General features: G+C 33.2%; 7 protein-coding genes, 3 long non-coding RNA genes and 1 pseudogene across 21 annotated transcripts; 4 read left to right on the forward strand and 7 right to left on the reverse strand.

Moving 5' to 3' along the window:
- Positions 1-1650: 1650 nt before the first annotated feature.
- HCC1 (electron transport SCO1/SenC family protein) lies at positions 1651-5583 on the forward strand. The gene is made up of 7 exons (XM_085724790.1): positions 1651-1808; positions 1945-2151; positions 2441-2531; positions 3381-3593; positions 4200-4289; positions 4383-4515; positions 5194-5583. Exons 1-7 carry the CDS (start codon positions 1665-1667, stop codon positions 5300-5302), a joined length of 987 nt encoding a protein of 328 aa, XP_085580916.1. The 5' UTR covers positions 1651-1664; the 3' UTR covers positions 5303-5583.
- A 2207-nt stretch (positions 5584-7790) lies between these two features.
- Positions 7791-8912, reverse strand: LOC146908042 (AMP deaminase-like). Its single transcript, XM_085724791.1, has 4 exons — positions 8738-8912; positions 8572-8652; positions 8223-8321; positions 7791-7930 (listed from the first exon to the last, which is right to left on the reverse strand). The coding sequence occupies exons 1-4, from the start codon at positions 8813-8815 to the stop codon at positions 7919-7921; spliced, it is 270 nt and encodes an 89-aa protein (XP_085580917.1). The 5' UTR covers positions 8816-8912; the 3' UTR covers positions 7791-7918.
- A 3158-nt stretch (positions 8913-12070) lies between these two features.
- LOC146908043 (uncharacterized) lies at positions 12071-13178 on the forward strand. The gene is made up of 3 exons (XR_015019085.1): positions 12071-12252; positions 12598-12653; positions 12748-13178. It is a non-coding gene; the product is annotated as an uncharacterized LOC146908043 (long non-coding RNA).
- Positions 13179-29595: 16417 nt separating this feature from the next.
- Positions 29596-65229, reverse strand: LOC146908044 (xylose isomerase-like). 2 transcript variants are annotated; one of them, XM_085726755.1, is made up of 20 exons: positions 65089-65229; positions 64901-64999; positions 34083-34157; positions 33868-33997; positions 33694-33785; positions 33395-33451; positions 33074-33147; positions 32934-32988; positions 32741-32842; positions 32240-32291; positions 32087-32132; positions 31951-32009; positions 31473-31524; positions 31285-31364; positions 31101-31171; positions 30952-30992; positions 30780-30879; positions 30569-30634; positions 30405-30482; positions 29596-29762 (listed from the first exon to the last, which is right to left on the reverse strand). In XM_085726755.1, the coding sequence occupies exons 1-20, from the start codon at positions 65149-65151 to the stop codon at positions 29724-29726; spliced, it is 1431 nt and encodes a 476-aa protein (XP_085582881.1). In that variant the 5' UTR covers positions 65152-65229; the 3' UTR covers positions 29596-29723. The 2 variants fall into 2 exon arrangements, with proteins under 2 accessions (XP_085582881.1, XP_085582880.1); XM_085726754.1 differs by lacking the exons at positions 64901-64999; positions 65089-65229 and adding exons at positions 34824-34922; positions 35012-35217.
- On the forward strand, positions 36589-37215 carry LOC146908045 (uncharacterized). Its single transcript, XR_015019164.1, has 2 exons — positions 36589-36728; positions 37002-37215. It is a non-coding gene; the product is annotated as an uncharacterized LOC146908045 (long non-coding RNA).
- A 2552-nt stretch (positions 65230-67781) lies between the features above and the next one.
- On the forward strand, positions 67782-69410 carry LOC146908046 (uncharacterized). 2 transcript variants are annotated; one of them, XR_015018117.1, is made up of 3 exons: positions 67782-68272; positions 68661-68903; positions 69210-69410. It is a non-coding gene; the product is annotated as an uncharacterized LOC146908046 (long non-coding RNA). The 2 variants fall into 2 exon arrangements; XR_015018118.1 differs by having other exon boundaries at positions 67787-68272; positions 68812-68903.
- A 2523-nt stretch (positions 69411-71933) lies between these two features.
- On the reverse strand, positions 71934-74178 carry LOC146908047 (disease resistance protein RPV1-like). The gene is made up of 2 exons (XM_085724464.1): positions 72446-74178; positions 71934-72360 (listed from the first exon to the last, which is right to left on the reverse strand). Exons 1-2 carry the CDS (start codon positions 73145-73147, stop codon positions 72001-72003), a joined length of 1062 nt encoding a protein of 353 aa, XP_085580590.1. The 5' UTR covers positions 73148-74178; the 3' UTR covers positions 71934-72000.
- Positions 74179-77077: 2899 nt separating this feature from the next.
- Positions 77078-77866, reverse strand: LOC146908048 (uncharacterized). Its single transcript, XM_085729216.1, has one exon. It carries the CDS (start codon positions 77864-77866, stop codon positions 77078-77080), a length of 789 nt encoding a protein of 262 aa, XP_085585342.1.
- Positions 77867-78277: 411 nt separating this feature from the next.
- LOC146908049 (disease resistance protein Roq1-like) lies at positions 78278-84835 on the reverse strand. Its single transcript, XM_085726767.1, has 5 exons — positions 84334-84835; positions 82796-83894; positions 81193-81474; positions 79794-80624; positions 78278-79076 (listed from the first exon to the last, which is right to left on the reverse strand). Exons 1-5 carry the CDS (start codon positions 84828-84830, stop codon positions 78393-78395), a joined length of 3393 nt encoding a protein of 1130 aa, XP_085582893.1. The 5' UTR covers positions 84831-84835; the 3' UTR covers positions 78278-78392.
- A 5362-nt stretch (positions 84836-90197) lies between these two features.
- Positions 90198-96727, reverse strand: LOC146908050 (disease resistance protein Roq1-like; annotated as a pseudogene). Its single transcript, XR_015020192.1, has 5 exons — positions 96236-96727; positions 94902-95988; positions 94150-94431; positions 92928-93725; positions 90198-92402 (listed from the first exon to the last, which is right to left on the reverse strand). The product of XR_015020192.1 is annotated as a disease resistance protein Roq1-like (transcript).
- Positions 96728-97564: 837 nt separating this feature from the next.
- LOC146908051 (TMV resistance protein N-like) lies at positions 97565-104941 on the reverse strand. 9 transcript variants are annotated; one of them, XM_085726761.1, is made up of 8 exons: positions 104656-104809; positions 103816-103983; positions 103502-103676; positions 102076-103180; positions 101686-101967; positions 99428-100327; positions 98259-98999; positions 97565-97947 (listed from the first exon to the last, which is right to left on the reverse strand). In XM_085726761.1, exons 1-7 carry the CDS (start codon positions 104684-104686, stop codon positions 98289-98291), a joined length of 3372 nt encoding a protein of 1123 aa, XP_085582887.1. In that variant the 5' UTR covers positions 104687-104809; the 3' UTR covers positions 97565-97947; positions 98259-98288. The 9 variants fall into 9 exon arrangements, with proteins under 9 accessions (XP_085582887.1, XP_085582886.1, XP_085582883.1 ...); XM_085726760.1 differs by having other exon boundaries at positions 97565-97967; XM_085726757.1 differs by having other exon boundaries at positions 103816-104007; positions 104656-104806.
- Positions 104942-106373: the final 1432 nt, after the last annotated feature.

The raw sequence follows: 106373 nt of genomic DNA on the forward strand, positions 1-106373 counted from the left end.
AGGGTAAGAGGATCAACTGTCCCAAACAATCTGGCATAGCAAAATTGATCTACTAATCTATTGGAGATCCGGAACTCGCAAGGGACGAGTTGTAGGATATATTGTATAAGTTTCATTAGCTAATTAAACACTTGATTGTTAATTTTCATTTACGTGTCTTGTCGTGTTCAACTATCTTGATAAAGATGATTTTAGACATTAGCTTGTTATAGACATGACAACGGGGGGGGGGGGGGGGGGGGGGGGGGGGGTTAATCATCCCCGTCTCCGCCCCCGCTTTCATGCACCCGCCCCCGCTCCCGTCCCCAAACCATATTGGTGGAAAAAATTGAACACCCAACCCCACTCCCAATGGGGACGGGTCTCCCGTCCCCGGCCCCGCCCCCACCCGCGAAAACTCTATTTTTTATAAAATATTTAAAAAAAATATATTTTTTCATTTTTTTCATAGCAACAAAAAACAATAATTATATAAATAATTAAAGATCTAATATACTTTTTTCAAAAGAGCAAAATAATTATAATAAATATGTTTATAAAGAGTAATAATATATTAAAATAGGTTGGTGCTTATGGAAATAAGATTATAAAATTTAATAAAGTAAAATTCAAAAAGCGGGTGCGGGATGGGTATAAGCATCCCCCGCCCCTGTACTAAAAACCTAAATTTTCCCCACACCCGCACCCAGTTAAATCGCCTTTTACCCGTTAATTTCTGGCGCGAGGTGGCCGGGTCTGGTCGGGGGCGGGTTTTGTTGCCATGTCTATTTATATCCTGCAAATTTGACCACACAATTAAGACAAATTGTTCTTTTTTGTTAACATCAAAATATCAATAATGAAATATTGTTTTTGAACTAACTAGGTTCTTACAGACTGTAAGTTACAGTGAAGATTATTCTTGGCTCAAGTGGAGGGGTGTCATTAGATCTATTATAAATGGTGTTGATCCATTTCTATGTATCCTCGAGAGTTGTCATTGATATTTTTTGACGTCACATGTGTACAATTTTATCGCGTGATAATAAGAATCAATCTCATAAGGACTTTGTATCGAATACCAATATCTTTTTCAATGGTGATTGGCTAAACTATTTTTTATTTTTCAAAAAACAATAATATAAAAACGTCTTAAGATTGTGTTTTCATCTCAATGATAGGAACTACAACCTCAATCCTTCTTATTTGTTATGAGAATTAAATTTTTAAGGGTTGGAGAAACTATAGTAACTAATGTCTCTTTTCAAAGATGCAAAAGTTTGTCTTAAAAAAAATAATTCAAAGATGCAAAAGTTTTATTTTACTTTTATTTTAAGATTGACACTTTTTTGTATAGAGATTCATTAGCTCTCCCTTATATGAGGGTTGATATAAACTAGTTGTTGTAATCGGTTCAGGCTGTGCCTGATGGTTTTTAATACAATTTTATAGCTTTATCAAAAAAAAAGATTGACACTTGCTCTAATACGAAAAATACACGTTTATTTTACATACCTTTTTTTTTCATTTTCCGTAAGGTTGGGTTTCTTCAAAGCAAAAAAGGTTTTGGGTTGTTAATTAGAAGATTCTTCTTCAAGTTCAAAACCCTTAAACCTTGACGTGTTCAATTTACAAATACAAAACCCTCAAAGGTTCAAACTTCAAAGCTTCATTTCATCAAACACATGGCGTCCATGATATCCACCAAAACCAACCTCTTCCGCTACGCTTCTCGCTCTCTCTTTTCTCACCTTCTTCGCCATTCCACAACCACTTCCTCTCTTCTTTCACCATCACTCTCTAGTCATCTTTCACACCAACCTCGCCAGGTTCATTCTCTTCTTTTTTACCTTCAATTTGATCATAAAAATCACTACTTTATCTCTAATTTCATTGTTTTATTCTAACATTTTAATTGGGTTTGTTTTAATTTTCGTTTTGTTTAACTTTCTGTTGAAATTTTAGGTTGAGAAGCAAGTTTATGGTAATGGGTCGTTGATGCTGCATCAGAGGTTTCTATCTAGCACTGATAATCATGATAAATCATCTCCACCGAATAAACCACCATCTGATAGTAATTCATCAAACAGTGATTCTGATTCTGGTAAAGGAAAAGAGTCTGGTGATGAGCAGAAACAGAAAAGTGATTACCAAAAATCTCTTCGCGGATCGGTGTGTATCTGAAACTATTGGTTGTAATCTTTGAAGCACCGACACTTTTGATCGAAGGCGTGACATGATACTGACACATGTGATTACATTGAATTATGTCATTTTTCTCGGATTATTTTCGGTGTCAATGTGTCAGTGTCATTGTTGTGTGTTCTATATGTGTATGTGCTTCATAGGTTGCAATGTAGTTCTTTTTGATTAAGTATTTTATGTTAATGTGAATTTTATGAGACCGGATTTGAATTGTACTGATAATGAGGTTATTTGTTTTTGGTATTGTGTGTTGTAGCCGGTTGCTTGGTTGAGCTTTGTTTTTCTGATTTTAACTGGAGGTGGATTGGTATATTACTATGACAAGGAAAAGAAACGACATATAGAAGGTAGATTACTATGGTGAGTTAGTTGAGTGTTTTGTGGATAAGATATATGCATGTGGAGATTATCTGAGAACCATGTCTATGTTAATTGTATGTCTTTTTGGGTTCTCTTTGTTCACTGTATTATTGTTTGGACATTCAATGAATCTAGGTGTCGAAATGTCAACATTTAATAACTTTTTCTAGAATTTGAAACTAACAAATTCTGACTGTTGAATCATGTGATATTATCTACCTGATAATGCTGATTGAAATTTCAAATAGTTTGGACATTCGTAGTTATGATATCTAATCTTTTTTGATGTAAACTGGGTATCCTCCGCTACAACTGCAAAGACTAATCCCTTGAGCTTTGTGGGACCCAAATGGGCGGTGTATGATATCTAATAACGGACCTCTACTTGTATTTTTAAATAATATATTGTCCGTTGAAATAAAATAATGCCATGACGTGTCAATTGGTTTTTGATTTGCATTTAATTGTTAAACTGGTTTACTTTATAAAAACTACAAATTCAATGGCCAGATCAAGTAATTTTGTATTCTACATAAATATGGTACTTACTGTAAGTGTTACTTGTCTTATGATCCTGTCCCTTTTATTATTTTCTTATATAATTATATGATTTATTAAGTGATTCTTCAAAAATATAAAGCATGTCTACTTGTTGATTTTATAGAATCTTAGCAGGTCAATTCTTGTTTGAGGGTGAAGCTTATGTACAAAATATATCATCATCATGCCAATTCTTTGTTTCTTGGTGGTAGCATGACAACATATTAGATGATGTTGTTTCTTAGTGATATCATGGACATTTTCTTAATTTATTGATTCAACTTTTTTTGCTGTAGATATACAAAATGTTTCAGAGGCAGTTAAGCAGGGACCTTCTGCGGGAAAAGCTGCGATTGGGGGTCCATTTGAGCTTACGAACCATCACGGGAAACGTGTAACTGATAAGGACTTCATGGGTAAATGGACACTGATGTATTTTGGATTTACTCACTGCCCAGATATCTGTCCCGAGGAACTACAAAAGTTAGTAGCTGCAGTTGATAAAATAAGTAAGTGTTTGTAGGTGGCATGCTGCTGAATGGCAAACTGAGTTTCACAGAGCAATATATGATTTAATTCTCGTTACATTAATTAAAATAATGTGATACCTGAAATAGTTAAATTCACAAGAGGTACATGTGTGGCTTGGGGTTAGATGGCAATAATGATGGATATGAAGCTTCAAGTGCTTTGTTGGCAAATTGAGAGTAATAAGTGTGATGAGAATTAATTTTGATCTTTGTATTTTGCATGAGTTGTCAGAACTTAGACACTGTTTGGATAAACAACTTAATCAAGCGCTTATAGTACACGAGCTTACGTATAAGCTATTTCTATAAAATAAAGTTAAATTCTTTCCATATTAGCTATAAATTGTTTTCACAGGCTATCATGGAGAGTTTATAGACATGTCATAATAAGGTGTTTCCATAAGCTATCCCAAACAGTCTCAGTGGTGTTAATGCCAATATAAGCTTAAATAAGTCAATCCAAACAGGTCCTTAAAGACCACATGAGAAAGCATACTAGTGTTTTAGATCTTAATGGATGATATTGTGATCTTATAATATTGTACAAATTGTAATCATGTTCATGTCTCTTTTGTCTCCTTACAGAGGAGAAATCTGGAATTGAAACTGTGCCAGTTTTTATCTCTGTTGATCCTGAGAGGGATACTGTTGAACAAGTGGCTGAATATGTCAAAGGTGATTTTGTCATACTTCATGAATTACACTTTTTATATCTCATGTTGGTTATTTGCTGCGGAATTCTTATTGTATTTTTTATTTTTTTTACAGAATTTCATCCAAAGTTGATTGGTTTAACTGGTAGCCCAGATGAGATAAAAAGTGTTGCACGTGCGTATCGTGTTTATTATATGAAGACAGCAGAGGAAGACTCGGATTATCTTGTTGATCATTCCATAGTCATGTATGTCATTTTATTCCTACTTCATATATATTATAGTATTTGGCTTTCACTTTTTAGAGGAAAAAATGAGATAGTATAGGTGTTGACTGGAAAATCAATTGTTGAGATATGCATGCACTTGAATAACAAACTACAAAGTCATTTGAATTTCAGCCATTGATTTTCCAATTAATGGATATGATTCCTCTAAAATAAATTCCTCGATCTAGAGTAGTTAAATCCAGTTTTTTTCACATCGTAATTGCTCTTGGTGCTGCATGCCAGCTTCTGTCTATGAATTTGAAATCTTGTGATTGCTTAAATTGTAATTTGAAATACTTAATCTTTGAAATATATCCATGGAAAGGGTAAGCTTTGTAAAAATGATTAATCTCCTTGCCAATGTGAGGAACTCGTCGGCAGATAATATATAAGTATTCTTGTAGGTGTTTTCTGAGCCTTGAGGCTTCCCCTATAGCCCTGTGAGCTGTGACTCAATTTGCCCCTAAACTTCTATTCCTAAAATTATATCCATCTTATTCATAACTTTGAAGATAATTTCATTTCATGATTACCTCTATCAACTGATTCTCTTTCTGATTATGCTTTCTTTGCGTATGTAAAATTATATGTAACTGACATAGGATGATTCTTCTTGAATAATGAACACTATTCTGATAACATATTACTTCTTTCCAGATACTTGATGGCACCTGACATGGGATTTGTGAAGTTTTTCGGCAAGAACAATGATGTTGATTCACTTGCTGATGGAGTAATTAAGGAGATAAAGCCGTATAATAAGTAACATGCTCACCTTGCTATTGGTAGCACTTCTTCATTGTTTGAGATAAATTGTCATTGAATTTAGGCTTTTATGGTAGAAAACTACACAACCAAGTCTAAAATAATTTGAAGGCTAATTCCTTTTAGATAATTTTGGAGATTTGACAATTTTAATAGGGCAACTTAATTGACGTCATTGTTTCATGGTTATTATTGTACTTAAAAAAAGATTAGGGAAATTTTTGTGATGCAACAACATCACGTTCATTGAACATTTTAATATATCTTATCTGTATCATGAAATTATTTTAGCAGTACTCTTTTAAGATATGCAACACAACTTCAGAGAAAACAATTTAATCATAAAATAAGTGATTGCTACCATGCACATGCCACTCAGATTGTGCACGGCATTTGTCATTTGTTAGATGAAGAGATCATATCAGATATATCATTAACTCATTCCACCAGATCCTTCCCATTTTTCCTTCCAATGGCTTGCTTTGAGCTTTAGCAGCGTCGACAATGTCTCCACCACCTTCATTGTCACCGTCCCAGCTATTTACAAGGTATCAAATCATAAACAGGTGATTGCTACCGTACACAAGCCACTTAAGTTGTGCATGGTACACACCATTAATTTGTCAACTGTTAATAAAAGAGATAATATCAAATATATCATAAACTCATTCCGCCAGATCTTTCCCCTTTTGCCTTCGAGTTGTTTGCTCCAATTCCAACGACGGTGAGTTCATGACGATGATGGTGGAGACAGTCCATGAATGTGAGGGGTGAAAGGGGGAGTGTATGACTGATGAGTATGAAGAGAAAGAGAAGACTGAATGTGGAAAGTGTAAAATCATTGAAGGAATCTATTAAGTTGAAAAAGAAGCCTGCTGTCACCGAATTGTTGAGTTTCTTCCCATGGATGTGTTACAATGCTCTGTAACCCTGTTAGAAGTTGTGACACTGTTGTTAGAGGGCTGGAAGTGTTGGTGGTGATGTCACTGATCCCTTGAATGGGTGTGAGGAACTAAAACTGCATTTTTGTTTGGGATGAGGTTGGCGGCGAGGTTGCCGTTAGAGATGATAATGTGGGTGGCGATAAGGGAGCTGGAACAGAACGGGTGTGCGGACAGATTGTGAAGAAATAGGAAAGCATTTAGTATAGTACGTGTGCACAGAAGCTCATAAAACATATTATACAACATAAAAGTGTACATATTACTCAATTCAATCGTTACATCATCACACAATTTCATCATAACTCTCACTCACTACTGTTACATTGCATGGCAAAACTGAGGAGACTCTTCATCTTCCAATGAAAAAGCTCAGTAACGACAAGTAATGGGGACCAAAATCTGAGAACGCTAATTTCTCTCATGGAATGGTATATAAACCAGCAGTACCGTTATTTATAGTTTCAAGTGCTCCAACAATTATCAATTGTTTTATCCACTCACCCAATCATCGCTAGCCAAACCATTTTATCACGGCCAAATCAATATGAGAAAACACTTTCTCGTAGGACGGTGCTGATTTGAAGTTCTACAAGTCCTGCTGAAGCTAAGCGATCACGTGGAATATCCTCAAACAAATTTTTTACCGTCTTCAGTGTTGGAACTTGTGTTGGGGGTCTGCTGCAATAACTTGACCAAGAAAATGATGAGGATAAATACGATGAAGTGTGCACATAAATTCCAAAGATTGTTGTATATCTTGATTGTTGGGAAGAGGCTGCTGCACTTGAAACCTGAAAAGTTTAATAGTTATGCATGTAAACTCAAAGCGTATGAGGTTGCCATACTAACCTTTAGGTTCGATTCGCCCCCACCAATAACTGTATATTGGATGCAATAAGGAATGACCGGCGAATCCCCTTCAGGATACTATGAGTTCCTTGACGTGTATTGCACAACCACACCAAGCGTATCTCCTAACAGTATTTTACAGATTTATGGTTTCAACAATTCACTCATGCATTAGAGAATTGATGGATGATTTAGAGTAAGAGAATTGATGGATGATTTAGAGTAAGAGAATGATGAAAAATTATGTTGTTAATGCCAAGCATTTATAGTGCATTATATGACTCTTCACATGAGAGAAGACACCCCTTTGAATTGAATCAATGCTATGATTCATTAAGCACCCCTTTGCCAAAGGTTATGATCATATACACTTGAATCAATGCTATGGTTCATTAAGCACCCTTTTGCCAAATGTTATAACCATATACACTTGAATCAATTTCATGGTTCATTATCTATCAATAAATAATAATGTTCCAATGTATACGAATGATTCTCATGAAGAGTTACAACTTTTGGTTCTAAAGTGATTCGATTATTTTGGAAATCACCAACATTCAGCCCTATTATTATTACATATATTTTCTGCCTCAGGCGCCTGTCAATGCTCAGTGGTGTGTGGAACTCATTTTCAACCTACAAGGGTAAAGGTTCAATCATCCATGAAGTGAGGAAAAGACAAATGCCAGTACTAAAACCATAAGCAGACACTCATACAGGCAGAAAAGAAACCAAGTAGATATAACCTGTTAACAGCTTGGTTTTTCAAGTGTGGATGAAGAACATGCAACCAGCATGCTCTGCCCACATAAACCTGTCGCATCTCATCTCCAAATCTGCAAGCAAAGCAATCAAAGTAAGGAAAATACAGTATTTATAATTCTGGTTAGTTTTGCTTGTTGATATTTATAATACGGATACAATTGTGAACCTTCGAGCTATCACAAATCAAAGAAAAATGTTAAAAAGTGAAGAATTGGAAGCAAGCGAACAACAATGCCAATTTGTTTATACAGCATATTTCAACTAAACATGAAAAGAATTTAGTATAAATAATTGGATTCAAATTCATGTTTGCAACATAATACAATTTACATATGGTAACTTAACCATGCATCGATCCCATACCGTGTCTCGGAATGCTAATCGGATGTGAAGAACATTTGTTTTACGAATGTCATTTCCATTTGGCGCTCTCTTGTAATACTCCTTGCCAATCCAGTGTGACTAGCAACACAAGAAAAACTAATCAGTTGAGTACAAGACACACACACACACACACACACACACACACAATACTCCCAGTTTATAGTCAGCCCTTGCTAATTTTAGTTTGATCATTATAACAAAATTAAGTGTAGGCCAGCACTTCACAGTTATGATCTATTATTGTTGGTAACACATAATATAAACAGGGTGGAGAAATAAATTCTTATTGATTTTCTTTACAGAAGGCTCAAAGTCAAGATATGTTTACCTTTAAGGCATGTGAGAAACCGAACTGATAAACTGAATTTCGGGCGATCTCACATAAATCGCATGAGCTCAATTTCCATAGCTGCAGAGGGAGAAATTTCCTGACTGTCAATTTTGACTGATTTTAAGCCACATAGAGAGAGGGAGAGATCGATCTTGGTACATACAGAAGTAGCATTGCTATATTCTTGAAATTGAAGTTGGAGAGGATCATCTGTGGAAAGTGATACGTTCAAACCCCTCATATATTAGTTATAATGAAGTTGAGAAGAAGAGAAATTGTTTATTGAGGAAAGAAGCAAGCAATGAATAGAATATAAAGTGACACTCTTAATACTAACATGAATTATTATCACAGTCTTGGAAAAAAAGTTACATACCTTTTGTTTAAGGTGTAAAGATTGGCATAACCCTAACAGTAATAGAGCAGGTGTAGGCATGTGTTTGGTTGACTGACTTTCAAACTTACTTTCATCATCCACCAAATCCAACCCAACAACCTAAAAATGTAAATACAAAATAAATAAAATGTGATTGCTAAAGTATGCACAAAACCATTTTACTAATAGCAGAGAATTCAACTTGTGTAGTGCATCATCATTATTATCATATTCATATCAATATCATCATCATCATCATCATCATCATCATTATCATCATCATCATCATATATATAATATATAAAGCCTCTTTAGTCTCGAGCTAAGTTTCCGCTAAAAAATGATGTGAATATATGTAAACATACGTACATATACATATATGTAATAAGAGAAATGATATTTGTACAACCATTATGTGACAACTTTCTCTTTCATACTCACATATTATTCTTATCCCTTCTCTTCCTTTTTCTCTCTCCATTGTTTTTGACCAATAAGAAGAGCGAGAGAAAAAAACATGGTTGTCACCAAAGTTGTCGTTAAATCTTAATCTTATCTTAATTTTAACCTTAATCTTAATCTTAATCTGATCATATCTTTATCTTAATCTTAATAATATACAAACATGGAACATGTTTAAAGCCTCCAATCCAATGTGTCAAAATTCAAAGCTATCAATGTCAAATCATCACATTTTAGAAGTACAATTTATCATCACATTTAGTAATAGGGACCACAAAACCGTAACAATTATTACATTTTCACAATAAACAAATCATCACAATTCAATTTAGAGCACATAAATTTGAAAGTGTTAATTTCCCTCAAAAAATATCATTTTGTGGTGCATCATTTAGAAAAAACAAAACAAAAAACAATCTAAAATATGGCCCATATAAAAGAAAGTCCAACACTCCAAACCCAACTTTTTCAGCCTTTTTGACTTAACCAATAAATGCATGAGTATTACTTTTCCCACCCTATGGCCTCCTCGCGCGCCCTGTAAAAATTCCAAAAATACCCCTGGTCCGGATTACATATTCCGAACCAGATTGTTAGTGTTTCCGGATTATACAATCCGGACCAATTCGATATGCATATTTTGTGTCTTTCTTTGATGTCAAGGGTCTCTGTTGGCCGTTATACGACCCCCGCATAAGCTGCAAAGCAATTGCAGGGGTCGTATGAGCGGTCAACAATGACCATGACACCACAAACTCTCGTAAAAAACTAAATACATACGAAGAAAATTGAAGAAAAGTGGTGAAGTGTTTTCCGGAAAACTTAATCCGGACCAGATGCTATACGTTTTTTTGTGTCTTTCTTTGATGTCAGAGGTCTCTGTTGACCGTTATATGAACCCCACACAAGCTGCAATGCAATTGCAGGGTTCATAGGAACGGTCAACAATGATCATGACACCACAAACACTCCTGCAAAACTTAAAAATTTTGAAGAGAATGGAAGAAAATAGGTGAAGTGAAGAATGATGGTGTTTGTTGAAGATGGAAGCCTATTTATAGCCTTAAACAAGTCCTAGGTCATTAATACAGTCAATGAAAACGTGATAGTAGTTGTAACCGTCCAACCACTAATTGATGGCACTCTTTGAAAAGAAGCCAAGCACTCTTTCAAAAGAAGCCAATGCTGAAGCATTCCGGATTATACATTCCGGAATGTCCTTAGCCCTACAAAGAAGTTCAAACGTTCCCCTCGTTCACCATAAGAGAACCATAATCGCACTAATCCGGAAAATATATTCCGGAATTTAAAGGTTCATTCCGGATTGTATATTCCGGAACTCCTCAGTGCTATGGCCGGTGGTCTGCACCACACACATTTGTCGGTGGTCAAGTCAAAAAAACGTGTTTTACCACGTTTTTTGACTGCATTAATGGTTTCCCAGCCATTTTTCACCCACCCCTCCCTATAAATACCCTTCCAAACCCCACCATTTCTCGCACCATTCCTCTCCTCCTCTTCTTCCTTCTACAACCATGGTTTTCCATCGTTGGCCTTTCATAGATAAGGGCCTCGTTGAAAACTTTCAGGGTTTGTATGAACGGTCAATGAGGATGGAACCGCGCTGCAACGAAGGGCGGTTCATCTGAGGGTCATGTGGGTCAGTGTGGTTATTAGCTCCGCCTGTTGGGGCGTAAGTCTGAGCACCCCCCCACCTCCCTCAGGGGCATTAGTTTCTTCTTCCCGCCCTCCTCTTCCCCCTCCTCCGGTTTTCCTCCAATAGCCAAGCTACTGCTATGTCCGATCACATAGCAGTGGTTAGGCTCTTAGGAGATTAGAATTAGGCTCTTAGGAGATTAGAAATAGATTTAGGATGTTATGTAATAAGCTTAAAAAGCTTCAAAATTATTGTAATGTATTGTTCATATATTAATAAAATGAGTTGTTTTTATGTTTGTGTCTTTTTATTTATGTTTTTTATTTTATTCGCATTTTATTTTACGAATTGTAGAGCTTAAAATTGCAAAAGTTCTGCTAAAATACTATTCCGGATTTTAAAATCCGGAACTATCTGAAGAATACTAACAATAAGTTCCGGAAAACGAAATCCGGACTAGGGGTAAAATTGGAAAAAAATAGGGCGCGCGAGGAAAGATATAGGGTGGGAAAAGTAATACTCTAAGAATATAATACCAACTTGGGAAGCTCTCATCCCAACCCTCATATGTGAAAAAAAATGCTATTTAAAGAGAAAAAGCATCCAGCGGAAATTTCACAACACAAGTGGCATGTATTCCACCCAACCACTATTTCATGATTTCCATGTTTCTCTCCCAACCTTCCTTGAAATCCGCTTGTATTGGCTTATTTATCATTTGTGGTGAATTCTTGATAATTCCTCTCGCTGTGAATAACATAGCTATATGTGAAAAACGATTCAACACCACCTCTGTACCAAATCACTTTCTCTTTTGAAACAAGCAAGTAAAATGGCTTTACAACAATTCAAATTCAAAATATTGCAAGACAAATCTAACACTCGCCTCACTCAATTCAAATTTAAATCATCAAATTCAATCCCTCTCTCTCTCTCTCTCTCTCTCTCTCTCTCTCTCTCTCTCTCTCTCTCTCTCCTTCTCTCTCTACAAATTTAATCTGTAAGTCTCTCTTTTTCATCTTCTCTCCTCTTCTCTTCATTGTTTCTTCATTCTCAAATCATAAATCAACATCCACCACGATTTCAATAATTTCATGTTCAGATGTCAATCACAACCCAAATGCGATTCTGAATTAGAATCAACCGGGACATCAATTTTTCGAAAAAGGGCACCACGACAGAGGTAATCATTCTAAATTCATTTTTGTCTTTGGAAGATTTCAGAGTTTATTAAAGCAAGATATATGTTAACAAGAGTATTTTTAAGGTTTTCATAAATTATGGAATTGGTTTTGAATTTGTCTTATTTTTGTGTTTAGATTAACAAGAGTATTTATGTTTTATTCAATTTATCTTATTTTGACATGATTTTGTATTTGTTTTTTCTATGTGAAATTGAGCACTCACAAATTGTTTGAGAAAATGTCTTAATAAGAAAATGGATGATATTGTTAGCTTTGATCTCAAGTTTTATTCGATGACAAGTTCTCGTGGTGTTCCATTTGATCATTTTGATGTTTCTTTGCAGCAAGTTCATCTACTACGATATGACTCAGGAGATGAGATAGCTTTTTGGCCACAAAGGTTTGAACATGCAATTTTGGTCTCCGGTTTATTTCTTTACATTGATTGATTTTCTTGGGACATTTACAATCCCTTTTGTTGTTACTAAGTGCAGGTGAAGAACAAAGATTTGAAAATGAAAGTTAAATTCAAAATTTGAGGAGTTCGATAATGGTTTAAAGTATGTTGATGATGAGTGGTGAAAATGTAAATTCTTAACACACAAACAAATAGGATCCCTTCTCTATGTATTTAATATGACTGGTGAACTGAAAAAGAAATTCTAAACTCATGGATTTATGGGACTTCAAATTTAGGGATGAGGATGTAATCTAAACTTTTAACAAAATTAAAATGCAGTCACTTTTTGAAAACTTAAGTCTCTTTTTGAGGGTTACTTCCATCTTTATTTTTTTGAATATGCCTGAATTTGCATTTTCATTTTTCATAACAATGATCTAACTCTATGTTGATTTTTCTTTTTCTTACATGTTCATTTCTTCTTTTCAATTCTAATGGAAAGGTAATATATTTTATATGTTGCTATTTCGTATTGTGAATTTTAAATTTGACCCAAACTTGTTGGCCTCCCTACATGAATAATGCCAAGCAATGTCTTTCCTTTCACATTTCCAATGGATGAGATAAGGTCAAATACCAACATGTATATATTTCATATAAGCATAAATCGAAATTGTAGCCTTACCCTAAAGCATAACATAAAAAGTAAAATAATAAGAAAATGAAAATTGCTAAACAGCACGACATGTATATGTCGTGTAATCCACACGACCTTGTATTCCACCCTCACCCTATTTCAGATTTTCCCATTTATTTTAATTAAAATTTATTTGAACGATAGAGATAAAGCCATGTACTGTGTCGTGTGTTCGTGGGGTGTAATCTCTCGTGCACTATAGCAGTTCTCAAATAATAAACATTGTCATTACATACAATTAAGGTTTTGACTTTTAATAATCACAACACTTAATCCAAAAATGTACTGCAATAAACATATAGCTGGGACCATGCAGTCAACAACCTACTTGAAAATTGATAAAAAAAGGTTGGATTATTAAATCAAAACCACATACTAAACACAATGTCATATTACACAAAATAACATGGCCCACATACACTCTAAACATAAGAAACTTAATGCATATCCACCCAAATTCATCATTTTCACCAATTTTAACTTCCAAAACACTTGAACTCCGCCTCAAGCAAGATTATCCTTGGGAACCACTTCAACAAGCAAAACAATATGAGGATCATCCAAATCAAATATCAGCTTGTCACCGTTTTGAAGCCGACGATCTTTAACAAATTTGAACCAACCTCTTGCCAAGGATTTCTCATATTTGTATCTTTAATATGAGAAATACTTGGCAGGAGGTTGGTTCAAATTTGTTAAATATCGTCATCTTCAAGACTGTGACAAGCTCATATTTGATTTAGATGATCATCCTACTGTTTTGTTTGTTGAAGTGGTTCCCAAGGATAATCTTGCTTTAGGCGGAGTTCAAGTATTTTGGAAGTTGTAAGTTGGAATTGGTGAAAATGATGAATTTGGGTGGATATGCATTAAGTTTCTTGTGTCTAGTATGTATGTGGGCAATGTTATTTTGTGTAATATGACAACGACAATGTGTTTAGTATGTGGTTTGGATTTAATAATCCAACCTTTTTTTTTTAATCAATCTTCAAGTAGGTTGTTGACTGCATGGTCCCAGCTATATGTGTGTTGCATTATACTTTGGATTAAGTGTTTTGATTATTAAAAGTGAAAACCTTAATTTTATATAATGACAATGTTTATTATTTTACTTTTTATGTTATGCTTTAGGCTAAGGCTACAATTTCGGTTTATGTATATATACAAAATATACATGTTGGTAGTTGACCTTATCTCATCCATTTGAAATGTGAAAGGAAAGACATTGCTTGTAGGTTATAATAGTTATGTAAAGAGAATTCTACATGCTTGTGGGTTGCAACCTGAGATTGGAATTCCACTTATAGCTGAAAAGTCGTTCATAACTATTATAAACCAAGAAATTCATATGCCATCATGTCTTTGCCATCAAATTTTCAACCACATCATCTTGTAGAATTGAATCTGCCTGATAGCAACATTGAACAGCCAAGGAGGCATTCAGGTATTTATCTTATTGCAATTTATCTTATTGTTAAAACATTTCATCAAATTATTATTTTTTGGATTAAATAAGTTTTCCGTCCCTATAAGATTACCAATTTTTTTTTTCGTCCTCATAAAAAATAGTGGCTTGTTTGTGTCCCTACAAAGATAACAATGCCTTGAATAGTGCACTGGAGTTATCCGATGCTTGCATTTCTCGGAAGAATAGAAACAAAGCTAAAAGAGATATTAATCGAGATTGAAAATGCAGGACACGTCCAAACAACTGCTTGAAAGATAATTGTGATGCGAGTATTAGCTCTCATTGTCTATAGCGTATGGGTGCGTGATTAGAAATGAAGAAGAAACAATCGAAGTATGGCTTCAATGATTCAACTAAAGTTGAAGCATGCACGATGATTCGTACGATGAGGCTTGCTTAGAATTGTGGATTCAACATGATATTCTTGGAATTTTACAGTGAAATCCTTATTCGAGCTTTGGAGAACAAGACCTAATTTCATCATACATATCGGGGGATTTGGGAAAAGTGGATTTTAACCTTAGAAATGGTTTTGATAATGTTAGGTTTTCACATATTGGGAGAAAGGGTAATCGGGTAGTGCATATGTTGACCCAATTAGCCAAGGTAGCCCAATCTAACTTAGATTTGGGCATTATTTCTGAATAAAATTTCTATTTTGTGTTAAAAAAATGAAAATATAAGTTTTAGTAGAACAATACTAATATATATTATACAAAAAAGAAAAAACTAACATATTGGTTGTTAATTCTCGCTTCATAGGATCTCCCCAATTTGAAAAGGTTGGATCTTAGCAACTCCAAAAATCTCGAAGTGACTCCATGCTTTGAAGGAATTCTAAACCTTGAGAGGCTAGATCTTACAGGTTGCATAAACTTATTGCACGTGGATCCATCAATTGGAGTTCTTACAGAACTTGAATTCTTGAGTTTGCAGAACTGTAGTAGTCTAGTTAGCATTATTGATTTTGGAAGTACAACAGAATTATGGTCTCTAAAAGTCTTGCGTCTTTGATTGCACAAAACTTGAAAGCACTCCGAATTTCAGTATCTTGATATGGATCGATGTTCAAGTTTATTTACCATTAATGAATCTATCGGTGATCTTACAAATCTTAAATTCCTAAGTTTGAGAGACTGCACGAATCTTGTCGAAATACTTATCATGTTTAACAAGATGGCATCTCTTATAACTCTTGACCTACGTGGATGCTCTAAACTGAAGAAGCTTCCCCTTGGATGGATTTCTCTTTGATTTATCTTGACTTAAGTTTTTGCCATATTTCTGAAGTATCTTATGCTATTGGAGAATTAATGTGTTTAGAGAGGCTAAATCTCCAGGGAAATAACTTCACTACAATTCCTTCTATATTGAGCTCTCTTCACAATCTGTCATATTTAAACTTGTCTCATTGCCATAGGCTTCAGACTTTGCCTGAGCTTCCAAACCCAACACAAAGTGGTCGATCCTCATATTCAGTGGGAAGATATTTCAAAATAACATCTGGATCTCGTAATCATAGACCAGGATTGTATATTTTTGACTCTCCCAATTGCATGGAGTTTATGTCCTATTTGGGAAATGCATATTTCATTTACTTCCTCATTATATGGCTACAAAGACTATTTGAGGTACGTAATACTCTACCTTCATCTATAAGAAGTTTTTAAAACGGTATCCTGATTTTCTTTGCAACAAATCTATTTCTGCTAAAAAATAAACATAACAGATTTTAGAGACGAAAACAAGATAACAAAGCAAAAACTAAGAAGTGCTATAAAATTAAGAATATTATATAATTTTGTTTCTATAGTTTGATGAAAAAATATAATTTTTTATGTGTTGTATAATATATATATATATATATATATATATATATATATATATATATATATATATTGGGTTTTGCTAGAAGCCACCCATGAAGGTGTCTTTTAGCAATCCACATCTCAAGGTGTGATTTCCACTTTTTAGTTATAACTTTGCTAAAACACACCTTCATGAAAGGTGTCTTCTAGCAAAACCCTATATATATATATATATATATATATATATATATATATATATATATATATATATATATATATATATAATATTCTTACCATTTGAACTCTGAACTATTGACTACATTATATTAATCTCTGGTACGGTTTTAATTAACTTGTAAGTGACAATTATATATTTATCGACATGCTTAGTACTTTTTGTGCCTAAGATGTGTTGAGTTGCTCATATCAGATGCCTTAACTTGTAAACTGATGCACCTCTTGAGCTCTAATATACTCGTGTGTGTGCGTGTGTTTTTTTTCTTTCTAGGAACCTCATCACTTCCGGTGTGGCTTTGACATTGTTATTCCTTGGCATGAGGAAACTAATGGTTCTGGTGGAAATCCTACTATTGCTACATGGTTTAAACACCGATTTAATGGGGGTTCAAAAACAAGGATATAGCATCTTGATATGCATATCAATTGGTTCAAAAAAATAATCATCCTGCATTATCTGGTTCTTCACATTAAGGATATAACATCACTGATTAACTACATGGTTAATTAATGATGTATCATTATATTATTATCATTATTAATATAATGCGTCAAACTTAGGTAAATAATGTTTATCTAATAAACTCTCTTCGTTTTATATGTTGAGACATGCTTTTGATTAAATTATTGTTCCAATGTACCATTCCCTTGTACATGTGAATTGAAAATTACATTGCAGATTTTCTAGCTTCCATCTTCTGATTTTTCAAATAGATGTTATTTTTTCCAGGGGATGCACTTTGTATGCAGATATGGTCTCTTATCTTTGCTTTGGCAGGCTATGATCACTAGAATAATGCCTAAATCTATAAGGATTTGAAGTTTGTGAAACAGTACTGCACAAACAAAAGCAATCGGATGCTGCGAGTTGGGAACTTTGAAGTGTTTCAATATAACAATTATGTGTTCAAATTTCAGGCCTTCGAGTGTTCATGTTTCTATGTCCTTTAAGTCTTTGTGTGTGTTAATGCTGTGAGAGTGGTTCTTCTGATTATTATAAGTTATCTATTCGATCATTCTTGTTGAAGAAAAAAAAAACCCGAATGGTGGAGAACATAAAATCAAAAGCTTGCTTGTAAGATACTTTGATACATTAAACTGAAGCATACACTACAAATATATAGAGTCAAGCTAAAAGCTTGCTTGTAAGACTGAACATAAAATCTGCACTAAATCTACTCTAAACACTAGTCATCATTACCTAAGAACACTAGATCATTACCTAGGGACTGTTTTACTTACTAAATAAGCAACAATCTAATTATGACACTTATACTTAAACAAGCAACACTTTAATTATGACAGAGAAATAACAGCACACAAGTAATTATTAAATCGGAAAAATATCAATCTCCAACACTCCTCCTTGATATTTTTCTTGAAAAAACTCCAAGCATTGACCTCTTATCTTCAACCTTCATCTGATAAAACATCATTTGCCAAATTTTTTGCTCTGTTGCGGCGAAAACACACTTAGCTTCAACGGATGATTGTGTGATCTCTTCTTACTTCTTTGAATTCCAAAGGGACACAACACGACCAAATTAAAACACACAATCAGATGTAGTCTTGACATCGTCACCACTTTTATTTTGAAAAACACACAAGTCATACATAGAGGCATCAACAACATTACAACCAACATCCTTCTCAATAATCTTTTTCTCCTCCTGCATGGTAACTTTACAGCCCTCAAAATTAGCAGCTTCAATATACCTCGTAGTCTCTAACATAGCAGTATTGCATCTAGCATAATTTCCATCCAAAGTTCCCTTTTTTTGAGCTGAAGAATTTGTTTCAACTCTACTTCGATAAACATGCAAGAATGTTTGTTTCCACTTTACTAGAAAGTTTTTGCCTCTCATTTCAAGATTCATTAATTTAGTTCCAGAGGATAAAAAATAGTGCACTTCATATCCTTAAAATGCAAAGAATAAGTTTTCTCCATCATTTGTCCAACACTCAAAAGACTTTGATTTATATTAGGCACAAATAAAACATCTGAAATATATTTTATACCTGAGAGAGCAACAACCACAACTCCTTTGCATTTGACCTCAACATGTTGTCCATTTCCAATGACAACTTTGGAGTAAAAAGAGACAGAGAGAGAGAAAGTAGAAACAAATAAATTTTATACTGGTTCCTCCCACAACACAGGAGTAGTCCAGTCCCCTTACACTTTCAAGGGATTTCACTATAATCACTCTAGATCACAAATTGTTCGAAGACCCTTCCAACAGACATCCTTTTTCAATCACACTTTCTCAAGACTTCCTGCTCCAGGACTTTACCTAAAGACTTCTTGTTCAAGGACAACTCCAAGAGACTTCCCTTTGCTCAATCACAATTGATTGAGACTTCCTAAGTGCTCAGGTTTTGACCGAGAGACTTGTATGCACAAGCACGCAGGCGAGAGACTCTTCAATTGTTTACACAAGTAAACAAGTTATTTTGTTCTTAAATTGGATTTAACAATGGTAGTGTAAACTGAACAAATGACCAGACTCTTTAGGATTTCTAAGATATAAACTTGAATGATAAAATCCTAAGTGTTTTGTGCTATTTGATTTGACAGACTAATGACAGGGTAAAATAGCAGAGTATTGTCAATCTTCTTCGTGGTCTTCAGCTCCGTAGATAGGTAGGGAAATTAGAGACGTTGGAGAAGAGTGCCATCACAAACACACTCGTTGAGAAGCTTCAATCAAGAACATTGGCCCTTTTCCTGATATGGATAAATTTGTTGGGTAGTCTTTGAATTTCCTTTACTAAAAGTAGAATTATCTGTTAAATTCCTTTTATTCTCAAGGTCCTTTGTCTGTTTTCACATGTAGACAGAAGAAGACAAAAGAACTGCTCTATCAAATACTATGTTAGGGACAATTCACATAATAAGACAAAGCCTACGTGGAATCTATGTCCCTCAGAATTTCTCAAATCTAAGGGTCATCCACATATGCCAGTAAGCTTCTGAGTCTGATGACCTTCACAAAATTTGTTGAGGTAACTCTCCAGCTTCTGTGAGACATCCTTCTTCTAAGGACGTCGACTTCTGGTTGACCGTCCTTTAGATCTTTTACCAAAGTCTTCTAAGCTTCTCCTGATCCTTATGATGTTCTTTATATGTTCATTCTTCAATGATATATGCATTCTTTGATTCTGCACACTTGAACATATGTTAGTGTTCCAATTGTTCTTCAATACTTTGTTATCAGCAAAACCATAGAGGAATTGTATGAACCATTCTTGTTTTAACACTTTGGTGATTCACTACTATATAAGAAATAAATAAAAGAGTTTAGTTACTATTTTCACTACAATAAGCAGAAGCAACCCAAATTTAAAACATATAAACCATGGGCGCGCGTATTTTAAGGAACATATTTACAGCTTATTTGGCACCAGATATAAGGAATTGTGATAACTTAACACAATTGCTTGTGACATGAATTGCATTACCTCTTCACTATCCCTTATGAAACCGCATATATTCAATAATATTTTGTTATAGAAATAGCTTAAAAATAAGAGCAATGCTATATCTCTAGAAAAATAACATCAAGAATTCTTCAAGAATAAAGAATAGCCAATCACAATGCACTATTTGCCACAATTCAAGGAGGTGTGGCTGAAAAATAGGAAGTGGACAAATAAATCATCCAATTAAAATTTGCCAACTATTTCTTGAAAAATTCTTGAAGCTATTTTTCTTGAGAAGTAGCATTTTCCTAAAAATAAATGCTTTTTTTTGTTACTAAATTAAACACGTATATGATGTGCACGTTTGTTTGGGTGTGGATTAATTAAAATACAAAGCTACAAACATCAAAAGCACAAACCAAACAAAAAAGATTTAAGTTAAGTATACTCTATATAAATTCAGCCTATCCAATTATCTAAACAAGGTGAGGCCTAGGTTGCCTTTGAAATCTCATGGGTAATTTACCCAAACCAATCAAAAATAGCCATGTGTTATTATTTTATTTTGCAAAAATTTAGCATGTATTCTATTATTTGCATATTCACCCCATTTTAAATTAATGATATTTTACAATTAAACCATCACATTAATTAAATTTCCCCTCCAATCCAATCACTCTCCAAACCTTTTTTTTTTTTAATTTTAATCTGGGTTCATGAACATTTGAAACCGCAATCTCAGGGAATTTAATGCCAATGCATTCATTCCAGTTAAGCTGAACCAAGTTTAAGAATGGCTTTGCATAAATCATTAAAAATTTAAAAATAACACACATGGGAATCGAACCAGGGTGCTCTCACTTACATGAACCATACTCCCAAACCACTTGACCAATACATCTTTTATTGATCAAAATGGAATGCAACATATATATTATTAGTGAGCAATATTTTTTTTTTGAAGTGTCTTATAACCTAGCTTTAGTAAAAAATAAAAATCATTTTATATGTGTATATTTATGAAATAGAAAATCTTTCTTAAAAAAAATGAATTCATTCATTTGATTTTTTGTATTTTAAATATTATTCTTTTATATAAATACGTACTTTTATCTAGATTCGATGAACTAAAACAATGTTTCATTTGTGATCAACCGAATTGTGATTTATTTAAGGTCCTATCTTTCGTTTGGATCAAATAAATTATTTAAACGTATTAAATGAAAATTGTCAGAATAAATATAATGTTTCTATTAAATATTTTTGCATTTTATATGTAAAGAAATATGTTAAATATTTGCATTGCGCTCCTTGATGATTTTATTTGCTTATATATGTTGATACAAAATTTTATGTATCAAGATGAGAAAGTTAATATGACAATTTTGAAAACTGATAACTATTTTTAAAATATCTACATTAATGTAGTGTTTCTATTAAATATATTTTCTATTTTATTTGCAAAACATCGTTAAATAATTGTACCGCACTCGTTGCGAAATTTAAGTGTTTATATTTGCGGAAGCAAAATTTTATGTACCGATATGAGAAAGTTGATATGATAAAATTTTCAAAACTCGTGATTATTTTCCCATTGAGTTACGAGCGTATTTAAAAACAAATAAACTTGAATTCAATGAAATCATATCTTCTACCAGGACATTCACTGGCGAAGTGGAAGCCCTTCTAAAGAAAATTATTTAGAAATAAATGAAACTCTTTTTACTTCCGGAACAAGGAGCAAAAAAATTATTACTAGTTTCATATCTTTATTATTAATTTTTTGAAACATAGTTTCATATCTTTATTATTTTCAAACTTTTTTGAAGGAAAGAGTTTGAAAATAATATATAAAATTAAATTTTTTATATCTATAATATATATATATATATGGGTTATGTTACAAGCCACCCTTTGGTGGTGTCTATTATCAAGTCAAATCTTAAGGTGTGATTTTCACTTTTTAGTTATAACTTTGATAAAAGACACCTTCCTAAAAGTAAGTTGGTGTCTTTTCGCAAATGCTCATAGAGTAACTTGATAAAAGACACCTTCATAAAAGGTGTCTTCTATCATAACCCTATATATATATATATATATATATATATATATATATATATATATATATATATATATATATATATATATATATATATATATAACTAGCGAAAAGATTGTCTTTTCTTTCTTTTTACTGCGCTAACGTGTGTAAATTATGAACGGTATTTTATATAAAAATTTGATTTTGATTAAAATTATAAGTACAAATATTTGTGAAATTAAAATTATAACAAACCCAAAAAAACCATGTTTATCTTTTTCCATGACAACAGTAATTTAACAAATATAATATAAATCCTTATCTTTTTTAATACCACCAAGAATATAACATTAATATAGGAAAATTTGTTTAAGGGTATAATTAGAATTATAAAAAATTCAGCCCAAAATCTTTATTCCCTTCATATATACTCCCTCTGTTCCTTTTTAAGTGTCGTTCTAGCGTAGATTTTTTCGTTCCTATTAAACTGTCGTTTTGGTATTTTAAGGGAATGATTTGTCAATTATACCCTTTGTTAGTTAATCTTATCTTTTTTCAATAAAACTAATTAATATTATATATTTGAAAAACTAAAGTTTGGTTTTTTTAACAAAGTTTGTTTGTTTTTTTAAAACAAAGTTTGTTCCTTAATATCTTAAAATTTAAACAAAACTTTGTTACCTATAATAATGGTTCCATGAATAGTTAAAATCCGGCTAAACTGCACTTTTGGTCCCTTAACTATTTAGGTAGTATCGTTTTGGTCCCTTAATTAAAATTCGATTTATTTTGGTCCCTTAACTTCTCTCTGTTACACATTTTGGTCCTTTCCGTTAGTTTTAATTAAAAAATGTTAGATTTTCTTCATTTTCTTCTGGAATTTTTCTTATCCTTCGCTTTTTAATTTAATTTTTACTTTGATTATAAAAATGAAAAATAGTTGACTCATAATTTTTTGTGTATCAATAATAAATATTTGTCCTATGTTTTTTTTTATAAAAACATCATAAAAAATTGTGATAAATACTTGCCCCGTACTTTTTTATGTATGAGTTATAAATATTTTCCCGTGTTTTTTAATATTTGTCTAGTGTTTTTTTAAAGAAATATTTGTCAAGTGTTTTCTTGATATTTATCAATTAATTCATATGGAAAATAATTCATGCGCATAAACGTTAGCTAATCATACTGTATTGTGAGAAATTTAATTTTCGGTTTTAGGTTTTGTAGAATTTGATTTGATTTGTAGAATTTAAATTCATATTATATCAATTATTTGGATGATCGACTTGTAACATATATCGAAAGAGATGTTCTTAGAACAATTAGAACGGTATAATTTTATCTCATTTTCAACTAATTGATGATAGAGCATTGTATTTGTAATTTTGGTTGCTACAACTATTTTTAGAATAACTTTTTTTGCAATTTATTATTTTTCAACTAATTGATGTTTTTTTTGCAATTCACTAATCAGAGTGAGAAAAACCCTAAAATTGTTGACACCCCTTTGCCTTCTTCAGTAACAAATGCAGAAAGTTTAGATACAAACAATAGTCTTGCTACTAATGTTCATGATGTTGATCTCATTTCCATTGCGGAGTTAGATGGCAACACTGTTTTACCAAAATCCCCATCAGATCAAGGAAAAATATATAACAATAGTGATAAAGCATCAGGTGCAAACTCAGTCGACACTTTCTTTCGTGAAGAGTTAAACGAGGAAGTGGTACCGATAGATCATGCTCAGGGAGATCTTGGTAGGTCCATAGTGGTGACAGACTCTAACTTGTCAAACTTTATTGAAAATGTTATTCATGACATGCAAGTTTTAGGGCTTGTTCCTATTGTGGCCCAACAAACTATGGATTTTCTAAGCAATTCATGGGCTAACATGGGTCAAAAGGAAGATATTTTGAATGTAGACACCAATGAACAATTTCAGTTGGTGGTTCCAAGGAAAAAGAAGAACAGGTTAAAGCAACACTCTGAGACTAGCAAAGGGTTTAAGGTTGGGGCTTCCAGTCGTTCGCCTCGCTAGTTATTTAGTTTATTGTTGCTCCTCTAGCTTCTTGTTGTTTTATTTATTTTGGTTTGTCATTTTCTTCTTTTATTCTCGAGGGTTTTGGTTTATGTCCCCCCTCTTTTTTGTTCTTTTTATTTCTATTTATATATTTCAAGGTGCTGCAGTTGGAAATCTCTCTGCACCCTTTATTTTGCTAAAAAAAAAAATTAGTATTTAGTATAACTTTTTTTAAAATTTAGTATTATTTAATTATTAGATGAATTTTTTTAGACCCACTGATGTTTTATGTCCAGATCCACCCCTGAACCTAGATTACATAAGAAATAAGTTAGGCTTGCATAATTTTAGATTTATGTCTTTTTGAAAATGTGTTGATCTAGTTTCCCTTTTTCTTTCTTCGTATTTCTCTTTTTTTTTTCTTAATGAATTTGGGTAATGCATCTACCATCACTTTTTTAAGGGAAGATCTAGCATCACTTTTGTTTCATAAAAATAATAATATTTACCAATAACAAATATTTTTCCCGTGTTTTTTTTTAGGATTCAGTGATTAATACTTGTGTCGTTTTTCTTTTTATTATTTACCATTGAGAAATATTTGTTCCGTAATTGTATGTATTATTAATTGAAAATAATAGTCTGGTGATTTTTTTCCCATGATATATATTGTTTCATATTTCTGAGTATTGGGGGCAAATATTACACATGTGTTTTTTTATACATATGAGAAAAATATTTGTTTTGATTTTTTAATATTTATTAGTGATGAATATTTGTCATGTATTTTTTAAAGTAGTTGTAACGGATATTTGTCATGTACTTTTTTATATTTATCAGAGGTAAATATTTATCTTTTTTGTTATGTTTCAATAACAAATATTTGTCCAATTTTTTTTATATCTATTAGTAAAAAATATTTATCTCATATTTTTTTTTTGAAGGGACAAATATTTATCTCATGTTTTTGTATATATCAGTGATGGTCAGTACATTATTATAAATTATAATGGTTAAGAGGTAACACATTTTTTTTAATATGATTTTTTAATCATTTGTAACACGTTTTTTTTTCTAAGCTTAATTGAGTGTGTGATATCAAATAATTTACAATACATTTAATTTGCAATATAAAGTGATATAGGAGGCTTATAAACCTTTCTTCTAAATAAAAAAGTTAAATAACAATATTAATTTAAAAGCATTTGATATTAATAATTTTGTATTAATAAGTTTATTTTAAAAGTATTCTGTATTAATAACTTAGAAAAAAGTGGTTATAAATTTAAAAACACCTATACCTTTAAGTCATTCAAAAATTATTTGTAAAAAAGCGTTTATAAATTTAAAACTTTACTTTATCTTTTAAATATACAGGCTTATATATAAGTCATTTGTAATAATATATGTTTTTTTATTAAAAAAAATAACATTTAGAAGCATTACAATTTTATATTTTTATTAAATGTGTTTAGTTTATTTTTGACCATTTTGAATTGTATAATTTCAAATCACCTATACCATTTTTTAATTGATGTGAATTGATCCATTTTTAATTCAATTGAATTTTCATCTTTTTCCAGCGTTATTTCCTGATATAATTTCCACATCCAACATATTCATAAAAAATCCACAACATAATAGTTGTTTCGCATTACACAGACCATATTTAGGGGTTTATGTTTTGCAATAATATTAAAATTCATGCATTCTTTGGTTAAAAAATAAAAATCCTATGAGTTTTTTTTATAATTTTTTACCTTTAATTTTTTTTTAACTGAATAATGAATGAATTTTAATTTTTTTAATCAATGCATGAATGTGAGATTTTTTTTAGGCGAAAGTTAAATATTTTGGTTATTCATCATTAAATTGTATAACAACATATGAAAAAAAATATAGAAAAGGTTCCATATATGAAATTGAAATCATCAAACTTTCGACAAATGGACAAATCTCAATGACCCAAATAGTATGGACTAGAGATTTTCTATCTTTTTTTTTTGTTGAAATAAACTAAATAAAACAAATATTAATGATTCCATAATAATTCTAAAATAAAATAATTTTTTGTTTTTTGAGATTTTGCCTCAACATAGTTTTGAAAATTTTACACATCGACTTTCTCATAATGGTGCTTAAAAATTTACTTCCGCATAAATAAGTACATAAATTATGCGACGAGTGTGGTGCAGTTATATGATGATATTTTGCAAATAAAATAAAAAATATATTTAATAGAAACACAACATTAATGTAGATATTTTAAAAATAGTTATTAGTTTCAAAATTGTCATATTAACTTTCTCATCTGGATACATAAAAATTTGTATCAGCATATATAAGCAAATAAAATTCTCAAGGAGCACAATGCAAATATTTAACATATTTCTTTACATATAAAATGCAAAAATATTTAATAGAAACATTACATTTATTTTGATAATTTTCATTTAATACCTTTAAACAATTCATTTGATCCAAACGAAAGATACGACCTTAAAAAAATCACAATTCGGTTGATCACAAATGAAACATTGTTATAGTTCATCGAATCTAGATAAAAGTATGAATTTATATAAAAGAATAGAGTAAATTACACTCCCCTCCCCTCAAAGATGCTTGAATTACACTCCCCTCCCCTCTTATGTTTTTTTTTTTTTGGTGAAGCTCTTATGTTTAAATATACACTCCCCTCCCTTAAAAAGTAAAATTTATATTCCCCTCCCTTATAAGATGCTTGAATTACAACCCACTCCCTTAATAATTAAATATGCACTACACTTTAATCTTTTTTAACATAAATAAATATTTTTATGATATATATTGATTTTGAACAACCATTTAAGAAATATTAATTCATTTCTTTATAATTTAAATGTCAATGATAATTAAATTTAAATATTTTTCTATTGATTTTATAATTTAGAGTATAAAATTAACTTTTAAATAACCATGCTTTATTGTCTTTAGTAATTTTTTACATATTTTAATTTTATTTTTGGTTGTTTCATATTTTATAATAGGGTTTAAAACTATATGTTAATGAAATTGTGAATAAAAAATAGTGAAAAATATGTATTCAGATTTTTATTATATTAAAATAGACCCGCAATACTATTTTTTTTTCAAAGTGTGTTAAATTATTATTTTTTGTTAGATTATTAGAAATAAAAAAAAATATTGAGGGAGTAAAATGTAGATTTTAACATAAGAGGGGAGGGGAATGTAATTCAAACTTCTCTTAGGGGAGGGGAGTGAAAAGTTTTCTAATATGTTTTGAATAAGAGGGGAGGGGAGTGTATATTTTAACATAAAAGGGGAGGGGAGTGTAATTCAAGCATCTTTGAGGGGAGGGGAATGTAATTTACTCAAAACAATAATATTTAAAATATAAAAAATCAAATGAATGAATTCATTTTTTTTTAAGAAAGATTTTCTATTTCATAAATATACACATATAAAATGATTTTTACTTTTTACTAAAGCTAGGTTATAAGACTGACATTTGAAAAAAAAAATATTGCTTACTAATAATATATATTTTGCATTCCATTTAGATTAATAAAAGATGTATTGGTCAAGTGGTTTGGGAGTATGGTTCAAGTAAGTTGAGAGTACGCTGGTTCGATTCCTCCAGGTGCGATTTTTTTTAATTTTTAATGATTTATGCATGGTTCAGCTTAACTGGAATGAATGCATGGTTATTGGCATTAAATTCCCAGATATTGCGGTTTCAAATGTTCATGAACCCATGTTTGAATGGTTGAAGAAGATGAATGAAAGATGAACCCAGATTAGAAAAAAAAAAAAAAAGGTTTGGAGAATGATTGGATTGGAGGGGAAATTTAATTATTGCGATGGGTTAAATTGTAAAATATCATTAATTTAAAATGGGGTGAATATGCAGATAATAAAATACATGCTAAATTTTTGCAAAATAAAATAATAACACATGGCTATTTTTGATTGGTTTGGGTAAATTACCCATGAGTTTTCAAAGGTAATTTAGGGAATTGATGAGAGGCTTGAGTAAAAAATAACAAGATCCCTTTGTAGTAGTGCCATACCCGTTGAAAAATCTAACAGCAACGATAAAAAAACAAAGCTGAGAAGAATAAATAAAGCAAAAAAAAAAAAAAATAGAGACATGCAGACAAAAAAAACATAGAGAAAATAGATAATAAATTGGATTTAAGTTTTTGTAAAGTTTGGTATGATCAGGTGAGTGCAAAGAATATGATGAAGCAAGGATTGGTTGTTCGGAAAACTCATTGGTAAATACTGAACCATTGTTCGGTATGCTCTTTTTGTGATTATGTTGAGATAGAAAGATATATAAAGTTGAGGATATGAAAAAGATGTTATTTTTGTCAAAGGAGGCCGATTTCAGTGGTGGTGGGAGGAAAAGAGATGATGGCGGCGGGTAGGGGAGAGGGTAGGTGTTTTAGGGTTTGAGGGAGAATGACAAATGAGTGGGAGAGAAGAGAAGCCGGGTTTGACGAGTAATATTGGGCTTGGCCCAGTTCTGGTTAGTTGAGGGGATTGTAAGCCTAAAATGATGGTGTGAACAACAATATGTCCAAAATTACATTTTTATTGTATTTACTAAAACAATTTCAAACCTAGAGTTTATATCTTTTAATTTTCAAATTACCTACACTTTAAAATATATCTCAAAAATTAATTCAAAATATTTTCAATAATTAGTACTTCATTTTCTATTCATCTGATTTCAACTTGATTTTTTAATCCTTAAAACAATTGTTTCCTTGCTACTTGGTGTATATGGATCAACACACTGTAACCTTTATTATTTTTATGCAATGTTGTGGCTATGGATCACAAATTTATGTAAAAAGTTGTGATTTTGCCGTCGTCGTTTCCGCAATAGTTATGGTTGTAAATTATGATGCAAAGACACAAACACAGACACAAACACCAGACATGACATGAACACCGGCACGTTGATACTTCATTAATGATTTGAGAAAATAACATTGTTTTGTGTAATCATAGGTATCAGTGTCGTGTTCGTGTCAAACACTGACCAACGCGTGTCCTATATTGAGAAACACATAATATGACGTGTGTATGTGTGGTACGGACCGTCCGACGCGTGTTTGTGTTGTATGTGCTGTCCGACACGCGTGCCTGCTACTATTGTAAATAAAAAATAAAGTTACCCGTGTGTTCGCCCACATGATACATACTAGTTTATCACAAGCAAAATTAAGCAGCGAAGTACTATATAATCTGGATTTCCATTTATTATACTGGTAAAGCTATGATCGTAGACTACTCCTGACATACAAAAAGAAGAAATATAACTTCCACGCAGAGGTTGATGTTTCTTTCTGAAACATAAAACAACTAACTTAGAATACTCATGAATATCATCTCGGCTAGCTCCTGTAACATAAAACAAAGACATTTAGTAGAATCAAAGTTAGTTGCTTTCTAATAAAAAAAAAGTTAGTTGCTTAAGAAAATACTGACAACGGAGTAAATATAAATACTCCTTGCTTAAGAATCAAATATCTTCTTCATTTTTATTGTATACTCATAAGGCAAAATGCCCTCATTGAAAAGTTCCGTACACTATCCAACAATTAGGGCTTGTTTGGATTGGCTTATTCAAGCTTATCTACTGGCATAAACGCTTGTGAGACCGTTTAGGAGAGTTTATAGAAACAGCTAATGATATGGCCATAAGTTGTCCATAATAGCTTATGAAAACAACTTATAGCTTATATCAAAACATTTTGAATTTATCTTATCTTGTTATTGAAAAATAACTTATAGGATAAGTGTTTATGCTGTATGTGTTTAATTGAGATGTTTATCCAAACAAAGCATGTAGGTATCTTAGATGATACACAAGGTGATCGGATCCTCATCCTGGGGTCGAGATTCATTCTTAAAGCCGAATTATTAATAATCATATTTATAAATTTGTTCCTTATGAGTTGGGAAAGTGAAAATTCATGTGTTATATACATTACAAGGTATTGCCATCCCTTGTTGTTACAAGGGATATAAAGGTTTAGTTACCTGTTTCGCAGAAGCAACCTTTGGTTCTCCCCATTCCAAGGCCTTCTTCTCAAGAAAATCAAAAGCACCGTCTGCCGGCTGTGGAAACATACATTCCGATCAAATTAAACACAAATAAAACATTAAATATAGATGAAGAGAATACAAAATCGGTACAATTTTACCACTGGCCAAATGTTTGTGTTGAAACTGTCACATAGCTTGCCGACAAGCTCATCCAGAGAGCCATCCTTTTGGTCAAGCATAATGAGAAATTATTAGCTTGATTGCTTTAAGGGTGGAAAGATTGAGAAAAAAAAAGTTTTCAGACTGACTTTACATATCTGAATTATTATCAGGATAAAAGCTGATGTATGGGAGAATAGAATGTATCACCTCAATTAACTTGGCAGCATTCCTGAGACCTCGGGCCATTGCATCCATTCCAAGAATATGAGCTATGAAAAGGTCTTTAACATCTGTGCTCTCTCTTCGCCTAAAATATCACTCAGTAAAAAATTGCAAGGCAGAAAAAGAATGTTATACAAAAAGTTAGTGAAGGACTCACAATTTGGCATCAAAGTTGAATCCACCGGGTGCAATTCCACCCTGAAAATATAAAATAAAATAAGAATAACCCTATCAGATGAGATTTTGTTTCTAAGGTGAGGAGTGTTCCACTTCGAGACACTAGTCAAGAAACAAACACTTTCATACCTGTTTGTAAACTCTGAGCATAATCATGGTTGCCTCTTGGATATCTACGAGAATTTGATCTGTGTCCCAACCTGCAATAGTGATAAGAGCTTCATATTACAACTTCCTATCTCATGGAAAGTTAACACAAAGTCTTCCACATTAGACATTGCATTATTTATTACATAATAGAGATTGCACATACCAACTTGAGGATCACCAGTATTTGCATCGATACTACCCAGCAATCCATTGATCCTTGCAGTTTCAACCTCTTGATGGCAACTATGACAGGCAATTAAAAGTACAGTTTCAGTAATGAACATCAAAATTGAAATGGAAAGTATGATCAATAATTTCACATGTGAACACAATACACAATGAAAGATTCACCTGCGACCAGATCGGGTAGCATGGTTGCACTCAATGTTAAGTTTAAATTCCCCTACATAAGGAGTGAAAATGAGGACAGGAGAAATTTGTGCACTGTGAAATAGTGCAATTCATAATGAAGAAAATCAGAGAAATCTTTTACTCATCCTGCTTTTGTTGGTATTATTTTGGATAAATTCATTCATACTAGGGATAATGTGGCCATTAAATTCAAGTACAACGAAAATTTTCTAACTCTCAAGAAAATGGGGAATATACAGTTTCATAGAGGACAAAATAGCGTACAAGATTACATATTTTAGGGCAAAGTAAATTATTGGTTTAGAAAAAGATAAAGAACAATAAGAAAGCTATATCCAGTTCAAAATTTTAATGGTGTACTATTTGACAACATAAAAACTTCTTTCTAGAAAAGGCATCACACCCATTTTTTGGTTTGTGGGGAGACATTTGAATGATGAATACAAGTAAATATTACCTTTAAGTGATGACCAACATAGCAAGAAATTAGCTGCAGTTGCAGCATCCCAATCATACCTAGAGGAATATAAGTTTGTAATATCATACAATAATAGGCGCTGTAAAATCATTGATTGAATAGGTAAGATACGCACTGGTGTTTTGTAGGTTCTTGTTGCTTTGGTTGAATTAAAAATGTCCCTAAAAACATAGCAAAAGAAAAGCATAAGAAAAATTAATTTATAAAGCAAAAAGAAAACAATTAAGGGTTTAGTCTGTATAGAGATAAAATTATAGTTGTGCTCTACCTTTGAATCCGATCTTCTTTTTGTGTGCAATAGCAGCATCAAAAAAGTACCACTGTAACCAGGTAAATAAGTAGCATTGTAAGGGCCTGTTTGGATGAGTTTTGTTTTTTAGTTTTTTAATTTTATTTTTGAAATCAATTTTAATCAACAGTTTTTAAAAATAAATAAAAAAAACTTGTTTGGCATTTTCAGTTAGAAAAAAGTTTCCAAAAATAAAAAATAAAAAAACTTGTTTGATGATAGTTCTACCACTTCAAAGCAACATACACGCAAGACAACACAATTTACAAAGAAAAATAATTGTTGAAAGCTTATGTGCCTAGCCTTCTCGTGTTTTTTAGAAAATAACAAAGTTCTATATTATTACTGTTGATGTCGTGTGAAATTTGATACTATTATTTCTTTATTTTCTAGGATATTTCATGCACATTGTTTACTAACACAAGAGGCTAAAATGAGCACAATCAGATAATTAAATGAAGGATATAATGATTCACGCACCAAATGAGCAATACCGCGATCTATATCTGTGGTCAAAAAAGATTGGTAACCCTCTCGACCACCCGAAAACACATAGTTTTCTCCCCCCAAATAATGTGTCACCTGCAATATATATTTTCCTTAGCACAATGAACAATGATTCTGAAAATACAACTGACCTCGTTACTTTAGTACTATATCTATACAAGTGTACCTCCAAGGCTTTTTTCACTTGAGCCGCAGCATATGAATACACTGCTGAGTCGGGGCTGTAAAACAGTTCATTGTGAGGCATGAAGCCGATGGGCATAAGGACTGTATAGACAAGCTAGAAGATTCTGGTGTAAATCTTACCTAGTAATAGCACCATGCATATAACGAGGATGCGCGGACAACTGAGCTGTTCCCCACAAAAGTCTCTTGTTGCTCTATAATATGGAAACAATAAAATAAAAGGATGTGTTATCAAGATTTCAAAGCCACGATTCACTAAACAAAATCTTAGATTTATGCATTCTCCAAGTTTCAAATATTTCATAATATTTATTTGTAGTGAGAAGCATAATTACACGAACTCTGTACTTGCTTCAAAGCAGAGAGACTTATCTTCGAATTTTAAGCTGCTTATCTTAAATTCAATACTCTATATTAAAAGATCCATTGATGTCAAATTACCTGACTCTGAAGCTCATGAGCAAGGGCCGCAATTTCATCCAGGTTTGCATTTGATTCCTAAGACAAAGACAACAAGTGCAAAATTCAATAGCTCAGAAAGAGTATATAATAACCTTAATAAATGTTGACGCAACGCATTAATCAAGGAAACACATTCCATCAACTATGCCTATGACCATTGTTCAATTTCAATATTCCAGATATAAACGTTAAGTAAGCATGCACACCATCTCTCATACTTCAATCCTCTCAAAGAATTGCAATCAAGTAAATCTGAGAAATTTCAAAGATTGACTCACCTTAAGAGTCTTCCCCTCAGGAGCTATATCCCTATCGATGAAGCTCCAAAAATCGACTCCAAGTTTGTTTATGAACTCAAAATTTGCTCTCACTGTGTTAATTAAAACAGTTTTATCTTGTAGCACATAAAAATATCTAAGTATATCAAATTTTAGAGTGTAAAATTAACTCACATCTTCTTTTAGCCATTCTTAATGAATTGGTACCATCTTCCCATGGCCAATATTTTCTAGGTGCACCGGACGGGTCATCACATGTTCCACGGAACATGTGCCGAAATGCAACACTAAATCTGAACCAATCCTGCAGTTACACAAGAGTAAATTCTATTAAAATCCAAGTTTAGGTCAAATAAGAAACGCCACTTATAATATAAAAGAAAACCAACCTTCATCTTCTTCCCAAGAATTTTCTCCTCTGGATTATACCATTTAAATGAAAGTGGATTCTTACTGGCAGGCCCCTGAAAATTACATAAATCATGTATTAATAAATGAACACACGACACATTACTATGGAATACAAATGAACATAAGAGATATAAATTCGTTAACATTTCTTAGATTACCGTACTATGTTGTCAAGAACTTGCGCCAGCATGAAAACTGAAAACTAATTCAGTTGAGAGTAATGATAATTTTAAAAACGTGCTAGTGTAGTATCAATGTTGGACACGGACACAACACTGACACATGTTATTGCATTCAATTATGTCATTTTCTTCAAACTACTATTGGTGTCAAATAAGTCAGTGTTTGTCAGTTGAGAAAGACTTAGATCCTTCTCCCCCTATGAAGCACTAAGACCAATGCAGACACGAGATACAACACCAATACCAACACAGTGCCCTATAACTTTTTATGAAAGTTTGTGTAATAAAGTGCGTTGTAAATTTAAAACTTTGACATTTTTAATGAATAATTACTTAATTTAGAATGCTTAAAAGTGCCAGGGCACTTGTTAACAAGACCCTTTAAAAAAATGAGTAATTGAATGTTACTACATCTGTGACAGTGTTTGTCACACATCGGACATAACACCGTTACGTGTGATTGCATTCTATTATGTCATTATTTCAAATTATTATTGTGTCAACATGTCATGTTATATTTGGCCATAAAAAATGTACCTCATATTTAATTTTGGAAATGTTAGGAAAAAATTCTCCTTCCCAATCGTCCGAATTACCACATATAGCATTATCAGGGCATGTCTGAGGTGCACAATTCTGATAACCATCAAACAGAATTAAACCGTCAAGAAGTGAATGATGAATAATGAAAACAGAAATACATAGGAAAAACGTAGATTGAGTACCACTGCTGCATAATAGAAGACATTGAAAGAAAGAAGAAGCAGAAATATTTTCCCAGATTTCATGATAATTGATTTACTATTAGTTCATGCAATCTTGAATCAACACTTGAATTATATTAAATAAGTTTTTTTTTGAGCAAATATTAAATAAGTTATAAGAGTGAAAATGAGAAAAAGAAGCAGTGAAGAGTGGAACTAATTCAAACATTGTTTGGCGAATGAATAGGATTCATCTAGATATGAAATGGTGATCCCCCTAAATCGGTTCCTTGTGCATTTATTTATGATGGAAATATCAAAAATTTATATGTAAGTTTATTTATGCATTTGAGTTCTTGAGTTCTTTATTGCTACTAAAATATGTGACTTACTATTGTTTTTAAACAATTTTACCATTTTTCTACTCATGAATAAGTGCACTAGGAACCAATATGTGATTTTCTTCCTCCATGCTCATGTGCTTAGCTATGACCCGGAAACCACATTTACCATCCCTTTTAACATTCACAATATTTTCAATGTAAGGTCTCATGATATTTGACATTTGTGTAACGTATGGTAAATCCCGAAACGGTTGTGTAGGTTGAAGCTTGTGAGCGCCAGTAATTGCCAATACGTGGACTTTTCCTCTATATCCTTTTTGGGAAATGCATATTTCACTTACTTCTTCATTATATGGCTACAAAGACTATTTGAGGTATGCAAATACTCCGCCCTCATCAATAAGAAGTTTTTTAAATCCGTATCTTGATTTTCTTTGGACAAAAACTATTTATCATTTTAAGATTTTAATATATTATCCTCATAATTTGTTCCTCCCACAAATATAATTTTGTTTATTATGCTTTATATGTTATATATAAAAAAATATATTTTATTCTTACCATTTGAACTCTGAACTATTGCCTACATTATATTAATGTCTGGTCTGGTTTCAATCAACAATTATTTGTCGACATGCTTAGTACCTTAACTTGCAAACAGATGCAGCTCTTTGGTTCTAATATACTCATGTGTGTGTGTGTGTGTTTCCAATTTGTAGGAACCTCGTCACTTCCGGTGTCGCTTTGAAATTGTTATTCCTTGGCACGAGGAAACTATAATGGTTCTGGTGGAAATCCTACTATTCAGACATGGTTTAAACACCGATTTAATGGGGGTTCAAAAATAAGGATAGAGCACCTTGATATGCATATCAACTGGGTTGGCTTCCTCTTTTATGTAGCCTTCCTGCATTATCTGGTTCTTCACATCAAACACTCTCTTCACCGTTACCACCTTTTTATCTTTCTTTTTAGAGTGAATATACAGAAGAATGCTTTGATATGGCACTTAATTTGGAACGGAATATGGTTGATAGAAAGAGTTATCTTTGGACAATCTATATCTCTCGGGAACACTGTCATTTTGTAAAAACAAGAGCACAAATCTAATTTAAATCCCGCCAAGATTTGGTTGCGAAGGAATGGGCATTGCATGTTGCAAATGGCAATGAGTTTACATCTTCCTCTACAGATCATTGACAATGCAAAAGAAAGCAGCAGCAGCAACATCAACTTTGAGCCTAAAATCCAACTTCCTTACAATTGGTTAGTTTCTAATGAAGATAAGGTCGACACGAGTGAAGCTAAGGGCAAATAAACTAATCTCTTCAATCTTGGCCTTTTTACCGAAAGCCCACAATGAAAACAACACGCTGTATTCTCCGAGCCCTAAGGTAATTATCTTCTTAAACATGATACGCCACAATATTAATTTAAAATTATATACCATATTGTTAATTACTGATTAACTATATGGTTAATTAATGATGTATCATTATATTATTATCATTATTAATATAATGCGTCAAACATAGGTAAATAATGTTTAACTAAGAAGCTTCCTTAAAAAAAAATGTTTATCTAAGAAGCTCTCTTCAACAAATGAGACATTGCAGATTTTCTAGCTTGGATCTTCTGATTTTTCAAATGGATGTTATTTTTTCCAGGGGATGCACTTTGTATGCAGATATGGTGTCTGATCTTTGCTTTGGCAGCTATGATCACTAGAATAATGCCTAAATCTATAAGGATTTGAAGTTTGTGAAACAATACTGCACAAACAAAAGCAATCGGATGCTGCGAGTTGGGAACTTTGAAGTGTTTCAATTTAACAATTATGTGTTCAAATTTCAGGCCTCCGAGTGTTCATGTTTCTATGTCCTTTAAGTCTTTGTGTGTGTTAATGCTGTGAGAGTGGTTTTTCTGATTATTATAAGTTATCTATTTAATCATTCTTGTAGAAAAAAAGACCATAAGGTGAAAATGGTGGAGAAGAAAGAAGAAAACCCAGAAAAATTGGAGAAGACAATAAAGTTTTGAGAACAAAGTAAAAAAGCTAAGATACTTTGATATACATTAAACTGAAGCATACACTACAAATATATAGAGTCAACCCAAAAGCTTGTTTGTAAGACTTAACATAAAATCTGCACTAAATCTACTCTAAACACTAGTCATCATTACCTAAAACACTAGACATCATTACCTAGGGACTGTTTTACACTATGTAACATCCCGCTCTTTTCCTAATGGAATTTTTATCTGATAAATCTATCAGAGGACTAAGATTCATGGAAAGCGAGTATGACAAAAATGTTAAGTACGAGGGAAGCTAATATTATGTGATATCAGTCAAGTATGGACTTATGTATTAGTGTCAGGAAAACGCGACTAAGGCGAAGGGTATTTTGGGTATTTTCTCGCAAGGGAGTATATAAGTGTTTTTGGGGCAAAAATTATTCATTTTCCACTTGTCTTTCTCTCTCTAGGTTTGAGAGAAGAATTTCTCTCCTCCTTCTCTCTAAGGCCGCCCCATCTTTCCTTCTTCTATGGCATCAAAGCCTCACAAAAAACATGGAATTGGTGATCAAGTATGGATTGTAGAAGCTTCAAGGACAAGAAACAACAAAGAGAAAGGATTGAGCAAGGATTCTTGGCTTAGGGTTTGATCTTGGGGAGGCTTGGAACTTGAGGAATCACAAGGAATATGTTAGGTGAGTTCTTAGATAGAACCCACCATTGGGATTATGTGTTTAATTTGCAAGCCTAGCATGATTTATGTTAAGATTAGGAAAAATATGATTTTTGATACCCTTGCCTTGATCTTGTCTTGTACATGGTAATATTGCTATGAAAGATGTTTTAGAATGTATATATATGTTGCTGGATGTTTTGGTGCATTGCAGGAACCAGTAGGATGAGTTTTGGGTCGAAAATAGCAAAATTTGTACCACAGACCCGAAGAACCACGCTATTAGCGAAATATACGCTAATAGCGAAATTCTTCAGCAAGGGCTATGCCCCAGCTGCGCTAATAGCGTGGCCTTCTGGATGGGCCAGCATGCTTTGGCCTGTTGGTCCATTCTAGGGTCCGTGGTGCGTTCCGATGCTTTTCTTTCAACATTTTATAACTTTGTAACCCCAAAACAACATCTAATCAATGCACATAACATCAAGCAATCTTCGAATCAAGAATCATGGTAAGCTTAACATGTACATTGTAACGCCCTCCTTTTTATTTAATTATTTTAAATGAGTTTTATAATATATTTATATGATTAGTGTGATTTATAAGATTTATGTGATTTATATGATTTTAGAGAAATTTATGAGACGTTGTGACTTATTTTATTGTTTAATAAAATAAGATTCGAAAATAAAATAAATATTAAGTTGTGGGGTTATTTTGTGTAGAAATATATTTGTTATTTGATGAAGAGATATATTTGTTATTTTGTGTAGAAATATATATATTATTTGGTGTAGAAATATATTTGTTATTTTGTGTAGAAATATATATATTATTTGATGTAGAAATATATTTGTTATTTTGTGTAGAAATATATATGTTATTTAGTGTAGAAATATATTTGTTATTTTGTGTGAAAATATATATGTTATCTGGTGTAGAAATATATTTATTATTCAATGAAGAGGTATATTTGTTATTTGGTGTTAAAATATTATATACATATATATTTTGATGAAATATGATATTATTGTTATATGGTGTATTATTATATATTTAGTGGAAGACTATATTTAGTAGAGAAATATTATTTATTAGAATATGAGGATTATTAGTGTGAGTGGATTTGAGGGTTGAAATAGAAAGAAGAATAAGTTGTTGGGCCTAAATAGATTTGGGAAGAATATTTTAGTATTATAAATAGAGAAGCTTAGGTTGGAAAGAGTTTACCTTAAACCGCTTTTTGGAAAAGAGAAGAACAAGAAAGAAGAGAAGAGAAGAGAAAAGTCAAGAGAAGAGGAGAATATCTTAGGAAAGAAGAACGCTGCTGCTGATTCAGGAATTAATCTAAGGTGAGGGTGAGACTATCTTGCATTAATATTAAGTTGTTAAATCATTAGATTACATCTAACAAGTTGGGGAGAGTTTGTGAGAATTTGAGAATTAGGGTTTTGAGAGAGATTTGATGATTAGATGATAAAAACTTGTTGAATTGATGTAGAAATTATGTACAGACCTTAGATAATCCATAGGATGATTATTGGAAGTAGTTTTGAGGTTATAACCATGAGATTAGGTGAAACTTGGAGAAAATCTGCATTCTGCCCGAATTTTGATATTAAAACCTGTATTGATCGGTGGGGAATTGGTCTTAGGTGTAAACACGAAAGTTGTAGGTATGGATGTTAGCTTTCTAATGCCGTTGGTCTCACATCAATAGGATTTATAGAACTTGAGTTATGGTCAAATTACTGCACGTAGGTCACAATGAATTTTTATGGACTTTCAGCACAACTTTTCCGAATTTAAAATAAAAACTGGTATTGATCGGTACAGAATTGGTCTTAGGCGTAAACATGAAAGTTTTAGATAATTTTGTTAGCTTTCTTGTGGCTTTGGTTTGACGTGAAAATGATGTTTGGTCTGTGAGTTATGATGAAAATACTACAGGGAGGTCTTAGCAAAATTGTACGGTGACAACATTCTCTGTTTCATGTTTTTGCGTTTTGTTCATATGTTTCTGTTTTGAATTGATCTTTGTTGTAAACATGAAAGTTGTTGATATTTGTGATATCTTCCCAGTAGCTTTGGTTTGACATGAAAATATGTTGTGGATAATTTATTATGTTTTTACAAAGATACTTAGTGAATTATTGTCGATGTTTAAATACGATGTTATATGAAGTTGTTTATGATTGATGAATATGATGTTTTAAGATGTTGTTTATTATCATTTGATATTGTTATATTATGATATGACATGAATTATTTATGTGATCCATATGTTGTCAAGATGCTTAGATATTAAGATGTTAAGACGTTAAGATGATAAGAGTTGTTAAGTCGTCGAGTCGTTATGAAGTCATCAAGTTGTTAAGATGTTATTTTGTCAAGATGTCAAGATGTTAGGATGTCATAGATGTTCATGATGTTGTTTAAGTTGTCAAGTTGTAGGAAGATTGAGTCCATTGCATACTCATTAAAGTTGGGGGCTTTAGGCCCGGCAGCCTTTGTGCTCATTAAAGTTGGGGGCTTTAGGCCCGGCAGCCTTGTGCTCATTAAAGTTGGGGGCTTTAGGCCCGGCAGCCTTTGTGCTCGAACTACGTTGGGGCTTTAAGCCCGGCAGCTTTATGCTCACATGTTGAAGAGCCTAATTACGCTCATTTATGTTGTTGATTGGTACCACATGCATTTGCATATCAAGAAGTTTTAAGATGATTTAAGATGTGAAGTTGTCGAGTTGTCAAGTTGTCGAGTTGTCGAGTTGTTTAGATGTCAAGACGTCACGTTGATAAGTTATTAATGAAGTGCTATGATGAATGAAGATGAATGATTATGATGTTTATGTTGATGATTGATTATGATGTTATATGATTTATGATAAGATGTTACGTGAATTATGATATGATGATATGTGATGTTTTATGAATATATTTATGACGATACATGATAACGTTGTGTTTGTACTTAGGATGCTATAAGTTGATGTTTATAATTATGTGGATATATGGGATTGATTACGAATTTGATTATGAAGTTATTTTTGGTAATGCTATGTTTTGATAATGATACTTATGTGAATTACATGTTGATGCTTATGATTGATATTGATGTTATGTGATGATTGTTGGTGACTATTATTTGATGTTATATAATGATGTTTAAGATTAGTAATTGATGATATATGAAGATGTTTATGATTAGTGTTATGATAGTTTATGACTAATGTAGGAAGATTAATGATACTAGTTAAGGAAGTTTAAGTTGTTAGATATGATTAATGAATTATAAGATGTTTAAGTTGTTGAATGTACTTTATATGATTTATATGTTTAATATTATTGTTTGAGAAATCTCACCCCTCTGCTTGGAAATGTTGCTCTTCGTATGGGTAACTTGCAGGTAACAGGATTAGTTGCGGTCGTGAGTGGACTCCTCACAAGTGTGTCTTAGGTGCTCTGACACGTAACGGGATGGGATTATGTCTTTACTTTCTGTTCCTTACGTATTACTTTATGAATCTTTCAAGAATTGATGTTGAACTAAGTTTTATGAAAATTTATATTGAGGCCCTTGTGCCAAAGATTATTTAAGTTGTCAAACTATTCCGCTGCGAAGTTTTAAAGATTATGTTGTTATATTTTTGAAGGATAAATTATTATTCCATTTACGTTTTTTAAGAAATGTGACATTCCGTTTTATGATGAAAAACTCTGATTTTATTTAAGAAATTTTTACGTTGGGAAAACGGGGTGTTACAATTGGTATCAGAGCAGGTTGGTCCGTCCGACCAAGTAGATGAGTCGTTGTGTCGTATCGTCATGTTTTCTAGTTAGTAGTTATGTTTTTATGTTTAACTGACCAACTTGATGTTGTTTTTGTGTTTTGTTTGATGAAGTAATGACTAAACTTATTTTCTATTGTGCTTGAATTTCGAGGACGAAATTCCTTTAAGTTGGGGAGAGTTGTAACGCCCTCCTTTTTATTTAATTATTTTAAATGAGTTTTATAATATATTTATATGATTAGTGTGATTTATAAGATTTATGTGATTTATATGATTTTAGAGAAATTTATGAGACGTTGTGACTTATTTTATTGTTTAATAAAATAAGATTCGAAAATAAAATAAATATTAAGTTGTGGGGTTATTTTGTGTAGAAATATATTTGTTATTTGATGAAGAGATATATTTGTTATTTTGTGTAGAAATATATATATTATTTGGTGTAGAAATATATTTGTTATTTTGTGTAGAAATATATATATTATTTGATGTAGAAATATATTTGTTATTTTGTGTAGAAATATATATTTTATTTAGTGTAGAAATATATTTGTTATTTTGTGTGAAAATATATATGTTATCTGGTGTAGAAATATATTTATTATTCAATGAAGAGGTATATTTGTTATTTGGTGTTAAAATATTATATACATATATATTTTGATGAAATATGATATTATTGTTATATGGTGTATTATTATATATTTAGTGGAAGACTATATTTAGTAGAGAAATATTATTTATTAGAATATGAGGATTATTAGTGTGAGTGGATTTGAGGGTTGGAATAGAAAGAAGAATAAGTTGTTGGGCCTAAATAGATTTGGGAAGAATATTTTAGTATTATAAATAGAGAAGCTTAGGTTGGAAAGAGTTTACCCTAAACCGCTTTTTGGAAAAAAGAAGAACAAGAAAGAAGAGAAGAGAAGAGAAAAGTCAAGAGAAGAGGAGAATATCTTAGGAAAGAAGAACGCTGCTGCTGATTCAGGAATTAATCTAAGGTGAGGGTGAGACTATCTTGCATTAATATTAAGTTGTTAAATCATTAGATTACATCTAACAAGTTGGGGAGAGTTTGTGAGAATTTGAGAATTAGGGTTTTGAGAGAGATTTGATGATTAGATGATGAAAACTTGTTGAATTGATGTAGAAATTATGTACAGACCTTAGATAATCCATAGGATGATTATTGGAAGTAGTTTTGAGGTTATAACCATGAGATTAGGTGAAACTTGGAGAAAATCTGCATTCTGCCCGAATTTTGATATTAAAACCTGTATTGATCGGTGGGGAATTGGTCTTAGGTGTAAACACGAAAGTTGTAGGTATGGATGTTAGCTTTCTAATGCCGTTGGTCTCACATCAATAGGATTTATAGAACTTGAGTTATGGTCAAATTACTGCACGTAGGTCACAATGAATTTTTATGGACTTTCAGCACAACTTTTCCGAATTTAAAATAAAAACTGGTATTGATCGGTACAGAATTGGTCTTAGGAGTAAACATGAAAGTTTTAGATAATTTTGTTAGCTTTCTTGTGGCTTTGGTTTGACGTGAAAATGATGTTTGGTCTGTGAGTTATGATGAAAATACTACAGGGAGGTCTTAGCAAAATTGTACGGTGACAGCATTCTCTGTTTCATGTTTTTGCGTTTTGTTCATATGTTTCTGTTTTGAATTGATCTTTGTTGTAAACATGAAAGTTGTTGATATTTGTGATATCTTCCCAGTAGCTTTGGTTTGACATGAAAATATGTTGTGGATAATTTATTATGTTTTTACAAAGATACTTAGTGAATTATTGTCGATGTTTAAATACGATGTTATATGAAGTTGTTTATGATTGATGAATATGATGTTTTAAGATGTTGTTTATTATCATTTGATATTGTTATATTATGATATGACATGAATTATTTATGTGATCCATATGTTGTCAAGATGCTTAGATATTAAGATGTTAAGACGTTAAGATGATAAGAGTTGTTAAGTCGTCGAGTCGTTATGAAGTCATCAAGTTGTTAAGATGTTATTTTGTCAAGATGTCAAGATGTTAGGATGTCATAGATGTTCATGATGTTGTTTAAGTTGTCAAGTTGTAGGAAGATTGAGTCCATTGCATACTCATTAAAGTTGGGGGCTTTAGGCCCGACAGCCTTTGTGCTCATTAAAGTTGGGGGCTTTAGGCCCGGCAGCCTTGTGCTCATTAAAGTTGGGGGCTTTAGGCCCGGCAGCCTTTGTGCTCGAACTACGTTGGGGGCTTTAAGCCCGGCAGCTTTATGCTCACATGTTGAAGAGCCTAATTACGCTCATTTATGTTGTTGATTGGTACCACATGCATTTGCATATCAAGAAGTTTTAAGATGATTTAAGATGTGAAGTTGTCGAGTTGTCAAGTTGTCGAGTTGTCGAGTTGTTTAGATGTCAAGACGTCACGTTGATAAGTTATTAATGAAGTGCTATGATGAATGAAGATGAATGATTATGATGTTTATGTTGATGATTGATTATGATGTTATATGATTTATGATAAGATGTTACGTGAATTATGATATGATGATATGTGATGTTTTATGAATATATTTATGACGATACATGATAACGTTGTGTTTGTACTTAGGATGCTATAAGTTGATGTTTATAATTATGTGGATATATGGGATTGATTACGAATTTGATTATGAAGTTATTTTCGGTAATGCTATGTTTTGATAATGATACTTATGTGAATTACATGTTGATGCTTATGATTGATATTGATGTTATGTGATGATTGTTGGTGACTATTATTTGATGTTATATAATGATGTTTAAGATTAGTAATTGATGATATATGAAGATGTTTATGATTAGTGTTATGATAGTTTATGACTAATGTAGGAAGATTAATGATACTAGTTAAGGAAGTTTAAGTTGTTAGATATGATTAATGAATTATAAGATGTTTAAGTTGTTGAATGTACTTTATATGATTTATATGTTTAATATTATTGTTTGAGAAATCTCACCCCTCTGCTTGGAAATGTTGCTCTTCGTATGGGTAACTTGCAGGTAACCAGGATTAGTTGCGGTCGTGAGTGGACTCCTCACAAGTGTGTCTTAGGTGCTCTGACACGTAACGGGATGGGATTATGTCTTTACTTTCTGTTCCTTACGTATTACTTTATGAATCTTTCAAGAATTGATGTTGAACTAAGTTTTATGAAAATTTATATTGAGGCCCTTGTGCCAAAGATTATTTAAGTTGTCAAACTATTCCGCTGCGAAGTTTTAAAGATTATGTTGTTATATTTTTGAAGGATAAATTATTATTCCATTTACGTTTTTTAAGAAATGTGACATTCCGTTTTATGATGAAAAACTCTGATTTTATTTAAGAAATTTTTACGTTGGGAAAACGGGGTGTTACATACATCAAGATAGGCACAAGAGAGTTTAAGCCGATTTATTCGGGTAGTAAGCACTAAGAAAGGGAAAAACTAGAGCCTCGACATAGTAGTCGAGAACTAGCAAGTTTAGCAAGAATTATAGGATGTTAAGACACGAAGTTGTTATCTTCGCACATGATCAAGAATGATATATAAGTATGTTAAGTTGTGGATAGGATAGTTAATCTCTCCACTAGGACTAAGTATGTACAAGTATGAATATTTACCGCTAATCGGATCGATTAAGGTTCCGGGGTAAACATGTATGCATGATTAGGTTTAACCTATACGAACGACATGACTATGATTAATAAGTGTAGGTGACATGTCTCTTGCTATCCACATCAGGGGGATACAAGGGGTTCTCGTAATGAGAACGATTCAAGCCGTAAGGGACCCGCATGTCACTGTGTAAACAAGACGTAGGTGCTCGTGTCTCTTGTTATCCACGCCAAGGGGATACGGGAGGTTCTCAACCTAAGGGGAACGGTTTAAGCCGCAAGGGACCCGCACAACACCGAGGGAGTCCGATGTACGTACATCGGTCATGTATGGGAGTGTTCCCGGGGTTACTCCACCCACGACTCTCCGTAAAATGAATCAAGATAATAATGTTTGTTCAACGCTAACATAATGAATGAACTTAGATATGATTATGTATGTTATGCTTATGATTATGTAAGAATGACTCCATGCACGTTTATGTTCAAGAACAAGAGCATTAGATGCTACATGATAAGTACAAGGCATGGATTAGAGCAAGTAAAGAACATGATACCGATGACGATCTTAGGTTTCCTCTAATCGTCCGGTTTAGATTAGTGTCATGATATGTTATGTTTAGGCCTCGATACGTAGAGCGTATTCTTGGCAATGCGGTCCTAGATTCCCCCTCGACCGCCATGACACGTATAGGAAGTGAAGCCTATAACAAGTGAGCCAAGATTATGACGGCACTAGTATGCACTACCGTCTAAGTATGCAAGTCCCCACACACGTATAATCAACCGTCAGGTTGTATTGTAGACACGAGGTGACCGTAGGTTTCCCCTAAGGTTGCCTATAGCCTAGGATTTAGGGGAACTCACTGAGACATTATGTCTCATCCCAATCCTTATTTGTTTCAGATAAGCAGGACGTTATGCCAGCTTGAAGTCGGATGGATGTTTCAGTAAATGTGCGTTCGTGTCGCTGCAGGATGCTTCTGAATTTAAGGATGAAATTATATGTATGGTTGAGATGTTTATGTGATTTGTGTACAAACGCAATTTGTTGTATAAATATTCATTCGTATGTAAATTATGTTGTAAATTTTAATGTATCCAGTACTAATAATAACGTTCGTGCCAGACTTTCTAGATATGTCTGGTATGGGTGTTACAATTGGTATCAGAGCAGGTCGATTCAGACCGTGCCTTGGGTCATTAAATTACAACTATGGTAGTGGGACCATTGGGTTCCGGGTAAATGTTCTAATTGTTGTTGTTAGTTGAGCCTGATCAACTCAATTTAGCATTCGACGATTGGAATGGATGCCTGAGAGCTGAATAGGACCCAGGAGGAACGAAGTATGTGATGAAGATGCACTGGAAAGTGTGAACTCAGAAGTAAGAACTTGGATAAGTATTAGTAAGAGTTTGATCGTGCCAAAAGGTGGCCGGTGAACTAATCAAGCACAAGTGTGAATCCTCCGGGAATGTAAGGCATGTTAAGAAAGAACGTTCCGACAAATTCGAGTATGATGTTAGTGATACTTGTTATACCCTAATTTTGGACCTAAAAATACTTGTTCAAAATTTTCTTTCATCTTTGATATATGTCTATTATTCTTGAACATTTGCCAATTTGCTATTGTTTACACTGACATTTCACTCTGCTTTATCTCTCAGCTTAGTTTCACAAATCTTTTCAACTGTGTATTTGTCCATGTTTTCTTGCATTTCAAGTCATCCAAAACTTTTTCTTGCATTTCAAGTCATTTGAATTTGTCTCTGATCAATTGCATCTTCCTCTGCATTTTATTTCAATGTTATTTGCAAAATTCATGAAATAGGGTATTTTAGTCATTTCCTGCATTCAAATTCATTTTAGTCCTTTAAAAATTGTTTGAGTCTTTTCAATTGGTTTGAGTAAGTCTTTATTTCAATTCTATGTCAAAATCCATTTCAAAAAAATCACATTTGAAGTCATTTTGAGTCAATTTAGCCCCTAGGGGCATTTTAGTCATTTCCAATGTTAGAGCTCTGTTTAATCCCTAAAAAATTGTCTCTGAGTCTTTTAATTTGCTTGAATAAACTCTTGCTTTAATTTCCTGTTAAAAAACCATTTTAAAATTGCATTTGAGTCGTTTTGAGTCGTTTTAGTCCCCAGGGGCATTTTGGTCATTTCACACGAAATTTTGACAGAGAGAGGTTACTTTGAAATACCTCATTTAAGTAATTGGTTCATTTTAGTCCATTTTGTGTTTTTTATTGGTTCCACTTTACGTTATTTTCCATTTTACCAATTTTAAATTCAATTTTAGTTTAATTTTAGTCCTAAAATTTCTAAAAATTGCACTTTGGTCCTTTTTTCATTTCAGTCCTTAAAATCTTTAAAGTTTGCATTTCTAATTCTCTTTTCTTTTTTTTCTTTTTTCACTTTAGTCCATAAAATCTTTTTTCAGTTTCAATTTTATCCCTTTAAGTCTTAAAAATTACGTATTGGTCCAGTTTGTCAAAATTGCAGGTTGGTCCTTTTACTTTCGAAATTGCAGGAAGGTCCTTGAACCAATTTTAGTCCAAAGCAAGTCCAGGATACGTGGCAGTCCCACATTGGTCCAAAATCACACATGGCAGCCTATAAAAGGCACATTCACTGCACAAGTGCCAACAGAATCAATCACCAATTGCCAACTCAACAAACACATTCCACAATTCTCTCTCCAGCCTCAAAGATCCAACTCTAACCGTTTTCCAGAAAACCATCAAGAACACGATGAAGTTCATGAAGAACTTCACCCCCAAATCATAAACCCTAACTCAAATTAACCTCAATTCCTCACAAATCCACACCAATCCATCACAAATTCTTAATAATTTCATCACATAAAACTCAAATCCAGCAATTTCGTAACAAAAACAGTTCGAATTAAAAACAATTTGTTTCGCAGTTCTCAGAGATTCGGAGTGAATCTTCATCATCGAACTGTAAGACTCTGCAATTCCAACACCGAATCATCCAGAGGACAAATCAGCGTGATCACAGAGGATTTGAGGAAGAGAAGAAGAAAGATCAAAGAGAAACTGAACCAGTGGAGAAGAAGAAGATAGAACTCCGATTTATTTTCGGTTCAAACTCACCAGGAGAATCTGAAGCAGTCTCAAGGATCTTTCGTTCGAAATCTCCAATTTAAAACCAGGTAAACACATGAACACTTCTCATTTTTTGTTCTAAAGCATCATCGAAGGTTCGTAATCAAAGATAAACGGTGAAACATAGTAGATCAACAAGTTTTAAAACTTGTTCTTTCGAAAAAGTTTGAGAAAGATTGAAAAAGTTTGGAACCGAAACCCTAAGTTGTAGATCTACGAAGATTCACCGTTTATTTTCCAAATCTAGGTTCATATTCGTAACCAGCACAAGAAATAGAACAAGTTAGGGTTTAGATCCAAACAGATCGGAGAAATTTGAGTGTCGCCGGAATCTAGAATTCACGGCGGTGACAATGAAGATTCCGATGAATCTTCATCGTCTCCAGCCGTTTCATTCCAGAAATCGGCGGTGGAGGATGAACGTTGAAGAAGAGAGAAGTGGGAGCTTCTCTCACTAGAAAGAGAGAAGAGAGAGAAAAGCAAGTGAAGAATGAACTGGACCGGTCTCCAGGCATTTATATAAGCCTTTGAACCGGTCTGGTTCAATTGGTTCGTTCCCCTGACCGTTGGATCTAGGGTTGATCCATCTGGATCAATCCAACGGCCCCCCTGAGAACCCAAGATCCATGTGTGTGTGGGTTTGGGCCTTTTGTTGTACTGGATTTCGTTTTTTCTTTATTTTCTTGCTATTTTGACACTGTTTCTTGCTGTTTGCACCCCTATATGTTCAAATAATTCTTGAAAAAATTCCATAAAATTTTCCATATGTTCTTGATATTTTTCTTGACATTTCTGTAATATTTTTGTGTGTTAAAACCTGAAAAAAAATATGTGGAATTTCTTGCTAATTGTCTACTATTTTTTGTTAAAATTTGTGAAGTTGTGCATCTAAAAACCCTTAAAAATTCTAAAAATCTTCATGTATATTTCTTGTTAGTTTTGTGGTGGTTTTTGTGATAATTGTTGCATGTTAAAACTGATAAAAACTAATGTGATGTGTTTCTTGCTATTTTGTGATGTTTTGTATTAAAAAACTTGTGAAAATTTGCTTGATTCTAGTTCCAATTTCTTGATAAATGTTTGTGACCTATACCATATGATTTTGTGAAGTTTTAGCTACTGTTTGTATGAGCTTTTGCTGCATGTGTGTGAATTTTACTTAATTGCTTGGTTTGCAAGTTATGTTTGTAAGTAAATAATGCAAATATGTCTAAATTCAATCTAAAAATGTCAAGTTCATCATGTTGTCTTGATCCTCATACTAAAACCTGAGTTTATGCCTTTAAAAAATGTGTTGAATTGTGAGGATTATGAGTCATGTGGACCTTGCATTTTGTGGTATGATCTTGGCCATATTTTGCATCATTTTTGCTATGTTTTTGTGGTAATGCCTTTGCTTTTGTTATAGTAATCTTTACTTGCTTTTATTTCTTGACATTGTCATGATCCACTAACCATTTCATTTCATATTTCATGCATCCCATAAGTTCCTCTCATCCCATATTCATCTCTATTTTTTCTTGCAATTTAATTCTTGCCAAGATTTAGTATGTAAAAACTTAGGGACTTTGTAATTTCCTTTTATGCAATTTTTTTTAGTTTCTTGCAAGACCATAGAATGTATCTAGGCCAATGATGTAAAGGACAATGGACTCTAATGATGTACACCGACACAAGCACCGACACATGCACACACATCACATAGATAGTTTAGATGTATGGCTAGGATATGCATGTTTAGATGAATGCTTAGGATTGAATGTTTAGATGAATGCCTAGGATTCACACTTAGAGAAAAAATCATTTTTCAAATAAACATGAATAATATCACCCAAATCATTTTCTAAATAAACCTTGGGATCAAAATCCCATTGTATTTTCTCTTTATTTTCTTAATCAAATTTCAATGAAAATTAATCATACTTGACCCTTTTTCTAAAATCACCAATCAAACCTCACAATTTCACAATCTCATGCCTTTAAGGCCTCTCAATCTCCATTCTTCAAAATTCCAATTTTCAAACTTAAAATCAACCAACAAAAACAAAAACATTTTTGAAGAGAACTACGGTGGATTTGATCCCTTAAAAGGGTACGTAGGCAAGGAATCAAAATTCCTTCAATTCAAATAAAATAAAAATTCAAACACTTTCTTCTCCCTCCAATTCTTCACTTAGCAAAATTTAGGTGTAAATAACACTTTCAAATAGCATTTTAAAATAAAGCGCGCGCGTAGAAAATAAAGAAGGTTCCTATAGGATACTATAGTCGTTATGGGTGCCTAACACCTTCCCGTAGCGAAAACAACTCCCGGACCTCGATTCTCAAGGGTTTTGCTTATTTTTTCCCTTCCCAAGAAAAAATGAGATATCAAAGGTTAAAAAGGTTCAAACGTAATCAATGTTTGACACCTGAAAACCAAGATAAAACAATACTTCATGTATCCTTAAGTGAAGAAGTTGGATATATATATATATATATATATATATATATATATATATATATATATATATATCTAAGCATGACCGAAAGTTTCGGTAGGAGTCGTTGCTAGAATGGAATACATATTCTGGAACGTAAGTACAAGACTACAAGTTAAGGATAAGTCGACATGTGTTGATGGAATTAGTAAGCTCTCAGGGATTGAGATATGAGAACGGAAGGTAAAGATTTATATGTTCAGTGAGAATAAGGTTCTAACAGAGAATGAGTTGGCAGAGAAATAGGTTAAGCCGTTGTTAGCGGATGAAGTCACAGTTTTATGTGGAAGTTTTATGTTATGTGATATGATGAACAAGACATTAGTTTCTAATGTGCCATGAATTGAATTGATTAGTGTTAATGCTTGCCATGCAACAGTTATGAAATTTTTTTTTTTTTTTATGATGACCGGAATGAATGATGTGCACTAGATTACTTGAGGAAATAAGATTTTATGTAAAATATGATTTTTGGAAAACTGAGTTGAAGAAAATACGCCAATAGCAAAAATTTCGCTAATAGCGAAATTACTCCAGAGGATTTCGCTAATAGCGAACCTGGAGCGAATTTTTCAGTTTTTTCGAAAATTGTCATTTCGTCTCTAGAGTCAGTAGTAGCTATTGGGGGTTGTTTTCACAATCTTTTATATAATAAACACTCTCTATAACATCAAGTATCGAATGCACATCACATCCTATGATTTCTAACGAAGAAAATGCATGGACAAGTATTAACGGAATCAATCCAGTTTAAGGTAGTTTTGGAAGTTAATGTGTCAAGAACAAGCCAAGATCAAGAGTATAGAAGTTCCGGCATTTAGAAGGAAAGTCACCGATGTTTATGCATGAGGTATGAAGTAAGGAGTTAAACGGTGCGAAGTTATAAGAAATCACATGGTTCTCGGATTATATGGAATTATGGCGTATCTCTCGACCTATGTTTTGCTTAATGGATATGCTAGGGCTTGATATGATGTTGGATCATTAAGTTTAAATAATTTTGGGAAGATTTACGTGTATGGGTGATTGAAGTTGACATTTTGAAAATTCACGAGGTTTTCTAGGAACCAGGTTACTTCGACACTCGTAGAGCGGGCTAGACTTATTAGAGTCTAGGTTTGATGGCACATATGTGTTATCAACTCGTTCTATGATTTTAGAGCAACGGCCGGGGCCTAAACTCAATATATTTATAAAGTAGAAAAATCATCAACGTCAATGACCCGTGCGCTAGTTTACGAAGTTTTCTTTAAAAGAAAAAAAAATTAATGAGCAAGCATTGGTATGATTAAGCAAAATATAGTCCGCGAGAATGCGAAGGTACGAGGATTAGATATTCAAGAAAGTCATGTTCAAGTGCTAGATGGGTTTGTTAACGGATGTTTGTATAGTTAAGCATTGGCTAAGGTAAAAGTTTTAAGTATGTGTTGTCACCCAAGTAAGATGACAAAGTACAAGAGTTGCTATATATGAATTGGTCAAGAATGCATGAATGATGATATTGGAAAACATGTTAGGTTTAGAAGGTTTCCTCTTGTGATTCAAGTAAGGATTGAAGCATAGAGTATGATTACCGGTAATCGAAAAAGGTAGCGATGTTCAAGTAATATTTGAAAAGAGTAATTGAAGATTCAAGTTTAGTGTTTCGAAGAAGAGGAACAAGTTAATTTAAGAGGTCCAAGGATTTCCTATGGATATGTAAGTGGTATGGCAAGTATGTATATCGGTTGAACAAGGGAAGAATTTATCTTTGAAGTTAAGCATGTTATCATAAGAGAGAAGCAACTTTCGAGTGATGTGTAAAGAGATTCATACTCATGTGTGTTGTAACGCCCGTCTTAATTATCTAATTAATTCAATGAAGTTTAGAATATATTTATTCTTATATGATTTATGAATTTAAGTGATTTATGAGGTTTACGTGAGTTATGTGAGATATATGATTTATCTGAAAATTATGTGATATATGCGTTGTTATGATTTTTAGAGATGTTATGAGGTGTTGAGACTTATTTTATTATTTAATAAAATAAGATTTGAGAAATAAAATAAAAATATTAGAATTTGGGCTGTGATGTAAAAAGAGCATTTTTAGAGGTGTAAAGAGAAATTAGAAGTGAGGTTATAAATAGAAGGAGTTAGGTTGAGAAAAGTTTTTAGGCAGAACGTACGTTTTTGGAGAAAAGAGAGAAAAAGTCAGAAAGAGAGAAGAACAAGAGGAGGTTGTCGATTTTCATCTATTACCAGGTAAGGGTGAGACTAACTTTCAATATTATTAAGGGTATGATTCTGAGAATTGAATTTGACATGATTAGGTTGAGTTTTGGTGAGAATTGGGATTATGGTTATATGACCGATTTGATGATTAAACCATGAAAAGATGTTAGATTGATGCAAAATTAGTGTACAGACCTTAGATATACATTAGGGTGTTAATTAGATGTTGTTTTGGTGTTAGAATCATGAAGGTAGATGAAAAGTTGAAGTTTTTAGGTTTCTGCCCGAGCCTGAACTGTCATCGCTCGCAACTGCGAGCCAACCCAGACCGCTCGCCACTGCGAGCAGAATCGCTCGCCATTGCGAGCAAGCCACCACTCGCCATTGCGAGCAATAACCCTTGCCATTGCGAGCTAGACTGTTAGTTGCCCAAATTGTTGTCCAATGCGATCCTTTCGCACGTGTAGTCATGAGTTAATCTTAGAATTACGAATGAGGGTTGTTTAGGATGTTTCCAGATGTTACAGAAGTCTGTTTATATGACCGAGATGATTAGTAATGTTGCATGAGTCTATTTATGATGTTTTATGATAATTTTGTTGATGTAATTCATTCCTTACATGATGTTAATGCATTCGAGCACTATTATATGTTGTGTCTTGCTGCTGTTTACTGCTGTTGATTGTTATTGTCGGGAAGTCGCATGAGTCGGTCTAAGTTGCAAGAATTTAAGAAGTTGTCCATGATTATGGAGTTGTATAAGATGTTCGCGTTGTTGCATTTAGCGTTGTGTCGTTGCATAGTTAGCGATGGGGGCTTAATGCCTGACAGGTCCTTTGTGACCTTAGCGATGGGGGCTTAATGCCCGACAGGTCCAAATATGACCTTAGAGATGGGGGCTTAATGCCCGACAGGTCCAAATATGACCTTAGCAAAGGGGGCTTAATGCCCTGGTGGTACCACATGCATATTGAAGTTGTCTAAGATGTTGTTGTTTAAGATGAGGAGTTGTTGTTGCATTGTAGAGTCGTCATAACATGAAATAAATGATGATTGCTTAAGATGTTGTTGTCGTTTAGATGATGTTGATGTTTATGATGCTTGTTGATGATGTTTGTTTATGTTTTGATATTGATGTTTTAATGATGATGTTTGTTATGATTGATGATGATAATAATATGATACTAAATGATTATTAATGCTGATGTTTATGATGTCTTAAGTTGCTGAATATATGGTGATACTTGATTATGATTTATGATGATAAATGATTATGATTTGATATGATGCTAAATGATAAATGTTTGATATGTTAATAAAGTTTTATGTTGTTAAATGCATTTGATGAATTATATGCTTAATTTATTGATTGTGAAATCTCACCCCTTCTGCTTGAAAATGTTGCCCTTCGTATGGGTAACTTGCAGGTAATAAAGACTAGAGGCGTTCCTGAGTGGACTCCTCACTTTGTGTCTAGGTGCTCTGATATGTAACGGGATGGGGCTTGCTTTCATGAACTTTTTATGAATAAACATTAACTAAGACTTATGAGATTTCTGATAAGGCCTGTGTGCCAAGACTTTTATTATGTTGAATATTTTCCGCTGTATGATTATATATTTTGACGTTGAATTTTGAAAGATAATTATTATTATCTATTTTGTGGTTTTAAAGAAGTATGTGACATTCCGTTTGTGATTTAAATACTCTGATTTATGATGAAATTTTCAAGTTGGGAAAACGGGGTGTTACATGTGTAATACTTGTTGGGTGAAAACTATACTTGTTAAGATACGTCAAGCCATGATTTTATAACTTTTAAGCTAAGATTGGTATTATGGAACTTGGGAACGATGTTTTTATTTAAACTTATGGAATATACATTTTCGAAACTGATAAGATACGTCGTAAGTAAACTCACTTAAGACGTACAAACTTCAGGACCAACTTGTTGTGGACAAGTTTGGGCGAGTTGTAAAATCTTTTTCAAAATATCGAAACTCGTCCGGTGGTTCCTTTATACAATCAGTTTGGAAATGATAAAATCTTTTTAGTCATGTACAAATTCGTTTCATGAACCCAATACCAAAATTTAAGAAAAATTTCTTCAAGGAAGATTTTAGAACACGTATCGTTATCATTTAACAAGAGACGGCACTTGGAAGTATGCACATGTTATGGAAACGACAATGTTTATATGAAACCAATATCATGTAGGATACATGGAATTGTATTAAGAGTATACGACGTAAGTACAAGTGGAACTTCTAGTAAGTTTCAAGAGTATGTGAACCATGATGTTAATTAATAGATTATCAGATGAGGTGGTGAGTTGATTTCACCTTTTCATGTCAAGCTATACAAGTTACCCCTCAGTACGGGTGATAAGATGCAATAAGATTGTAATGAGATCGAAGATTTCCTAAGGCTCTGAAAAGAGATAAGAGATTCATGGAATCGTTTATATGAGTAATACAAGTAAGAAGCATGTGTCTCAAGGTACAGTAAGATTATGTATTTATGATAAGATATATGTATGAAATATGTTTTATGTTGCAAGTAAGCACTGCAAGGCAAATCCTGAGTGTTCATGATTATAATAAGGTAACGTTATGAAATAGTTTATGATAAGCGGGTAAGATGCGAGTCTGAGACAATAAGTTTATGTGTAGCAAGGTAAGTTCTAAGTTATGGTATGCTAGGATAACTCTAAGTTTGAGTGATATTAAGATCAAGAAGGCTATGTTCAATTGCATGAGGATTAAGAAACAAGATGAGAAAATTATACGATGAACTCTATGAATAAGTATGTATAGAATATGTATGGCTCAGAACATGGATGATAAGTTTTTGTCATGATGATTGGTAGTCGATCTCTAAATTTCGAGGACGAAATTTCTTTAAGGGGGTAGAATGTAACATCCCGCTCTTTACCTAATGGAATTTTTATCTGATAAATGTATCAGAGGACTAAGATTCATGGAAAGCGAGTATGACAAAAATGTTAAGTACGAGGGAAGCTAATATTATGTGATATCAGTCAAGTATGGACTTATGTATTAGTGTCAGGAAAACGCGACTAAGGCGAAGGGTATTTTGGGTATTTTCTCGCAAGGGAGTATATAAGTGTTTTTGGGGCCAAAATTATTCATTTTCCACTTGTCTTTCTGTAACACCCATACTAAACGTATCTAGAAAGTTTAGCATGATCGTTATTCTTAGTACTGGATACATTAAAATTTACAACATAAAACTTCGAATGAATAATCTTATACAACAAATGCGTTTGTACAACAAAAATACAACTCAGCTTTTCATGAATATACTATCAGCAACCTTGATTATCCATACATCCTGCAGCGGTACAAACGAACACTTGTCGCATCATCCATTCGGCTACTAGCTTGCTAATCCAACCTGTTTATCTGAAACAAATAGGGATTGGGATGAGACATAATGTCTCAGTGAGTTCTTCCTAGCCCTAGGCTAGTGATAACCTTGGGGGAAAGCCTACGGTTATCACGTGTCTACTTTACAACCTGCGGTTGATTATACGTGTGTGGACTTGTACCTTTGACGGTCGTGCATGCTATAACCCGTCTTAGGTCTCTCCTAGTTGTTATAGGCTTGCTAACAACATACGTGCCATGGCGGTCAAGGGTTCCTAGAACCGCTTTGCTAAGATACACTAAATGTATCTAAGCCTAAACATGAATCAAGCATGGCACAACCTATACTGGACAAATAGGGTATCCTAAGATCGTCCTTGGCAATCTTTTATAACTTGCTATGAGTCTATCATCATATCATAATCATGCATGAACACATTCATTTATATCATTATGTTAGGGTTGAACAATCAAACATTATCTTGATTCGTTTTACGGAGAGTCACGGGTGGAGTAACCCCGAGTACACTCCCATACATGACCGATGTACGTACATCAGACTCCCTCGGTGTCGTGCGGGTCCCTTGCGGCTTGAACCGTTCCCCTTAGGTCGAGAACCTCTCGTATCCCCCTAACGTGGATAACGAGAGACACGAACACCTACAACTTGTATTAGTCATAATCTTATGCATACATGAAAAGTTACATACATGAGTTAATTACTTATAACTCGGATCCTTAATCGATCCCTTGGGGTACTAACATATAAGCTCATAAGCGTAAGAAAATATTCTTCGCACATTTACATAATATAATCTTGATTAGCACTCTAGTTCTTGACGACTACGTCAAGGTTCTAGTTCCAATTCCCTTATTAATTACTGCATGCTATCCATTCACCTCATGCTATGACTTTCATCCGCCATGCTTAATTATACTATGTGAATACTTGCTTAACAATCAAGAAAACATTTTAAAAGTCTTTGCCTTGAAATCCTGATTTGAGGGGTTAAAGTATAAAAGGTTACATAAGGAAAACCGCTCGCAAAACACCAGAATCACCCGGAACGAACAAACAATGGGTCTCCCCACTGTCTGCTCGCCATGGCGAGTGATTATGTGTGGGAGGCGAGCACCTGCTCGCCTTGGCGAGTAGGAGGCGAGTGGTCACCCCCATTCGGCCTTCTGGCTCGCCTTGCGAGCTATTTACTCGCCGTGGCGAGTTATGACAGCCCAGAACTGTCAAAAATGGTATTTTTCACTCAAAAACCTCAAATCCAAGCATCCCAAGGCTTATGATGGTACTAACGATCATATAGAACCTGTAAAACAGACATTAAGCAAGTAATCACAAGTATAATGATGCATGGCAGAAAAGGGGTAACTTTCTCTATGTACAAACCCTAGAAGAATATAAAGTTTTTCCTTGCAAGTAAAACACATCCCATGGTTGGATTACTAACTAAGAACTCACTTAATATAAGTTGAAATTGATTCCTAAGCTTCCAAGCATCATCCTCTCTTCACAACAATCAAACCCTAACTCTTGATCCACTTTCTTTCCTAGCTCAAACCATTCCAAACTTGTTGTTTCCTTGCAATCCAAAACACCATGATTCATGCTTGTTCTACAATCTTGAAAGACTTGATAATATGGAGAGGAAGAGATAAGTTGAGTTCCAAGAGAAAGAATGGAAAGATTCAAGCAAAATCCAAGCTTCCACATGTTCATAGTATCATGAGGAATCATAAGATAAAAATCTTGTCATGGGAGAAGAGGAAAATTTAGAAGGATTGGTGAAGAAGAGATGAGAGGGGCGTGTAGTTTTAGAGAGAAGGGAGAGCAATTCCCAAAACCAAAAACCTAGAGAGAGAAAGAAGATGGAAAATGAAATAATTTTGGAACCAATCCACTTAAATACCCCTTCCTCGTGCAATTACCATAATGCCCTTGCCTTGTACGTGTTTATACGACACTGGTACTTAGCTCGTGTTGACTGTCATTTCATGATAAACATTTCCATCATACTTATTTCCCTTAGATACAGGTCATCTGACTCGTTCGGCGGGTAATATTCCGATACTGACAGGCGGGATATTACACTTTCTCTCTCTAGGTTTGACAGAAGAATTTCTCTCCTGCTTCTCTCTAAGGCCGCCCCATCTTTCCTTCTTCTATGGCATCAAAGCTTCACAAAAAACATGGAATTGGTGATCAAGTATGGATTGTAGAAGCTTCAAGGACAAGAAACAACAAAGAGAAAGGATTGAGCAAGGATTCTTGGCTTAGGGTTTGATCTTGGGGAGGCTTGGAACTTGAGGAATCACAAGGAATATGTTAGGTGAGTTATTAGATAGAACCCACCATTGGGATTATGTGTTTAATTTTCAAGCCAAGCATGATTTATGTTAAGATTAGGAAAAATATGATTTTTGATACCCTTGCCTTGATCTTGTCTTGTACATGGTAATATTGCTATGAAAGATGTTTTAGAATGTATATATATGTTGCTGGATGTTTTGGTGCATTGCAGGAACCAGTAGGATGAGTTTTGGGTCGAAAATAGCAGAATTTGTACCACAGACCCGAAGAACCACGCTATTAGCGAAATATACGCTAATAGCAAAATTCTTCAGCAAGGGCTACGCCCCAGCTGCGCTAATAGCGTGGCCTTCTGGATGGGCCAACATGCTTTGGCCTGTTGGTCCCTTCTAGGGTCCGTGGTGCGTTCCGATGCTTTTCTTTCAACGTTTTATAACTTTGTAACCCCAAAACAACATCTAATCAATGCACATAACATCAAGCAATCTTCGAATCAAGAATCATGGTAAGCTTAACATGTACATCAAGATAGGCACAAGAGAGTTTAAGCCGATTTATTCGGGTAGTAAGCACTAAGAAAGGGAAAAACTAGAGCCTCGGCATAGTAGTCGAGAACTAGCAAGTTTAGCAAGAATTATAGGATGTTAAGACGCGAAGTTGTTATCTTCGCACATGATCAAGAATGATATATAAGTATGTTAAGTTGTGGATAGGATAGTTAATCTCTCCACTAGGACTAAGTATGTACAAGTATGAACATTTACCGCTAATCGGATCGATTAAGGTTCCGAGGTAAACATGTATGCATGATTAGGTTTAACCTATACGAACAACATGACTATGATTAATAAGTGTAGGTGACATGTCTCTTGCTATCCACATTAAGGGGATACAAGGGGTTCTCGTAATGAGAACGATTCAAGCCGTAAGGGACCCGCATGTCACTGAGTAAACAAGACGTAGGTGCTGGTGTCTCTTGTTATCCACGCCAGGGGGATACGGGAGGTTCTCGACCTAAGGGGAACGGTTTAAGCCGCAAGGGACCCGCACGACACCGAGGGAGTCCGATGTACGTACATCGGTCATGTATGGGAGTGTTCCCGGGGTTACTCCACCCACGACTCTCCGTAAAATGAATCAAGATAATAATGTTTGTTCAACGCTGACATAATGAATGAACTTAGATATGATTATGTATGTTATGCTTATGATTATGTAAGAATGACTCCATGCACGTTTATGTTCAAGAACAAGAGCATTAGATGCTACATGATAAGTACAAGGCATGGATTAGAGCAAGTAAAGAACATGATACCGATGACGATCTTAGGTTTCCCCTAATCGTCCGGTTTAGATTAGTGTCATGATATGTTATGTTTAGGCCTCGATACGTAGAGCCTATTCTTGGCAATGCGGTCCTAGATTCCCCCTCGATCGCCATGACACGTATAGGAAGTGAAGCCTATAACAAGTGAGCCAAGATTATGACGGCACTAGTATGCACTACCGTCTAAGTATGCAAGTCCCCACACACGTATAATCAACCGTCAGGTTGTATTGTAGACACGAGGTGACCGTAGGTTTCCCCTGAGGTTGCCTATAGCCTAGGATTTAGGGGAACTCACTGAGACATTATGTCTCATCCCAATCCTTATTTGTTTCAGATAAGCAGGACGTTATGCCAGCTTAAAGTCGGATGGATGTTTCAGCAAATGTGCGTTCGTGTCGCTGCAGGATGCTTCGGAATTTAAGGATGAAATTATATGTATGGTTGAGATGTTTATGTGATTTGTGTACAAACGCAATTTGTTGTATAAATATTCATTCGTATGTAAATTATGTTGTAAATTTTAATGTATCCAGTACTAATAATAACGTTCGTGCCAGACTTTCTAGATACGTCTGGTATGGGTGTTACACACTAAATAAGCAACAATCTAATTATGACACTTATGCTTAAACAAGCAACACTTTAATTATGACCGAAAAACAGAAGCACACAAGTAATTGTTAAATCGGAAAAATATCAATCTCCAACACTCCTCCTTGATATTTCTCTTGAAAAAACTCCAAGCATTGACCTCTCATCTGATAAAACATCATTGGCCAATTTTTTTGATCTGTTGCAGCGAAATTACACTTAGCTTCACTTGATGATTGGGTGATCTCTTCTAGCCTTCTTTGAATTTCAAAGGGACACTACAAGACCAAATAAAAATACACAATCAGATGTAGTCTTGACATGGTCACCACTTTTATTTTGAAAAACACACAAGTCATACATAGAGGCATCAACAACATTACAACCAACATCCTTCTCAATAATCTTTTTCTCCTCATGCATGGTAACTTTACAGCCCTCAAAATTAGTAGCTTCAATATACCTCGCAGTCTCTAACATAGCAATATTGCATGTAGCATAATTGCCATCCAAAGTTCCCTTTTTTTGAGCTGAAAAATTTGTTTCAACTCTACTTGGATAAACATGCAAGGATGTTTGTTTCCACTCTACTAGAAATTTTTTGCCGCTCATTTCAACAATCATTAATTTAGTTCCAGAAGGATAAAAAATAGTTCACTTCATATCCTTAAAATGCAAAGAATAAATTTTCTCCATCATTTGTCCAACACTCAAAAGACTTTGATTTATCACAGACACAAATAAAACATCTGAAATATATTTTATACCTGAGAGAGTTTCAACAGTCACAACTCCTTTGCCTTTGACCTCAACATGTTGTTAATTGCCAATGACAACTTTGGAGTAGAGAGAGAGAGAGAGAGCAGACACAAAGAAATTATATACTTGTTCCTCCCACAACAAAGGAGTAGTCCAGTCCCTTTGCACTTCCAAGGGATTTCACTATAATCACTCTGGATCACAAATTGTTCGAGGACCTTTCCAAGAAACTTCATTGTTCAAGCACACTTGCTCAAGACTTCCTGCTCTATGACACCACCTAAAGACTTCTTGCTCAAGGACAACTCCAAGAGACTTCCCTTTGCTCAATCACAATTGATTGAGACTACCTAAGTGCTCAGGTTTTCATCAAGAGACTTGTATGCACAAGCACGCAGGCGAGAGACTTTTTAATTGTTTACACAAGTAAACAAGTTATTTTGTTCTTACACTGAATTTAACAATGGTAGTGTAAACTGAACAAATGAACAGACTCTTTAGGATTTCTAAGATATAAACTTGAATGATAAAATCCTAAAGTAGAATTATCCGTTAAATTCCTTTTGTTCTCAAGGTCTTTTGTCTTTTGTCACACGTAGACAGAAGAAGACAAAAGAACTGCTCTATCAAATACTATGATAGGGATAATTCACATAATAAGAAAAAGCCTACGTGGATTCTAGGTCGCTCAGGATTTTCTCAAATCTAAGGGTCATCCACGTACGCCAGTCAGCTTCTGAGTCTGATGATCTTCACATAATTTGTTGAGGTAACTCTCCAGCTTCTGTGAGACATCCTTCTTCTAAGTACGTCGACTTCTGGTTGACCTTCCTTTAGATCTTTTACCATAGTTTTCTAAGCTTCTCCTGGTCCTTATGATGCTCCTCGTATGTTCATTCTTCAATGATATATGCATTATTTTATTCCGCACACTTGAACATATGTTAGTATTCAATTGTTCTTCAATACATTGTAATCATCAAAACTCTAGAGGAATTGTATGAACTATTCTTGTTTTAACACTTTGATGATTCACTACAATAGAAGAAATAAATAAAATAAGAGTTTAGTTACTATTTTCACTACAATAAGCAGAAGCAGCCCAAATTTAAAACATATAAACTATGGGCGTTATTTACAGCTTATTTGGCATCAGATATAAGGAATTGTGAGAACTTAACATAATTGCTTGTGACATGAATTGCATTACCTCTTCACTATCCCTTATGAAAACCGCTTACATTCGGTAGTATTTTGTTATAGAAATAGCTTAAAAATAAACGCTTGTTGATTTGGACGCGGATTAATTAAAATACAGGAAGTTATACCCTACACCCTTACATTTATACCTTCACCTCAATATTTGATAGAAACTACCAAAATTTACCCTTTATAAAAAAACTAAACACAATCACCCTTTCACTTTTCACCCCACCTTTTTTCTGAAAAGAAACGTGGCTGTTGAAAAAAACGCTTCCCTGTAAAAAGCGATTGAAGTTCACCCTATCTTTCTTGCGAAAACACTTCGCGTGCTTCTCTTAATCCTTGTTGTGTTCTTTTGCTTAATCTTTTCATGTGTTCGTTCTCTTAATCATTTACCAGATTCGTTGATTGATGTTTGAGGTTTTCTAGGTTTGCCAAGGTTTTCTGGATTAGCGGGTTACCACAATCGTTCACAAAATCGTGTTATGGGTTGCCGAAATTGATCTTTGAATCATTGATTCATCGAAAACGCGTGCAAAGTGTTCCTGTTGATTCTTTCTTCCTGGAATAGTTTTGTGAAGATTTCCGGTTCAGTCATTTTTTTACTCAAACATTTTTAATAAAGAAACTGAGATGAGAATTATTGCAGTGTTAAACCGTTAAAGCTGATACATGAATTAGGAATTATTGTTGTTCTTTATTGAGATTCTTAAGACTTGATATTTACAGTGTATCAGCTCTTGCATACTCATTTTGTTATGAGAGGAATGCTTTTAAATATCAGTTCTTATAATAAAATCTGATACTTTAAATATTAGTTCTTTTCAATATTAGCTCTTGCGTAGCAGTTTGCAAATGAGCAACTTCAAATATTAGTTCTTGTACCACAAAATCTGATGAGAGGAATCCTTTTAATGAAAAGCCATTGCCTCTAGAAAACAGACTAATACAGAATAGAAGATAATCTCAGTAATAGTATTTGTGCTCTTATTAGACAACTAAACCTTAAAATAAAAAGCAACTATGTTACCTATTTCAACAAAAAAAAAAAGCTTTGTGCATATAAGTATGTTCTGTAATATGAACTCAACAAGAAAAGGCATCTTCCTCTACCAAGTTGATTTTTTCCCGTGGGTCCTTAGGAAGTACTATATATTAAGCTAGTTTTTTTTTTTTTCTTTTTTTTTTTACAAGTTACTAAGCTAGTTGAATTGACAGTTTTTTAAAAAAAAATAAGAAAACGAAAGAACTTTTAAAAAATTGTGTAACGGAACACATGATATAATGGTTTCCGGTTGACAATTTTCGGTAAAGATATGCAAAGCATTCCTGTATAAATTTCGGAAAAGTAATGATGAGTTTTCCGGTAAAACTTTGGAAACGTATTTTGGAAAAAATTCTGAAAGGTAATATAAGAGGAATAAATAAAAAATACATAAAGAATATCATGTGGCGAATAAAGAGAATGCAATTTATGCAAAAATGGATTTCAATAATTTTCTTTCTTAGCCCTCAATCTCTCTCTGACACAAGGCTGAGCGCTCTAGAAGCGGAATAATGACCCTCGCAGGGTTGATGTGGGTGAACTTATCCTGAATGGAAAATGTTGAAAGTGAGGGTGAAAAATTAATGTGATTAAATAGTAGAGGGTAAAATTGGAATGAGAAAGATTTAGATCCTTCTCCCCCTATGAAGCACTAAGACCAATGCAGACACGAGATACAACACCAATACCAACACAGTACCCTATAACTTTTAATGAAAGTTTGTGTAATAAAGTGTTTTGGAAATTTAAAACTTTAACATTTTAATGAATAATTACTTAATTTAAAATGCTTAAAAGTGCCCGGGGCACTCATTAACAAGACCCTTTAAAAAAATTAGTAATTGAATGTAACAGTGTTTGTCACACATCGGACATAACATAGTTACGTGTGATTGCATTCTATTATGTCATTATTTCAAATTATTATCCGTGTGAACATGTCATGTTATGTTTGGCCATAAAAAATGTACCTCATATTTAATATTGGAAATGTTAGGAAAAAATTCCCCTTCCCATTCATCCGAATTACCACATTTAGCATTATCAGGGCATGTCTGAGGTGCACAATTCTGATAGCCATCAAATAGAATTAAACCGTCAATAAGCGAATGATGAATAATGAAAACAAAAATACATAGGAAAAACGTAGATTGAGTACCACTGCTGCATAATAGAAGATATTGAAAGAAAGAAGAAGCAATAATAATTTCCCAGATTTCATGATAATTGATTTACTAGTAATTCCTGCAATTGTGAATCAACACTTGAATTATATTAAATAAGTTGTAAGAGTGAATATGAGAAAAAGAATAAGTGAAGAGTGGATCTAATTCAAACATTTTTTGGCGAATTAATAGGATTGATCCAGATATGAAATGGTGATCCCTTTAAATCGATTCCTTGTGCATTTATTTATGATGAGAATATCCCAAATTTATAATATGTGTAAACATACGTACATATACATAGATGTAACAAGAGAAATGATATTTGTACAACCATTTTGTGACAACTTTCTCTTTCACATGTTGTTCTTATTCTTTCTCTTCATTTTTCTCTATCCATTATTTTTGATCAATAAGAAGAGAGAGAAAAACATGGTTGTCACCAAAGTTGTCATTAAATCTTAATCTTATCTTAATCTCAATCTTAATTATATATATATATATATATATATATATATATATATATATATATATATATATATATATATATGAGTCAGGATCCATTGACACCAGGTGTCAACGAATTCGTTGACAACAAATCTCAAGCGTTCATTACTCTTAATCCAAAGGCCAGAATTGATTAAATAAAATCATAATGTGGATAGTCAACATTCAATATTTTCCTCTCCTAAAAATCCTCTTGTTTCCTAAAAGAGACCCATCTTCTTCTCAATGAGATGTCCTGCACTATGTTTTATTTTTTTTAGTAAATGTTCTGCACTATGTTATCATACGAAAGAATTATTTTATAGTTTTTTTTTTTGAATTTTTTTATCCTTCACTTGAATCAAACATTGTGGGATTTAGTATCGGAAAAGAGAGTTGTTTCCCACCATGGGAAAGTTGATTTTGACTATTGGATCAAATAAAGAACATGGTATTATCATAGACTATTAACACTAGATATTTTTCACACTCTCTCCTACCACTCTTCTCTCTCCTCCATCCCCACTCTCCACTCTCCACCACCATCTCAAATCTGCCTCTTTTCACTCACCACCACCAGCAAACCCAGTCTAAAGAAAAACTAACAGGAACCAATCATTTCATTCTCAACCTCTAAGTAAACATCCAGAGATGGATAAGGATTAAGAAACAATAGTTTCCCTTTACTGCATTACAACCTACTTGGGGATAAATCCATCGATCTGAGTTAGTCAAATGTAATTTCCATTCCGCATGTTTTTCCAATTTATACAAATAAAATTTAAACATATGTGACAGATGTAACTTCGATATACTAGAGAATAAGTTTTTAAGAATCATTTTCCTGTTACAGTGGAATTTGATGATCTATTTTATGTTTTCTCAGATATGTTTATAAAAAATAACCAGTTCTTAACAAGTTACTCTTCAAACATATTGCTTAACGCCCATAGGTGAGCAAAGAGAAGTCAGTTTGAAGAGATAAGATTGCTGTCAATTTGGTAAAGTAACACAATTAAAAAATTCCCAAATAAAATATGTGAAGAATTTGGCTTGAAGAAATTGGCATGAAGGATGTTGTTTTAATTTAATTGTGCCGAGAGAACAAACAAGAGGTTTCCACCTGATGCATTTTGGATGAAAATCTAGGTCTGGAAGTTCAAGAAAATGTGAAAGAGAAAGGAAAAAATATGGTGATGATAGACCATGATAAAGTCAATGTTCCTCACTGATCTAATGGTAAATATCAACTTTCCCATGGTGGGAAACAACTCTCCTTTCCCATACTAAATCCCACCTAGCTTAGCATGTGATTTTTTTTAAAAAACATAAACCTTTTGAATCTGAACTTAACACATCGTGTGCCACAATTCAACATCCAATCTATTTTAATGGTATTTTTTTTAAACTAAAAATTCATGAGATTGATGAGATCAACATATCTAACAATGTCAAATGATGGAAACATGGTGTTAAAGGGAAGAACGGGGAAGAAGAAAAAAAAATTGGCTGGAAACAAGATGGTTTAGAGAAGAATGTGAATGAGATTGATGAGAGATAATATAATAAATAGACTTAAAAGTAAGATATGGAATAATTTTTTTTTGAAGAGGCGTAAGATATGGAATAATGAATGTTTATATTTATGATTTTATTGAATAAATTCTGGCCTTTGGATTAAGAGTAGTGAACGCTTGAGATTTGGTGTCAACGAATCCGTTGACACCTGGTGTCAACGGATCCTGACCCTATATATATATAAAATATACAAACATGGAACATGTTTAAAGCCTCCAATCCAATGTGTCAAAATTCTAAGCTATCAATGTCGAATCATCACATTTTAGAAGTACAATTTATCATCACATTTAGTAATAAGGACCACAAAACCATAACATTTCTCACATTTTCACAATAAACAAATCATCACAATTCAATTTAGAGCATACAAATTTGAAAGTGTTAATTTCTCTCCAATAAACATCATTTTCGAGTGCATTATTTAGAAAAAAAAACAAAAAACAATATAAAATATGAGCCATATGAAAGAAAGCCCAACACTCCAAACCCAACTTTTTCAACCCTTTTGACTTAACCAATAAATGCAGAACAACATTGCTATATATAGCGAAAAGCTATATAGCGAACATCCCAAGCATACACACGTCAGGCCATGGCCACAATACATGGGAAGCCAACCAATAAAACCTGTTCGCTGTGCATTTGGGAAGAAAAATTTCGCTTGATAAAGCATTTCTCAATGCAGAATACCAAATGGGGAAGCTTTCCCTTCTTTCATGTTCAAAATTTCTCATCCCAAAATTTCTCTTCTGAAGCAGCAAGTAAAATGGCTTTACAACAATTCAAATTCAAATTTTCGCAAGCTATTAAACAATTCTGACACCCACGTCACTCAATTCAAATTCAAATCATCAAATTCAATCTCTCTTTCTTCTTCTCTCTCTACAAATTCAATCTTTAAGTCTCTCTCTTTTTCATCTTCTCTTTTTTTTTTGGGTAGATTCATCTTCTCTCTTCTTCTCTTCATTGTTTCTTCATTCTCAAATCATAAATCAATATCCACCACGATTTCAATAATTTCATGTTCAGATGTCAATCACAACCCAAATGCGATTCTGAATTAGAATCAATCGGGACATAGATTTTTCGAAAAAGAGCACCACGACGGAGGTAATCATTCTAAATCCATTTTTGTCTTTGAAAGATTTCAGAGTTTATTCGAGCAAGATCTATGTTAACAATAATATTTTTAAGTTTTTCATTAATTGTGGAATTGGTTTTGAATATTGGTCTTATTTTTGTGTTTAGATTAACAAGAGTATTTATGTTTTATTCAATTTGTCTTATTTTGACATGATTTTGTATCTGATTTTTCTATGTGAAATTGAGCACTCATAAAGTGTTTGAGAAAATGTCTCAATAAGAAAATGGATGATATTGTTAGCTTTGATCTCAAGTTCTGGTGGTATTTGACTAAATAAATATATGATGACAAGTTTTATTCAAATTTTAAGTTCTTTGTGGTATTCCATTTGATCATTTTGATATTTCTTTGCAGCAAGTTCATCTATTTTGATATGACTCGTGGGATTGAGATAGCTTTTAGGCCACAAAGATTTGAACATGCAATTTTGGTCTTGGATTTATTTCTTTACATTGATTGATTTTATTGGGACATTTACAATCCCTTTTGTTGTTACTAAGTGCAGGTGAAGAACAAAGATTTGAAAATGAAAGTTAAATTCAAAAATTGAGAAGTTCGATAATGGTTCAAAGTATGTTGATGATGAGTGGTGAAGAGGTAAATTCTAAACACACAAACAAATAGGATCCGTTCTCTATGTAGTTAATATGACTGGTGAATTGAATGAGAGATGAATTGAAAAAGTAAATTCTAAACTCATGGATTTATGGGACTTCAAATTTAGGGGATGAGGATGTAATCTAAGCTTTTAACAAAATTAAAATGCAATCACTTTTTGAAAACTTAAGTCTCTTCTTGAGATTTACTTCCGTCTTTATTTTCTTGAATGTGTCTGAATTTGCATTTTCATTTTTCATAACAATGATCTAACACTACGTTGATTTTTTTTTTTTTTTGTTACAGGTTCATTTCTTCTTCTTTTCAATTCTAATGGAAAGATAATATATTTTATATGTTGCTATTGTGTGTAAATTAAGATTGAACTGTGTTCTGAATTTTGCTAAGTTGGCTTTTCTAAATTTGTTTTATTATTTGTATTGTATCCTTACTACAATTTCATTACCAAGTATAATCATATATTTACCAGTTGTTTCATCTATACAACTTGATTTGTGGTTGAAAGGGGATTTCATGTCAAAACACTTTCTTTGAATTTTTTTTTTTCTCTTTGTTACATGCTCAAATCTTTGTTTACTTAAGTGCCACATTGTTGAATTGTATTCTATCTGTTTAAGATAGACTGATGCACAAAGCTATAAATCAACAATTTGACATTACCAAAATATTGTTGGTGTGTAATATTTTGTAATCGAAAATGCATTTTTTTTGTTTGTTTTAGTACTACCGCAACTGCTAGCTTTTGTTTGACATCTGACATAGATCTATGATTGGTAAGTATACGTACTAATTCAAAAGATTGAGTAACAAAGCTCCTATATAAGTTTACTTCATTTCTATAAGTTTACTTGGCTGGGGTGGTAGTAGAATTTAAGTTTAGTCAGTTTAAAAGATAATGGAAAAAGTTGGTGCATAAAATGTATGAAATTGGGCAAGTGACATTTACGTGAGGCAGAGCATAGCAATTACCAATTGAAAATCCAAGTTTAATTGTGATTACTATGCAAGTATACCTGCAATCTTGGAACTTTGATTAGTATACTATGCAAATGAATTATTATATGCTTGCATAGATTTAATTACCAGTAAGTGGCTTTAATAATTTCCTTAGTTTGATTTTTTTTTTATCCTTTGTCCTACACAACAACAACTCAATAATGAAGTCGATTAGCTTTCATACTTAATACATACAAGACATTGAGAAGTTTGCTAATTTCTGGTCAATTATTTATTAGATTATTAGACTAGATTTGTCAATTTATTTTTTGCTTAATGAAGTCAATTATCTTTGAGACTAGATTTTATCAATTTATTTTTGGTCCTGATATTTATTTATTTAGCAAAGGACGAGTTTTCTCACCCTATTAATTTCTTTTGTGAAGTGTTCTAAGGACAAAATCAGCTTCTTATAAGCACTATGAAGTTATTTTTAGTATTCAAAGTTGTTTCATGATAAAGCATATTAGAATATTTAAGTACTATTTCTTTGAGATCAATTTCATATGCAGTATATGACATAATATAAACTACCACTATTATTTGTAGCTTCTTTCAATTTGATAATGATACCCAACTTACAAGATTTGAATAGTCATATATTGTTGTCAATTGTGTTCTCTCATAGTTTCTTTCTTTGCATCTAAGGGTAAATGGATAGCAAATGGTGGAGGATTAAACTATTAAGATCATGTAAGTATCAACCTTAGAATTATTCAAATCTTTTGTTTCAAGTCTGTTTTTGTTGGGCCGCAATTTTTGTATTATTTTATCTTTTTTGGAACTGTATTTGGAGGGACAAGGGATAGTTGGAGATGATCACACCTATGAGTATGACCAATATTTTTCCTTCTATTTTAAATATTCTGCTTGGGGATTGAAATAATTGTCATGAGAATTGCATTAGTATTGCATTAGTATTGGATCACGACCATTTTTAGGTTTATTTTGATAACAACTTTTTGGACTCTATTTTATATAGTTTACATATATGTGAACTTCTTGCCGATGAGTAGCTTTGTTAACTAATTCAGATTCCAAAAAAAATCTATGAATATAGTTTTTCTAAAAATGAAGTTTTTATGCTAAATATGCATTATAAATGTTCAAAGGTATATAACGGATATTGTTACCTCTATTTTGTAGTGTGTTTTTAAATTTGACCCAAACTTATTGGCCTTACTACATGAATAATGCCAAGCAATGTCTTTCCTTTCACATTTCTAATGGATGAGATAAGGTCAACTACCAACAAGTATATTTTTTATATACACATAAACCGAAATTGTAGCCTTAGCCTAAAGCATAACATAAAAAGTAAAATAATAAAAATTGTCATTACATAAAATTAAGGTTTTGACTTTTAATAATCACAACACTTAATCCAAAAATGTACTGCAACAAACATATAGCTGAGACCATGCAGTCAACAACCTACTTGAAAATTGATTAAAAAAATGGTTGGATTATTAAATCAAAACCACATACTAAACACAAAATAACATTGCCCACATACACTCTAAACATAAGAAACTTAATGCATATCCACCCAAATTCATCATTTTCACCAATTCCAACTTCCAAAACACTTGAACTCCGCCTCAAGCAAGATTATCCTTGGGAACCACTTCAACAAGCAAAACAGTATGAGGATCATCCAAATCAAATATCAGCTTGTCACCCTCTTGAAGCCGACGATCTTTAACAAATTTGAACCAACCTCTTGCCATGGATTTCTCATATTTGTATCTTTCTCATATGAGAAATACTTGGCAGGAGGTCGGTTCAAATTTGTTAAAGATCGCCAGCTTCATGACTGTAACAAGCTCATATTTGATTTAGATGATCCTCCTACTGTTTTGTTTGTTGAAGTGGTTCCCAAAGATAATCTTGCTTGAGGCGGAGTTCAAGTGTTTTGGAAGTTGTAAGTTGGAATTTGTGAAAATGATGAATTTGGGTGGATATGCATTAAGTTTCTTGTGTCTAGTGTGTATGTGGGCAATGTCATTTTGTGTAATATGACAATGACAATGTGTCTAGTATGTGGTTCGGATTTAATAATCCAACCTTTTTTTTGTAATCAATCTTCAAGTAGGTTGTTAACTGCATAGTCCCAACTATATGTGTGTTGCATTATACTTTGGATTAAGATAAATACCTGAATGCCTATCCATAGCTGTTCAATGTTGCTATCAGGCATATTCAATTCTACAAGATGATGGGGTTGAAAATTTGATGGCAAAGACATGAAAGGGTAACCATTCCACAAATCATAGCGTATAGAATTAGAAAGAAATATGGGGCTCCCTGAAAAATTTGAATGATACAATATGAGTACTTCCAAGTTTTCCATTTTTGATAAATCTTCAGCTCTCAACTGATTAAATTCGTTGATATCCTCCTTTTTATTTAGAACTATGACTTTAGCTTTTACTGCTTCCTGAAAAATAAAGAATAAGCATATTATAAAATTAACTAGATCGTTTAGTCAAAAACTAGAATCTGTTTAGAAGTATATATGTTACCGATTTTGTAATCATGGCATGATAGAAATCATGGTAAAGCCATAATCTACTCCATAATGTTGGCTCTTTTGGATGTTGATCTCGAGTAATTTGCTTAGCCAGCTCTTGCAACATTTTATGCATATGAATTTCTTGATTTATAATAGTTATGAACAACTTTTCAGCTATACGCGGAATTCCAATAGCAGGCTGCAATCCACAAGCATCTAGAATTCGCCTTACATAATCCTCCCTCTCCCCTTTAAAGAAGCAACCAACATACAAAAATATTTCTCTTTCTCTTAGATCTAATCCCTCAAAACTTGACTGTAGCACTTTCATAATTCCATTATCTAGATTATTCTCCAATCCTTCCAAGGTAGCTCTCCATTGGGAGGTACTTCTATTATACAAGAAAGAACCCATTACTATAATTGCCAATGGAAGACCTTTAGTGTATTTTAGTACCTCAGGAATAAGTTCTTCGCAATCACTGCATGAATCATCACTTTTGAAGGCTTTTCTGTATAGAAGTTGATAAGCATCATTATCATTCATCAATTCAATCTTGTGAATTCTATTTGGTCCATACAATTTAAGGATATGCATATCCCTAGTGGTTATGATTATTCTACTTCCTGCATAAAGCGATTTGGGCTTTATGTGCAATTCCTCTAGCTGCTCAAATCGATCAACGTCATCTAGAACTAGAAGGAGCTTCATGTTGTATAGCCTATTTGTTATAATTCCAGATATTTCAGAAGGGTTGTATTCATCCAGTTTTCTTTATTTTAGAGTTTGTTGGAGGATTTGTTTCTGTATAGCAAAAGCACCACCATCTCTGTAAATTTTGTTGACTTTCCCAATGAAACAACACACATCAAATTGATAGTGGATTGTGTCATACAAGACACTAGCAATAGTTGTCTTTCCTATGCCATCCATCCCCCATATTCCTAAAACTTGACAACGGTCGTTCTCTGAGCTTAGTGCTAAAAGGTTTTCTAATTCCTGTACTTGAGGTTGTATTCCGATAAGGTCTTCAGCAAACCCTGAGAACTTATGACCCAACTTTTCTATTACAGCCTGGACAATATTTCCAATGGCTTCATATTCTCGCCTGAAAAAGAGATGTGTCAAACAGAAAATCACTAAAGTATTCTTATTAATCAACGAAAATAAGGAGAACATTGAAATATACGGTTAGATAATCTATAGCGAGTGATATGCAATGAACTTCCACGCCAAAGGCAAGTGAAATACAATTTGCTTAAAATGCTTGATTTTTGAACTAGTATGTTATGCTTGCTAAGAATAACCACATATTAGAATAACTTCTATACTTTTTTCTTTATTGAGAAGAGAACAACTTCTATACTTACATACGCCTGACATCCCAGCCAGATAATCCTGCCAAACAGTTCATAGCTCTCTTCCACCTATTAACCTTTTGAAGATCCTGTTTGAATCGTTTAGTGTGTAAAACAAAGGCATTCTGATACACTCCATTCTGTTTTCGTACATGAGATGGATCGACATCATAAAAAATAGGGAAAATAGTTTGTATAAATTCATCTCGGCAATTAGCAATAGCAGCCATTTCATCCAAACACCAAGTTGAGGAAGCATAATCTTTCGAGAAAAGAATATTACAAACCCGTGAACGTTGAATTGGTTGTAGAAGCTGGGGTGAAATGGATTCACCTTTGTGAAGCTGATTGTCATCTTTGAAAACAAAAATACCTTTTCTAACAAGTGTCCTTAACCATTTATTAAGAAAATCAAAAGTTGTAAGCTTGCATTGGACTCAATAATTTTTTAACTTTTGAAAAGTTTAATTTACCACTTTTCACCGTTTCCAATACAATATTTCTATTTTTATTCTCTTAATCAATACTCTAAGGCACTATTTAACCTTTCCCTTAAATTATAATCTATTCATCACCACAATAATTTCACATTTGTTTATTCACACATTTAAGAAAATATTCTAAATGAGAGAAAGATAATAGTAAGACCATCATCCAAATTAGCTCCTTAGCATTCCCATTCATCCCACCGATTTTTCGTTCTTTAAATAGACCACACCATATTTTTTATGTTATTATACAGTTTCAAGACTCACATTTAGTTTGATCACATTTAAACTTAGAGTGAATCATCAACTTCGTCCTTGAATTTGTAAGGATCAGCCAAAATCGTCTCCGGATTATGCGAAATATCAAATTAGTCTCTGAATTTGTCATATGTCAATCAATTTAGTCCCTTCGTCCAATTTGGGTGTTAACGGTGCTGGTGTGGCCATTAACCTCTCACATAGGTCTCCATGTCAGATGCCACACAAGCATGGACAAATTTGGCTCATAGTGACCAAAATTTACAATGACTAAATTGATTAATTTGCAGAAAATGGTTTGCTCTTTCTTCCCCCATGGCTCTTTCTTCCTCAACAGCTATTTTTTCCCCAAATATATAAAATTGGAACCCTAATTTTACAATTTGTAATCTACACTCCAAAATCCCCAAAATTTCTTCCAATAATTAGTGGTAACATTCTTCCCCAATTCAAAAAACTTCAAACCCTGATTATTTGACTAACTATCAAATCGATCCCTACATTATATTAAAAACCCATCAAATAAGTCCTTGAATTATTTAATCAGATATCAATTTGAGCCTTGAAGCATATATGTGCAGAACAAAGTAAAAAAGTCATAAGACACAACTTGATCTTGAAATATTGCATAGGCAAAAGTCATAAGTCATAAGTCTAAAATATTACATAGGCAAAAACAACCCAACTATGGGGCATTAACAAGTCATAAGTCTTAAATATTACATAGGCGAAAAGAAACTCAACTATGAGGCATAATTCAAACAAGTCTAAATATCACATTTCCAAAGCATATTTTAAATATGTTTCCATCAAGCATCATTTTCCATGAATTTAGGTTGAGTCAAACCGGATGGATCATAACTTGGATATGGTACTCTAATAACGCAGGAGTAGTTGGATGTGCTGGTGCAGGACCCCTCACTAGTGCAGGACCCCTAAATTATAACATATTCAATCAAATCAGTCCTTAAATTATTACACTTCTGGCAAATCGAACCATAAAATTTAAGAGTAATACCTGTCGAGGCACTACTTCATTTGCAACAACAATGTCAACATTTTGAGCATTTGCAACAAATTTCCAGCACTTTCTGGCACAACATTTCCAACATTTTCTGCATTTCTTAGCACAACATTTCCAGCATTTTCAGCAACAACATTTCTGCATTTTCTTTTGAAGGTGACATAGATGGGGGAAAATAAGTAACAATAAGATATACGTACTCATATTTTTCAAGTTTGGAGCTTAAATGTACTAGTATGATAAACATAGTAATTTAATCAAAGGAGAAGTCATGTGTCCATGTTGTTTCCTTTTCTTGATCTAACATCTCCCATATAATATAATTTGAGTGTTTGGTGTATTTCAGTTTTAATGGATATTATGGAAGCAAAATGTTTTACTTTTAATATCTTGTGCATCAATAGACTTTTCCATATGACATTTCGAATGCTACAGTTTTGATTGTATGCAATTTTGCAATTATGTGGTGGCAAAGCTTCAAAAGGGATTTTTGTTGGTGCCTATGTCTTCAACAGCAGTGGTATGACAATATAAGCAATTTGAAAATGCAAGGATGTAAACGAATGGGTAAGAGAGGGGTAAAATTGGAAAAACAGAAGAAAAAAATGAAAGTGAAAAGTTAAAATGAAATTTGTTGCTTTTCAATCAATTTGATCCTTGTACACGTGGATGCCTTGATGACATGTGTACAACACATCACATATGCAGGAAGACACCTCATCACCACACTAACAGAGGGGTTGGACGGAGGGACTAAATTGATGGAGGTTTAACGAATTCAGGGACTAATTTGATATTTCGCATAATTGGGGGACGATTTTGTCCGATTCGTAAAAATTCAAGGGCAAAGTTGATGATTCACAGATACACATATAAATAAACATATAAAAAATACTAATGTTTTTTCTTCCATCACACACATGAAAACTAACAACGGTCAAACTCTATAAGACAATGTAACAAAAAAATTGTATAAGGCAAACAAATCTCAACGAAATAATAAAATAAAATTGTTACAAAGGGCCAGGGGAAACAAAAAACTCAACCAAGAAACGATTCCATTTTAATCGTTATTTTTTTTTGGAAAAAGAGCATTAGAAGAAAACTGAACCAAAATCAAAAGGGGAGAGTACAAATCGATTGATAGAAAAATGGTAAAGAGATAGAAGGTTGATAACGTTATTTGAGAGAGAGAGGGAGGAGAATAGAGGAAGCAACGAGGAGAGAGAAGAAGGAGATGAGAGGCCATAAAATTATGTCAATTTTTTTTTACCGAAACAAAGTTAACTATTATCATTAATCAACCAATGTTCAATACAAGAAGGATAAGAATAAAAAATACGGTGACTAGCCCAAGCACATGCCACCCTAGCTAAACTATGAGCAACCATGTTCGTTTGTCTCCTAACAAACTTCACCTCGAAGTTGGAATGTAAAGATAACTGATAAATAATACTAGAAACAATAGCAGAGAATTCTGAATCACCATGGCTCGGAGACGATAGAGCTTGCACTAGAGTAGATGAGTCGGACTCGAAGATAACCCGTCCCATCTGTTCGCATCAGCAAAGTGAAGAGCCTCGAGTAAGGCTACTGCCTCCCCCTCCAAAACTGTCATATCTGCCTGCTGCCATTTCGTTTGAGCCCGAATAAATTGCCCGCGGGAGTCTCTAACACAACACGCAAAAGATGTAATATGGTTACGGTCATGGAACGCGGCATCCACATTGCACTTCAACCATGTCTCGCATGGTTTCTCCCAAACTGAGCTGTTACCTTGCACTTTATTCTGCCCGTGTTGCACAACCGATTGTGGGGGATGTTTATGAACCTCCTGCCATTGCTGCCATGCATCTAGTTCCGTCCTCCCAATGCTTGTTGAAGTATGATGAGCGGCATTCCAAATGACATCATTACGTGAAGCCCAAATTTGCCAAAGAAGTGAAGCCACCCGACCTGCAATGTCTCGGCTTTCGGAACGACATATATCAAAAACAAAATCTGCCAAACTGATCATAGTTCCAACTTGCGGTTGCAACACAGTCGAAAGCCCTGCCCAATACCAAATCTCACGCGCCACCGTACAGCCCACAAAAGCATGCCAATCATCCTCAACAGCCGTATCACACCAGGGACATATCACCTCACATTGTACATGCCGTGATTGTAGTCGGAGACGCGTCGGAACACACCCTCTGCAAATCCTCCATAACAAATTACGTGCTTTGTGAGGGGAATTCACATTCCAAATTCTATGCCACTCACCTTCAACATGGAACCGATCAGTATGTAACAACTCCATCATAGCAAGTTTATAACCAGTCTTAACAGAATTATGTCAATTGAAGTTGCAAAGAAGGAGCGAAGTAGTGAATGGGCAGGAAGTGTTTCTGTGTTTTGATGGATTTTACAAATCCTATCGGGTTGCTAATCTATCAAAAATTAAGGATCGAAATAAGAAAGAGTGAATTGAATAGGATTGATAATAAGTTTATTTTATCATATCATGTTGATGCACCCTACAAAGAATTAACTAGGATATAATAATTTTATCATATCTTACGAATAAAACGGGTCCTTCAAGTCAGATATTTGATGTTATTAAGAACTATTTCTTTTTTTCAATATGGACTTTGAGTAAAAAGGCCAAGATTAAAGAGATCGGTTTCTTTCCACTTGGCTCCATCCTTCTCGGCTTCATCTTCTTTAGACACTAACCAATTGTAACATTCACTGAAAGCAAAAAAAAAAAAACCAAAACAAAACAAAACAAAACAAAAACCTATTGTAACAATGGGCAATAATTTTCGATTAATATATTGTTATTTTCATTGTGGTCTTTCAGTTAAAAGGCCAATATTAAAGAGAACATTTTCTTTCCCTTTGGCTTCATCCGTCTCTGCTTTCTCTTCATCAGAAACAAACCAATTGTAAGGAAGTTGGATTTTAGGCTCATTATTTGTGTTGCTTTCATCTGCATTATCAATGTTGAGTAAAAGACGATCTTTTCTCAGAACCCTGTGTTCTTGTATAGTCCATTTGAAGTCATCTATGCTTTTTTTGGTTACCACTCGCAACCCCCATTCCTTGATAATCAAACCTTTTCGAGCTTTAAATGTGATTTGTGCTCCAGTTTCTACAAAATGACAGTGTTCCCGAGAGATATAGATTGTCCATAGATAATTTTTACCATCAATTGTAGTCCGTTCCAAATCTAGTGACATATCAAAGCATTCTTCCGTGTATTCACCCTCAAAAGAAAGATAAAAAGGATTATGTAGCAGTGGCGAGGAGAGCGATTGATGATTATGATTATTTAACTCAAATGTTACATAAAAGAGAAAGCCGCGCCAGTCGACATCCATAACAGCAGTGTTATTTATCCTTACTCTTGAACCCCCTTTAAACCGGTGATGGAAAAACTTTAGAACGGTGCAATTTGCATTAGAATCATGGGTTTCTCCATGCCAAGGAAGAACAATGTCAAAGCCACACCGAAAGTGAAGAGGTTCCTGGTAAAAGAAAAAAAATAATACAAAGAGGCATATTAGAGCTAGAGAGTTGTGATGATAGATGTCAAAGATTTGGAAATATATCAAGGAAACGAGAAATGTCATTGCAAGATATTCTTCAAGTTAAGGTTTTTGATGCTTGCGGTATTGACTTTATGGGATTATGAGTGGAATATGAGTGATGATCATAGCTGGGGATGAACCCCTTATTTATAGCAAGGCTTCATCTAACTACGCTCCATTTGGTTGTTATGTTCGTTGTAGTGACCACTTAGTTATCATTACTAAATTCGAGATAGATGGTGATGCTTATCTAATTTGAATATGCTCCATGATGACCGAAATGGTGAAGCACGTCAGTGCTTCTAGAATCCTTCTTTGTAGGTTCTTAGTTTTCTAGGATGACGTCAGAAATAATTTTCCGTGCTGCATCATCTTTTTTGTCGAGGGGAGCACCAAAGCGCATTTGGACCTCGGTATTGAGCATATTTGACGTTTTCAAAGTGGACTTACTCAGTGGACTATATTTTGGTCTTCTACTTTATTATTTCACTCTGAATTTCAATATATTTAAGATTTTTACTTAATCTGTTTATTGATTGAAGCATATATTGGATATTAGGAAAATGTTTAAGCATTTGCCAATACAACATGTTTCATGGTATAACAGCCAAAAAAACACACACGTACAATGGAATAGAATAGAGTATTACGCACCTTTACTAGTCTTAGTATCCATGTAGTGAAGAGCCGATAGAAAGGTTGGTCGTCCAACGAGAAGGCAAACTCCATGCAATTGGGAGAGTCAAAAATATATAATCCTGACCTATGATTACGGGATTCAGATGCTGTTTTAAAATACCTTCCAACTGAATATGATGGACCTTTTCTTATTAGGAGGTTAGGCAAATATTGAAGACTAGGACAATGAGACAAGTTTAAATATGATAGATTGTGAAGCCAAATGAAAGTGGGAGGAAGCGAAGTAAAGTTATTTCCTTGAAGATTTAGTCTTTCTAAACAACTTAATTCTCCAATAGCATCAGGCATTATTGAAATACTGCAAAAGCTCAAGTCTAAGTAAATCAGAGATTGCAATGGCAGCTTAGTAAATTCAGAACTGCCGCGAAGATCTAGAGTCATAAGATTTGTGCAGTCTCTCAAACTTAAAAATTTCAGATCTACAAGAGTCCCAACAGATTCATGAATTATGGACAAACTTGCACATCGATCCATATCAAGATATTGGAGCATTGATAATCCACTAAAATCTGGAGTTTTTTCAAGTTTTTTGCAATCAGATAGACGCAGAACTTTTAGAGACCATAATGATGCTGCATTTCCAAAATCAAGGCTAACTATACTAGTACAATTCTGCAAACTCAAGAATACAAGTTTTGCAAGAAGTCCAATTGATGGATCCACATGCGATAAGTTTATGCATCCTGTAAGATCTAGCCGCTCAAGGTTTAGGATTCCATCAAAACATGGAGTCATCTTCAGTTTTTTAGAGTTGCTAAGATCCATCCTTTTCAAATTGGGGAGATTCTGTTAAGCAAGAATGAGCCACAAATATTTTAGTATTTTTGTATTAAAACTTGAATTTCGTTGATTCAGGTTTCTAAATTGCAACAATAGTAAATTGCAACAATAGTGAATTTCGTTGAGTAAATTGTCATTTTCGTCGGTAAATGTGTGTTCTAGAGTGTATGGAAATTGATAAGATGTCTTTATGTGTGTCTTTTGTTTGTAATTTTATGGGTTAAACCGACTAACAAAGATAACTTCGACTAAGAAAAAACATTTTTGATAGAGAATTATATAAGAGAAAATGATGTGATGAATGTGATAAGTTGGTGATGGGATAAGAGAAAAAAGATAAAGAAAAAAAAAAAGAGATGTTAAATGAGTTTATGGAACATGAAATGTACCAATATCAATGTTGTTTTTATAATTGCGTTTCATTGTCATTTTAGCAAAAGAATATGAAAAGACGGACACAACCGTTTCTGTCTTTCCGCTTTTCTAATCGCGGAAGACTAAAATGAGTTAATGACATAGTTTAGGATTATCAAAAAAAGATTTTCAACCATTTATCTCGAAATAAGAACAATACCTGGGTGCCTATCCATAGTTCAATGCTACTATCAGGCATATTCAATTCTACAAGGCGATGTGGTTGAAAATTTGATGGCAAAGACATGAAAGGGTAACCATTCCAGAAAAGATAGCATAGGGAATCAGAAAGAGATATTGGTCTTCCTGAAAAGTTTGTATGATTTAATATGAGCACTTCCAAGTTTTCCATTTTTGATAGATTTTCAGCCCTCAACTGATTGAATTTGTTGACATCTTCCTTTGGATTTAGAATTATAGCTTTGGCTTTTATTGCTAATTCCTAAAAATTGACGAATAAGCATATTATAAAATGGAATAACAAAGTACATGATTTGTAAAAAAAAAAAAAGTAAATGAATTTAACCCAAATATCAAATATAATATCAAAATATCAAATATAAAAGAAACTAAATGAATTTTTTATTTTTTGTGGTGACCGGGGTTTGAACCCCCAACCTTGCATAATTTATGCATTGTCCATACCAACTGAGCTAAGCTCACGAGGACAAACTAAATGAATTAAATAAACTAGGGGTGTGTCTAATATAAACCTTTTAAAATTGGTCCGAATATAGACCTTTAATATTAATATTTTTAGAAAAAATAAACTTTATAATAGTTTATTAAACTTTAATAAAAATAGCATAGTCCATCTAGACCAGGTTCATTTATTAAAAACAAATGAGTCAACAAGAGTTGATATATTTAGTCCATATATATTTTTCAATTTTTGTTGACTAATTTTCTTTCAAAAATAAATTTTGTTGACTAATTTGTCTCTAATAAAAAAAAAAACCCAGGGGTATACGACATAGTACATATTTTTAAAAATTAATTATTAATATTTTTAATTTGATATCAAATTATTTTTCAATTATATTTTGTTGGAGTCATTTTTTAATTTTACTATATTTTATACGAGTAAATTTTTAGGTTATTTTCTTATCATATCCTATTGGTTTCTAGCACATTTTATATTCAGGATAAATATTTTAACTAGTGAGACATGATAAGATAAGATCCAGGATTAACTAATCTTATTGTTTTTTTTTTTGATAAGCAAGGAGTAAGGACAGTCATCAGGAGGAAACACTGACATGCCAACTAGGTTGGCAACCTGGGAAACCTCCATCCTATGCCGCGAAACTCTAAATTTTATTAAAAAAAGACAAAAATATATATACAAGAAGAGGGGAGACTAGGCCAAAACCCTAAAAAAAAAAAAAACAAAAACGAGAACAAGATACAAAAGACTATGATATGGTATGTATCATCAAACACAAATTAATGAGACATGATATGTTATCCTGATCATCAAACAGACTCTCAAGGTTTGATATTAGATTCGCTTTTTGGTGGGAAAGGCAATAGGGGGTAAGAAGGATTCATATAGGGAATCACAAAATAGGTCGGACTTCGACTACGTTTTTCTAGAAGCACATGTCAGGGGTTGAATCTTGGACCTTAAGAAAGACCCAATGATCTATCACTTGTATTACACCAGGTAACTTTTTTGTTCTTTACCTCAAAAATTGGTTTTAAAAAAGTAAGTAATGGAAATGAAGAAAAACATAGAATCTGTTTAGAAGGATATATATTACCGAATTTGTAATCATGGCATGATGGAAATCACGGTAAAGCCAAATTCTACTCCATAAACTTGACTTATCAGGATGTTGCTCCCGAACAATGTGCTTCCCCAACTTGTGCACCATTTCATGCATATGGATTTCCTCATTTCTAATAGTTATAAGTGACTTTTCAGCAAGAAGTGGAATATTAATAACAGGATTCATCCCACAAGCATGTAGAATTTGGCTTACATAATCCTTCCTCTCTCCATTAAAGAAACAAGCGACATGCAAAAATACTTCTTTCTCATCTTGCTCTAATCCTTCATAACTTTCATGGATCACTTTCATTATTTTGTTTGGTGGATTCTTGTCAAATTTATCCAAGATAGAGATCCACTGATTAGCATTTCTGGAAATCAAGAAAGAACCTAGTACTTTCACCGCCAACGGAAGACATTGAGCATATATTAACACCTTAGGAATAAGTTCTGCAAACTCAATGCTACCAAAATCACTGTTGAAGGCTTTTCTGCACAAAAGTTTCATAGCGTCTTCATCGTTCATTAGTTTAGCCTCAAAAACTTCATCGGCTCCATATGTTTCAAGAATATGCTTATCTCTACTGATTATGATTATTCTACTCCCTGAGTGAAGAAATTTGGGTTTTATGTCCAATTCTTCGACTTGCTCAAGTTGCTCTACATTGTCAAGAACTATAAGGAGTTTTATTTTGCTTAGCCTGTTTCTCATGATTTTGGATATGTTAGGAGGACTATATGTGTCTATATTTTTTTCTTTGATTGTTCGACAAAGAATTTGTTTCTGCACAGCAACAGCACCACCATCTTCATAAATTTTGCTAACATTCTCAATAAAACAACAAGCACCAAATTGATATGAGATTTTGTCATACAAAACGGTGGCAAGAGTTGTCTTTCCTATTCCATCCATACCCCATATTCCTAAAACTCGACAACCATCATCCTTTGTCGTTTGTCTTAAAAGGCGGTCTAAGTCTTCTATGTGAGGCTGTATTCCAATAAGGTCATCAGAGGATCTTGAGTATGTGTAACCCAATTTTTCTATTACTTCCTCAACCAATTTTTCAATTAGTTTAGACTCTGGCCTGAACAAAAGGAAAAATTAATATCACAATATTATCACCTTAGGAAACAAGGAAACAACAAATAAAAATATACAACTACTAGGGACTAAGTTAAATCGTTGTTGTCATACTTATGTATAAAATTTAAGTTAATATGAAATCATGTAATATGTTATTGTGAAGTGTTAAGGTTAAAATCTAATGCATTTTTTTTTTTATAGAAAAATCTTATGCATTTTTAATAAACACATCAACCATACTTGTATCTCAATGACGCCGACAAATGTGCAATTTTATTTTTTTATAGTTAACAAAATGTGCAACTTGCTTCTACCAAAAGATGAAGAAAAAATAAGTTTGATTTGTAAAATGTATTTTTTGTAATGTACACTCAAGAAAGCACAAATAGTTGATAAGAATATAAAACTATATACAGAGAAGATATAATATTTATACTTACCGACTCCTAACATCCCAACCAGCTCTTCCAGCCAAATGTGTCATAGCTCTCCTCCATCGAGCAACCTTGTCTGAGGTTTTTCCAAATTTCTTAATATGTAAAACAAATGCATTCTCATACACTCCATTTTGTTTTCGGACATGAGATGGATCGACATCATAAAAAACAGGTAATACAATTTGTTTCAAATTTTTTCTACAGTCATAAATAGCAGCCATTTCATCCAAACACCATGTTGATGAAGCATAATCTTTTGAGAAGATAATAATAGAAACCTTTGAACGTTGAATTGCTTGCAAAAGTTCAGATGAAATAGATTCACCTTTCGGAAGTTGTTTGTCATCCTTGAAGGAAAAAATACCTTTTCTAGCTAGATGAGAGTGGAGATGGTCAACAAATGAATTGCGAGTGTCAGGACCTCTGAAACTGATGAACACATCGTATTTATAGCTTTGGATTCTAACAGAATCTTTGGAAGGACTAGGTTGCTTAGACATTGTGCCTTATATAAAAAATGCATCTAATTAATCTTATTATAAAGAAAATGGGCAATATAAGGGCTAACAAATAGGTTGATTTTTATAATGTGTAATATTTGATTTCAGTTCCTTAAATATTAGCTATTTATCGGCTAAAATAAATATTATACACATGTAATTGGGACAATTTCGATATTATCTAAGTTTACGAAGATTAAAACAAGGTAACAAAGATAAAAATATAATATACGTTGAAAAGTGACTCAAAACTGATGTTGGAAGTTATGCAAAATCGTTGCGCAATTTAGAGCAATGGTGTCACGAGTTGGTGATGCTAGGAGCATGTGTGTGGTATGATATTGGAGAAATTGTGGCAAGATTTGACTGATGACAGTTTTGTACTATGTACGAAATGGTGAATCGTGACACGACCCAGTCAAAGGAGTTAACAAAGTCCAAAGACTTGAGTGCTGATGATAGTGGTGAAAGATTAAGTGTCTCAAAAGGTAAAGGCAGAGGAAAACGATGAACCTCAAAGGGTGGTGGCACGTCAAAGTTTAGGTGCTTCAAGTGTCATGGGACATGTTGTAACGCCCTCCTTTTTATTTAATTATTTTAAATGAGTTTTAGAATATATTTATATGATTAGTGTGATTTATAAGATTTATGTGATTTATATGATTTTAGAGAAATTTATGAGACGTTGTGACTTATTTTATTGTTTAATAAAACAAGATTAGAAAATAAAATAAATATTAAGTTGTGGGGTTATTTTGTGTAGAAATATATTTGTTATTTGATGAAGAGATATATTTGTTATTTTGTGTAGAAATATATATATATATTATTTGGTGTAGAAATATATTTGTTATTTTGTGTGGAAATATATATGTTATTTAGTGTAGAAATATATTTGTTATTTTGTGTGGAAATATATATGTTATCTGGTGTAGAAATATATTTATTATTCAATGAAGAGGTATATTTGTTATTTGGTGTTAAAATATTATATACATATATATTTTGATGAAATATGCTATTATTTGTTATATGGTGTATTATTATATATTTAGTGGAAGACTATATTTAGTAGAGAAATATTATTTATTAGAATATGATGATTATTAGTGTGAGTGGATTTGAGGGTTAGAATAGAAAGAAGAATAAGTTGTTGGGTCTAAATAGATTTGGGAAGAATATTTTAGTATTATAAATAGAGAAGCTTAGGTTGGAAAGAGTTTACCGGAAACCGCTTTTTGGAAAAGAGGAGAACAAGAAAGAAGAGAAGAGAAGAGATAAGTCAAGAGAAGAGGAGAATACCTTATGAAAGAAGAACGCTGCTGCTGATTCAGGAATTAATCTAAGGTGAGGGTGAGACTATCTTGCATTAATATTAAGTTGTTAAATCATTAGATTACATCTAACAAGTTGGGGAGAGTTTGTGAGAATTTGAGAATTAGGGTTTTGAGAGAGATTTGATGATTAGATGATGAAAACTTGTTGAATTGATGTAAAAATTATGTACAGACCTTAGATAATCCATAAGATGATTATTGGAAGTAGTTTTGAGGTTAGCACCATGAGATTAGGTGAAACTTGAAGAAAATCTGCATTCTGCTCGAATTTTGATATTAAAACTGGTATTGATCGGTGCGGAATTGCTCTTAGGTGTAAACACTTAAGTTGTAGGTATGGATGTTAGCTTTCTAATGCCGTTGGTTTCACGTCAAAACGATTTATAGAACTTGAGTTATGGGTAAATTACTGCACGTAGATCACAGTGAATTTTTATGGACTTTCAGCACAACTTTTCCGAATTTAATATGAAAACTGGTATTGATCGGTACAGAATTGGTCTTAGGCGTAAACATGAAAGTTTTAGATAATTTTGTTAGATTTCTAGTGGCTTTGGTTTGACGTGAAAATGATGTTTGGTCTTTGAGTTATGATGAAAATACTACATGGAGGTCTTAGCAAAATTGTACGGTGACAACATTCTCTGTTTCATGTTTTTGCGTTTTGTTCATATGTTTCTGTTTTGAATTGACCTTTGTTGTAAACATGAAAGTTGTTGTTATTTGTGATACCTTTCAAGTAGCTTTGGTTTGACATGAAAATATGTTGTGGATAATTTATTATGTTTTTACAAAGATACATAGTGAATTATTGTTGATGTTTAAATATGATGTTATATGATGTTGTTTATGATTGATGAATATGATGTTTTAAGATGTTGTTTATTATCATTTGATATTGTTATATTATGATATGACATGAATTATTTATGTGATCCATATGTTGTCATGATGCTAAGATGTTAAGATGTTAAGACGTTAAGATGATATGAAGTTGTTAAGTCGTCGAGTCGTTATGAAGTCGTCAAGTTGTTAAGATGTCATAGATGTTCATGAAGTTTCTAAGACGTAAGATGTTGAGTCCATGCATACTCATTTAAAGATGAGGGTTCATGCCCTGGAGCTTTTGCTCAACCACGACGATGGAGCTTATGCTCAACCAGAGACGAGGGCTCATGCCCTAGGAGCTTTTGCTCAAATAGTGACGAGGGCTTATGCCCTAGGAGTATATTTATGCTCAATAGTGACGAGGGCTTATGCTCTAGGAGTATATTTATGCTCACAAGCGACGAGGGCTTATGCCCTAGATTGGTACCACATGCATTTGCTATTTCATGATGATTCAAGATGATTTAAGATGATAAGAGTTGCATAGTCGAGTTGAGTCGCATTGTCAAGTCAAGAGTCGAGTCAATCATGAAGTTGTTTATGACTATGATTATGAAGTCGATTATGAGTTTGATTAAGAAGTTGTTATGATGATTATAAGATGCTAAATGATTATTGTTGTTGATGTTCATGATTGTTTTGATGATGATGTTTGTTTATGAGTTGATGATTATGATTTGATGACTATGGTTATGATTAGTACTTGATGTTATATGGTGATGTTTATGTCTATGATTAAGATGATGTATGATACTATGATTAAAAGGATATATGATAATGCTTATGACCAATATTTGTAGATATGTGATGATATTTATATGATGATATGATACGAAGTATATGACTAATATAGGAAGAATAGTGACACTAGTTAAGGAAGTTTAAGTTGTTAGATATGATTAATGAATTATAAGATGTTTAAGTTGTTGAATGTACTTTATATGATTTATATGCTTAATATTATTGTTTGAGAAATCTCACCCCTCTGCTTGGAAATGTTGCTCTTCGTATGGGTAACTTGCAGGTAACCAGGATTAGTTGTGGTCGTGAGTGGACTCCTCACAAGTGTGTCTTAGGTGCTCTGATACGTAACGGGATGAGATTATGTCTTCTATTTCTATTCCTTACGTATTACTTATGGATTTTTATGAATAAATGTTGAACAAGACTTATGAGATTTTTATGTTGAGGCCTGTGTGCCAAAGATTATTTTTATTGTTGAACTAATTTCCGCTGCGAAGTTTTGAATTACTTATGTTAAATGATTTTGAAGAATAAATTGTTATTTATTCAGTTTATGAATTTTTAAGAAGTGTAGCATTCCGTTTAAAGTTGAAAAACTCTGATTTATTTATGAAATTTTTACGTTGGGAAAACGGGGTGTTACACATGTCACTTCAAGAGAGATTGTTTTGAGTTAGGGGATAATGATATCTTCATGTATGTTTCTCACCTTGAAAATGATGATACTTGCAAATTGACTTGCATGTAGAAAGGGTATTCGTTTAGCAATCAACATTAACTTTAATAGGTGGTGCGAAGATTACCGAAGGTCATTCTGAAGAGGCGGATGTAAAAATACTTAAGGTCAGCCTTTGAGGTGGAGTTGACAAGGTGAAATACATAGTGAATGTATGCATTTGGAAGTTGAGGTATAGAAAGCTCACCTTGAGGCGTATAGTCTTCCGCTAGTGGGACTAAGACGAGATAAGTTGACGACACCGCTAGTGAGCAACAAAATTCTTCAAGAGGACGCAAGATATTATGGGGATTGAAGATTAATGTATGCCATAACTTATGGGAATACCTAAAATACCAAGTAACTTGATGCATGTAGATCTTCAAGAAGACAAAAGACGTTCAGTGGTTGAAGAGGTTATGGTGAATCTTGTGGAACTCCCTAAAAGTCCTAGTTTAGTTGGGTTTAAGAATCATCATGAGGGTGGAAGGCATTCTTAGGGTTTAACAGATAAATGTGAAAGCTTGTGGAACTACATTGCTTCAATATGACATCACAAATTTAAAGTCAATGTGGAGAATTGTTGAAAAGTGAGTCAAAATTGATGTTGAAAGTTTTAGATAATTGTAGCGCGACTTGGAGCGTTTGATGAGCGATTTGACTGATGGCAGCTTTGTACTATGTAAGAAATAGTGAATTGTGGCGCAATCCAAGAAAATCATGGCCCAATTTTCTTGGGATCTAAGCACTATATAAGCATCATTTGTTCCATTTGGTGGAGAATCTCATGAAACCAAAGGATGAAACTTTTAGGAAACTTAGAGGCTAAGAGTTGGGTGTCTTTGGGTGAGATTCTTGGGTTGGAAAACAATTATAAACACTTTGAGTGATTGAAAATCATTGATTCCCTTGGTCTCAAGAAGAGATTCGAAAAATGGTAGAAATTAGATTTGTTCTTTGAGAGCTTGTTGAAACTAATTTCTTGTAACCTTTTGTATCTCATTGTAATGAAACTCATTGATAGTGAAATGAAGAGATCTCTCTCCTACAGACATAAGTCATTATTGGGCCGAACTGGGTGAACAAATTTTGTTGTGTTTGTTTCTCTTCTCTCTTTTATCTATTGCTTGTGTTTGTGCTTTACACTTAGTTACTAGATTATATTTATGTTTGTTATTGTTGTTATTTCTTAAGACTACATTGAAATTGGTTACTACTTCATTTTGCTCCACACATGTAAGTTTATTGCGGTGATTGAGTTCCAGATTCACAACAATATATTTACTAAGATTTTTTTGAGTCTATATATTTACTAAGATAAAAAAAATATTAAAAATATTTACATGATTTTAAAAATAAAATTGATATAGCGTAAATTTAAATATACTCTAGTATGATACATAATTGTTTTTTTTCAGAGGTAGTATGACACAACATTTTTTTTTTGTCAAGAGTATGACACATAACTTATTAACTGAAAAACATATTTTAGGTGACAAATATATTAAAAAAAAGGCTAGTTAACATACATCATTCGAACAATTGCTCTCAAGTGGCTAATGAGCTTCACTAAAAAACTATTTCTTTAGGAGAATCTAAGTTGAATTTTAGATGAAACAATTTTTTGTCGTACTTTACTTACATTATGAATTATTAGATCCCTTTCCAACAAAAGAATAATAACAGAAATGGATTCTCTAATTTTATTGTTAACATTGTTGATTTTAGTGTATTTGGTACAGACTTTCATAATTAAAATAAGATAAAGATAATTATACGATGTTGTTTAAAATATATTATATAGGTAGAAAGTTACCATGGATAGAGGATCGAAAGGTAGATAATATGCATCCCATTACTTCTAAGTTGAAAATTTTAGTCTTGCTTTAAACTCTCTCTCGTTGGAAATAGTTTTCTTCAGCTTTTCACTGCATCAGTTCAAGGAAGAGAAAGGAAACGACTTGCGTTTCCAATATAAAGCTCAGATTCATCGTTCCAAAACAGGAAGAAGCCACGAAATAGAGTCAATCAATGAAACAAACGAGGAGATATCAAAGTTTCTCATAGCCGAACAGGAAAGCACCCACGAAATGTTTAATAATTATCAAATGAGGAGATATCAAAGTTATTATTCCACAAGAAGTTCATAGTTTAGTTAATCCGTTGGTAACAAAGTCTAAACATTTAAATAATCCCACAATGCATAAAAAAAAAAATATGCAAGGTCCGGGGTTCAAACCCCGGCCACCACCAAAAAATCCGTTAGTAACAAAGTCTAAACATTTAAATTCAATTTTTTATTTGTCAAGTTTAATTTCAACAATTTTTTTATATTTTTTAGATAGATGAAATGACAAATTAATCCCACATAAATAACTTGGACGAGGCTCAAACATTAATCATAACGTCCAACCAAACAATTTAACATCTCTCCAATTGAGCTAGAACTACACTATAAAAAAAATTGAGCTAGAACTTATAAACTAATTTCAACTATATAACTCACTCTGAAATTAAATATACAAGCAAGAAAGAATGATATTGTTATGCATATTCAAAAAGATTGTTGGTCACATTTTTTTATATGTAATTCAAATAAAAAAAATTAGTCTATTGCTTAAATTATCTCCACGACTAATAAATTAGATAATTGGAAATAATAATAAATAAAAAGTGATACTAAGTAGGTCTAGAATTTTTTTTTTCCTATTTATCAACGCAACGAAAATAAACGGAGAAAGGAAATATGATTTTTTTTTTGGTCGATAGAAAATATGATATTTTATTAAACAAAAAAAGAAAATATGATATTTTATTATATTTTTATTTTGGTAGTTATAACATGAGAGAAGATGTTAACTTTTCCGTATATTTTAATATGAGCAATGCTATATCTCTAGAAAAATAACATCAAGAATTCTTCTTCAAGAATAAAGAGCAACCAATCACAATGCACTATTTGCCACAATTCAATGAGGTGTGGCTGAAAAATAGGAAGTGGACAAATAAATCATGCAATTAAAACTTGCCAGCTATGTCTTGAAAAATTCTTGATGCTTTTTTTCTAGAGAGATAACATTTTCCTTTTAGTATATTTCATTAGTCTAGGAAAATTGCTCTTCTCTCAAACCATTTTGCTTATTCCCATCCCAAAGTTTCAGAATTAACTCCTTGGCATCAAGATACAAGGTCTTTTTTCAGTGTGTGGTCTCCGCCAATCTAAAGGCCTAGATTGAAGAGATTAATTTCTTTCCCCATGGCATCATCATTCTCAACTTCATCTTCATCGGAAACAAACCAGTTATAAGGTAGTTGGATTTTAGGCTCAATGTTATTGTTGTTGCTGCTGCTTTCTTCGGCATTATCGATGACTGCTAAAGGAAGACGAGTTTTTTATCGTTCTATTGAGCCCTCTACGTCTTCCTTGGTTAGCACACGCAACCCCCCACTGCTTCATAATAAAACCTTGGCATGTTTTAAACGCAATCTGCGCTCCTGTATTCACAAAATGGCAGTGCTGCCGAGAGATGTAGATTATCCAAATATAATTTTTTCCGTCAACCCCGTTTAGTTCCAAAGTAATTAGTGGCATATCAAAGCATTCTTCTGTGTATTCATTTTCGAAAGACAGATAAAAACGAGACAAGCAGAGTGAAGGAAGGGGATAACCCAATTCTGCACAATAAGTAGTATCAAAATGAAATGCTACACAAAAGACGAAGCCAACCCAGTCAACATCCATATTAGAGTGTTGAATCCTTATTATTGAATCTGACTTAAATCGATGATCAAACCACTCTGGGATAGTTGGATTTCCATGAAAATCAACATTTTCCCAATGCCACGGCAGGACAAAAAGTCAAAGCCACATCGGAAATGACGAGGCTCCTGATATAAAAAGAAAAACAAGTAGACATATAAAAGCTAGAGAGCGTGTGAAAGAGAAGGCATTCAAAGTGCACACCTCAACTAATCTTATATATTAGCTCCAAAATGTGCCGATAAACTGGAAAAATTATGAACAAAAACATGTTTATAATGGGAGTCATACCTCACTTTTTAATCAACTTTATGAGGATGAGTTAATCCAAAAAGAAAAAAGAGCTAAGACGATATTTGAGTCTATTCAAGATATAATGGGTCATATCCGACCACTCTAGATGTTCAATCCTAAGCGTGAAGATGTTTGTTAAGAGTCCCACCTATATTAACCTAAACTACCTTCTTCCTTTCTTCCATAAAAAAGAAAGAAAAAAGAAAAGAAAAAAGAACTACCTTCTTCCTGATGAATCAGTATGTAATGGAAAATTATGAAAATATATTTATCACATGAGAATGCTTAAGTTAAAATATAGTAATGGATAGTAGAAGCTATATATCCTACAATGTAGAGGGGGAAGGTAGAGTACGAACCTTAACTAATCTTAGTAGCCACATTAAATCAAATTCTTCGAATGTTGCGTCTTTAACAATCATAGGGCAGTCAAAAATATATAATCCGGACCTATGGTCACGAGATCCAGATATTGTTTTGAAATACCTTCCCACTGAATCTAATAATACACTCTGCATTGGGAGATCAGGCAAATATTGAAGCTTATGGCAATGAGATAAGTTTAAATATGCTAGACGATAAAGCCTCTTCATTGAAGACGGAAGTTTGGAAATGTTGTTTCCTTGTAGATTTAATCTTTCTAAAGACCTCAAATCTCCAATAATAGAAGATACTTCAAAAATATGGCAAAAGCTTAAGTCAAAAGAAATTAATGGATCCATTTTATTGAAGTTATCAGGTATTCTAACAAGCTCTATGCAGTCTCTCAAACTTAAGAATCTTAGCTTTGCTAGAGTCCCAATAGATTCATGAATCATGGATAAACTTGTACATTGATCCATATCAAGGTACTCGAGATGTAATGCTTCTATGAAATCTGGAGTTTCATCGAGTTTTGCACAACCAGAGAGACGTAGAATTCTCAGAGAACATAATCTTGACACACTGCCTAAAGAGAGGCTGACCAGACTGCTACAGTTTTGCAAACTCAGAAACACAAGTTCTGTAAGGAGTCCAATTGATGCATCCACAACCAACAAGTTTATGCATCCGGTAAGATCTAACCACTCAAGATTTTTCAACCCTTCAAAGCATGGAGTCATCTTGAGATTTTTGGAGTTGCTTAAATCCATCCTTTTTTTTAGAGAGGGTAGATACTGTGAAGCGAGAATTAGTGGCTAACATGTTAGTATGCTGTATAAAAACTTGAATTTCATTAATAATATAAACTAGAATTAGTCACTAACATCTTTTTCTCTAGTATGCTTTTAGTTTGGATCACCCTTTGTCCATCTCTTATGTAACCATTTTTACTTTTAAGGGGAGAATAGTGTATATTTTAACACAAGACAGAATGAAAGGGCTATTCAAATTTTATGGTTGGGGATGGGAGTGTAATTTACCTTAATAATATAAAAGTCTTTTGGTAGACTTACTTGCATAATAACTTAACAACAACATATAAATCTTCTTTGGGTATAATATTGTTTTTATATCTAGTAAATGCTACTAGTACTTCGCTGAACCTCTCTTTCGTTGATTTGAATGGACAGAAAATGATGAAAGGAGCATTAAAAGTACCTGACTTCCTTCCCATAATTGTTCAATGCTACTGTTAGGCATATTCAATTCAACAAGGTTGCATGGTTGAAAATTTGAAGACAAAGAAATGAAAGGGCAATCATTCCACGAAAGATAACGTAGCGAGTTTGAGAGGGAAATCGGTGTTGCTGAAAAATTCTTATGATCTAATATGAGCAATTTAAGGTGCCTCATTTTTGATAAATTTTCAGCCCTCAAGTTATTGAATTTGAACCCATCCTCATTATGATCTAGGACTATAGCATTAACTTGTATTTCATCCTGAAATGTTAGAATAAACAAAAACATGTTATAAAAGGGAATGAAAGGAAAGGTTAATCATTTGAATTAACCAAATTCAATGCTAAAACATTGAACGATCTGAGTAGGATGGACTTGGATTCTTTGCATCCTGTTGCACCATAAAATTGTTTAAAGTTGGTTGTACCATAAAGACGACTACATAGGATCTAAATCCATCTTATTTCTTGCTCTTAATGTAATGGTTTACAACCGACTGCATTATAAAGTTTAATGCAGAAGATTCATTTTGGAGCAAGATATGATCTCGCATTTAAGAATCACCAATTTAAGCATTCACATGTCGCTTCAGAATGAGATTACCCTAAAAATTTGTGTAGCAAATAATATTAGGTAGATTCGTTTTTTGTTAGACATACAAAATTATTATATGTAAATTTATTTTAATTGAAACCTAAAGATAATAGAAATTGTTTGGAAAGATATGCTACCTTTTCTGTTACCATCACATGATGAAAATCCCAAGAAAGCCACAACCTCCAAAATCCTGGCTCATAGAGATGTTGTCCCTCGACAATATGCTTCCCCATCTCTTGCAATGTATCATGCATATGAATTTCCTGGTTTCTAATGGTTATGAGTGATTTTTGAGTGATGATTGGAATCCCAATATCAGGGTTCAATCGACAAGCGTCTAGAATTCGTCTCACATAATCCACCCTTTCCCCTTTAAAGAAACAAGCAACATGAAGAAATATTTCTCTCTCTCTTTCCTCTAGTCCCTCAAAACTAGTCAGGAGCACTTTCATGATTCCACTATTTGGATTATTCAACCATCCATCCAATGTAGCTCTCCACTGTGTGGCATTTTGGGTATACAAGAAAGAACCCAATACTCTAACTGCTAATGGAAGACGTTGAGCATATTTTAGTACCTCAGAAATAAGCTCTGCATGATTACTCCAAGAATAATCATCTTGGAAGGCTTTTCTGCATAAAAGTTCATGTGTCATTCTCACTCATCAATTCCGCCTCATAAACTATATCCACTCGATACAGTTTTAGAATATGCTCATCTCGAGTGGTTATGATTATTCTACTACCCGCGCCAAGAAATTTGGGGATTATATGCAATTCTTGTAGTTGCTCAAATTGATCGACATTGTCAAGAACAAGAAGAACCATTATGTTGTGTAGCCTATTTCTTACAAGTCCAGATATTTCAGATGGACTGTATGCATCTAAAAATGTTTCTTTTATAGTTTGACGAAGAATTTGTTTCTGCACAGTGATAGCACCACCATTTTCACAAACTTTGATAATGTTCTCAATGAAACAGCAAGCGTCAAATTGATACAAGATTCTGTCGTACAAGACAGTTGCAAGAGTTGTCTTTCCTATTCCACCCATCCCACATATTCCTAAAACTCGAAAGCCATCATCCTCTGACTTTAATCTTAACAGACTTTCTAATGCTTCCACGCGAGTTTGCACTCCTATAAGGTCGTTAGCAAACCCTGAGAATTTATGACCCAATGTTTTTATTACAGCTTGAACAAGTTTGTCAATCTCTTCAAACTCTGGTCCAAGAGTGGGCAGAAATAAGATCACTATTTTATCAGCTAAGAAAACAAGAAGAAATTTGAACATAAATACACATATATAACTAAAGACAGTATATATTAATTCACAATTGCTGATATAAACATGAAATTTTCTCCATAAAAAAAGGAGAAAAATTCAATATGCTCAAACAAACTTGAGTTTTAAAGTGGTTTGTTGCACACGAAAAACTTGTTAAGAATGTAAAACAACATTTATATACTACTTACTTGTTCCTGACATCCCAACCAGCTAATCCAGCTAATCGTCCAGCAAATCGGTACACTCCATCCTGCTTCCGCACATGAGATGGATCAACATCATAGAAAACAGGAAACACAATTTGCTTCAGTTCAGCACGACAATGAGCAATAGCAGCCATTTCATCCAAACACCAAGTTGAGGAAGCATAATCTTTGGAGAAAACAACGATTGAAACTCATGAGTGTTGAATTGCTTGAAAAAGTTGAGGTGAAATAGATTCTCCTTTCTGAAGTTGTTTGTCATCTTTGAAAACGAAAATACATTTTCCAACAAGATGAGCATAGAGATGATCAACAAAGGTGTTGCGAGTGTCGGAACCTCTAAAAGTGATAAAAAAAACATCGTATTTATAGCTTTGGATGCTATGAGAATCGTTACAAGAACTAGAATCTGTACGTCTTGGACCCAAAATTATTTCCCAGAGAATGTCCAAGAAGATAACATAGACATATTTGTGATATGGTGATATGATGATGAATCACTTGATGAATTATTACATCTGTTGTATTTTATGAAGACTAATTCTTCAGACACATGAAACAATTAAAATACAAAATTGTGTTGGACTTTGTCCTTGATCAATTGACTGCATTGTTATTTGTCCACTAGTGGCTGTTATCTTATTGATATCCAATTCAAATAATAATAATTCCCAATTGATTTAATATAACTACAAATCAGAAGAAAAAAAAACTAATTTTATTCATTTTTCTAACAATAGCACACATTGGATTTCGTATTCTTTTATTTTTTTTTTGTCTAAACCCTCTAGTTCATAGGAAAGGTGGCTATAATAATTCAAAATTTGATCGAGATAAAGGTAAAGTCCGACTAAAGATTGTGTCAGCCATGATTTAAACTTAGAGAACAATTAAATTGTATGGTATTTTAGAAAAATAATTAATTCGATTGGATTCTGATTTTGTTAGAAAATTAAATTGTATGGTATTTTAATATTTTGGATCGAATAACATGTATTCTGCCTCAAAATCCATTCAAACGGAACCATAAATATCTCTAATTGGTAAGCTATATTTTATTTTTAGACGCTGAGGTTCACCACCTCGCTACCACTAGATCATGACATTTCAACCATGTCGCTTTGAATCACAATAAAAACTTCACATCTTCACGATTGGAAATACATCATAAGAAATTTTCAAAGAGAAATCAAATGAACTGACTTGCAAAATTGAATGATCAAATTTCAATTCCAAATTACCTTATATATATATAGATATTGATAAACTTTGAAAAATGAGATCAACCAAAAAGTAGGGGATAAGTGTGAAGCCTCATTAAACAGACAAAACTTCAAATTACTAGAAGCACTCTAACAACAATAACACCATAAGTTGTCATTTTGAAAAGGACCAAGTGTCCAAACTTGTTGAAAAATGAGATCAGCCGAAAGTAGGGAAGAAGTGAGGCCAAACTAAATAGACAAAAAAAAAAAAAACTGTAAAATTGTAGCCAAAACACACAAAAAAGGGTATAGAAACGAAAACACTTGAACTCTGAAATCTGAACACATTGTTGTAACAACAAAACACTTCACGTTCCCAACTTGAAGCACCCGGTTGTTTTGGCTGTGTAGTAAGGTTCTGCGAAATTGAGTCCTTCTAGATGACCAGTGGTCATAGCTGCCATAGCAAAGGTCAGACACCATAGCTGCATACAAAGTGCACCCCCTGATAAGAAAAATAATAATTGTGGATCTATGTGAAAATACAGAAGATGCAAACTAGCAAATATGTAATCAAATTTTCAATTCATATGTACAGGGCGAGGCCAAATTCGTACAATTATTAAATCAAGAAGCATGTCTCGACATATTAATTGAACATGGATTAACTAAGTTAGATGCATTGTACTGATAATGTACTAGTGAGACATCATTAATTAACCATGCATTTATTAGTACTTGACAATGGCCAACAATTTTCAATTATTATGTGTTATACCATGTTTAAGATAATTACCTTAGGCTCAAGGAATATAGTGTGCTGTTTTCATTGTGGTCTTTCAGTAAAAAGGCCAAGATTAAAGAGATCAGTCTCTTTCCCCTTGGTTCTATCATTCTCGATTGAATCTTCATTAGAAACTAACCAATTGTAAGGAAGTTGGATTTTAGTCTCAAAGTTGTTGTCGTTGACGCTGCTGCTTCCTTCTGCATTATCTATGAACTGCAAAGGAAGATGTACACTCATTCTCATTTTTGAGCCCTCTATGTCTATCTTGGTTACGACTCGCAACCCCCATTCCTTGATAATCAAACCTTGGCGGGCTTTAAATGTGATTTGTGCTCCTGTTTCTACAAAATGACAGTGTTCCCGAGAGATAAAGATTGACCAAAGATAATTTTTGCCATCAACTCTATTTCGTTCCAAATCTAGTGACATATCAAAGCGTTCTTCCGTGTATTCACTCTCAAAAGAAAGGTAAAAAGGATGTGGTAGTGGTGGTGGCAAAGAGTGTGATTGATATGGAAAACTAGACAGTACATCATGGTTGTTTAACTCAAATGTAACAAAAAATAGAAAGCCAAGCCAGTCAGCATCCATAAAAGAGTTATTTATCCTTAATATTGAGCCCCCTATAAATTGGTAATCGAACAACTCTGAAATATTGTCAGAGCAGAAAGCACGTTTTCCATCAGAGCCGTTAGTTTCCTCATGCCAAGGAACAACAAAGTCAAAGCCGCACCGAAAGAGAAGAGGTTCCTGTGAACAGAACATAAAATACATAGGCATATTAGAAGTTTAGAACCAGAGGATGTGTCTGCAAGGTAACTAGGTAAGGTATCGGATGCGGCAACCCAACTTATCATACACACAAGAAGTGAAAAGCACATTGAACATATATAGATGTTGGTTTGTTTCTTATCATTTGCATTCGGTGAAAATATTTACTTAAATGCAATTTTGATTTCCAACTTTCTTCTTTTCACGTCCCCCCATTTCTAAAATCTTGAATCATAGAAAATAGGCAAACCAAAAATACATTTAATCCAAGTATATTATTGATGATGCACAAATTTGAGATTAGGAAAATATTTAATTATATGGCAAATGTACGGTTTTAGCATTATATCGTAGAGAAAAGACACACATACATTAGAAGTAGATAAAATAAGCAGTGTGTTACGCACCTTCAATAATCTTAATACCCATGTAATGGGGAAGTAATTGAAATATATGTTGCCCAACAAGGATATAGATTTCATGCAATTCGGAGAATCAAAAATATACAATCCTGATCTATGATCACGAGATCCAGATGTTGTTTTAAAATATCTTCCAACTGAATCTGATGGACCACTTTCTGTTGGGATAGGGAGCGAAGGCAAACTCCAAAGCTTATGGCAATGAGACAAGTTTAAATATGATAGATTGTGAAGCCAACTTAATGAAGAAGGAAGTGAAGTGAAGTTATTTCCTTGAAGATTTAGTCTTTCTAAACACATTAATTCTCCAATAGCATCAGGTATTATGAAAATACTGCAAAAGCTTAAGACTAGATAAATCAAAGATTGCAGATGCATAGGAGAAGTGGAAGAACATCCTAGCTCTGTAAATTTAAAGCATCTGCATAGATCTAGAGTTCTAAGCGATGCCATCTTCTTAAAACTGTCGGGTATCCCTACAAGATTTGTGCAGTCTTTCAAACTTAGGTATCTAAGATTTGCAAGAGCCCCAATAGATTCATGAATTGTTGATAAACCTGCACATCGGTCCATATCAAGATACTGTAGAAAAGTCAATCCACTGAAATCCGGAGTGTTTTCCAGTTGTGTGCAATCAGAGAGACGCAAAACTTTTAGAGACCATAATTGTGCTGCATTTCCAAAATCAAGGGTAACTAGACTACTACAGTTCTGCAAACTCAAGAATACAAGTTCTGTAAGAAGTCCAATTGATGGATCCACATGCGATAAGTTTATGCATCCTGTAAGATCTAGCCGCTCCAGGTTTAAGATTCCCTCAAAACATGGAGTCATCTTCAGATTTTTGGAGTTGCTAAGATCCATCCTTTTCAAATTGGGGAGATGCTGTCAAGAGAGAATCAACCACCAATATGTTAGTATGGTTGTATTAAAACTTGAATTTCATTAATTCACTCTAGTATGATTTCAGATTTGCAATGATAAAATTATAAACCACTTATAAACTTGCATTCAAGTTTCTTTTTTTATACCAATGAAGCAATGATGTTTGAGTCACTAAAGAAGTGACCGGTTTTTTCAAACATGCATTTCGGCCACTATTTCAGTCGCTAAACAAATTAGTGACCAGTTTTTTTGTTTTAGCAGCCGAAATTTCAGTCACTAAAGAAGAAATTCTAGTAGTAACAGTATTTTTTCTGGTGTGGCTATAGCCACACCAAACCTTAAGGTAGGTTCGCCGCTGGATTCAAGTAAGATTAGTTAATTAGTACCAGATCAATTATGAATAAGAATAAATGTTGGATATTGTAACCCATATACTTAATGTCATAAGATTTTGTGTGAAGATGTAGCATCTCCCTCACTTATGGTGTTAAAGCATTGATATGTTGTTGCTTCTGATGCTCCCATGTACTCCCCAAACAAGTGGTATTAGAATTTTGGTTGCAGTATTGTGTGATCTTCCACATCACAAAAGAGTTTTAATTCTGTAAAAATATTATTTAGGAAAGACTTGGTTCTTAAGTGGTCAACTATGACATATGAAGCTCCGTACGTAATGCAGGTGTGATACAATATGAATACGTGAATACACGAAAATTTAAATATTTAGGACACGATATACGACTAAGATATTTTAACAAAAAATTTAGAGCAAAGACTCATTTTGGTCCTTCATAATTTTCGTGTGAGATGATATTTTTGAAAATTGAGAAATGGTCCCTCATTGCATTCCTGCACTACAATGGAAAAGGATGAGCTGTTATTGTTAGAGGATTAAGATGTGGGTACTGATTGACATTGATGCAAGGTGTGCTATGAGATTATGTCGGTGGTTGAAGAGCTTTCCGCTATCATGGAAGCTTTTCTGCCCGATTTTCGACATGTGAATTTTTTTTGGAGTGGTTTAGTTTCATATGAAGTATACTTTTATGGATGACCATGATAGATCTTTAGAACCATAATTGTCAGTGAAAAGGGAGTGAAAATTCTTGGAGTAGTTTAGCTTTAAGTGATTATTCTCTTTATGATGGAGTATGATAATTCTATTGAACTATGATTGTTGACGGCGACAATGGAAGCAAATGTATCTTTTTCAATTAAGGTGGAGATTGTTGGCGTTTATGAGATGATCCTTTAGTCAATTATTGATAGGAATTAAACAAAAGAATTTTTTTAATATGGAAATTATCCAACATGCTACTTCCAAAGGGAAAAGATGAAAATTGCAATAAGACAAATACCTGCTTGCCTATCCATAGTTGCTCAATGTTGCTATCCGGCATATTCAATTCTACGAGCTGATATGGATTAAAATTTGATGGCAGAGACATGAAAGGGTAACCACTCCACAGAAGATAGTATAGGGAATTAGAAAGAAATATGGGGCTTCCTGAAAAATTTGTATGATACAATATGAGCACTTTCAAATTTTTCATAGTCGATAAATCTTCATCCCTATAATGATTGAATTTGCTGACATCCTCCTTTTGATTTAGAATTATGGCTTTAGCTTTTATTCCTTCCTGAAAAATTAAAAACAAGCATATTATGAAGTGGAATAAAAAAATAAATGATTATAATAAACTAGATCGTTTAGTCAAAAATATAATTTATTTAGAAGAATAAGATACCGATTGTGTAGTCATTGCATGACAGAAATCACTGTAAAGCCATAATCTACTCCACAATCTTGGCTCATCAGGATGTTGTTCCCGAACAATTTGCTTCCCCAACTCTTGCAACATCTCATGCATATGAATTTCTTGGTTTCTAATAGTTATTAGTGATTTTTCAGCAAGAAGTGGAATTCCAATATTAGGCTGCAATCCACAAGCATGTAGAATTCTCCTTACATAATCTTCCCTCTCCCCAGCAAAGAAGCAAGCAACGTGCAAAAATATTTCTCTCTCTCTTAGATCTAGTCCCTCAAAACTTGACGGAAGCACTTTCATAATTCCACTATCTGGATTATTCTGCCATCCTTCCAACGCTGCTCTCCATTGGATGGTGTTTCTTTTATACAAGAAAGAACCCATTACTCTAATTGCTAATGGAAGACCTTGAGCATACTTTAGTACCTCCGGAATCAGCTCTTCATAATCACTGCTCGAATAATCACTTTTGAAGGCTTTTCTACACAGAAGTTCATGAGCGTCATTATCATTCAGCAATTCGGCCTCATAAACTATATCAGCTTCGTATTCTATGAGAATATGCTTATCCCTAGTGGTTATGATTATTCTACTTCCTGCACAAAGGGATATAGGATTTATATGCAATTCTTGTAGTTGCACAGATTGATCGACATTGTCGAGGACTAGTAGGAGCTTCAACTTGTATAGCCTGTTTGTTATAATTCCAGATATTTCAGATGGACTGTATCCTTCCAGATTTTTTTCTTTTATAGTCTGATGTAGAATTCGTTTCTGCACAGCAATAGCACCACCATCTCTATAAATTTTGCTGACATCCTCAATGAAACAACAAGCATCAAATTGATATTGATGGGAGATTGTGTCATACAAGACATTTGCAAGAGTTGTCTTTCCTATGCCATCCATCCCCCATATTCCTAAAACTCGACTACCATCATCATCTGAACTTAGTTCTAACATAAATTCTAATTCTTCTACTCGAGTTTGTATTCCGATCAGGTCATCAGCAGATCCTGAGAATTTATGGCCCAACTTTTCTATTACAGCCTGGACAATAATTTCAATCGCTTTATATTCTGACCTGAATGCAGAAAAATCACTAAATTATTATAGTTAAAGAATGAAAGTAAGGTGAAAATTTGGAATATATGTTTAGGTAATCTATGGTGAGGGATATAACTCTTTCGTTGATAAAGATATGCAATTAACTTCCACGCAAAAGAGAAAGGTAAAATACAATTTGCTTAAAGAATCCTGAATTATAAAGTAGTATGTTGAACACAAAAAGCTCAATCGAAGACCATATATTATATCCTTCTTACAATTTTTTTTTTTTTTTTTTGATAAATTATATCCTTGTTACTTGTTAGGAATAACAATATAGAATAACTTTTATACTTACTTATCAGTGACATCCCAACCAGCTAATCCAGCCAAACAGGTCATAGCTTTCTTCCACCTATCAACCTTGTTACTTGTTAGAAACACGTGAGTGTTGAATTGCCTGTCGAAGTTGGAGTGAAATAGATTCCCCTTTCTGGAGCTGCTGATCATCCTTGAACGTGAAAATACCTTTTCTAGTGAGATGAGCATAGAGATGGTCAGCGAAGGTGTCACGGGTGTCAACACCTCTGAAACTGATAAACATGTCATATCTATATTTATAGCTTTGAGTCCTATCAAAATCATTCCAAGAACAAGCAGCTGCAGTTGTACCTTCTTCGTCCTCATTCGAAGAACAAGCAATTTCAGTTGTACCTTCTTCATTCAAGATGTTCAAATCAGTTGTAGTTGTACCTTCTTCATCTAAGATGTTCAAATCAGAAAAAGACTGACGGCCACACAAGGCATGTAATGATCGGAAGAACCAAGTTCTTGAACGATCTGCGGTAGGGTATTGAACTGCATCTAATTAATTAAAATAGTAATAACAAAGGAAATTATTTGTAAATTAGTAGACTTTGATTGTGGAAGTTAAAGCATGGATACCAAAGACACACACACCCCACAAACTATTTCAGGAAAAACAAATAAAAGCAGGAACAGTATATACAATTTTAAATTTAAAATAGACCAAATTGAATCAAGGATCCTTTAACTTAATTTAACGTTTCAAATATGTCTTTTTTTTTTAATGTTTAAATAAGTCAACAATGTTGATCCAAACTTCATTTTTCATCTATATATGTTACCAAAAAAAATCAAAATGATCTTTTCTAGTTTCACCTATATATATTATAGTCTTTTCTAGTCAACAATGTAAATTGCATCTTCAATTTATCAAGATAACATCAAAATTACATCATAGTGACAATAAATGAGAGTCTAACAGTGGTACTGTCTAAATAAAACTGGATAATATCCTTTTTATAAAATATTGATGAGATATAAAAATGTCTTATAGTATAATAATTCCAATTTGAACATTTTTTAGTTATCTATTTATCTAATGCATTATACATATACTATCAATTCAATTATAATCTAAGACAAAGGTCACCCAATTAAAAATGTTGATTAGATATAAATAGATAAATAAATAAGCATAAGTTGTACCAGATTTGTTTGACGTTGAGTTTGAGTCCATTGATCTTCTCTGATCAGTTTCTGCGTTGGAGAGAATGTATCACTCGCTGCCTTGAAGAGAAGCACATACAAAGCATAGCATCCTCCTCCCTTCCTAAAGATAATGAATTTTGACTTTGAAGCACCTTCACATGGGATTGAATATATTGTCCACACATTATTTTATTTTTTATTACATTCACACATTATTTTTATTTTTTATGACATAATTGATATGATAAAATTTTTGAAATTCATGATTATTTTCAAAAATATCAACATTAACGTAATGTTTTTGTTATTTAATATGTAAAATAATGTTAGATATTTGCGCCACATTTGTTGTGGATTTTATGTGCTTACATATGCGGGAAAACATGTGTACCGATATGAGAAAATTGATATAATAAAATTTTAAAAACTCATTATTATTTTTAAAATATCAATATTAATGTAGTGTTTTTATTTAATATTATTATTTTAATTTATATGTAAATTATTGAGATTAAAATATTAAAAGACATGAGAATAAACTCTTTTCTTATATCTATAACATAAGATAGTAGGAAAAACTCTTTCATATATTTATGGCATAAGAAATGAGAATAAACCGTTTTTCTATATTTATATGTCATGATAAATTGGTTTTTTATTTGTAAAATGATTATTATGACCATTATTGGTTTTTTGCTTAATTATCAGTGTTCATGCAGTTTCTTGATCTCTTTTTTCTGCATCTGCACTATACTCAGTGGCGGATCTTGAGTAAATTTGTAGGGGGTACCAAAATTGTATGTAATATAAATTAAATAGTTTCATGAAGAAATAGTGAGTAACCAACAGTCCAGTGGTTGTTCAATTTTGATTATGGTCTGAGGGAGCTGGTTTGATTCCCATGGGAATGCTTTTTTTGAATAAAAACATAAAAATTACAGTAGAAATATTAAAAAAGACAGAGGCAGGACTCGAACCAGTGCAAAAAATTACAGTAGAAATATTAAAAAACGACAGAGGCAGGACTCGAACCAGTGCAATTTTGCTGAAAGTATGGCACCCCCACCACTGCAACCAAGGGAAATTTGTGTTATAACTATCCCTAATATCATATATATAGCAATCTTGGGGGGTGCCATGGCACCTGGGGGTCTCCAAAGAGATCCGCCCCTGACTATACTGATGTTTATCTGATGATGGAGTCATGTTTAACGGACAGTGTGGTGTATGCCACTTCAAAATGACATTTTCCAGTAGCTTGATTAGTTGAGTTATTGTATTCAAATTCAACTTATGCCAAAATAAGATCCCACTTTATTAGGTTTTTACCGACAAAGCTTCGAAATAGGTTTCCGAAAATCATGTTAACAGCATCAGTTTGTCTATATGTCTGAATATGACTAGCACTACTGAACTGAAGTTTCGTACTCGTCTTCTCTCGATGTTTACTTTTCATTATTGTGAATACAGGATGATAACCATTTGATGAAATTATTATTGCAACCGGTGTATGAAGAAAAAAATTCATTAGATGGAATTAAAGTCAGCAATGATTGACGGGTCCACGTACAAACAGAACCATCATACTCATTCGGAGGGAACGAGACATGAAGCAAGTGGCTGGACTTTTGTACACATTTGAGGGATAACGCGTCAAGCGGCCTTCTATGGTCCCGCCAAAGAAAAAACTAATTTGCTCTCTCTTTTATCTTTTT

Source organism: Medicago sativa, chromosome 7 (genome assembly GCF_051527215.1).
Source record: "Medicago sativa cultivar Bolivia chromosome 7, Bolivia_mono, whole genome shotgun sequence".
Classification (NCBI taxonomy): Eukaryota; Viridiplantae; Streptophyta; class Magnoliopsida; order Fabales; family Fabaceae; genus Medicago; species Medicago sativa.

Bases quoted from the DNA above. Each gene is read 5' to 3' on its own strand.
- HCC1 (XM_085724790.1), top strand. From the start codon at position 1,665: ATGGCGTCCATGATATCCACCAAAACCAACCTCTTCCGCTACGCTTCT. The intron at 4,290-4,382 runs GTGATTTTGTCA...TTTTTTTTACAG, and splicing joins AGTGGCTGAATATGTCAAAG to AATTTCATCCAAAGTTGATT. The intron at 4,516-5,193 runs GTATGTCATTTT...ACTTCTTTCCAG, and splicing joins GTTGATCATTCCATAGTCAT to ATACTTGATGGCACCTGACA.
- LOC146908042 (XM_085724791.1), bottom strand. From the start codon at position 8,815: ATGAGGGGTTTGAACGTATCACTTTCCACAGATGATCCTCTCCAACTT. The intron at 8,653-8,737 runs GTATGTACCAAG...CTCCCTCTGCAG, and splicing joins AATATAGCAATGCTACTTCT to CTATGGAAATTGAGCTCATG. The intron at 8,322-8,571 runs GTAAACATATCT...TTGTGTTGCTAG, and splicing joins GTTTCTCACATGCCTTAAAG to TCACACTGGATTGGCAAGGA.
- LOC146908044 (XM_085726755.1), bottom strand. From the start codon at position 65,151: ATGAAATCTGGGAAATTATTATTGCTTCTTCTTTCTTTCAATATCTTC. The intron at 32,010-32,086 runs GTGCGTATCTTA...ATATTCCTCTAG, and splicing joins CAAGAACCTACAAAACACCA to GTATGATTGGGATGCTGCAA. The intron at 30,880-30,951 runs GTGAGTCCTTCA...GTGATATTTTAG, and splicing joins TTCAACTTTGATGCCAAATT to GCGAAGAGAGAGCACAGATG.
- LOC146908047 (XM_085724464.1), bottom strand. From the start codon at position 73,147: ATGAAGCTCCTTCTAGTTCTAGATGACGTTGATCGATTTGAGCAGCTA. The intron at 72,361-72,445 runs GTAACATATATA...TTTATTTTTCAG, and splicing joins ATGCCATGATTACAAAATCG to GAAGCAGTAAAAGCTAAAGT.
- LOC146908048 (XM_085729216.1), bottom strand. From the start codon at position 77,866: ATGGAGTTGTTACATACTGATCGGTTCCATGTTGAAGGTGAGTGGCAT.
- LOC146908049 (XM_085726767.1), bottom strand. From the start codon at position 84,830: ATGTCTAAGCAACCTAGTCCTTCCAAAGATTCTGTTAGAATCCAAAGC. The intron at 83,895-84,333 runs GTAAGTATAAAT...CCTTTTGTTCAG, and splicing joins GGTTGGGATGTTAGGAGTCG to GCCAGAGTCTAAACTAATTG. The intron at 81,475-82,795 runs GTAATATATATC...GTCAATTTTTAG, and splicing joins ATGCCATGATTACAAATTCG to GAATTAGCAATAAAAGCCAA.
- LOC146908051 (XM_085726757.1), bottom strand. From the start codon at position 104,686: ATGGACTCAAACTCAACGTCAAACAAATCTG. The intron at 100,328-101,685 runs GTATTTGTCTTA...CTCTCTTGACAG, and splicing joins AACTATGGATAGGCAAGCAG to CATCTCCCCAATTTGAAAAG. The intron at 99,000-99,427 runs GTGCGTAACACA...TTCTGTTCACAG, and splicing joins GGGTATTAAGATTATTGAAG to GAACCTCTTCTCTTTCGGTG.